The 144,179-nt window shown below is 34.7% G+C and overlaps 8 protein-coding genes across 8 annotated transcripts; 4 read left to right on the top strand and 4 right to left on the bottom strand.

Moving 5' to 3' along the window:
* The first annotated feature begins 79,481 nt into the window (after positions 1 to 79,481).
* LOC139864696 (uncharacterized) lies at positions 79,482 to 81,037 on the top strand. The gene is made up of 5 exons (XM_071853267.1): positions 79,482 to 79,729; positions 79,819 to 80,206; positions 80,353 to 80,464; positions 80,564 to 80,691; positions 80,933 to 81,037. The coding sequence occupies exons 1-5, from the start codon at positions 79,482 to 79,484 to the stop codon at positions 81,035 to 81,037; spliced, it is 981 nt and encodes a 326-aa protein (XP_071709368.1).
* Positions 81,038 to 81,840: 803 nt separating this feature from the next.
* On the bottom strand, positions 81,841 to 87,898 carry LOC139862110 (protein TIC 22-like, chloroplastic). Its single transcript, XM_071850660.1, has 8 exons — positions 87,252 to 87,898; positions 85,229 to 85,303; positions 83,967 to 84,023; positions 83,593 to 83,652; positions 83,423 to 83,503; positions 83,273 to 83,308; positions 82,663 to 82,760; positions 81,841 to 82,090 (listed from the first exon to the last, which is right to left on the bottom strand). The coding sequence occupies exons 1-7, from the start codon at positions 87,756 to 87,758 to the stop codon at positions 82,680 to 82,682; spliced, it is 897 nt and encodes a 298-aa protein (XP_071706761.1). The 5' UTR covers positions 87,759 to 87,898; the 3' UTR covers positions 81,841 to 82,090; positions 82,663 to 82,679.
* Positions 87,899 to 90,383: 2,485 nt separating this feature from the next.
* On the bottom strand, positions 90,384 to 91,721 carry LOC139864695 (UDP-glycosyltransferase 75C1-like). Its single transcript, XM_071853266.1, has one exon. The coding sequence runs from the start codon at positions 91,719 to 91,721 to the stop codon at positions 90,384 to 90,386; it is 1,338 nt and encodes a 445-aa protein (XP_071709367.1).
* A 12,088-nt stretch (positions 91,722 to 103,809) lies between these two features.
* LOC139864694 (uncharacterized) lies at positions 103,810 to 106,758 on the top strand. The gene is made up of 5 exons (XM_071853265.1): positions 103,810 to 103,868; positions 104,077 to 104,286; positions 104,848 to 104,991; positions 105,108 to 106,085; positions 106,154 to 106,758. The coding sequence occupies exons 1-5, from the start codon at positions 103,856 to 103,858 to the stop codon at positions 106,600 to 106,602; spliced, it is 1,794 nt and encodes a 597-aa protein (XP_071709366.1). The 5' UTR covers positions 103,810 to 103,855; the 3' UTR covers positions 106,603 to 106,758.
* A 3,239-nt stretch (positions 106,759 to 109,997) lies between these two features.
* Positions 109,998 to 117,661, top strand: LOC139862772 (probable UDP-N-acetylglucosamine--peptide N-acetylglucosaminyltransferase SEC). Its single transcript, XM_071851404.1, has 29 exons — positions 109,998 to 110,333; positions 110,479 to 110,624; positions 110,718 to 110,816; positions 110,925 to 110,975; positions 111,420 to 111,536; positions 111,616 to 111,672; positions 111,867 to 111,986; positions 112,169 to 112,231; positions 112,321 to 112,399; positions 112,501 to 112,610; positions 112,703 to 112,756; positions 112,844 to 112,911; positions 113,015 to 113,117; positions 113,212 to 113,414; positions 113,508 to 113,604; positions 113,711 to 113,782; positions 113,893 to 113,969; positions 114,060 to 114,176; positions 114,274 to 114,358; positions 114,447 to 114,614; positions 114,764 to 114,874; positions 114,954 to 115,040; positions 115,139 to 115,266; positions 115,359 to 115,441; positions 115,620 to 115,725; positions 115,809 to 115,955; positions 116,068 to 116,188; positions 116,278 to 116,492; positions 117,435 to 117,661. The coding sequence occupies exons 1-28, from the start codon at positions 110,117 to 110,119 to the stop codon at positions 116,389 to 116,391; spliced, it is 3,000 nt and encodes a 999-aa protein (XP_071707505.1). The 5' UTR covers positions 109,998 to 110,116; the 3' UTR covers positions 116,392 to 116,492; positions 117,435 to 117,661.
* A 4,003-nt stretch (positions 117,662 to 121,664) lies between these two features.
* Positions 121,665 to 123,488, bottom strand: LOC139864693 (auxin-induced protein PCNT115-like). The gene is made up of 5 exons (XM_071853264.1): positions 123,270 to 123,488; positions 122,991 to 123,193; positions 122,668 to 122,841; positions 122,242 to 122,344; positions 121,665 to 121,991 (listed from the first exon to the last, which is right to left on the bottom strand). Exons 1-5 carry the CDS (start codon positions 123,486 to 123,488, stop codon positions 121,665 to 121,667), a joined length of 1,026 nt encoding a protein of 341 aa, XP_071709365.1.
* Positions 123,489 to 124,516: 1,028 nt separating this feature from the next.
* LOC139862418 (15-cis-zeta-carotene isomerase, chloroplastic-like) lies at positions 124,517 to 127,775 on the bottom strand. Its single transcript, XM_071851019.1, has 4 exons — positions 127,334 to 127,775; positions 127,094 to 127,240; positions 126,610 to 126,819; positions 124,517 to 125,093 (listed from the first exon to the last, which is right to left on the bottom strand). The coding sequence occupies exons 1-4, from the start codon at positions 127,745 to 127,747 to the stop codon at positions 124,758 to 124,760; spliced, it is 1,107 nt and encodes a 368-aa protein (XP_071707120.1). The 5' UTR covers positions 127,748 to 127,775; the 3' UTR covers positions 124,517 to 124,757.
* A 2,085-nt stretch (positions 127,776 to 129,860) lies between these two features.
* Positions 129,861 to 130,712, top strand: LOC139861243 (CRIB domain-containing protein RIC4-like). Its single transcript, XM_071849559.1, has 3 exons — positions 129,861 to 130,049; positions 130,147 to 130,284; positions 130,367 to 130,712. Exons 1-3 carry the CDS (start codon positions 129,920 to 129,922, stop codon positions 130,582 to 130,584), a joined length of 486 nt encoding a protein of 161 aa, XP_071705660.1. The 5' UTR covers positions 129,861 to 129,919; the 3' UTR covers positions 130,585 to 130,712.
* Positions 130,713 to 144,179: the final 13,467 nt, after the last annotated feature.

Genomic DNA, 144,179 nt, shown 5'->3' with positions numbered 1-144,179 from the left:
AGAAGGACGGATGGTTTATTAGGTTACGTAGTTTAATTCGGATATAAAAATAGAAAATAATAAGCAGCGTAGATGGTTCAGGGTGTTGGTGTGGAAACGAGAGGTCACAGGTTCGAGCCCCGTCTATGGCATTTTTTTTAAGACTTTTAAAGGTAGTTTTTCGATACCACAAACTATTATTATTGTTATTATTATTGGAATTATATTTATTATCATTATAATTATTATGATTTTAATTATTATTATTATTAGTATTATAACTATTATAAGTATAATTATTATACCATGTGTTATTATTAACAAAATTTAAAATTTAAATTACTATTGTGTTGTTACTACTAAAACTATTATTATTACTAGTAAGTAGTATTATTATTAATGTTATCACTTAATATTATTATTATTATTACTATCAATAAAATGAGTATTGTTATTAATATTATCATTATTATTATTACTATAGTTATTAGCGTTGTTATTACTAAACTTATTATCATTAGTAGTAAGAGTATTATTGTGATTACTAGTATCATAGTTATTATTAGTATCATCATCATATTTAAAATCATTATTATCATTATCACTAATATCAGAAGTAGTAAAATTATTACAGTATTACTAACATCAGTATTGATATTATTATTACCATTATTACTAAAAGTAACGTTATTTTAAAATTGTCGTTTTGTTAAAACTAGTAATATCATTAAAAGTAACATCTTTAGTATCATTATTATTATTATTATTATTATTATTATTATTATTATTATTATTACTATTATTATTATTATTATTATTATTATTATTATTATTATTATTATTATTATTATTATTATTATTATTATTATTATTATTATTATTATTATTATTACTAAAAGTATCATTATTTTTAAATCTTATCATTTTTATTAAAATTATTAATATTTTTATCATTATTAGTATTATTAATATATTAAATAAAGAATTTCTATATAAAAATATATTTATGACATAAAACATAACTATAGTAATATTTTTGTAATAAATAATAATTATCTATTTAAAGAATATAAAAATAAATATAACTAATTAAGTTATTAATGAAACATATAATATATTAAAATAACAATTATATCACTAATAATGTGTAAAATTGTTCGATTACAATTATATGTGTTAATATATATACCTGATATAGGTTCGTGAATCCGAGACCAACCCTGCATTGTTCAGTATCGTCATATGTATTTTTACTACAAAATACAGTATAGTGAGTTTCATTTGCTCCCTTTTTAAATGCTTTTGCAATATATATTTTTGGGACTGAGAATACATGCGCTGCTTTTATAAATGTTTTACGAAATAGACATAAGTAATCGAAACTACATTCTATGGTTGGATTATCGAATCGAATATGCCCCTTTTTAGCTTGGTAGCCTAAGAATTAGGGAGCATCACTAATTTTGAGAATTAGTGCATCCCTAATTGACGCGAATCCTAAAGGTAGATCTACGAGAACTAACAACCCCCATTCTGGAATTTGGAATGCTTTAGTACTTCGATTTTATCATGTCCGATGGGTGTTCCAGAATGATGGGGATATTCTATATGCATCTTGTTAAGGTCGGTTACCAGGTGTTCACCATATGAATGATTTTTATCTCTATGCAATTTGCGAAATGCCTGATATGAGATTATGTTTATGAGAAATTGAAATATGAAATCTTGTGGTCTATTAAAAATATGGAATTTATGGATTATGATAAACTAATGAACTCACCAACTTTTTGGTTGACACTTTAAAGCATGTTTATTCTCATGTATGAAAGAACTCTTCCGTTATGCATTTGCTCATATTAGAGATATTACTTGGAGTCACTCATGACATATTTCAAAAGACGTTGCATTCGAGTTGTCGAGTTCATCAAGATTATTACTAAGTCAATTATAGTTGGATATATTATGAAATGGTATGCATGCCATCAACTTTTGATATAATGAAAGTTTGTCTTTTAAAAATGAATGCAATGTTTGTAAAATGTATCATATAGAGGTCAAGTACCTCACGATGTAACCAAATGTAATGTATTCGTCCAGATAGATTAGGACGGGTCACTTCAGTTACGAGTTGAAAAAGATCGAGTGAAAAATCTTTGAATCATCGGGTGACATGTTACTAGGTAGTGAAAACTAATGAATTAAATGTAGTTTTGATAACATAAGTCTTTGAGCCAAAAATGTTCACGTGTGAAGCCGTTGCTAAAAAGTGAGGTATGAAGGATAGAGCATGAGAATGAGAAGTTAATCGTTTCTTGACTTTGCAAAAAGCCAAACAGGTTATGACTAATATTAAAGTCGGAATACCGATGGTGTTAATATCACTAAATGAGAATCCACTGGAATAAGTCAGGTCTTAGAGTTATGTAAGAAAAAGCATCGTTCTAACAGGTGTGGCAATTAAGATCCTTGGGGTAACGCAAAAATTTTGAATGGTTTAAGTGTTAGTGGATGCCCAAAGGCTCTGTGAGACGACCCGTCCTAATCCATAAGGACGAATACAACTTCTCGTTGTTTATTAAAATATATTTAATAATATATATATATATATATAAAATATTACTTAAATCAAAACGTTTTATAACTACATTAATATTACATTGTAAAATATATATATATATATATATATATATATATATATATATATATATATATATATATCTTTATTTAAGAAATATAATTTATATATATATAATTGAAATATTTACTTAATATAATATTTAATTTTTCAAAACCAATTATATTTCAAAGTGCGTTTTATATAAGTTAACTCGTTTAAATAATAACAATTATTATATCAAATAAATTTTTTTTAATAATATGAAAACTTAAATAATTAATTTATCAAGGGACACGAGGCAATCAATGTAAAGTATGCTTTTGAAAATTAAATAGAAATCTCCACTAACTTTTGACTAACTCTCGTTAATGACACTTTTGTTCTTACTTGTAAATCACTTTACCATTTTTCCGAATATCGATAAAAAGGAAAGGTTTCCTAAATCAAAGTGGACCTCTCAACAAAGACCCGTAATCATAACACAATATATCTAATAATTCAATCATTTGGTATCATCTTTTAATTCCATCGGTAAATACGATCATGTAAAGTATTATATCTAATACTTTGTTTACGTTTTCAAGTTATAATATATATACACATATATATACAATCATATCCATTTGCATAATGGTTCGTGAATCGTCGGAATTTGGTCTAGGTTAAATGAATGTATGAACACAGTTTAAAATTCTTGAAATTCAACTTAACAAACTTTGCTTATCGTGTCGGAATAATATAAAGATAAAGTTTAAATTTGGTAGGAAATTTCCGGGTTGTCACACTCTGCATGACGTGGCAGTAAGTGCCTTCAACACATACACACACACACATGAATCTCTCGATTTTGACGGTTGTAAAGTCTTCATGATGACTTGGATACGAATAAGAACCAAAAATTTTATAGAAATCATTTAAGGTGACAATGTAAGAAAGAAACAAAGTTCTTAGTAAATATAGACTATTCTAAGTAAAATGTCTTTTGATTAAAAGAATTGATTTGTAAAAGTGAAAGTAAAATTTCACATGTACTAGTAAAAAAAATAATTAATTATTTACTTTGTTATATATAACATATATGGTTTCTAAAATTTGTACGAATGGCAGTAAAATAAATTTACTTTTATAAAACTTTGAGAGGGTCGCACAGTAAAATAGTATGTATAAAATTTTTGGCATACAACTTTTCATATTTCGGAGGTTATAAGTTGGAAAAAGATTTATGAGGATTGAGTAAAAGATTTCGAAAGTTTCGGGTGGTATTTGAGGTAATAAAAACTATTGAATTTAAATGTGGTTGATGACTATTAGTAGGGCATAAGTCCTTCGACCAAAAATGCTTAAGTGTGAAGTTGTTGCTTATAAGTGAGATACGAATGGGAGAGTATGAGGATGGGAATTAACCATCCATTGATTTTGGAAAATTTTGAACTGGTATGACTAATATCGAAGTAAGAAGGATGATGGTGCAATTATCATCGATTAAGAAATCTCTCGGAATAAGTTAGGATTCAGAGTCGCGTAAGAATGAGTATCAAATAAGATTCTTGGGTAGTCTTTAATATAGAATTTGAATCGCTGAAGTGACGGGATACAATTTCCTTTATGTATCGTTGTGCAAGTTTTTCCATTGTATCGGTCTCCTTCATGGCTAGAAAGTGAGCAGTTTTGGTGAGACGGTCAACAATAACCCAAATAGTGCCATAACCGCCTACCGTTTTCGGTAGCTTCGTGATGAAATCCATTGTTATTCCTTGCCATTTCCATTGTGGGATTTCGGGTTGTTGAAGTAACCCAGATGGCTTTTGGTGTTCGGCTTTGACCTTTTGTGCCTTCATGCAACTAATAAGGTTCAGCTTCGGGCTACTTCTCTCCATGTAAACTATTAATGGCTCGACATTCTCGCGAGGTATACGAATAATCTTCTTACTATAAATAACTTTCGCTTTCATTCTTGAAAGCCAGTCCGTTCCAACTATTTCATTCAAGCTTCCTAACTTGATGAGTATTAGATTAATCCTAGAGTCCATTCCAACTATTACATCAAGCTTCCCAAATTGATGGTTGTTAGGTTAATCTTAGGGTTCATTCCAACCAAATCTTACTATACTACCGTGAAAAATTCTATCAATCTTCTCAAATAACATCTGCTTGTGCGTAGGTAACTAATCATTTCCAACTGCTTCTTTAAAACTTCCAAGTTTTGTTGACATGAGGTCATCTCCAAATGACCCACCTGTTAATTCTAAGGTACTACCTTAAATTATTCCTCTGTCTCTGCCAGCTTACCATTAGCTTGTCCTATAGAATACTTAACTCTCATGGTTGTTAATGGCTTATTAGTCATAACACTAAGGTTCTTAGATATAAGGTTTATATCGCTCTAGTACTAAAAAATTTCGAGACAATAAAACATTGTGGCGAAACGTACCCTAACTAAAATCAGGATCCATGCGAGCCTCCATAGCTGAGATAACGATTGCTCTACCGCAAGTAAGTCCAAAGTTTATCCTATTGAGAACTTTTCATTAAGTGTTCAGGGTGTCTATATCTATAAAAAAAAATTTAGGTTATCAATTCTGCAATCAAGGCCCTTCTTGTACAGTATCTGGGCTAAGTGGTTGTTCTTTCCCTACCTCTAACAGACCATAATGCATATACTCAAGTGGTTCCTTACCAAAATTTTCTTTGAATCACTTCATATTCCTTATATAGTAGCATTGGGACTTCTGCATGATTTACTTCAATATAATCACGCTGGCCTGGCGTCATTATACTGTACTAAATCGTACGTTCATTCCAATATCACTCCATATGGTCAATGTAACGTGATCACTTCAAGTTCTACTCAATTTCATCTAACGGTGCCTTATCTATGCTATCTCAAAACAAAATCTACATAATTAATCTCACGGCTTCTCGGTGTGGGTTCGTAGGTTCGGTATGTCATGCATCAATGCCTAAATGTCCCGAAATTTCTTCTAAATGTTTGGGTTCAGGTAACGTCGTAAGGTTCCTTTATATAAATTCAATCTGGGTCTCGCGTCGAGTTGTACGTGTAGCAAGTAGTAATACGATATGTTTTGAGGCGACACCCAAGTCTTTGGGTATGGCTGAGCATCAGTGGAAGACACTATGACCTTGTGGAAGGAGATGCCTTCCCGACTTCTCCAATGCCTAAGAGTGTTAGGGACCTAAGTCCAAAAGTGTCGTTAGATCGTCGAGCAGTGGTGAAGGATGAAAGAGATAAGTGACGGTCATGAAAGCGTACAGGATAAGAGTCAACTTGCGAAAACTGAACAACCTTTTAATGTTCATACGTTGTACGTGGCTAACTAGGGTGAGCTCGGGGGTGGAGCGAGGTTCGGTTACTTCGACAAGTCTTCATATATCTCCTCCTCCGAGGATCAACTTTAGTGGGCGTGTAATCCGAGAGGTACTCTTCCTGGATTGCGTGAAGTAATGTTTCGATCTCTGAAATGTTGGAACGGTAGTAACAGGTGGATTACAATACTGGTCCTCAGGGTTAGACGAGTGGGGAAAGGGTTCAGAAAAACATCAGAACGAGAAAAGATAAATTTTCCAAGTCGGTACAGCGAATAGCAGACATGAAGCAAGCACATAATCAGGCATAATAACTACAGCAGCCTAGCAGTACATAGAAATAATAACGGTATTAAGCAGAAGTAACATGCAATCAAAAGCAGATAGTAGCATGCAGTAACGAGAATAAGCGATAGCATACAACAAGTTTACATAGCAGTAAAAGTAAGCAGTAACATGCAGCAAGTTCATATGGCAGTAAAAGTAAGCAGTAGCATGCAGCAGTTCCGCAGAACAAGTAAACGAGCAAGTTATAGATTAGTCCTATTAGCGAATCCTACTCAACTCGGTCAAGACTCACTAATGCAACCTAATTCCCTACAACCAATGCTCTGATACCAAATGTGACGCCCTGTACAAAACCATCATGTACGAATCATCAACAACAGGTCCAATACACGGTATAATACTATATGCTGTTTTAAAACAAGTTTTGCATTCATGAAAAGGTAACGTTTTTACCAACGTCAAATGTTTTACAAGGATAACGTGCTTCTACGAATAGAAAGCATTAACATAAGTACGTGACACAAAGGTCATTCCAAAACCATTGTTCAAATGTAACATAGGTTGTGAATGCAAAGTAAAGTTCCATATTTAAGACATCTCTAAGTAATGCAGCGGAAGTCTAACACAGCGAGTCTGTAATAGCAAGTCTATAACACCAAGGCTATAACATCAAGTCTAACAGCGGAAGCAACAACGTCTAAGCACCTGAGAAATACATGCTTAAAAATTCAACACGAATGTTGGTGAGCTATAGTTTGTTTGTAATCAGTAATGTAATGTAGACTATGAGATTTCAGTGCTTCAACCAGCGTTTCATCAGTATTTCAAATCAGTATGATAAAGTATATGCTTATCTGTGGGCACCCGGTAACTAACTTAACGTAAAATAAATATCACCCTCTAAATGTACACTTGGCGAGTGCTTATGTCCTCGAAGTATTAAACACCCATTAAATGCTAGCGCGACTAGCCCGAGTGGGGATGTCAAACCCTATGGATCCATATCTAATATTCGCGTTCACCGGTTCAAAAAACCAATGATTAAACGTTACCGTGCTAAGGGGAATCTTTGTGCCGTTATATCACCCACACATATATAAAGTTTAAGTACTCGTGTCTAGTATGTAAAACATAAAAAGCGCATGTATTCTCAGTCCCAAAAATAGTAAAGTAAAAAGGGAAGCTATAACTCACAGTGAATGTGCGGTAAAAGTCGATATGAAAAGTATGCAGGTAGTAAGTCGGTCCAAAAGGTCGTCAACCTAAGTCAAAGGTCACTAAGTCAGTATATTGTCCCCAAAAGTTTAAAAGTGAATAAATTAAGTCTTAAGTATCATCATCATCATCATCATTCGTAAAAGATAAAGTAAGTTTTCAACAAGAATAGAGATCGAAACAAAAGGATGACTTCGGACAGCTGCTACGACCTCTATACAAACTGAAATGACACTCGTCCAGTGGCCAAGTTTCCGTTTGTGATTCCTCTAACCGCTGTCCAAATTTCAGATCCCAACTCGATGTCGTTTGACCGTGGCGACGATTCAAGCGCGAGTAGGTCAGAATTTTCAGCACGTCGTTACAAAGGCGTAGTGACTTTCGGAAGGCCATAGATCCTAAACCGTATATTGGATTTAGGCGAGTCCTAAACGAAAAGTCATCTAATCGAAACGAAATATCTGAAAATCAGTTTTTCAGAAGTCCTAGGAGTCTGATCAGACCCCGAAAAACAGCAAACAAGTGCTCCGGTGGGTTTCTTGGTGCTTGATGCTAATCACGGTTCTCATCTTTGATGCGTGTAAGCTTCAAGTGTACAACTCTTTGATGTTTTAGCATCACTTTGACCAAGTTTCAACCATCAAAATACAACTAAGAGTAAAAGCTAACATTCTACAAGTTTTGAACATCAAGGTTGTCTCTTTATTGCATAAACCCAATAAAGCTTCAACCTTTGTCCTTTTGACACAAGTTTATGCATCTTCATCATAGATGATGATGAAGACTTGATCTTTATCATCACAACAATCACAAAAAGGTTCCAAGTAAGTGAGATCTACAATGATAACTTAGATCTCAAGTATTAAGAAAACCCTAAGCTAGAAAGCTTGGATCTTTACAAGATTAATGAGACCATAAGCTAGAAAGCTAAGATCTAGTAAAAGTAATGAGACCATAAGCTAAAAAGCTAAGATCTTTAACAAAATAATGAAACCCTAAGCTAGAAAGCTTGGATCTTTAATGTTCTTGAAGATCCTTAAAGCAAAAGGCTAGATCTTCAAGTTTCATGAAGATCATAAACACAAGTTTTGATCTTTTAACAAAATAAAAGAGATCATAAGTTAGAAAACTTAGATCCAATAAAAGTAATGAAGATTCAAAGCTAGAAAGCTTGAATCTTTCATGTTCTTGAAGGATTCAAATCAAAGTTTGAATCTTCAAGATATAACAACATCAAGAAGCTAAAAAGCTTGATCCTTGTATGATGATGATGATATCGATTCTATGAAGAAGAAAAGAAGAAGAAGAAAATTTAAAACTTACATTTTTTAGAGTGAGAAAGACTAGAGAGAAAATTATGGAGTAAGTGTGTGTAAAATGAGAATGAGATCAAGTGTGAAATGGGTGAATGAGGCTTGGTATTTATAGTGGTGGAGGTGATGTTTGTGTCTCCAAAACCATAGCCAGGGGGGACAAGGGGACAACTTTTTGCTTTTTGGTTAGTGGTGGTCTAAAAGTGGTGCTTATGTTAGGATCCCATGCAACATTTGTGATTATGGTTAACAAAAATGCTAGTATGTTGGCTCTTATAAATGAGTTTTTGTCTTACATTTATATGGGTCATAAACTTATTAAGATTGGGCTAATTAAATAGTCCATTAGCTAGAGTAGGGTGGGCTAAAGTCCAATAAGGTAGAAAGTCCAACAAGACTAACTAGTGAGCATAAGTAAATTACTAAGCGTAATTAAGCAACCAAAAACCCAAGTAATTGTTATTAGGAAATAACAATTAGTATTACGTAGTCATAATATTCCAATTATGACAAAAGTTAATCGTGTACCAAAGTACATAGCTCGTTTTAGACGTCAAGTGACACTAACGGTCATAAAAGCATTCGAGGATCAAGTTAAGTGATTAAACACTTAATAGCACATTGTAAGGTATTAACGGAAGTAATTAATCATGAAATAAGATCCCAGAGCATAAACTAGCTCAGTACGCACATATACGCAGATTCGTGAAAGTATAGAGCACAAAAATATAAGTCGAAAAAGTCGGGTTGTTACATGTTGTGTTTAGTAACCTTTGATGGTCCACCACCCTGTTGGTGGTGGCCGCCGAAGGTTGTCGGAGCTCAGCTGTGAAAGGTGGCCTTCCACCTTGTTGGTGGTGTACATCTGTAACATCCTCAACTGGGCTTAGCTGTAAGATTACTAATGTGCCCTTAAGTTTGTGTTGGGTTATTATATGCTTTTATTTTTATTTAATATTTATTATTATTTATTGATATGGTTAGGACCAGTTTGTGACAAGGGTCACAGAACATGTTTGTTTATTTAATTTGGACTTCGTTTGGGTTGCCAAGTAACGTACAAAAGATATCAAATAACTGATAAATACCCGTGTGTTGCACAGTGTGGGAATTAAACCCAATTAGATCACTAGTGACTGCCTTTTTCTTTCTTTTGTTTCTAGCACCATCTCACACATATACACACCTCGTTCCTTACTTTCTTCACCTACCAAAACCCTAATCCTAAATCCTTGTTCTAGAGCTCAAATCGTTTGTATCTTTGTGTTCTCTGTGGTTCACTGATTCCTTTAAGGTAAGAATCATAACATTTCGTGATTTAATCTTTGAGAAATTAAGAAATTTGTGTTAGTTTTCATAAAAATGTAAATTGGGTCAAAATGGGTTGATTTAGTGTTTTTGTGTCAAAACCTTATGGGTTTGTGTTTCTAAATGTTCAATGTACTAGATTTGGTAAGTTTTGAGGTTAAAAACGAGCTCTAGATCGAGAATTGGTGAGTTTGGTGTGAAACCCGTCAATTTGGCAGCTGATGCTGCAGATGAACTACCTTCGACCGATGGTCGTAGACTATCGACCGATGGTGTCTGGCGATCGGCCGATGGAGTAGACCGTCGATCGATGGTGTGAGTTCTTCGACCAACAGTTGTAATTTTAACAATCGACCGATAGTGTAGTCTATCGACCGATAGTGTAGTCTATCGACCGATGGTGTAGTAACAATCGGCCGACCGTCTTTGACGATCGACCGATGGTCTTTGCAGTTGGAATTTTATTAAGTGTTGATTTCTAGTCGTTATGCTGCCCGTTTGTATACTGATGATTATGATATAACTAACTTGTGTATATGTATTTCTCAAGAAAAAAGGAGAAAGAGAAGGTTCAGTGATTAGATAGCCGAACACCTTCTCGTTTGCTGGTAATCGGTGAGTGGGACTAACTGGAGATTAATAGTATAGAGTAGCTTGTTATCCTATGATTTCCATGCTTGTTAGAATTAACATGCTAGTACTGTCAGTTATTATTGTGATGATTCTGTATTAGTTGATGTTTGTTGGAGCCCAGTGCGTCCCTATTATGTGGTAGCCTAATTTGATATGAGAGATCAACCTGCGGGTTGGTTTCCTCATGTGGTAGCTTATTTGCATCCGTGTGGCATATGTTTGAATGACGTGTTCTTCGCGTGTGGATGATTTATGCAGCACGGTATGTAGGAGGAACTTCCGGTAAACCCCAGCCCGATCAACTGGTGATTAATGGTTTTGCCGAACCGTCAGAGTCTCTGTAGACTGCACTACTGGGTGATGTTTATGTGTTAGACTATGTGACATGATTTGTATGACAGTTCTGTATGTTATTACCTGTAGTTAGTTGTACTCACTTAGCTTCGTGCTAATTCCCCTCCATCTCCTCCCTGCAGGTTGTTAGCTTTTGTAGATATTACTTTTGGGAGAAGACGAGCTTGAAAATGTTATGTTTGACCAGACTAAACTCCGATGTTGACTTTTTGGTTTCTATGATTGGTTGAAACTAGATTTAACTTTGAACCGAGTTTTTGTAAATATAATATGGATATGTCTTTTCCGGTTAAATATGTATTTTGTTGAAATGACACGTGACACCAGTTGAACCGTATTAATGTTAATTGCCAATTATTTTGTATTTATTTAATATAATGCTTCCGCCACGTATAAAAAAAATTAGCGGTGTCACACCATTAGAGGTTTTCAAGACAGATCTGCTCCTTCGGTGGTTGTGGTGGTTCTTCACCTCGTTGGTAAAGACCACTAACGACTGTTGGAGTCTGGTGGGTGATGGTGAGGGACTGGGGGATGGTGGTGGTTGTAGAATCTATGGTGGTTTTGGGATATCTGATGTCGTGGATTTGTCTGAGGGTCTATTCCTTTCCATGGGCGCCTTCATAAATGAACCTGGTCAGTTGGGATATGGCTCTAGATCCGGGACTAGTGATCGGTTTTTTGCGGTTTAGATTCTTTTTTAAACGACTCGGGTTGTGCTATAGTTGTTGGTGTTTCTTTGTTGTAGCAGTGGCGGTCGGCGTTTTTCCGAGCGCAATCGCTGTTTATTGTTCTATTTATATTCTATTGTTAGTGCAGCTATTACATTGGTCATCTTTTGTTAGTTTGTTGGCTTAAAGCCACAAATTGGTTATATACTTTATTAAATGTCCCGGTGTTGCCCATATACCCATTTGCGCCCCACTGTTGTCTATAAACTTTCAAAAAATGTACCGATGTCGCCCACTATACTTTTTTTTACCTGTAACAAAAACAATTGATGACATGGCTTGTAAGTAGTCATGACACGTCGGTGATACATTGGAACAGAAACTGAAAGTATATGGGCGACATCGGAACACAACTGAAAGTATATGGGCGACATCGGGACACATAAAATGAAAAAAAAAAAAGTTAAATAATTAACTTTACCTGTTCAGCAGGTAACCGGTAACGAGATGTTGACATTGGTACATTTTTTGAAAGTTTGTGGACGACAGTGAGACGCAAATGAGTATATGAGTGACATCGGGACATTTGAAAAAGTATACAGTCAATTTGTAGCTTTAACCCTAGTTTGTTAGACATGCATTTACTTTCTTAGAAATTTTCGCTCCGCCCTGTTGGCTTGGCTGAAATTTTGTTTTAGGTTAGTTTTATCTGTCGTTTATTTTGGCTATGTTTGATTTTTTTTTTTTTTTTTTTTATCAGTTGTAGTAATTAATCACGTTCAATTTATTACGTTTTTTTGTCGAAATAGAAAAAAGAAAGATTTCTGAGTTATATACTTATAATAATTGACGATCTTTCTATTTTATTGAAGTGCAATTGGACAAAGTTAGAAAAGATGTAACGCCAATAAAAATGAACAAAGCCAAAACCACTTTCAGAAGGGTACGAAGCCTCATATTCAAACTTATGATCTGAGCAATATTAACCTAGTCACGGACACCAATTCACCAATACGCTACCCACAAATAATAAATAAAAATGTCAGAATAATGGATAAGATGAGCATGGTTTTTCATTTTATTTATTATTTGGCGGAAAATTAAATAAATTTAAATTAAATTAGATCGGAAAGATCTACATGTGTTAAAATTGGTACGACCCAACCACGTTTGTTTGAAAAGATCCTACGATCTCATTAACAATCAATTGAACTAGACTCGTTACTGAATTACATGAACCAAATATACTACGGAGTACAAAAACTCTAACCAACCATTGTAATCTATTGACTCGTCGACCTTAACTGAAATCCAAATATAGCGACTTTAGTTGGACCAATGGTATTGGTAGAGTGAATTAATATAGATAAATAAACATAAACTTTGATTTGATTAGTTAATCTCGTTAATCTCATTAACTGCTACATTTTATGAACTTTTTTTTGTGAAATATTTGTGATTATAGCATTCCTCGAGTTAAGAAAATAATTGTTGTTTTTGTAGATCAGTTTTATATGCCATCGAATCGAATGTACCTAAATAAGATAAGAAATGAAGAATCAATTAAATTATAAAAAAAAAAATGATCATAGTCCAATAATGGAGAAAAATAAGTCATTAGGTAAAGAATAATATCTCTCGTTAATCAAGTTGATGGATCAAATCACTTGGCCAAGTTTGGTAGGATATAATTATTTTTAACTGTTGTTATAAAAAGAAACAAAATGATTAGTAATTTGTACCCTACACCCTTATAAAGGTGAACTATTTTCACCTCACATTTGTAAATGTTAACATATAGAATACTCCTCAAGATAGCATAATGTTTGAGGTTCTAATATCTTTATAAGAAGTCTTTTACTTTTTTTTTTTTTCAGAACATATAAATTTACTAAAAACCCATCAAGAAACTAGAATATTTCGGAGTACCAAGGATTACAAAGCCATTCGTTCGAGTTTGGAGCAAATTTACTTCTAGACCTTAACCAACAGAAATTAGAAAATCTAACATTATCATTTAACTCGGATATCTTAATGCCATTAGAGCCGTGTGATATATCGTTTCGAAGACGTCAAATCCACCATAAGGAAGAGATATGAGCTCGTTGAAGAGAACCAGAATATCGAGACTGAACCCAGTTAAACAGCTCCTCCACTGTATCAACTGTTGGCCAAGTAATATATATCCAAAGACAAATATGATGCCACAACATACTAGCAACGTTTGTAACGATATACAGGGTGTCTCGAGACTCGCCACCAACACCACATATTGGGCAAATGATAGTTTTAATCTCGGTTCCACGAAAGGATAGATTTAACTAAATGGGAAGTCATCTAAGAGAAGACGCAAAGAATGTTAACCTTAATCGGGATGAATTTGTGCCATTAAGTGTTGTTCGCGGAAGATGGCAAGAAAAAAATCATCGAGATAACATTCACTAACAATATATTTTGAATGGCAAAAACGAAATGTATATAATTCGATTAAACCTCATACTTCTATACTTCTGAGTAAAGATTTTCATTCTCCAAATAATAAAAATAAATAAATAAATAAATAACAACTTTTACGTTTATCCATTTTTAATTTAGCGTAGAAAATTATATTTAATCTACCATGGATGTTTTTGAATGGATTAAGTCAAAGATGGACCTTTTGTTTACTTTTAATTCTAATACATAACAAGTCTTTCACTTGCAAACACCAAAATTGATCACCGAGTACAAATTACTGTAAAAGACTAACTTAATTTGTAAAACATTAAATTACAACTACGCCGATTGCAACGCATGTGTTGGAGGGAATTTTCACCAACACGCATGTAGCGCGGCATAGGGTCTCGAACCAGGGCGTGTTATTCAACAACACGAAGATGGTTTCAAGCATGTTGGACACGTGGTCATTGGTACTGGTTCCAGTCAACTAAAAACTTAAACTATAATTAATTTAAGAAAATTTTATCACACCAATCTTAACTCTCTCGTCTCTCACTTTTTTTTTTTAATAATTATGTAAGTAACTAGAGGGGGTGAATAGTTACTTAATACGTTTTTAACACTTTTTCGATTGATCACTAAATTTGATTAACTATGATCATCCAATTCAACTCAAACTTGATGTGTGTGGTGTGTATGTTCAAAATGATAAGCAAAGTAATGTAAAGAACATAGATACAAGGATTTATAGTGATTCGGGTGGATGTTAACTAATCCACCTTAATCCACTCCCCGATTACACTAATCGAGATTTCTTGCTTCACTAAGCACTTTTCTCCAAACCCGGTGGAGATCCGATTTACAAGTCTTCAACTTTCTTGGTAGAAAACAAATCTAATCTTTCTATCCCTTTAAAAGACCAACTCCAACCTAGCTCAACTTGTCTTCAACTTGGACAAGTATTAATCTTCAAATAAGATTAATCAACTTCCTAAGTCCCTTTAAGGAAGTAGATCACTAAGCTAGTCTATGCTTCTTGTGATGCCCCGTACAAAATCGTCGTGTACGAATCATCAACAACAGGATCATTACAAGGTCAAACACTATATGCGTTTTCAAAACAAGTTTGCATTCTTGATAAAAGCTGACGTCATAACCAACGTCAATTGTTTTACAACCAAAAGTATGCCTCAATGAACAGAAGCAATTAGAAATAGTACGTGACCCTCAGGTCGTTACAAATCATGGTTCAAATGTATTAAAGTTTGAATGCAAGATAAAGTAGTTCATGCGGTGACATCTCTAGTAAAGCACAGCGGGAGTCTATGAGGCATGACTAGTACACAGCGGAAGCAACCTTAAGCACCTGAGAAAAGCATGCTTAAAACGTCAACACAAAGGTTGGTGAGCTATAGTTTAAGTATAACAGTAATGTAAGGTAGGCCACGAGATTTCAGTGCTACAAAGAGCGTTTCAAAACAGTATGATAAAGTATATGTTTAACCGTGGGCACTTGGTAACTAACTTAACGTTTATACCCCCTGAAAGTACACTTGGCAAGTGCGTATGTATACGAAGTATTAAACACCCGTTAAATGCTAGCGCTACTAGCCCGAGTGGGGATGTCAAACCCTATGGATCCATATCTAAGATTCGCGTTCACCGGTTCAAAAACCAATGACTAAACGTTACCGAGCTAAAGGGAATGTTTATGCCGTTGTATAATCCACACATATATAAAGTTTAAGTACTCGTGCCTAGTATGTAAAATGTAAAATGCGCATGTATTCTCAGTTCCCAAAATAGTTAAAGTAAAAAGGGATGCTATAACTCACAGTGGTAAAGTAGTAGTAAAGTCGAGTCGGAAAGTAAACAAGTATGTAGGTCCGGAAAGTCCTCAACCTAAGTCAAATAGTACTAAGTCAGTAAATCGTCCCAATAAGTTTAAATGTATGTAAATTAGGTCTTAAGGGTCATCATCATTCATCATCAAACATAAAGTATAAAGTAAGTTTCGTTCATGAAAAGAGTTTAAAACAAAGGCTGACTTCGGTCAGTCACCACGGCATCTATACCTACTGAAATAAGGTGAGACTAGTGGCCATGGCTCCGTATATGAGTCCTTTAGTTGTGATAAAAATTCCAGAAGCAAACTCGTCTTCGTTTGACCGTGGCGACGGTCTAAGTGCGAGTAGGTCAGAATTTTCAGCACAACGTTAAAAGGACATAGTGACGATCGGAGGGCCATAAATCCTAAACCGTAACTCGGATTAAGACGAGTCATAAATGAAAAGTTATCTAATCGAACAGAGCTAACTGAAAATCATCTTTACAGTAGCCCAGGTCGTACTGATCAGACCCAGAAACAGTAAACAGTAGGTTCCGGTGGGTTTCTTGGTACTCGATGCTTATCACGGTTCTCATCCTTGATGCATATAGTTTCAAGTGTACAACTCGTTGATGTGTTTGCATCATCTTAACCAAGATTTCACCATCATAACACTTGTGTAAGTCTAAGACATGTAGCACAACTCAATTAAGTGTTGTATGTAGTTTGATGAACCAAAGTTACATCAAAGTCTTAGATTTAACACATACATGAATTATAAAAGTAATATTGAACTACAAACTTGAAAGTAAACTAACTAATCAAGATCTTAAGTTGTAGAACATAGTTCTTAGTTAGATCTTGAAGATTCAAGACCCAAAAGTCTAGATCTAAAGTTATTAAGTTAAATCCTAAGTAATAACACATGAATCTTTACTTTAATGAAACCATAAGCTACAAAGCTTAGATTTTCATCTTGTAAAGTGTATGTAAGCTTACAAGCTTTTGTTTATGACAAAGTAAGTAGACCATAAGCTATAGAAACTTAGATCTTTCATATGTGTATGAAGTTATAACTAAAGAGTTACACTTTCATGTTCTTGAACTTTCAAGTTAACTTTTAGTTCCAAGAAGTATGAGATCAAGACTAACTTGTAATACTTGACCATTTAACAACAAACATGAATTTAAATGTACAAGAAATGAAGTAATAAACTAAATAAACAAGTTAATAAGTCATGGTTGTTCATACTTTTAAAGATTCAACCAAAGCTTTGATCTTTAAAGAAGTAGACTTTAAGTTTACTTCATGAACACAAGTATGACTTCACAACACATGAACTTTCAATCTTTAAAACAATAAATGTAGAACATAAACTAGGAAGTTTTGTTCTTGTTTGTTCTTGTAAATACAAGATAAAATGAAGAATCAAACTAAAGAGTTTGGTTCTTAACAACATGTAAGTAATAACTACAAGTAAGTAAACCATAATCAAAGACAAGTAATCTTAAACAAGCAAAAGATGGTGATGATGAGAGTGTGTATATGTTTCGGTTTTTGCAAGGAAAAGAAGAGAGAAATGAGCTTGTTACTTACAAGAATTAGAGAGAAAAATGAGAGGAAAATGGAAGCAAGTAAGTGTGTGTGTGTAAAAGTGAAAGAGTACACTAGTGAACAAGTAGTAAAAAAAAGATTTTGAACTCTTCTAAAGGCCCTAGGCCATCGGTCATCAAGGGAAAAGGGAGGAAGGGAAAGAACCACTAGTTACATGCATGTAAAGACTTAAAAAGATGGTTATTTGGGGTGTAGTTATGGTAAAGATGTGTAACTAAGTAAGTAACAAGATTCTATAAGCATTTAATCTATTTAGTTAAGTTTGAAAGTAATACTTGCATGTATAATGGGCTAACTAATCCATTAAGGTGAGTAGAGTGGGCTTCTCAAGTCCATTAACACAAGCCCATGTCCAAATAAATAATAATCCAAGTAAAAGTTCATTAACACTAATAAAGGCCCAAGTAATTAACTAGTATCCTTGGTTAATTAAAATGATTAATAAAATTAATCATGAATGCAAATAATACTCGAAAATATTATTCGTGTAATGTACGTATGTCACAAAGACGTGCCGGGCAAATAAAAGTCAATCATGGTAACAAGTAAATGTATAACAATACATTCATTTAATCACAAGTATTAATAATAAATATTAATAAATAACGTTGGAAATTCCAGGGTCGTTACATTACCCACCTGTTAAAGAAAATTTCGTCCCGAAATTTTAAGCTGAGGTAGATGGAGGAATCGGGAAAAGGTGAGGATACTTCTGCATCATTTGATCCTCTCGCTCCCAGGTAAACTCAGGTCCTCGTTTGGCATTCCATCGCAATCAGACGATCGGAATCTTGTTGCGTTTCAAAGTTTTGACCTCACAGTCCATAATATCGACAGGTTCTTCCACGAAGTGGAGTTTGTCATCAATCGTAAGTTCTTCCAGTGGTATGATAAGTTCAGCAAGACACTTATTCAAGTTTGACACGTGGAAGGTAGGATGAAATGAGCTCAGTTGAGCTGGAAGATCCAAACGGTAAGCAACGGGTCCAACACGTTCCAGGATCTCAAAAGGACCAATGTATCGTGGGTTTAACTTTCCACGTTTTCCAAAATGGATCACACCTTTCCAAGGTGCAACCTTCAACATTACATGGTCACCTACGTTGAATTCAAAGTCTTTACGTTTAAGATCGGCATAGCTCTTTTGACAATCGCGGGCAGTCTTAAGTCTAGCTTGAATCTGAGCAATCTTCTCCGTTGTTTCATGGACTACCTCGGGTCCGGTGATTTGCTTTTCGCCTACTTCGGCCCAACAAATAGGAGATCGGCACTTGCGGCCATACAACGCTTCAAAAGGTGTGGCATTAATGCTCGAGTGATAACTGTTGTTGTAAGAAAATTCGACGAGTGGCAAATGCCTTTCCCAGGCCTTTTCGAAATCAATAACACATGCACACAACATGTCTTCCAAGGTCTGAATTGTTCGTTCACTTTGCCCGTCGGTCTGTGGGTGATAAGCAGTACTCATGTCGAAACGGGTTCCCATGGCTTCTTGTAAAGAACGCCAAAATCTGGAAGCAAAATGGGGATCGAGATCTGAGATGATCGATAGAGGTACACCATGATGAGATACAACCTCCTTGATGTATAGTTGAGCAAGTCTCTCCATTGTATCCGTTTCCTTCATAGCCAAGAAATGTGCAGATTTGGTAAGACGGTCAACGATAACCCAGATGGTATCGTATCCGCCCACCGTCTTTGGTAGCTTGGTGATGAAATCTATTGTAATCCTTTCCCACTTCCATTGTGGGATTTCCGGTTGTTGAAGCAATCCAGAGGGTCTTTGATGCTCGGCCTTAACTTTTGAGCAAGTCAAACACTTACCAACATAAGTTGCAACGTCCTTCTTAAGATTCGGCCACCAATACTGTTCCTTAAGATCATGGTACATTTTGCCCGCTCCGGGATGAATCGAATATCTCGATTTGTGTGCTTCATCAAGTATAAGGTTCCGTAGATCTCCATAAAGAGGTACCCAAATTCTTCCGGCATAACATCGGAGTCCAGTCTCCCTAACTTCAAATCGAGAGACAAGTATGTTCAAATGTTCATGAGATATATTCTCCTCCTTGAGAGCCTCATCTTGGGCTACACGGATCTGACTGTTGAGGTTCGAATGGATGGTGATGTTCAGAGCCCTAACACGAAGAGGTGACGTCCTCTCCTTTCGGCTTAAAGCGTCAGCTACAACATTGGCCTTGCCAGGGTGATAACGGAGTTCACAATCGTAGTCGTTCAGCATCTCGATCCATCGACGCTTTCTCATATTTAGTTGCTTCTGATCGAAGATGTGCTGGAGACTCTTGTGATCGGTGAAGATAGTGCTCTTAGTTCCATAAAAATAGTGTCTCCATAATTTGAGCACAAAGACAACGGCTCCAAGTTCGAGATCGTGAGTAGTGTAGTTCCGTTCGTGAATCTTCAATTGTCGGGAAGCGTAAGCGATAACCTTTGATCTTTGCATCAATAAGCAACCAAAACTACTTTTTGACGCATCGCAATAAACAACAAAGTCCTCACTGCCCTCAGTAAGTGATAAGATAGGTGCGGTGGTTAACTTCTTCTTCAAAGTTTGGAATGTTGATTCGTGTGCGGGTTCTCAAATGAACTTCTTCCCTTTGTGAGTCAGTGCGGTCAAAGGAAGCGCAATTAAAGAGAAACCTTCGATAAACCTTCGGTAGTAACCGGCGAGACCTATAAATTGGCGAATGTGAGTCAGAGTAGTGGGGGTCTCCCACTTGCTGATAGCTTCAATCTTGGTGGGGTCAACTTTGATACCCTGGTCGCTCACAACATGACCCAGAAATTGGGACTTCCTTCAACCAAAATTCACACTTGGAGAATTTCGCATAAAATTGCTCTTACCTCAAGAGTTCAAGCACTAATCGAAGGTGTTGCTCATGCTCTTTTTCGCTCTTGGAGTAGATGAGGATATCATCTATGAAGACGATAACAAACTTATCCAGGTATGGCTTGCAGACACGATTCATGAGATCCATGAATACGGCAGGTGCGTTGGTTAATCCGAATGGCATCACGAGAAACTCATAATGACCATAACGAGTTCTGAACATAGTTTTCATCACATCGCTTTCTTTCACCCTCAACTGGTGATAACCGGATCGCAAATCGATCTTTGAGTAAACGCTCGATCCTTGTAGTTGATCAAAAAGATCGTCAATGCGGGGAAGAGGATACCGATTCTTGATCTTCAATTTGATGAGTTCACGGTAGTCGATACACATACGGAAGGACCCATCCTTCTTCTTCACAAAAAACACAGGTGCGCCCCAAGGCGAGAAACTTGGTTGGATAAATCCACGGTCTAGCAGTTCTTGTAATTGGCTCTGTAATTCTTGCATCTCGGAAGGTGCGAGTCTATAAGGTGCGCGAGCTACAGGTGCAGCTCCTGGCACTAAGTCAATCTGAAACTCTACTGTTCTTGGTGGCGGCAATCCAGGCAATTCTTCAGGAAAGACATCGGAAAATTCGTTCACAATTCGAACGTAGTTCACACTCTTCACCTCGGTTTCTACCATTTTCACATGTACTAGGACAGCAAGGCGTCCCTTCTTCATGATCTTTTGCGCTTTCATGCAACTAATGAGGTTCAGCTTCGAGGTACATCTCTCTCCGTAAATGATCAGTGGCTCGCTGTCTCCGTGTGGTATACGAAGAGCTTTATCTCCACAAATAATGTCAACCTTTATCTTGGTCAACCAGTCCATACCGAAAATAACATCAAAGCTTCCCAACTTAATGGGTATCAAGTCAATTTCCAATTCTGCACCAGCTATGTTGATAATAGCTCCTCAACTAATATGGTCAACTTTCTCAAGTTTTCCATTGGCTACCTCTACAAGCATACTTTCCTTTAACGGGACTAACGACCAATTAATCTTATCGCAAAAGTGTCTACATACATAACTTCTATCAGCACCAGTATCAAATAGGATAGAAGCTAATAAATTTTTGATAGTGAATATACATGTCACCAAGTCGGGATTCTCACGTGCATCCCTTGCATTAACGTTGAAAGATCTACCACGGGGTGGTCCACTGTCTTTTCTTTTGTTGGGGCACGCGTTTCTGAAATGGCCCGTTTGTCCGCATTCGTAGCACTTTTTAGGTCCATTGGTGTTCGGCTTCCCATTCAAAGTGGTGACCTTGCAGTCCTTACCGATATGCCCAGTCCATTGGCACTTTTCACAAACAACGTTACAATACCCAGTATGGTGCTTGTAGCACCGCTTGCATTGTGGTAAGGTTCCCTTGTAGTTCGGGTTGGAGTTGGTGTTCGGATTGGGGTTTCCACCGTTGTTTTTTCCTCTGAAACCCTCATGTCGCTTTGCCGGGTTTTGATCATAGGTCATTCCCCTGTTGTTATCCCATTTGCGCTTCTCACTACTACCCGCTTCAGACTTAGCCTTCTCCGGTTCATCGATGATAATTTGATTCATTAAAGTATGCATCATGCGCATTGCTTCCGGGACATTAGGTGGCTTAGACGAAGTAACATTTCCCTTACTGCTCTTAGGAAGTCCCCAGAAGTACCTTTCCATACGCTTGAACTCCGGGGTAACCATGGTAGGACACATCAGGGCTAGTTCCAAAAATCTCCGGTTGTAACTATCAAGGTCGTTCCCAACGGCCTTTAACTGCATAAATTCCATCTCCATCTTCTGGATCTCAGTCCTAGGGCAATATTCCTCAATCAGGGCCCCTTTGAACTCCTCCCATGGGGTAGCAAATGCCTCATCAATACCTTTTGCTTGAGCCAACGTGTTCCACCACGTTAGTGCGCCGTCAGACAGCGTGCATGAAGCAAACTTGGTCTTATTCTCCTCTGAACAGTTACTAACTCGAAACACAGATTCTAACTTCTCGAACCATCTAGTGAGACCAACCGGCCCCTCTGTTCCACTGAAGTTGTGGGTGATAATGCTAAAAACGAACATATATTTCATAGCATTATTCCTCAAGAAAGACAAGCTTTTAGTTGCAATTGTTCTATTTACAAGTGATATTCGTTTGTATAATAAAAGGTGAAGACAAAAGACAGATTCGACGAATTGAAGACGCAAACGACCAAAAAGCTCAAAAGTACAAAAGACAATCAAAAAGGTTCCAATAATTAATAAGAAACGTCTCGAAATTACAAAAGTACAAGATTCAAAACGTAAAGTACAAGATATTAAATTGTACGCGAGGACGTTCGAAAATCCGGAACCGGGACCAGAGTCAACTCTTAACGCTCGACGCAACGGACTAAAAATTACAAGTTAACTATATATATAAATATAATATAATATATAATTAATTATATTAATTATATATATATTATATATATATATTAAAAACCGTCGGCAGAGAAAACTCCAAGGACTGAGCTGTAATTTCTATCTCCGCGACTCGCGGAGTTTGAAGGGGATTTTGCCGCGAGTCGCGGAGCCCCAATTTTCAACTCTGGCTATAAAGCAAACCGAATTCTGATCAAATTTCATATTCTATTTCTATCTCTCTCTCAATATATACGTAATATATATATATATAATTTATATTTTAATTTTAATTTTAATTTTAAATCCTAATAATAAGGGTATGTTAGCGAATGTTGTAAGGGTGTAAGTCGAAATTCTGTCCGTGTAACGCTACGCTATTTTTAATCATTGTAAGTTATGTTCAACCTTTTTACATTAATGTCTCGTAGCTAAGTTATTATTATGCTTATTTAAAACGAAGTAATCATGATGTTGGGCTAATTACTAAAATTGGGTAATTGGGCTTTGTACCATAATTGGGGTTTGGACAGAAGAACGACACTTGTGGAAATTAGACTATGGGCTATTAATGGGCTTTATATTTGTTTAACTAAATGAAAGTTTGTTAATGTTAATATAAAGATTTACAATTGGGCGTCCCTATAAATTACCATATACACTCGATCGGACACGATGGGCGGGGTATTTATATGTAAGAATAATCGTTCATTTAACCGGACATGGGAATGGATTAATAGCCACTAGAATAATTAAAACAGGGGTGAAATTACATTCAAGGGTAATTGGTGTAATTGTTAACAAAGTGGTAAAACCTTGGTTTACACGCAGTCGATAACCTGGTGTATTCATTAAACAAAGTATTAAAACCTTGTTACAATTCGAATCCCCAATTAGTTGGAATATTTAACTTCGGGTATAAGAATAATTTGACGAGGACACTCGCACTTTATATTTATGACTGATGGACTGTTATGGACAAAAACCAGACGGACATATTGAATAATCCAGGACAAAGGACAATTAACCCATGGGCATAAAACTAAAATCAACACGTCAAACATCATGATTACGGAAGTTTAAATAAGCATAATTCTTTTATTTCATATTTAATTTCCTTTATTTTATATTTAATTGCACTTCTAATTATCGCACTTTTATTTATTGTTATTTAATCGCACTTTTAATTATCATACTTTTTAATTATCGAAATTTTATTTTATCGCACTTTTATTATTCGCAATTTCATTATCGTTATTTACTTTACGCTTTAATTTAAGTCTTGTATTTATTTTATATTTTACATTAGGTTTTAACTGCGACTAAAATCTTAAAATCGACAAACCGGTCATTAAACGGTAAAAACCCCCCTTTATAATAATAATATTACTTATATATATATTTGTATTTTTATAAAAGTAAACTAATATAGCGTTGAGCTTTGTTTAAAGATTTCCCTGTGGAACGAACCGGACTTACTAAAAACTACACTACTGTACGATTAGGTACACTGCCTATAAGTGTTGTAGCAAGGTTTAAGTATATCCATTCTATAAATAAATAAATATCTTGTGTAAAATTGTATCGTATTTAATAGTTTTTCCTAGTAAAATATAAACTATTTTATATACACCTCGTACGACATCAAGTATTTTTGGCGCCGCTGCCGGGGATTTCATCTTAAAAGCCGGAAGCGCAACGCTAATATAAAAAAAAAAGATTTTTAGTTACTTTTATTAAAAATTCGTTTTTGTAAAAATACGTTTTAATTATTCGAAAATATAAAAAAAAACAAAAATATAAGTATTTTTAAGATTTTGTTAAATATTCAAGTTTTATAAGTTTCTTTATTTCTATTTTAGTTTATAAAAATATAAGTTTTATTTTAAAATCTTTTATTTATTTAAAAAACAGAAAACATAAAATAAAAAAAAATAAAGAAAAACGCGTAAAAATTGAAAGCTGTCAACAGAATTTCTGAACCCCGCGACTCGCGGGGTTTTCTTCTTTAATTGCCGCGACTCGCGGAGACCATCTGACACACGGACAAAAACCCTAAATCTGCATTAATTACGGGTTATTTTTAATTATTATTATTATTTAAACCTAATTATTATTATTATTATTATTAGTTTTAGTTTTATTTTTACTTTTTATTTAATTTATGTATTTTGTTTAATTAGTTTTATTAAATTGTAAAATTAATAGTTTTATTAAAAAAATAATATAAAAACAATATTTTTATAAAAATTGTACTTTTTACAACTTTTTGTATATTTTTATATTTTGTACCTTTTTAATCGTTGTAGCGTAATATTTGTATTTTTTTAGCTCATATTTAATTTTAAACTTAGTTTTTGCTATAGTTATTTTTACTCCTAGATTTTTAGGCTTTGCCGTAGAATTCCTTAAGTGCTTTTTCTTTAGACTAAGATTTAGGTGCTTTAGAATTTTGCGACGCCTTTTTAAGTTTTAGTTTCTTTTTAAGTTATTTCCATTTGGGATTTAGTTTTTCCTGTAAGCTTTAATATTTTTAGACACCTTTTACTATGTACCAATTATCATTCCAATTAGTAATTTCAATTTGCGATTATAATTTTAAGTTAGTTGTAGTAATAAGGTTAGGTTAGTCAAGTATTTTTAAGTTTTTATAAGTTTCTTTTATTTTTCCGTCACGTTTTATTTTTCAACCATTATTTTTCCTTTTTCGATTTTTTTTTCGACGAACTCTTTTTCTCTCTTATTTCTCGCTATTCTAGTTTTAGGACTTAGAATTTTTTTCTACTTCTTATCTAAATTTCTTAAAATTACGAAAATTTATTTTAAGTGGTTAAATTGATAGACATCAAAATTTTCTGGTTCGTAGTAATAGTTGGATTTGTACGTGGACCGGGTTATTGGAGCCAAACAGTCCTCAATTATATTGAGACCAAACGAATCCTGCCCCTCTGCTGCATCTTTTGGCTATTCGAAACGTGGGCAAAATCAGAAAAGTCTATTAATTGGATAACTTATTATAATTTTTCTTTCCTTTTTAAAACTAATAGGATATTCAGTGAATGCACCGAGCAAGACGTTCACCACCTTTTGTACGTTCACCACCTGTAACTCGATCAAGACATCGTTTAACAAATATAACCGCCGTTGATTTTTCTTTAGAATCGTCATCCAGTCAACCAAGTACTTCAGTTCAAATTTCCGATAATCCATTTTTTGAACCCAACCTCACAATTGAGAATCCAGAGAATATTCAGGAACGGTTCATAGATCCTGAACCATTAAACTTTCCTCCGGAACCACCAATCATTCAAACAGAGATTGTTGAGGAACGAACCATTAAATCAGAATCATCTATTGATACCGATTCAACAAATTCAATTATGGAGAATCTGGAACCTTTAAGTATGGAAGACCAAATGAGAGCTAAACGCACTGGCCAAGGTCACGCAATTACTCATCCAGACATTAATGCGCCAGATTATGAAATCAAAGGACAAATTCTACACATGGTGACTAATCAATGCCAATTTAGTGGTGCACCGAAGGAAGATCCAAATGAACATCTACGTACCTTTAATAGGATCTGCACACTATTTAAAATCCGAGAAGTGGAGGATGAACAGATATATCTCATGTTATTTCCCTGGACTTTAAAGGGAGAAGCCAAAGATTGGTTGGAATCGTTACCTGAAGGGGCGATTGATACATGGGACGTTTTAATTGACAAATTTCTTAAACAATTCTTTCCTGCATCTAAAGCCGTAAGACTTCAAGCAGAAATTGTTACGTTCACACAGAAACCAAATGAAACTCTATATGAGGCATGGACAAGATATGGAAAGTTGTTAAGAGGATGTCCGCAACATGGTTTAGACACCTGTCAAATAGTACAAATATTCTACCGAGGATGCGACATCACTACAAGAAAAGACATAGATATAGCAGCTGGTGGTTCTATTATGAAGAAAACCGAAACTGATGCTTACAAAATTATTGATAACACTGCTTCCCACTCGCATGAGTGGCACCAAGAAAAAGATATCATTAGATCATCTAAAGCAGCTAGAGCCGATTCTAGCCATGACTTAGATTCCATTTCCGCAAAGATAGATGCTTTCGAGAGACGAATGGAAAAGATGACTAAAGATATTCACTCAATACGAATTAGTTGTGAGCAGTGTTGATAGTGTTCCAAATGAACATATATTTAGTAGCAATATCGTTCCAATATGTAAAGTTTTTAAATGTAATTTCCTTATTTTTAGTTGTAATAGTTAAATAAATAAGTGCGAAGACGAAAGACGCAAATCGCTCGAAAATGAAGATTTAAAGACAAAAACGAAGATTTGAAAGACCAAAACGTCCAAAAAGCTCAAATGTACAAGATACAATTCAAAAGGTTCAATTTATTGATGAAGAACGTCTAAAAATGACAAGAGTACAAGTTACAAAACGCAAAGTACACAATATAAAATTGTACGAAAGGACGTTCGAAAATCCGGAACCGGGACATGAGTCAACTCTCAACGCTCGACGCAACGGTGTAAAAATTATGAGTCAACTATGCACAAGAATAAAATATAACATTTAAATAATTCATAATAAGAATAATATTAAATAATAAAAAGTTGTTAATTGAGCATAGTTCAGGGGTCATAAGTGAAAATTTCAATTTATCATTTGCCTATAAAAGGCCATCTAAATCGATGATTTAGATACACCTTTTTCTAATCTTCTTTCTTTCTTATGTAATTTATATTTATATTTATAATATTAAGTTTAATTTAAGATTAATAATAATTGGGTTATTGTAAGAAATGTTTTACGGGTTTTAAAGTAGGAACTCTGTCCGTGTAACGCTACGCGATTAATAATCACTGTAAGTTATGTTCTTCCTTTTTAAATTAATGTCTCGTAACTAAGTTATTATTATGCTTATTTAAGCCGAAGTAATCGTGATGTTTGACTAAATATTAAGACGGGGTTATTGGATTTTGTACCATAATTAAGGTTTGGGCAAAAGACCGACACTTGTGAAAATTTGACTATTGACTATTAATAGATGGGGGGTATTGTCTAATTGAGTGACAACTCATTGGAGTCTGTCGAACCTATCTTCAAATTAATTATCCTAATAATTAATAATGATTATGGTTGTCCTATTTAGTGACGTTCATATGGAATCTATTATAATCATTTAATTAATTATTCGGGTTGGGTAATTGATTATTCAAACTGATCAAGTGGGTAAATTAATATTCATATCTAATCAAAACAGGGGTAGATTACATACAGTGATAACTGGTGTAATTGTTGACAGAAGTGATAACTGCGTCACAGTTTAAATCCTTAATTAGTTGGAATATTTGACTTCGGGTATAAGGGTAATTTGACGAGGACACTCGCACTTTATATTTATGACCGATGGACTATTATGGATAAAAACCAGATAGGTATCAAATAAACCATGACAAAGGACAATTAACCCGAGTAACAATTAATTAAAATCAAAACGTTAAACATCATGATTACGGAAGTTTAAATAAGCATAATTGTTTTATTGTATTTTTCATCGCACTTTTATTTTCTGTCATTTTATTTTCTGTCATTTTATTTATCGCAATTTATTTTACGCACTTTAATTTTTGTCATTTATTTTTACGCTTAAAATCGACAAACCGGTCATTAAACGGTAAAACCCCCATTTTATAATAATACTACTACTTATTTATATATATATTTTTACAAATAAACTTAATAATATAGCGTTAACTTCACCAGCTCCCTGTGGAACGAACCGGACTTACTAAAAACTACACTACTCTACGATTAGGTACACTGCCTATAAGTGTTGTAGCAAGGTTTAGGTATATCCCATCCGTAAATTAATAAAACTTGTGTCATATTTTGTAGTATTTCCTAGTAAAAATAATACTATTTCGTACCCTCACGCTACATCATCAAGTTTTTGGCGCTGCTGCCGGGGAGCGCTAAAACGCTATATTTTTAATTATAATAATATTAAAATTAAATATAATAATATAATAATATTGAAATAGAATATAATAATATAATAATATTGAAATAGAATATAATAATATAATAATATTTTAGAATCAAAATTTGATACGTAAATTTTAAAAAAATCGTATTTATTAAATACTTCAGGGGTATATTATGTAACTTATAATTAATAATTTCTATAATGTCGCTTTCATGTGAATAGTAAATTAATTAATTTCTTTTCATTTACTATTCATGAATAGTAAATGAGTTAAAAAAAAAATTTGTGTAAAAAAAACGTTTTTTTTAAAGAAAAAAAAAATTCGTTTTTTATAAAAAAAAAAAAAAAAAAATTGTAAAAAAAAAAACGTTTTTTTTAAGAAAAACAAAAATTCGTTTTAAAAAAAAAAATTGTAAAAAAAAAAAATCGTTTAAAAAAAAAAAAAAACGTAAAAAAAAAAAAACGTAAAAAAAAAAATTATTAAAAAAAAAATATATTTTTTTAAGATTTTGTCTATAAAAAAAAAAAATTTTTTTTTTTTAGTTTTATTACCTTTAGATTTTTAGACTATAGTCGCAACTTTTAGTATTAAGTTTAGTTTTGCCATAGTTATTTTTACTTCTAGAATTTTTAGGCTTTGCCGTAAAATCCCTTAAGTGCTTATTCCTTAGACTAAGTTTTAGGTGCTTTAGAATTTTACGACGCCGTATTTCGCACTACCTTCTTATTTTTATTTTTCGACGCTTATTTTTCGACCTTTTTATTTTTCGACACTTTTTGACGCGCAATCTTTTTCTCTCTTATTTCTCGCCATTCTAGTTTTTAGGACTTAGAATTTTTTCTACTTCTTCTCTAAATTTCTTAAAATTACGAAAATTTATTTTAAGTGGTTAAATTGATAGACATCAAAATTTTCTGGTTCGTAGTAATAGTTGGATTTGTACGTGGACCGGGTTATTGGAGCCAAACAGTACTCAATTATATTGAGACCAAACGAATCCTGCCCCTCTGCTGCATCTTTTGGCTATTCGAAACGTGGGCAAAATCAGAAAAGTCTATTAATTGGATAACTTATTATAATTTTTCTTTCATTTTTAAAAACTAATAGGATATTCAGTGAATGCACCGAGCAAGACGTTCGCCGCCGGTCATACGTTCACCACCTGTAACTCGATCAAGGCATTCAGCCAATATTGTCGCCGTTGATTTTTCTTTAGAATCATCATCTAATCAACCAAGAACTCCAACTCAAATTTTCGATAATCCATCTTTTGAACCCGATTTCACAACTGAGAACCCGGAGCATATTCAAGGACAATTCCAAGATCTTGAACCACTAATTATTCCTCCTGAGCCACAAACCATTAAATCAGAATCCTCTAGTGATTCGTATTCAACAAATTCAATTATGGAAGTAACGGAACCTCTAAGTATGGAAGATCGAATGAGAGCCACACGCACGGGCCAAGGTCACGCCATTATTAAGCCAGAAGTTAATGCGCCAGATTATGAAATCAAAGGACAAATTCTACACATGGTAACTAACCAATGCCAATTCAGTGGTGCACCGAATGAAGATCCTAACGAACACCTTCGTACGTTTAAAAGAATTTGTACACTATTCAAAATCCGAGAAGTGGAAGATGAGCAGATCTATCTCATGTTGTTTCCCTGGACTTTAAAGGGAGAAGCCAAAGATTGGTTAGAATCGTTACCTGAAGGGGCGATTGATACATGGGATGTTTTAGTAGAAAAATTTCTTAAACAATTCTTTCCGGCATCCAAAGCCGTGAGACTTCAAGGAGAAATTGTTACATTCGCGCAAAAGCCAAATGAAACATTATATAAGGCGTGGACAAGATTCGGAAGGATGTTGAGAGGATGTCCTCAACACGGTCTAGATACTTTTCAAATAGTGCAAATCTTCTATAAAGGCGTAGACATCGCTACAAGAAAAGACATCGACATAACAGCTGGTGGTTCCATCATGAAGAAAACCGCAACTGAAGCTTACAAAATTATTGATAATACAGCCTCCCACTCTCATGAGTGGCACCAAGAAAAAGATATCTTTCGATCATCTAAAGCGGCTAGAGCTGATTCTAGCCATGACTTTGATTCCGTTTCCGCAAAAATAGATGCTTTCGAAAGACGAATGGAAAAGATGAATAAAGATATTCACGCAATACGAATCAGTTGTGAGCTATGCGGTGGACCACACTTATTGAAAGATTGTCACATTGAACCAACATTGGAACAACGAGAGAATGTTTCCTATATGAACCAAAGACCTGGAAATAATTATCAAAATAATTATCAACCGCCAAAGCTAAACTTCAATCGAAATCAAAACATTCTTTACAATCCAAATGGACCAAACAACAACTCGTATAACCAACAAGGTCCGAATAACCAACCAACTCAAAACAACACTTTCAATCAACAAAGACCTAGCTTGTATAAACCACCACAACAACCCGAAGAGAAAAAGCCAAATCTAGAAGAAATGATGGCAAAGCTGATTGAATCTCAAACACAATTCATTACATCTCAAACCCAAACGAACGAGAGGTTTGATCAGTCATTAAGAACTCAACAAGCTTCCATTTTGAATCTTGAAAAACACGTAGGTACTCTTGCTAGCATGATGAGTGAAAGGGAACAAGGAAAGCTACCGAGTAATACTGAAGTAAATCCTCGGAATGAGAATGTTAATATGGTTTCAACGAATTCTGAAAAACCAGCACCAGAAGATGGGAAGGTTTTAGATGAGAGTAACAATGAAGAAGTTACACCACCACCACCCGAGTATGTAAAGCCAGTGGTGGCACCATACAAACCACCCATCCCGTTTCCAAGAAAAGGAGTTGAGTATGAGCAAGTGATAGGTAATAAAGATTGTGATACCTCTGGAAAGAAGAAGAAGAAAAAGAATAAGAAAGTGCAAGAAACAAAAGCTGTAAATATAAACCCGGTGAATACAGTTCCACCAAAACCTCCACCTAGGGTAGGTGATCCGGGTGAATTTATTGTTCCTTGTCTACTTAGTGATTGTGTCATGTATGATGCACTAGCAGATTTAGGTGCAAGTGTAAATGTTATGCCTCTTTCCTTATATAAGAGATTAGGAGTAGGTAAGTTAACTCCAACGGATATGAGTGTTCGACTCTTTGATCAAACCATTAAGCACCCAGTTGGAATTGCTTACAACCTACCCGTTCAAGTAGGTAATTTAACCTTTCTAGTCGAATTTATTGTCATTGATATAGAAGAGGACCCAAACGTTCCTCTAATTTTAGGTCGACCATTCTTTGCGTCCACCGGGGCGTTATTTGATGTAGGAAATGGAAGAATGACACTTAAAAGTGGTAACAAATCAATCACCTTTATGATTCGAAAGTCTAAATCTCCACCAACTAAAACCGTTGAACCAGTAAAAACGATTGGTAATAACCATGTTGTTTTACCAACTCCAACGGTAGTGCTTAGCAATAATAAAACGCCTAAGTGTGGGGAAAATGAAGTAACACCTAATGATGACATGATAACAAAGAACCCCGTTGTTGATACGAAATTAAATGATCCCGTTATTAATAGTTCAATGAAGAAACTTATTAAACGGATTCGCGATGCTAGAACCAAGGGGAACTTTAAGTTATGTAACCGGTTAGTATCCAATCTATCACCTAAAGAAAAGGAGAAACTAGTTGAAATTGTGGATATTACACAGGAATCCGACCAATGGCTTAAAGAAAAAGTCACGGATATGCAAGTTGATTATGGACCAAGAGAAATTAACGATGAAGTTAATCACAATTTTGACACCACGGCTACCTAAGTGTGGGGAGATTCAAATGTTCTAAAAAGAAAATGCTATCTAGAGTTAGTTGTTCTGTTCTCGTGTAGTTCCGAGAATGGAACCCGATTGGTCTTTTCCGCTAGCAGACACTAAAGAACTAGTTTTCTCCCTCCATTCTGAATTTTTGTTTTGTAGGTTTTTTTATGAAATTAATATGCATTTTAATTTAAGTTTTTAAAAACAAAATTTACTTTAATTCATTAAGTTTAAAAAATGATTTCTAAAATTCTTCGTGAGTTAAAGACTAGGTCGTTGAGCCGAAATTGCTTTACCCGAGGGCGGGGCGACAAATTTTGTTATCATTTAATTTTATTAATCTAAAGTATGCAAAAAAAAAAAAAAAAAATATTATATTAATTTTTGAACGTAGGGGGTTATATACCAAACTTCAAAAATATGTATATATGTTTGTATTTTATGTTATGTACACAACAGGGTAAAACAGCGCACTTTCAAAGACTGTCATTAAGTTCAACAAAAAACTACTAATTTTGATGACAAGGCGCAAAATATCAAATGTGATGTAAAATAATATGCTTACAAACTGGATATTTTTAATCACTTTTCTACACTAATCACCCTCATGAATTTATAATTATAGTCTGATTTCATGCAAATGAGGGCATTGCATGATCTCAAGTGTGGGGAAGGGTTATAAATTCTCTCGGGTTTACACTTAGTTTATTTGCCAAATTTTGTGAAAATTTGAAAAATTTTCAATTAAATGAACTCAAAATCATGTTTATACATATTTATGAACGATGAAAACTAGGTGATAATACCGAAATTATCGTTACCTCGAAAAGGACATAAATTGAGAAACACCCTAAAACGCTTGAATTCATTTAAAATGAAATAGAAGAAAATAAAAAGGCAAAGAAAGAAACTAAGTGTGGGAAGAATGTACCAAGTTATTCAATTTAAAACATATATCACATATTTTTGTATAAGAATTATTGCAGGTACTTTTGCTTTGGACGATACTAATCAGTTTTACCCGGTTTACTGTAATATATTTTAAAGAAAGATGGATCTACACGATGAATCAATTCCATCATTAAAAGGAAGTAAAGTCTTCCGAAAAAGACACGCGCTTCTTGATTTAGGTCATGAAGTTGTCATCCAGACCAGCTGTAGGTTGACGAAAAATCTAGAAAAGTCATCTCTAAAATCAGCAGGAAATCCACGGACCTCAGCATCAAACAGGGTCGCCAGGTGGTCAGATTTATCCTAACCATGAGAAGGATTTATCTCGTACAATGGGGAGGCACCGTGCAAATTAGCTTGATAAGACTAATGAATCAGATCCCCAGAAAGGATAATCTCCTTAAAAGATCAAAAATCAGCTTTTAAGCCTGATATTACTCAATCCTTGAGATTGACTTTAAAGATTGAGAATTACAAACTCATGGAATTCAATGATATCTAAACTCGAGCTTGAACGAGAAAATATTTTGATCAAAAATACAAACCGATTTGTTTTCTGAAAACCCATTTTCAATGCGTTCATTACCATTGAACGTAAAATCCTAAGAAATTCACCTGGAATTCATTAGGTCACCTGAACCAAATCGGGTGTCAACCGTAAGAACGGTGGTTGCATAGCATGGTCGGAGACAGGACCTTGTGCCAGACCGAAAAATTATAGGATGATCTTTACTATCGCTCCTACCAAGGATAGTTCTAGCATCCGACACGTTAATAAGACCATAATCATCTGCATGTCACGGGACATTGCCTTAACAGTTTCTTGTTCATCGCTTTCCTTTACAACCGGACGGTAGTTTGCCGAAAGGTAATATACGGAACAAGTAAACTGGATGTGTGCTTTTCGATACCGGGATAGCAGTGGATTACACGAACCTAAATGTTTTTAGCCAAAATATTGATCCACAAATATATTTTGCAACACCAATGGTGGATCAAATCAGAAAACTTATCTAGGGTAAAAGCTAGATTGAATTTTCAAAAGATCAAATGTTTTCATAAAGATCCTATTTCCTAAAGGATCTAAATTTTTATAGTCATGTGGGACTGTAAACCGCCTTTCAAATGTGCACTTTGCTTTGGAAACCGAAAGTAAATCGGCTATTTGATTGCAAGTGTCATTGACCTAAACCCAAGGCAACTGTGGATGACACACCCACCTTTAACCATCATTACTGCCATTGTTTATACTGCTATATCAAAATCACTGATGTACAAAATGTGATGAATAAAAAAGTGATTCATGTATGTTTTTATTTCAAGTTCTGTATTGCTTGAGGACAAGCAACGCTCAAGTGTGGGGATATTTGATAGTGTTCCAAATGAACATATATTTAGTAGCAATATCGTTCCAATATGTAAAGTTTTTAAATGTAATTTCCTTATTTTTAGTTGTAATAGTTAAATAAATAAGTGCGAAGACGAAAGACGCAAATCGCTCGAAAATGAAGATTTAAAGACAAAAACGAAGATTTGAAAGACCAAAACGTCCAAAAAGCTCAAATGTACAAGATACAATTCAAAAGGTTCAATTTATTGATGAAGAACGTCTAAAAATGACAAGAGTACAAGTTACAAAACGCAAAGTACACAATATAAAATTGTACGAAAGGACGTTCGAAAATCCGGAACCGGGACATGAGTCAACTCTCAACGCTCGACGCAACGGTGTAAAAATTATGAGTCAACTATGCACAAGAATAAAATATAATATTTAAATAATTCATAATAAGAATAATATTGAATAATAAAAAGTTGTTAATTGAGCATAGTTCAGGGGTCATAAGTGAAAATTTCAATTTATCATTTGCCTATAAAAGGCCATCTAAATCGATGATTTAGATACACCTTTTTCCAATCTTCTTTCTTTCTTATGTAATTTATATTTATATTTATAATATTAAGTTTAATTTAAGATTAATAATAATTGGGTTATTGTAAGAAATGTTTTACGGGTTTTAAAGTAGGAACTCTGTCCGTGTAACGCTACGCGATTAATAATCACTGTAAGTTATGTTCTTCCTTTTTAAATTAATGTCTCGTAACTAAGTTATTATTATGCTTATTTAAGCCGAAGTAATCGTGATGTTTGACTAAATATTAAGACGGGGTTATTGGATTTTGTACCATAATTAAGGTTTGGGCAAAAGACCGACACTTGTGAAAATTTGACTATTGACTATTAATAGATGGGGGGTATTGTCTAATTGAGTGACAACTCATTGGAGTCTGTCGAACCTATCTTCAAATTAATTATCCTAATAATTAATAATGATTATGGTTGTCCTATTTAGTGACGTTCATATGGAATCTATTATAATCATTTAATTAATTATTCGGGTTGGGTAATTGATTATTCAAACTGATCAAGTGGGTAAATTAATATTCATATCTAATCAAAACAGGGGTAGATTACATACAGTGATAACTGGTGTAATTGTTGACAGAAGTGATAACTGCGTCACAGTTTAAATCCTTAATTAGTTGGAATATTTGACTTCGGGTATAAGGGTAATTTGACGAGGACACTCGCACTTTATATTTATGACCGATGGACTATTATGGATAAAAACCAGATAGGTATCAAATAAACCATGACAAAGGACAATTAACCCGAGTAACAATTAATTAAAATCAAAACGTTAAACATCATGATTACGGAAGTTTAAATAAGCATAATTGTTTTATTGTATTTTTCATCGCACTTTTATTTTCTGTCATTTTATTTTCTGTCATTTTATTTATCGCAATTTATTTTACGCACTTTAATTTTTGTCATTTATTTTTACGCTTAAAATCGACAAACCGGTCATTAAACGGTAAAACCCCCATTTTATAATAATACTACTACTTATTTATATATATATTTTTACAAATAAACTTAATAATATAGCGTTAACTTCACCAGCTCCCTGTGGAACGAACCGGACTTACTAAAAACTACACTACTCTACGATTAGGTACACTGCCTATAAGTGTTGTAGCAAGGTTTAGGTATATCCCATCCGTAAATTAATAAAACTTGTGTCATATTTTGTAGTATTTCCTAGTAAAAATAATACTATTTCGTACCCTCACGCTACATCATCAAGTGTGGAGGACCACATTTGACAAAAGATTGTCTCAGTATTGAATTAACAATGGAACAAAGAGAGAATATTTCATACATAAACCAAAGGCCTGGAAATAATTATCAGAATAATTATCAACCGCCAAGACCGATTTACAATCAAAACCAAAATTATAACCGAAATATTCCATACAACAACCAACAAGGTCCTAGCAATCAACAAGTATCCAATAATACTTACAACCAGCAAAGACCTAATTTTCAAAACAAACCACCACAACAAACCGATGATAAAAAGCCGAATTTAGAAGATATGATGACGAAGCTAGTTGAAACTCAAACGCAGTTTTTCACATCTCAAAAACAAACCAATGAACAAAATGCTCAAGCATTTAGAAATCAACAAGCTTCTATTCAAAATCTGGAACAAGAAGTGAGTAACCTAGCAAGGTTAATAGGTGAAAGAAAACCGGGAAGTCTACCTAGCGATACAAATGCTAACCCCCGGAATGAAACAGCTAAAGCTATTACCACAAGAAGTGGTACAACACTTAAACCACCTGAAATACCTGTAACTTCTGATGAAACTATTCCTACTCCACAAGAACCACAACCTGATCAAGATAAGGAAAAAGAACCGGTAGTTGAAAGGGTTAATGAAGATAACACAGTTAAGGATAAACCTTATGTTAAACCATACCAACCACCACTTCCTTATCCGAGTAAAATGAAGAAAGAAAAACTAGAAGCCGAGCAATCCAAATTCTTGGATATGTTTAAACAGATAAATGTAAATCTTCCTTTCATTGATGTGATTTCAGGAATGCCAAGATATGCTAAATTCTTGAAAGATCTAATCTCAAATAGAAAGAAAATGGAAGAACTCTCGGCTGTTACTATGAATGCTAATTGTTCAGCAGTGCTGTTGAATAAGATACCAGAAAAACTATCTGATCCAGGAAGTTTCACAATTCCATGTTTTCTGGGTAGTCTTAGTTCAATAGAAGCATTGGCAGACTTAGGTGCTAGTATAAATCTAATGCCGTATTCACTATACGCTAAACTAGACCTTGGAGAATTGAAACCAACCAGAATAAGCATACAACTAGCCGATAGATCAATAAAATATCCTAGAGGGATAATGGAGAACATGCTAGTTAAAGTTGGTACTTTAGTATTTCCAGTAGATTTTGTTGTTTTGGACATGGAAGAAGATTCTCAAGTTCCTCTCATATTAGGAAGACCATTCTTAAACACGGCTAAAGCAATGATAGACGTGTTCGGTAAGAAACTGACCCTAAGTATAGAGGATGAGAGTGTTACCTTTTCAGTTGATAGAGCAATGCAACAACCACAATCTGCAGATGATACATGTTATTATATTCAAACTATAGATGCACATGCAGAATTATTAGAAGAATTTCCAGAATTACAAGGAACAGGAGAATGTTCTTTAGGAGAAGGTAATGAACCAATTGATGAAGCTGAAATGTTAGCTACACTTATAGCTAATGGATATGAACCAACAACAGAAGAAATTCAAATGCTAAAAGAAGAAGACAGATATCGATATAAATCATCGATAGAAGAACCTCCGAAATTAGAGTTAAAGCCACTTCCAAACCATTTGGAATACGCTTATTTACATGGTGAATCTGAATTACCTGTAATAATATCGTCTTCTCTTACTGAAAATGAGAAATCACAACTCATTTCTGTGTTGAAAGCTCATAAACCAGCCATTGCATGGAAGATTCATGATATTAAAGGAATAAGTCCTTCGTATTGCACACATAAAATCCTTATGGAAGAAGGTCATAAAACGTATGTGCAACGCCAACGAAGACTAAATCCTAATATGCAAGATGTAGTTAAGAAAGAGATTATTAAACTGCTAGATGCAGGTTTGATATATCCAATCTCTGATAGTCCATGGGTAAGCCCAGTTCAATGCGTGCCTAAGAAGGGTGGCATGACTGTCATTACAAATGAGAAAAATGAGCTTATTCCTGCTAGGACTGTAACAGGATGGCGTGTATGTATTGATTATAGAAAATTAAATGACGCCACCAGAAAAGATCACTTTCCCTTACCTTTCATAGATCAAATGTTGGAAAGATTAGCCGGAAATAGTTACTATTGTTTTCTAGATGGATTTTCCGGATATTTTCAAATTCCAATAGCACCCGAGGACCAAGAGAAAACCACATTCACGTGCCCTTATGGTACTTTTGCTTACAAACGCATGCCATTTGGACTTTGTAACGCCCCTGCAACCTTTCAAAGGTGTATGATGGCGATTTTTCACGACATGATAGAAGAATGCATGGAAGTATTCATGGATGACTTTTCAGTCTTCGGTGATACATTTAAATCATGTCTAGTTAATCTGGAACGAATGCTAATTAGATGCGAAAAATCAAATCTAGTACTTAATTGGGAGAAATGCCATTTCATGGTTAAAGAAGGCATCGTTCTTGGACATAAAATTTCAAAAGAAGGAATTGAAGTGGATAGAGCTAAAGAAGATGTAATTGCTAAACTTCCACATCCCACAAATGTTAGAGGAGTTAGGAGTTTTCTAGGGCATGCCGGTTTTTACCGACGTTTCATAAAAGATTTTTCTAAAATTGCCACTCCTATGAATAAACTCCTAGAAAAGGATGCGCCATTCATCTTTTCAGATGAGTGTATCAAATCTTTTAATATTCTTAAAGAAAAACTCACTAATGCACCGATCATGATAACACCAAATTGGAATCTACCATTTGAACTAATGTGCGATGCAAGTGATTTTGCAATGGGAGCCGTTTTAGGACAAAGGATTGAAAAACGATTTCAACCTATATATTATGCTAGTAAGACATTACAAGGAGCACAAACAAACTATACAACTACGGAAAAAGAACTCCTTGCTATTGTCTTTGCTTTTGACAAATTTCGATCATATCTCGTTCTAGCAAAAACGGTGGTCTATACAGACCATTCTGCTCTTAGATACCTATTTTCAAAACAAGATGCTAAACCAAGATTAATCCGTTGGATCTTACTCTTACAAGAGTTTGATATTGAAATCCGAGATAAAAGAGGAGCAGAAAATCTCGCCGCTGATCATCTTTCTCGTCTTGAAAATCCCGAATTAGAAGTTCTAAATGAATCGGCCATACAAGACAACTTTCCTGATGAATATCTATTGAAGATAGATTATAAAGAAATCCCATGGTTTGCAGACTATGCAAACTACTTAGTTTGTGGATTCCTTGAAAAAGGATTATCGTACCAAAGACGAAAGAAATTCTTCAGTGATATAAAACACTATTTTTGGGAAGATCCACATCTGTTTAAAAGTTGTCCCGATGGAATAATACGCCGATGTGTATTTGGAGATGAAGCTAGTAAAATTTTAAACCATTGTCACACAGGACCAACAGGAGGGCATTATGGGCCTCAACTAACAGCAAGAAAAGTTTATGAAGCTGGATTCTATTGGCCTACAATTTACAAAGACGCACACCTTCTTTGCAAATCCTGTGATGCATGTCAAAGGGCCGGAAAAATAAGTCAACGTGATGAAATGCCACAAAATGTCATCCAAGTATGTGAAGTATTTGACATTTGGGGTATTGACTTTATGGGTCCATTTCCAAAATCTCATAATAATTTATATATACTCGTAGCCATTGATTATGTATCTAAATGGGCGGAAGCACAAGCTCTCCCAACTAACGATGCACGAGTTGTAGTCAACTTTTTAAAACGTCTTTTTGCAAGGTTTGGAACACCGAAAGCTTTAATAAGTGATCGGGGTACTCATTTCTGTAATAATCAACTTGAGAAAGTTCTTAAAAGATATGGAGTAACTCATAAAATCTCCACCGCATATCATCTACAAACAAGTGGACAAGTTGAAAATACCAACCGAGCTTTAAAACGTATTCTAGAGAAAACCGTAGGATCAAATCCGAAGGAATGGTCCATTAAATTGGAGGATGCACTCTGGGCTTTTAGAACAGCCTACAAAACTCCAATTGGAACCACACCTTTTAGACTTGTTTATGGAAAAGCATGTCATCTTCCAGTAGAAATTGAACACAAAGCATTTTGGGCTTTGAAGACATGTAATCTTGATTTACATGAAGCCGGACGTCTACGATTAAGTCAACTAAACGAATTAGAAGAATTAAGACATGAAGCATACGAAAATTCGTTAATCTATAAAGAAAGAACGAAGAAATGGCATGATAAAAGAATCAGAAGTTCAAAAGAATTTAAAGAAGGAGACAGAGTTCTTCTTTTCAATTCACGATTCAAGCTATTTCCTGGAAAATTGAAATCAAGATGGTCTGGACCATTCATAGTCAAAAGAGTTTTCCCATACGGAACGATAGAATTAATAAATTCAAATGGGATTGAATTTAAAGTTAATGGTCACAGAGTTAAACATTACATACATGGTCCGATGGAAGTCGACAACGAAGTTAATCACAATTTCGACACCACAGCTAACTAAGTGTGGGGAGAATCAAGTCTTTAAAGGATAATATGTATTACTGTTAGAGTTAGATTGTCTGTTTTCGTGTAGTTCTCGAAAATGGAACACGTATGGTCTTTCCCTAGCAGACCCTAAAGAACTAGTCTTCTCCCCCCATTCTGAATTTTTATTTTTTTAGGTTTTTACAAAATGAAGACTGCCTGTGAACTAAACCATGGTCTAATGCTACACGCTTTGATCACTAAAAGAAATAATGACATACTACCGAGCGAATTAGTATCAGTAATCAGAGAAAGAATGGACGGAGTTAGAAAAGAATCCAGATGCGAAGATAATAAGTTACAATTTGGTAAAGGAAAATCAAAATCCGCAGCGAAAAGAAGAGCACGACACCTAGAACGATGTCACAAATGCGGAAAATGGTCACATGGAGGTAAATGTTCAAATAATCAAACCTATTCAAATACCGAATTTGTTACTTTATGCAGAGACGGACCGTTCATATGTTTAGAAGAAAAAATACTGAATGCTCGAGGTTACGCCTATGTAGCCATGGAAAACCAATTAAACCGACTATCTTATGAATGGGATAGATCATATAACTAAGAAATCTATTTCACAGGTATGTCTGTACAGTTTTTATTTTTATTTTTATTTTTAACCTTTCGATAATAAACGCTAATTTGTTCGCTAAAAAGTATTAAATTGGTATTAAATAAAATTAGGTTTGGCGACCGAAATTATTGATATCATTCAAAAATTTATTACATCACTGCGAAATTTAACGTTTATTCTTAAGGTATAAATATCTTTAATCAATCAACCCAAAATATTTCAAAAATTCGTCATGAGTTAAATTAGGTCTTGGAACCGAAATTACTTTACCGAAAAGAGGGGCGCATATTTTTGATAATATTTGATTGATTAAAGTGGGATAAAAAGCCAAAAAGATTTTTAATTTTATTTTTACCATATTTTTTTTTATCTTAATATTTAAATCTTAAATTAATATTGTAAACTCTGTAAAAACAATATATTTAAAATTGTAAATATTTGAAAAATTAATATAAGTTTGGTGTGAATTTATAATATGAATTTTTAAATTAAGATTGGTGTGAATTTTTAATTTTTAAAATATTAATTTTTAATTTTATGCATTTCAAATTTTAAGTTTGGTGTGAATTTTTAATATAAATTTTGAATTTTATATTTAAGTTGTGTGAATTTAAAAACAAAAATTTACTTTATCTCATTAAGTTAAGAATATGATTTTTAAAATTCGTCGTAAGTTGAAGACTAGGTCTTTGAACCGAAATTGCTTTACCCGAGGGAGGGACGAGAACTTTTATTATCATTATTTTTAATCTTATTGATTTAAAGTATGCCAAAACCATTAAAAAAACCCAAAAATCTTAGCTTTTAAAACAATCGCTACAAAAAGACAAATTTTAAAATTTTGTCGAAGGACGGACTAGGACATCGATCCGAAACGACCTCGTCCTAAATAACAAGGGAAACAAAATTTTAAAATTAAGTACTTAATTGTTTCAAAAGCTAATGATTATAAAAAAAAAAAAAAAAAAAAAAAAAAAAAAAACTCCGCGACTCGCGGAGTTTGAAGTGCAAAACCTCCGCGACTCGCGGAGGGACCGAAAATCAGAAAAAAAAATAAAAGAGCTGAACGATCAGTTTATGAAACACACCTCCACAACTAAAAAACTGCTGCGAAATACTGCCGAAAAAAACCCGAAAAACACCCCCAAAAATCCCAATTTTTAACCGTTAATCACCAATTTTTTTGCTAAAATCATGTTGAGAAGGATGCTATCTAAGAATTACTCAAGAAAAACGGTAAATTTCTACACCTAAAACACCATTTAATCCGAATTTTGGTGTTCTTGAGCTATTTTTTCCCCAATTTGATTTTGATGCTTTTTAGTGTAATTAGACTTAAATTGTTTATGTATTATGCTTGTATAACCTAGATTGATGCTGTTTAACATGATTAGAAGCCTTAAACTTCAAATTTTGAATAATCTAGGGTTTGTGTTCTTGAGCAAATTTGGGGCTTTTTGATATAAACAGGTTATGGCCGATTTTTGTCATGAATTGTTGCTAAATTGAGTAGTGTAACATGTCTAGGTAGTTAAATGATCCAAACTTTGAGCCTAAACATGATTTTGAGAATTAAAGTGGACTTTTTCAAGTCTAAAATTCATGAACTTGATTTTTGAAAGATAATGCCATTTGAGACTTGTTTGATTGTTAGTAATGATTATTTTGACATGTTATTTGAGTTGAATACTTATGAACTTGGCAAAAATTTTCGTATATGCTTATTTGAAAAAGTGTAGATTTGATAAAAATGTGAAAATAAGCTTAAGTTTGATATAAATTGATAATGTCATTGTAATTATTTTGATTGATGATTTTGCTGACACTAATGCATATTTGGATGCACAAAATTTGTGTTTGATGTGTTTTGCAGAATGAAAGGGGTGAATCTTCATCCCAAGCCCGCAATGCTCCTGCCGAGAATTTGGAACAACAGGAGGTGGATAACTACTACAAGCAGGATGTACCTCATCCAGTCATGACCTTTTCCGATATGCATTTTGTCATAACCCGTCCTTAACCATAAGAACGCGTTAGATAACGTATGATTTCATTGCGAGGTATTGACCTCTATATGAGACATTTTTGAAAGAAAACTGCATATATTATACATTACAAACCATAACCATTATTTTTGTTACAAGCTTAAGACAATAAAAAGAAGATTAACGTTTAGCGATAATCTTCGACTTACAAACTTTACAAATGATGACAACAACACGGTTTCTAGCATATTTTACAATACAACATCTCGGATATGCAGTTTTATTTTTGACACAAACATGCGTACGCAAGATCCTGGTTAGATCCAACATGATGTAGCGGAAGCTTTAGAAATCACCTGAGAATAGACATGTTTTAAAAGGTCAACATAAAGTTGGTGAGATATAGGTTTAATGCCGGTAGCAATATATATATAGACCACAAGATTTCGTATATAAACAGTTTAATAAAAGTATTCTAAGTAGTTGAGCACTTGGTAACCATACTTAACATTTTCACGTTGCATATTCCCTTTAATATGAAATCTTACTACACCGTACCAAGTGTAGTCACAAAACGAAGTACTGTGCAACCGTTGAATACTGGTCGTCCAGTCCGGTTGGGGTTGTCAGGCCCGATAGATCTATCAACAGGATTCGCGTTTACAATACCGCTGTAAATATTAGTTACCAAGCTACAGGGAAGTATGCCAGTGGTACAACTCAACGTAGAACATATTTTTCAGTTACTTGTGTCCATATCGTAAAACATAAAATGCATGTATTCTCATCCCGAAATATTTAGAGTTTAAAAGTGGGACTATATACTCACACTTGTCTTGATGATATATATATTTTGACTCGGTCTTCCGGTTGATATCACGAACCTATCCATATATAATATATCAATATGTTTTCATTTTAAAACAAACGTTATATATATATATACTTGTTATACTTTTAATATTTTGAATATTTCCTTAGTCCGTAGTTAGCATTCCGATGTTAGTAATTCAATTTTAATGGTTCATTTTTAGATGTTTAATATACCCGCAATAAACAAAACCCCCAACGAAATAAATAAAACCCCATCGTATATGTATTGGTCGAGATTAATCTTGACCCATGGTACCGGTGTTGTCAAATGACGTGTTGCGTACAATCATGGGATCTTATGATTAATCTTCTCGTGTTGTTTACGGGTGATCCTGAACCATATAAAATTGAATTGTAAGTACATATATATAAAATATCATGTTATCTTATAAAGATGTGATTTTATGTAAATTTTTCCAATGAATCCCGAAGTCAATTAAGTCTTGGATAACCAATTTTGTTTCGGTCATAGTTTCTTCGTTACAAGTCCGTTTTCGTTGATTCAAATTGCCATCTTCTTGGATCGAGTTCTTCTCTAAGACTATGAACTGTAAATACCTTGGTTTGTATTCAAAATCATACGGCATAGGTGATAGTTTAGTGAAACATATGAAGTTAAACATTTTGTTACAACAAAATCATTTAATGACCATTTTTCCAAAAATACTTATACTTTGAAAAACCAAGTTTTACCTTGTTAAATTAACATATAAATAAGTTATGTTACATGTCTTGAAGTATTTTAAAAGTTAAGTTAGAAGGATCTATTTAGTTTGCAAACAAGTTTGAAAACATTCAAACTATGTTCTTGTTGTTAAACTTTTGTACCACAAAATAAGATAGCTATATATATATGAATTGAATAAGGTTATGAACATAGATTCTACCTCAAGTTCCTTGGATAAGTTTGCTGTAAAAGAGGAGTAAGAAGCTAGAATCAAAAGGGTGATAGAAGTGGATGAAAGATTGGAAGTAAGTTGGTGTTCTTGGAAGGTTTTCTTGAAGTGTTTTTGTATGGTTTTCTTATGGTGTTTTAGTATGGTTTTTGAAGCTAGATCTTCAAGGTAAGTTGCTGAATGTTTATGGAGTTTAAGAGTAAAGAGAGAGTGTGTGTTTATCTTAGGAAATTTGAAGTTAAAATGAATGAAAGTGAGGATCCATATCCCTCCTTAAAAACGTGGCCAAGGATGGACAAAAACAAAATTCTTACTTGTAATCTTGTGTAATTATTGATGGTAAATGTCAAAAAGGAATTCCCTCTTGATGAGGGCAACAATAGCAGCTGATTAGGTGTGATTTGATGTGTATTTACTATTAGTAAATACGTATAGAAGCTTGGTATGATACGAGTACAAATACTCTAGGTATACGTATGGAAATTTTGTGAAAAATGGAAAGAGGATTCAAATATAGCTATCTTTTGTGAATACACTTACATGGTTTTATGTATTTAAGTCTTTAAAAGTGATTAAATACATTACATATACAATATATGTATAAACATTATATGTCTTAAGTATTTAAGTCAAGTAACGTTACGTATTGTTATCATTTTGAAAACTTAAGTTAGTAGTTTCAAAATATACTTATAACTTGTTGTTATTAATATAAAATGAGGTATTAAAACATTCATTAATCATGTTAAATATGTATATATACATATATATACACAAACGTATAATTATCATATTTTGTATAGTTCGTGATATCATCGGTCAAACTAGACGGTCAAACGTTGTGTAAAACTCTTTTCGGAAATATAAATCTCGACAATTTGGATTGCTTATCATGTTGGCAAGGTTTAATTTATGTAAATATTAATCTTATAAGTATAGAATGATCGAAAAAGTGCGGGTCGTTACATTACCTCCCCGTTAAATAAATTTCGTCCCGAAATTTTAAAATTGTACCTATTTTGCGTCATCGAGAAACAAATGCGGATACTTTCGTTTCATCTGATCCTCTCGTTCCCAAGTAAACTCGGGACCTCTTCTAGCATTCCAACGAACCTTAACAATCGGTATATTGCTCTGTTTGAGCTGTTTAACTTCACGGTCCATGATTTCAATTGGTTCTTCGACGAATTGTAGTTTCTCGTCGACATGGATTTCTTCAAGAGGAATGGTGAGGTCTTCCTTTGCAAGACACTTCTTAAGGTTTGAGACGTGAAAGGTATTATGTACTCCGGCGAGTTGTTGCGGTAACTCGAGTCGATAAGCTACCGGTCCAATGCGTTCGATGATCTTGAACGGGCCTACATATCTTGGGTTCAGTTTACCTCTTTTACCGAAACGTATTACACCTTTCCAAGGTGACACCTTTAGCATAACCATGTCCCCGACCTGAAACTCTAATGGTTTCCTTCGAACATCGGCGTAGCTCTTTTGGCGACTACGAGCTGTTTTCAATCTCTCCTTGATTTGTACTATCTTCTCGGTCGTTTCATGTATGATCTCGGGACCAGTTAATTGTCGATCTCCTACTTCATTCCAACAGATAGGAGATCTACACTTCCTTCCATACAATGCTTCGAATGGCGCAGCTCCAATGCTCGCATGATAACTATTATTATACGAGAATTCTGCTAACGGTAGATATTTATCCCATCCGTTTCCAAAATCGACCACACATGCCCTGAGCATGTCTTCAAGAGTCTGAATTGTTCTTTCACTCTGCCCGTCGGTCTGCGGATGATATGCGGTACTCATATCCAAACGAGTTCCTAGTGCTTCCTGTAGTGATTGCCAAAACTTTGAGGTAAATCTACTATCACGATCGGATATAATGGAAATAGGTATTCCATGCCTTGAAACAACTTCCTTTATATACAATCGTAATAGTTTCTCCATTCTATCCGTTTCCTTTATAGGCAAGAAATGTGCAGACTTGGTGAGACGATCAACAATCACCCAAATGGTGTCGTATCCCCAGGCAGTCTTTGGTAACTTCGTGATGAAATCCATGGTAATACCATCCCATTTCCATTCTGGGATTTCTGGTTGTTGAAGTAACCCTGACGGCTTTTGATGTTCTGCTTTGACTTTGGAACAAGTCAAACATTCCCCAACATATGTTGCAACGTCGGTCTTTAAGTTAGGCCACCAATAACGTGTCTTAAGATCTTGATACATCTTTCCAACTCCAGGATGTATCGAGTATCTTGTCTTATGTGCCTCGTTCAATATCAACTTCCTTAATCCACCCAACTTCGGTACCCAAATACGATTTGCAAAATATCTAATTCCGTCTTCCCGTATAACGAGTTGCTTCTCATACTTCTTCATTATTTCATTCTTTATGTTTTCTTTATTGAGTGCTTCTTGTTGAACTTCTTTGATTTGTGAGTTGAGATTCATGCGAATTTTTATATTCATTGCTCGAACTCGAATTGGTTCTCGTTCCTTTCTGCTTAAAGCATCGGCCACCACGTTCGCCTTTCCGGGATGATAACGAATTTCACAATCATAGTCGTTTATTAACTCGACCCACCTACGTTGCCTCATGTTCAATTGTTTCTGATCAAAAATATGTTGAAGGCTTTTATGATCAGTAAACACAGTGAATTTAACCCCATACAAGTAGTGTCTCCACATCTTCAATGCAAACACGACTGCTCCCAATTCTAGATCATGCGTCGTATAATTTCGCTCGTGAATCTTCAATTGTCGGGATGCAAATGCAATAACTTTCTTCCGTTGCATAAGAACACAACCAAAACCTTGTCGCGAAGCGTCACAATATATTTCAAAATCATCGTTCCCTTCTGGTAACGATAATATAGGCGCCGTAGTTAACTTCTTCTTCAGTATTTGAAATGCGTTCTCCTGCTCCGAGGTCCATTCATATTTCTTCCCTTTTTGCGTTAACGCTGTCAACGGCTTAGCTATTCGGGAAAAATCTTGAATAAATCTTCTATAATAACCGGCTAAACCCAAAAATTGGCGTATCTTAGTTGGTGTATTAGGAGTCTCCCATTTTTCAATAGCTTCAGTTTTTGCTGGATCAACCTGAATTCCTTCGCTATTAACAACATGGCCAAGAAATTGCACTTCTTTCAACCAAAAAGCACACTTAGAAAATTTAGCATATAGCTGTTCTTTTCTTAACAACTCCAATATCAACCTTAAATGCTCTTCATGCTCTTGCTCATTCTTGGAATAGATAAGAATATCATCAATGAAAACGATAACAAACTTATCTAAATACGGACTACAAACTCGATTCATGAGGTCCATGAATACAGCTGGCGCATTTGTCAATCCAAACGGCATAACCAAAAATTCGTAATGACCATAACGTGTCCGAAAAGCAGTTTTCGGAATGTCCTCTTCTTTAACGCGTAGTTGATGATAGCCCGATCTTAAGTCGATTTTCGAATAAACACATGATCCTTGCAATTGATCAAATAAGTCATCAATTCTCGGTAGTGGATATCGATTCTTGATAGTTAACTTATTTAATTCACGATAGTCTATACACATCCTAAAAGATCCATCTTTCTTCTTAACAAACAAAATTGGAGCTCCCCACGGTGAAGTACTCGGTCGTATGAATCCACGGTCCAGTAATTCTTTTAACTGACTTTGAAGTTCTTTTAATTCGGACGGTGCAAGTCTATATGGAGCACGAGCCACTGGTGCAGCTCCTGGTACTAAATCTATTTGAAATTCTACCGATCTAAATGGAGGTAATCCCGGCAATTCTTCCGGAAAAACTTCAGGAAAATCTCTTGCCACAGGCACGTCATTGATGCGCTTTTCTTTCTTTTCGACTTTATTAACATGTGCTAAAATAGCGTAACATCCCTTTTCTAAACACTTCTTGGCTTTCAAACAGCTAATGAGTTTTAGCTTTGAATTACCCTTCTCTCCATAAATCATCACCGGTATTTTATCCTTACCAGGAATACGAATTGCCTTCTTAGCACAAACAACTTCCGCTCCTATTTTGGACATCCAGTCCATGCCGACTATTACATCAAAACCTCCTAATTCTACGGGTATTAAGTCGATTTTAAACGTTTCTCCGGCTAGATTTATTTCACAACCACGACAAATTTTATCGGCTTTAATTAGTTTACCATTAGCTAACTCAATCAAGTACTTAGCATCTAGAGGTAATGATGAACAATTCAATTTGGTGTAAAAATTTCTACACACATAACTTCTATCGGCGCCAGTATCAAATAAAATAGATGCTGATAAGTTATTAATGGTAAACGTACCCGTAACAAGCTCCGGGTCTTCTCGTGCCTCTCTAGCATTAATAACAAACGCTCTTCCACGTGCAGGTCCGCCATTCTGATTCGGGCACTGGCTCTTATAATGACCTTGTTTTCCACACCCAAAACAAGTAATGTTAGCCAAAGCAGTTCTATTTGCATTGGTGGCAGGAGTCTTGTTACCATTTGCATTTGTAACGAGAGCCTTACAATCTTCAGCAAGATGTCCCTGTCTATTGCATTTAGTGCACAACACACTACAGTAACCAAAATGATGTTTGTGACAACGGTTGCATAAAGGACTTTGTCCTTTGTAACCAAAGCCTGAACCACTACCCGCACCTTTCGTGGTTTCTTGTTTCTTATAAGGTTGTTGTTGGTTACCTCGATCATAACCTCCATTCCACTTTTTCTTATTCCCCAATACCTTCACCTCAGTATTGAATGCTTTCTTGTCCAAAATGACCTGATCCATTAGCTCGTTCGCCATGGTTATAGCTTCATGAATTGTTTTAGGTTTCGATGCCGTAACGTTTGCCTTGACCTTTCTGGGCAAACCACCTTTGTACATTTCAATCTTCCGTGCTTCGGTTGGAACCAATTCAGGACATAGTAAAACCAATTCCATGAATCGCTGATTGTAGTTGGTAATTTCAGTACCAACCACCTTCAAACTTCGTAACTCATCTTCTAACTTAATAACCTCATTCCTTGGACAATACTCGGTGATTATCATTGCTTTGAATTCTTCCCATGGAGTATCATAAGCTACATCTCCTCCTACCGCCTTCACATAATTCTTCCACCATGTGAGTGCACTATCTTGTAAAGTGCACGATGCAAACTTGGTCATGTCTTTTTCATCACAACCACTGATTTTAAACACCGTCTCCATCTTTTCTATCCATCGGGTTAAACCGATCGGTCCTTCTGTTCCACTGAATGATGAGGGCTTGCAAGCTTGAAAAGTTTTGTAAGTGCACCCCACACGAGGATTTGGATTAACTGCAGCAGCTCTTGCAGCCTCAACCCATAACATTCTGTCGTTCACTCGCTGGTTGATGAGTTCCTCGAGTTCTTGTTCCGTCATTCGATTCAATCGCGCCATTTCCTAATGAAAGAAAATAATTATTCACATGGAATATTATAGATGTAGTGTGTATTTATAGTACATTTATAGCTTGTTAATAATATGAACCAGGTATTATTATAAAAGCCTTTTCTTCTTATTAGCGTTTTATAATTATATCTAGGGTAGTACCTACCCGTTAATGTTCATACTTAATAGCTTAGTACAGAATCAATTACTACAATCTAAATAATACTTAACCATGGAAAATTATTGCATTTCATACTTCGCTATTTTACATATGCTTACATCAAACTTTAAACAAACCACACTAATGATATTATACAAAACATTATGTGATTCCATGGTTTAATACGGTAGCGCATCATTTGGTCTATTTCCCAAAACATTTATGTCCAGGGAATCCCCCAACGCGAATCCTAGCTGTCTCCCTACGTTTTGGCTGAGGTGCCGAAGAACTAGATGCCGGGATAGCACTAATAGGAATAGCGGGGATAGGGGTGGTAGTGTTGAGTGGAATTGGTGCCACATCATTCTCATTAAACTCGGGATTTGGATTTTCTAATTCATTAGCCTTTCGTTTCTTTCCTAGTTCGAACTCGTCTTTTGTAATTTCCTGTATTTCTTCCTCGGGTTCACTTTCCTCCTCGGGTTCACTTTCCTCTTCGGGTTCACTTTCCGGGTTCTCTATAGTCGGTTCATCCGGAATTTGTGAGTCTTCCCCAAAGATATCACTTTCGTCATCGGATATGTTAATGACTGGAACACCATATGAAGGTTCTGATTCGGAGTCGCTGAATGTGATAATAAGTTTCGAGCCCGACATCTATCACATAACAACTAACCCATTAGTACTTACATAATATTTACATATAAATTTTTAACCAACAGTGATAAGCAATGGTTTTTAAAATCAGACCCGGTCAAAGTCCAGACTTTACTAATGTATCCTAACGACTTCTTGGTTAGACACACTAATGCAAACCTGGCTCTGATACCACATGTCATAACCCGTCCTTAACCATAAGAACGCGTTAGATAACGTATGATTTCATTGCGAGGTATTGACCTCTATATGAGACATTTTTGAAAGAAAACTGCATATATTATACATTACAAACCATAACCATTATTTTTGTTACAAGCTTAAGACAATAAAAAGAAGATTAACGTTTAGCGATAATCTTCGACTTACAAACTTTACAAATGATGACAACAACACGGTTTCTAGCATATTTTACAATACAACATCTCGGATATGCAGTTTTATTTTTGACACAAACATGCGTACGCAAGATCCTGGTTAGATCCAACATGATGTAGCGGAAGCTTTAGAAATCACCTGAGAATAGACATGTTTTAAAAGGTCAACATAAAGTTGGTGAGATATAGGTTTAATGCCGGCAGCAATATATATATAGACCACAAGATTTCGTATATAAACAGTTTAATAAAAGTATTCTAAGTAGTTGAGCACTTGGTAACCATACTTAACATTTTCACGTTGCATATTCCCTTTAATATGAAATCTTACTACACCGTACCAAGTGTAGTCACAAAACGAAGTACTGTGCAACCGTTGAATACTGGTCGTCCAGTCCGGTTGGGGTTGTCAGGCCCGATAGATCTATCAACAGGATTCGCGTTTACAATACCGCTGTAAATATTAGTTACCAAGCTACAGGGAAGTATGCCAGTGGTACAACTCAACGTAGAACATATTTTTCAGTTACTTGTGTCCATATCGTAAAACATAAAATGCATGTATTCTCATCCCGAAATATTTAGAGTTTAAAAGTGGGACTATATACTCACACTTGTCTTGATGATATATATATTTTGACTCGGTCTTCCGGTTGATATCACGAACCTATCCATATATAATATATCAATATGTTTTCATTTTAAAACAAACGTTATATATATATATACTTGTTATACTTTTAATATTTTGAATATTTCCTTAGTCCGTAGTTAGCATTCCGATGTTAGTAATTCAATTTTAATGGTTCATTTTTAGATGTTTAATATACCCGCAATAAACAAAACCCCCAACGAAATAAATAAAACCCCATCGTATATGTATTGGTCGAGATTAATCTTGACCCATGGTACCGGTGTTGTCAAATGACGTGTTGCGTACAATCATGGGATCTTATGATTAATCTTCTCGTGTTGTTTACGGGTGATCCTGAACCATATAAAATTGAATTGTAAGTACATATATATAAAATATCATGTTATCTTATAAAGATGTGATTTTATGTAAATTTTTCCAATGAATCCCGAAGTCAATTAAGTCTTGGATAACCAATTTTGTTTCGGTCATAGTTTCTTCGTTACAAGTCCGTTTTCGTTGATTCAAATTGCCATCTTCTTGGATCGAGTTCTTCTCTAAGACTATGAACTGTAAATACCTTGGTTTGTATTCAAAATCATACGGCATAGGTGATAGTTTAGTGAAACATATGAAGTTAAACATTTTGTTACAACAAAATCATTTAATGACCATTTTTCCAAAAATACTTATACTTTGAAAAACCAAGTTTTACCTTGTTAAATTAACATATAAATAAGTTATGTTACATGTCTTGAAGTATTTTAAAAGTTAAGTTAGAAGGATCTATTTAGTTTGCAAACAAGTTTGAAAACATTCAAACTATGTTCTTGTTGTTAAACTTTTGTACCACAAAATAAGATAGCTATATATATATGAATTGAATAAGGTTATGAACATAGATTCTACCTCAAGTTCCTTGGATAAGTTTGCTGTAAAAGAGGAGTAAGAAGCTAGAATCAAAAGGGTGATAGAAGTGGATGAAAGATTGGAAGTAAGTTGGTGTTCTTGGAAGGTTTTCTTGAAGTGTTTTTGTATGGTTTTCTTATGGTGTTTTAGTATGGTTTTTGAAGCTAGATCTTCAAGGTAAGTTGCTGAATGTTTATGGAGTTTAAGAGTAAAGAGAGAGTGTGTGTTTATCTTAGGAAATTTGAAGTTAAAATGAATGAAAGTGAGGATCCATATCCCTCCTTAAAAACGTGGCCAAGGATGGACAAAAACAAAATTCTTACTTGTAATCTTGTGTAATTATTGATGGTAAATGTCAAAAAGGAATTCCCTCTTGATGAGGGCAACAATAGCAGCTGATTAGGTGTGATTTGATGTGTATTTACTATTAGTAAATACGTATAGAAGCTTGGTATGATACGAGTACAAATACTCTAGGTATACGTATGGAAATTTTGTGAAAAATGGAAAGAGGATTCAAATATAGCTATCTTTTGTGAATACACTTACATGGTTTTATGTATTTAAGTCTTTAAAAGTGATTAAATACATTACATATACAATATATGTATAAACATTATATGTCTTAAGTATTTAAGTCAAGTAACGTTACGTATTGTTATCATTTTGAAAACTTAAGTTAGTAGTTTCAAAATATACTTATAACTTGTTGTTATTAATATAAAATGAGGTATTAAAACATTCATTAATCATGTTAAATATGTATATATACATATATATACACAAACGTATAATTATCATATTTTGTATAGTTCGTGATATCATCGGTCAAACTAGACGGTCAAACGTTGTGTAAAACTCTTTTCGGAAATATAAATCTCGACAATTTGGATTGCTTATCATGTTGGCAAGGTTTAATTTATGTAAATATTAATCTTATAAGTATAGAATGATCGAAAAAGTGCGGGTCGTTACACATTTGGAAGAGTTGCACCCGAACCTGAGATTTGACAGACTTTGGATAGATTATCCAAAATATCAACGGGGTTTGCATACTCTTCATTCCAAGGTTGTTGAGGTACCGAGGGTCATAGAATGGGGACCCTTAGAAGCTGTAGAATTGGCCGGGCCAATTAGGGAATTACTTGTACAGAGGTATGGTAATTCTTCTTTTAATGACTGGATATGTTTATTCACCATACGCAGACCTGTATATAAAGTATGGTGTGAAGAGTTGTTATGTAGTATAGAGTTGAATGATCGGGTAGCTAGTTTAATCGATCGTTCTTTTATTAGATTTTTGTTAGGCGGTTCGATGCGCCACATGTCTTTACTGGACATGGCTCAGGCTTTACGTATATATACGCCTGAGGAGTTAGCGTCTGCCGATTGTAGAGGATTGATACTAAATGGTAGAAAGATAGATGAAAATTTTGATACACACGGTGTGTGGAGTCAAATGACAAGCCATCACCGTTTCAAAGGGGGAAACTACTCTTATTTGGATATAGATAGAGCCGAATTAAGAGTGATACATAGGTTTTTAGCTAATTCGATTACACAAAGGGGTAAAAACAAGGAAAAAGTAAATGAACAGGATTTGTTTTACCATATGTGTATTCGAGACCCACAGAGCGCTGTAAGTATACCATATTGTGTGGGTTATTATTTATCAGCTATGGTTCGGGGGATGCGACCACATAGCATAATAGGAGGTGGTATTTTTATTACTTTGATTGGTGAATATCTCGGTGTGGATATAAGTCGGGGGGGATTATTACTAGAAGAGCCGGAACCCCGCGATACTATAGGTTTAAATGTATACCATGGTGCGAAAGTTTTGAAGAGGCGGAATAACGCCGCAGTACGATACCATGGTAGACATCCACAGGTGGAGAGAAACCAGCAGCAAGGTAATGTAGGAGGGGGGAATGAGATGCAAGAAATGCATAGGTTTATAGCTTCTCAGGAATACGAAAATGCTAGACAGAGAGCATTTGAAGATTGGCAAGTTCATCAGAACCAGATCATAGCGCATTGCCAACATATAGGTAGAAACTATATTCCTACACCGAAACCCGTCTTCCCTCCTTGGTCTATAGAGATGCAGCCACCATATCCTACGTATGATCCTGCCGAAGCATTCTATAGCACTTATGGTTATGCCTGGAACCCCTATTGGTACCAATATCATCCTTAGTTTACTTATTATTTTTTTTTATTATTTTGAAATTTGTAATTATTGATACATTTAATATTTTTGTTAATATTGTAATCATTTTTATAATTATCTAACTTTTATTCTTAGATTTTAATAATTTTTGAATGTGGGGTAATATACCAAACTTCAAAAATATGTATATATGTTTGCAGTTTATCTTATGTACACAACAGGGTAAAACAACGCATTTTCAAAGACTGGCATTAAGTTCAGCAAAAGCAACTAATTTTGACGACAAGATGCAAAATATATGTGAAATAACAACAAGACGGAATGAACAAATGATGTGCACCATTTATCATTCAGCAAACAAACGCCAATATATTTGGAAACTTTGGTAAAAATTTAATCATTTTCACACAAATCACCCTCAATAATTTAAATTGTTACTGATTTCTTGCAAATGAGGGCATTGCAAGATCTTAAGTGTGGGAAGGGGTTAAATTCTTTCGGATTTTAAAATTTTTTACTTTATACACTTGGTTACCATTAAAAATACTAGTAAAGCAGTAGTTGTATTAGAATCTAGTGCTCTCTGATAAAAAAAGAACAGCCCTAGTCTTATATACTGACTACCCAATTCTAGTAAAATTTTTCAAAATTTTCAATTAAATGAATTCAAATCATGTTTATACATATTTATGAACGATAAAACTAGGTTTTAACACCGAAATTATTGTTACCTCGGAAAGGACATAAATTGAGAAACAAACTAAAATGTTAAAATTCATTTAAAATGGAATAGAGGACGATAAAAAGGAAAATAAAAGCCAAGTGTGGAAAAATTTACCAAGTTATTTTAAACATATGTCACATATATCTGTAACAAATAACTGAAAATACTTTTGCTTTGGACTAAACTAAACTGTTTTACCCGATGAAAGAAAAGAAGAGATGGATCTACATGATGAATCAATTCCATCATTAAAAGGAAGTAAAGTCTTCCGAAAAAGACACGCGCTTCTTGATTTAGGTCATGAAGTTGTCGTCCAGACCAGCTGTAAGTTGACGAAAAATCTAGAAAAGTCATCACTAAAATCAGCAGGAAATCCACGGACCTCAGCATTAAACAGGGTCGCCAAGTGGTCAGATTTATCCTAACCATGAGAAGGATTTATCTCGTACAATGGGGGGCACCGTGCAAATTAGCTGGATAAGACTAATGAATCAGATCCCCAGAAAGGATAATCTCCTTAAAGATTAAAAATCAGCTTTTAAGACTGATATTACTCAATCCTAGAGATTGACCTTAAAGATTGAGAATTACAAACTCATGGAATTCGATGATATCTAAACTCGAGCTTAAACGAGAAAATATTTTGATCAAAATTACAAACCGATTTGTTTTCTGAAAACCCTATTTTCAATGCGTTCATTACCATTGAACGTAAAATCCTAGGAATTCACCTGGAATTCATTAGGTCACCTGAATTAAATCGGGTGTCAACCGTAAGAACGGTGGTTGCATAGCATGGTCAAAGACATGACCTTGTGCCAGACCGAAAAAATTATAAGGGTGAGCTTTACTATTGCTCCTACCAAGGATAGTAATTGCGTCCGACACGTTATAGACCATAATCAAAAGCATGTCACGGGACATTGCCTTAACAGTTGCTTGTTCAACGCCTTCCTTTACAACCGGACGGTAGTTTGCCGAAAGGTAATATACGGAACAAGTAAACTGGACGTGTTGCTTTCCAAATACAAGGTTAGCAAGTGGGTGACACAAAACCGCAAGTTTTGAGCTAAAATTTTCAAATCTGAAACCCACCAAACCCACAAAAATATTTTGCAAACACCGGTAAAGGGTTATTCCGGAAAACTTATCTAGGATAAAAACTAGATTTCAAAAGATCAAATGTTTTCATAAAGATCCAATTTCCTTAATGGATCTAAATTTTTATAGTCATGTGGGACTGTAAACCATATCGTTACTACCATTGTTTATACCGCCGTATAGAAATCACTGATGTACAAAGTGTGAAGAATAAAGAAGTGATTCTAGTATTTCAAGACAATATTGCTTGAGGACAAGCAACGCTCAAGTGTGGGAATATTTGATAATGCTAAAAACGAACATATATTTCATAGCATTATTCCTCAAGAAAGACAAGCTTTTAGTTGCAATTGTTCTATTTACAAGTGATATTCGTTTGTATAATAAAAGGTGAAGACAAAAGACAGATTCGACGAATTGAAGACGCAAACGACCAAAAAGCTCAAAAGTACAAAAGATAATCAAAAAGGTTCCAATAATTAATAAGAAACGTCTCGAAATTACAAAAGTACAAGATTCAAAACGCAAAGTACAAGATATTAAATTGTACGCGAGGACGTTCGAAAATCCGGAACCGGGACCAGAGTCAACTCTTAACGCTCGACGCAACGGACTAAAAATTACAAGTTAACTATATATATAAATATAATATAATATATAATTAATTATATTAATTATATATATATTATATATATATATTAAAAACCGTCGGCAGAGAAAACTCCAAGGACTGAGCTGTAATTTCTATCTCCGCGACTCGCGGAGTTTGAAGGGGATTTTGCCGCGAGTCGCGGAGCCCCAATTTTCAACTCTGGCTATAAAGCAAACCGAATTCTGATCAAATTTCATATTCTATTTCTATCTCTCTCTCAATATATACGTAATATATATATATAATTTATATTTTAATTTTAATTTTAATTTTAAATCCTAATAATAAGGGTATGTTAGCGAATGTTGTAAGGGTGTAAGTCGAAATTCTGTCCGTGTAACGCTACGCTATTTTTAATCATTGTAAGTTATGTTCAACCTTTTTACATTAATGTCTCGTAGCTAAGTTATTATTATGCTTATTTAAAACGAAGTAATCATAATGTTGGGCTAATTACTAAAATTGGGTAATTGGGCTTTGTACCATAATTGGGGTTTGGACAAAAGAACGACACTTGTGGAAATTAGACTATGGGCTATTAATGGGCTTTATATTTGTTTAACTAAATGAAAGTTTGTTAATGTTAATATAAAGATTTACAATTGGGCGTCCCTATAAATTACCATATACACTCGATCGGACACGATGGGCGGGGTATTTATATGTACGAATAATCGTTCATTTAACCGGACACGGGAATGGATTAATAGCCACTAGAATAATTAAAACAGGGGTGAAATTACATTCAAGGGTAATTGGTGTAATTGTTAACAAAGTGGTAAAACCTTGGTTTACACGCAGTCGATAACCTGGTGTATTCATTAAACAAAGTATTAAAACCTTGTTACAATTCGAATCCCCAATTAGTTGGAATATTTAACTTCGGGTATAAGAATAATTTGACGAGGACACTCGCACTTTATATTTATGACTGATGGACTGTTATGGACAAAAACCAGACGGACATATTGAATAATCCAGGACAAAGGACAATTAACCCATGGGCATAAAACTAAAATCAACACGTCAAACATCATGATTACGGAAGTTTAAATAAGCATAATTCTTTTATTTCATATTTAATTTCCTTTATTTTATATTTAATTGCACTTCTAATTATCGCACTTTTATTTATTGTTATTTAATCGCACTTTTAATTATCATACTTTTTAATTATCGAAATTTTATTTTATCGCACTTTTATTATTCGCAATTTCATTATCGTTATTTACTTTACGCTTTAATTTAAGTCTTGTATTTATTTTATATTTTACATTAGGTTTTAACTGCGACTAAAATCTTAAAATCGACAAACCGGTCATTAAACGGTAAAAACCCCCCTTTATAATAATAATATTACTTATATATATATTTGTATTTTTATAAAAGTAAACTAATATAGCGTTGAGCTTTGTTTAAAGATTTCCCTGTGGAACGAACCGGACTTACTAAAAACTACACTACTGTACGATTAGGTACACTGCCTATAAGTGTTGTAGCAAGGTTTAAGTATATCCATTCTATAAATAAATAAATATCTTGTGTAAAATTGTATCGTATTTAATAGTTTTTCCTAGTAAAATATAAACTATTTTATATACACCTCGTACGACATCAGTGGGGTTTGCAGCTTTGGAACTCTTTGTACGTGCACCCATTACGAATGGGCGGGATAACCGGTGGCGGTGGTGGTGGAGCTCGGAGGTTCCTTTCCGCTAAAGCTGCGGTGACTCGTTCATTGATCATATCCTCGATTTGGGCTGCGGTAGGTGTGGATCGTCCGTTGGCCGTCCTGTTCTAAACAAAAATTTTGACTCAAGTCAAAACCCAGTATTCAAATAGTAATAATATAGTATACAACAACCAACATGGAATCAACACATCACATGTTTATTAAGTAATGCAATTCAGGTACAAATACCACAGAATCATACAGTAACGTAAATAGAACATCGTGCAAGAATTAAATAACTCAAAGTTCCATTCATTAATAATAAGTTGCATACATCAGCATAGGTTCGTACAATACATAAGTGAAACATAAAACTACAACTAGATTACATAATGAAATCTACTACGAAAGCCCTACGGTGATGGTGGGTGTAGGATGTCCAATACGTGGGACATCTGGTCCTCGAGCTCAGTTACCCGAGCACGGAGGATCTCCACCTCCCTCATCAGTTCCACGACAGTGGGAGATGGTGGGGCAGGCGGTGCAGTCAGTACGGGTGGTGCTGGTGGAGCTGGTGGTGCAGACGGTCCGGCTCCAGAAGTAGAGGCTGCGAAGCGGTAAGGCTTACGGATGAAGGGATCAGCAGGGTACGGCACAAGCCGCTTACGGGCGGTAACCCTATGACGCCGACCATATGCGTCAGTGAATGCTCGACCTTCGTTGAGCCCTGGAATGACGGTACCATCGAAACGGTACCGCTTCTTCGGCGGGGTGGAGGGTGGCTGAACAGGTGCATCATCGGGGTCCTCCTCGTCGGAGTCATCGTCACTAGAGTCGTCTGTGGATGAGTCGTCGGATGACGGGTCATCTGAATCATGTGGAGGTGGCTGCACGGGTGGCTGTACTGGCTCTCCTCAGGCGGCCATCATCTGTCAGTATCTGAAGGGCGGGATCGGCACCAAACGTCCATCAGGAGCGCGTCGGCACCAATGACGATACTGATTACGGAATGGACCTTCCCCAAATAACGCAGGAATCACAACACCACAGGGATGGTGCTGTGGCTCCTGAGGTACCGGGGCAAGTGGAGCTGGAATCTCCGGGAGGTCCTGGGCTCCGTCTGCAGTACCTACTTGGGCAGGCGCATGACTACTAGCTCCGGAGGACGAAGCGCCTGGGTCACTAGAGTGTGTCGCCGACGGGATCGGGGGATCGGCAACAGTGGCAGGTGAAGTGGCTGAAGTGTCTGTGTCGCTGCCCAAAATGATAGCAGGTGGAATATCCGACATCTGAACAAGGAAAAATAAATTTTCCATGTCAGTAAGTCATAAAGCAAGCACGTATTAGGCCAAGTAACTACAACAATCTAGATCATGTGTAACAGTAAGTAGCATGCCCATAACGACAAGTATCATGCAATCGAAAGCAGATAATAGCAAGCAGTAGTGAAATCATGCAATAGCATACGGCATATAGTAGTAAAAGTAAGCAGCAGCATGCAGTTAGTTCAGCGGAAACAAGTAAACTAGCAAGTTGTAGATTAGTCCTATTAGTGAATCCTACTCGGGTCGGTCTTAGACTCACTAATGCATCCTAATTCCCCACAACCAATGCTCTGATATCAAATTTGATGCCCCGTACAAAACCGTCGTGTACGAATCATCAACAACAGGATCATTACAAGGTCAAACACTATATGCATTTTCAAAACAAGTTTGCATTCTTGATAAAAGCTGACGTCATAACCAACGTCAATTGTTTTACACCCAAAATTATGCCTCAATGAACAGAAGCAATTAGAAATAGTACGTGACCCTCAGGTCGTTACAAATCATGGTTCAAATGTATTAAAGTTTGAATGCAAGATAAAGTAGTTCATGCGGTGACATCTCTAGTAAAGCACAGCGGGAGTCTATGAGGCATGACTAGTACACAGCGGAAGCAACCTTAAGCACCTGAGAAAAACATGCTTAAAACGTCAACACAAAGGTTGGTGAGCTATAGTTTAAGTATAACAGTAATGTAAGGTAGCCCACGAGATTTCAGTGCTACAAAGAGCTTTTCAAAACAGTATGATAAAGTATATGTTTAACCGTGGGCACTTGGTAACTAACTTAACGTTTATACCCCCTGAAAGTACACTTGGCAAGTGCGTATGTATACGAAGTATTAAATACCCGTTAAATGCTAGCGCTACTAGCCCGAGTGGGGATGTCAAACCCTATGGATCCATATCTAAGATTCGCGTTCACCGGTTCAAAAACCAATGACTAAACGTTACCGAGCTAAAGGGAATATTTATGCCGTTGTATAACCCACTGATGTGCGAAAAGTGGTATATGAATTATCGTATGGAAAATACCGGTTTTAGAGATTGCTACACACTAACGGGCAGTGTACCCGATCGTGTAGTAGTATAGTAACTGGTTTAGTTCCGTGTATCGTTCCAAGGACAGTTATATCAGTCAAACTAGAATTAGAAACTATATTATGATTAACTAAGTGAATGAAAGTTAAAAGTACAAATTTTATGTTTTGGTGGCTATTTAACGATTTAGCCAAATCAAAGAAGGTTAAATGTAAAAACAATATTTTTGTCTTTTAAGTTTATGAAATGATAATAAATGCAAATAAAGCAAGTAAGATAGTTTTGAATTAAATCAAAGAGATGAAATGTTTATCTAGATATTTTACCCTCGGTATTGGATGTATTTTTAGATATTAAGTCCTGATTGAATAATTATGTGTGTAGTTATCTAATAGGTTCACTAAGAGTTCTCTCAGATAAACACGCAAATACAATAACAAGATCAAGGGTTCCCTTTTCACTATGGTTCTTGTATTTGTAATCAAATAACTATAAGCATGCTAATCACCTAAATCGACTCGCCAAGAGTTCTCTTTAGCAAGTACTCAAACTAGAATTACTAAGCGAGGGTTCCCTATTACTTAGACCTTTTCGTTTGTGACTAGTTGATCAACAAGATCAAAGACTTGAATAACAATTGTCTTTGCGTTCGCTCTACACAATTCATTCCTATTTTGTTTAACCGTTTTAATCTAGTTTACCCCCCTTGGTCCAGTTTAGCAAACAATCAATCTAAGACAAGTTGATTGTAAATCAATATGATACATCAACAAGAGTTCTCTTTATCAACAACATATCAATTAACTAGATACAAATGATTTTAACAACAATAAGCATGGTTCTTAATTCAAGCTTCAATCTATCACGCATAATACATTCAATCAATAAGATTACATCCAATACCTTGGTTATTAATCTAGACAAACATTATAGAAACTAGCCAACAATCATGGTAACAGACAACAATACAATCAAATTATTAACTGAAATCATTGCTGAGAACAAGTAAATAACCTACAAGAACAAGAGTTCTTGGATGAAGAAGGTTTTGATGGATGATGCCTTGATGTTGAGCCTCTTCAAAGAGGTTGGAGTTCTCCAATTTGCTCCTGAAAATCGCCTCTAAACTCTCTGGTTCGTATTCTGATATGAAACAGTCCCAAAAACTGAAGTTTTAAAGTGGAGAAAGTAGGTAAAAAGCCAAAAAGTCGGCCAAACCTACTACGGGACGTCGTCCCAAAAGGCAGGACGGCGTCCCGTTTCAAAGGTCAAGACGGCGTCCCATATGCCCTAGACGGCGTCCCGATTCGAAAGACAGGACGGCGTCCCACCTTCCAGGACGGCGTCCTGTTGTGCTGATTTTGACTGTTTCGTTTTCTTTTTAATTTCCTTTCATTTGGACGAAGTCTAACATATCTGAAACCTTGTTTAATCATTTTAGAGTGCTATCTTGACTCTAACTCGTATCGGGATCAACCAATGTCATAAATCATCGAAATTCTTTGTAAATCATTCTTCCGATACAAATTTGTACATCTTGGCCTATAGCTTGTAGAACACCTTCATTATCTTCGATTCTAGAGCGTTTTTAGTGATATTGCGATAGATATATATGATGTTATTGAGCAATATCAAAACACCCCACACTTAAACCTTGCTTGTCCTCAAGCAATTCTTTATTTACAAAGTAAAACAATATCAAACATAATCACACAATATAGATTACAAACATTACATGAATCACTTGAAACACACGAAACACAAACGTTGATATAAAATACAACTCACGCTATATGAAACACACGCTTTAAGTAACACACTCACGCTATATACACAATGGAAATACACACACACATTTTTGGGAGATTAGAGCCAAGTATCCGAAAAATTTGATCCTAGGGAAATCAGGACCTTGATGAAAAACGTTTTATGGTTTTGAAAATATCATGCTAGTTTTTAATACTAGACACGTTTTCCGATTTTTGTCGGATTTTCTGAATTTTTGAAAAATGAGTGCGGGTTTCCCGCTATTGGTCAAGCCAATCCCTCCCACGGTACCTAACATCACGAGATGTCGGTAGAAAATAATGTGCTTAGGATGATACACATTACGTCCGGATATCATTGACAATTATGAGGTAATCATCTAACCCGTTAAATCAATCATGAAGATTGAGGTTCATCAGTCTTAAAAGCTGATATTTTATCTTTCTGGAGGTTATCCTTCCGGGGATCTGATAAATCACTAACATTTTGTGTATACATGGTGCCCCCCCCCCCCCCCGTTTTACTAGTTAATCCCCCTCATTGAGACAAACCTTGACTACCAGTTTCCCTGTTTGACGTTGAGGCCTGGTAGATTTCTAGTCGATGTTAGTAATGACTTTTCAAGAGTTTTTGTCACCCTACAACTGGTCTGGACTACATCTTCTGAATTGAATCAGTAAGTGTGTCATTCGGAAGACTTTACTTCCTTGAGGATGGAATAGATACATCCTATTGGTCATAATAGATGGTCGGACACAACATTGTCCTTGTTAGGAGAAACAATGAGGATCGTCCTTAAGGTTTTCGATCTGGCGCGAGATCCGGTTTTCGACCACGCTATACAATCACCGCTCTCTCACGGTTTACACTCGTTTTGGTACAAGTGACCTACAAGTTAGCTTACTAAACTAGTAGGATTTTCATTCAAATAATTGAATGATAGTGCAACTTCAAAGACTATTAATAATTTAAAATGTAAACCAACATTTATTTTCTAGATTTTAAGACCATAATGTGTATAACGTGGTTTTTGGGCTTTTAATCGTTTTTAAGGCTACTTGAAAATTTTAAAATTTTTTTAAATAATCTTATAATCAATTAAGTTTATAAAATATCTTTTAAAAATTTATATTTATAACGGAAATTCGGTTGTTATACCTGATCTTAATCCGTCGATAAATTTTAAAATCAATTTATAAAATTTAACCTTTTACAAGTTATGTTGCCTTGAACGCCTTAATTTTAGTAAAACGAGTTCCCGATAAATTTCTACTCCCCACCCCACACTTGAGATCATGCAAGGCCCTCATTGCATGAAATCAGAAAAAGGATTAAATTTAGAGGGCAAAGTGATAGGGTGATTGTAGAAATTTTCAATTTTTAACCTGTAAATCGTGGAACATGTAGACGGATGCTGCTGAACTTACTGCCAGCATAAGAGCATCGTCCAGTCCGTGATTATCATCATACACACATCATAATATCAAATGTCGCTGAACTTAATGCCAGTCTTTGAAGTTCAATCATGCTGCACAAATTAACAAACCACACAATTTATAATAAAAAGAACGGTGTTTTTACAACCACAACCGTTCACAAATCCACACAATTAGCCAGTTATTACAAACCAAATATTGTCTAAAATCACACCACACAAATTAAATTGTCTCAAAACAAAGTACAAAATGATCAAAGGCACGCAGGCCTAGTTATCAAACGGCCAAAAATAATTACCCGAACCATCTCTGGGCGTCCCTGTGGATATTGCTGCTCAAATCTGTTCCGAGCATCCTGCAACGCAGCGGTATTATCATAAATCAGGTGAGGCGGAGGTGGGTTTTGAGGATCCGTGTAATATTGGGGTGTCAGACGTGTCGTCCCATAGTACTGCTCGGGGTTGGAATAAAACAACTCTGAGTTATGGTTATTCCAATCAATACCATAACTCATCCATCCCTGATCGTGCACTTGAGCAATCTGTCGTTGCTCCATTCGCTGCTGACTATCCCACATTCGATCGTTGTGCATCCTTTGTTCGTTCGGGCTCAACCTCATGTTATTAACACTACCAACCAAACTGTCCCAACTTGATTGGGACGGATGCCACGGAACCTGTTCACCAACATTAGTCTGTGCCTCCATTTCCGCCTCCTCTTCCTGCTGCTGCTCTTGCTGAACACCACTGCCACTTGCGTCACCTGCACCAACTGCCACAAAAGGCACCAAATGCCCATTTCTATCTTTCATAATGATTTCAGCATTAATATAAAAAACCTTTTTTAATGGTTTCATTACGCTCGTGTACTCCTGTAATCTACTGAAATCAATGTTAAAATGTCGGGCAATTCGGGTGATGTAGTGGCCTCCCAGGAGTGGCTTCTGTAGCCGTGTCTCAGTCGCAATGGCAAGGAAATAATTACCGATTAGCCCAGGAATGTCGGTATAGGAACCCCGCTTGATTTGATCCATAATCCACAAATCTAATGTTTTCACCTTCTCATGACCCTCAATCCTCGCATTAAACGTGCATGCGATGAGTCGATGAAGCAGCTTATTATCCCGGGCTGCGATTTCATTGTACCTGTGCTTGCTTGATCTAAAATGTGCAGGCGCAATATTTGGCTTACAAATTCTGCGCCAATAAGAGGTGTCATCAAAAACATGCTGGCCAACGTAATCAGAAGCCCGCAAATATTCACCTAACTGATTATCGGTGAATTCCCCAAAAATTCCCAGAACTCTACAAAGTTGTAAACTGCTTATACCCCTATCTTGGCCCCCGAGATGAAACTGTAGAAACTCATTCGATAAATAATCGCTGACATTGTTAAACCGCATGGTAGAGTAAAATTCTTTAAGCAGCACCGGATAGATTGGTTCATTGATGCTAAAAACATGTTCCCACGCGTGGGCGACTACTCTATTGTACGGGATGGCTAGTAAATTAGTAACATGTCGGCGCATGCCCGCTTCTTCCAATGGCCCCCAGATAAAATACCAAGTGGCATTAATCAGCCTACGGTTTATTCTCTCAAATGTTTCCGTATAGTCTTCATCGTTCTGAACCTGTGTTAACCAAACTCGAGGATCATTTAGATCCTCCTCCTCTTCTTCTCCGGAAGACGATGATGAATGATGTTGTTATTGTGGTGGTGGTGGTTGTCGTGGAGGAGCCAAACCTGCTGTCCTTCCTCTTTTTGCCGGTCCTCCTCTGCTTGGTTGTCCCCAAAAGTTCATGATTTGAAGCTTGAATTTGAAGAAGGAAACGCGAAATTGAAGTAGAAATTAGGGTTTTTGGAGAGTGGTTCGGGTTAGGGCAGAGAAAAATAGAGAAGAATGTGTTTTGTGGATAAGAAATGAGTGGGGAGGTGTTTTAAAACGTCATTTTTTCTGAGTCAGTAAGTTGGGACGGCGTCCAGGGTTCCAGGACGGCGTCTAGCTTTTAACATTGGGACGGCATCTTGCCCTTTAGGACGGCGTCTAGATATGTAAAACGGGACGGCGTCTAGAAATTTGGGACGGCGTCCTGTTACACTAAAACCCACTGATCTGTTTTTCTGAGTCGCGCGCGTTTAGAGGTCATACGTTAATCATTTTGTACCAAACTAAAATTTATCGTGCACACAATACAAACCTAATTACAATTGTGAACCATTTTTTTACGAGTCGTTCACCAAACTCGTCCCCATTTAGATTTAGGCGTTTTTCTTGAAGTTGAGGCTAACCTCATCCTCAATTTCTAGGGGACCATCAACATAGTGTTTGACCCGGTGGCCATTCACTTTAAAAATATCACCCTTCCCGTTCTCCATTTCGACTGTACCATAAGGGTACACCTTTCTAACAACAAAAGGTCCCGTCCATCGGGACTTAAGCTTTCCTGGTGATAGCTTGAAACGGGAATTGTAAACAAGGACACGATCTCCTTCCATGAATTCTTTTGGATGTTTCAATCTTTTGTCGTGCCATTGTTTGGTCTTTTCTTTGTAAATTAGAGAGTTGTCATAGGCTTCAAGCCTCAACTCGTCTAATTCGTTTAGTTGGGTCAAACGTAACTGACCCGCTTCTTGGTAATCCAAATTGCATGCCCTTAGCGCCCAATGTGCTTTATGTTCAATCTCCAACGGGAGATGGCATGCTTTTCCGTATACCATACGAAAAGGAGTTGTTCCAATCGGTGTTTTGTAGGCCGTGCGAAAGGCCCGCAATGCATCGTTCAACTTGATTGACCACTCTTTTGGATTGGCACCGACGGTCTTTTCAAGTATGCGTTTTAAAGACCGGTTGGTGTTTTCTACTTGCCCACTCGTTTGGGGATGATAAGATGTCGAAATTTTATGGATTACTCCATATCTTTTCAACACCTTTTCCAATTGCTTATTGCAAAAGTGGGTGCCCCGGTCACTTATAAGAGCTTTTGGTGTGCCGAACCTAGAGAAAAGTTCCATCAAAAAGTTTACCACTACTCGCCATCATTTGTTGGTAGAGGTTTTGCCTCCGCCCATTTAGAAACATAATCTATGGCGACAAGTATGTAGAGGTAAGAATGAGATTTTGGAAAGGGGCCCATAAAGTCAATTCCCCAAACATCGAACACCTCGCATACTTGGATGCTTTGTTGAGGTATTTCATCCCGTTTAGTTATTTGACCGGCCCGTTGGCACGCGTCACAAGCTTTACAGACAGCGTAGGCATCTTTGAATATGGTAGGCCAATAGAAACCGGCCTCGTAAACTTTCTTCCCCGTGATTTGGGGACCAAAGTGCCCACCTGTTGGACCAAGGTGATAGTCAAGCAGAATTTCAGTGCATTCCTTCCCCGAAACACACCGACGGATTATCCCATCGGGACACTGTTTAAAGAGATATGGGTGTTCCCAAAAATAGTATTTTAAGTCACTAAAGAATTTCTTTATTTTCTGGTGTGACATACCGGTTTCTAGGAACCCACCCGCAAGATAGTTGGCAATGTCTACAAACCATGGATCATCAATTTTCTCAACTCTCATGAGATTTTCATCAGGAAAATTATCTTGGATAACGGTCTCATGTAGAACCCCAAGATTCGGGTTCTCAAGTCGAGAAAGGTGATCGGCAGCTAGGTTTTCGGCACCCTTTTTATCTTTTATATCGATGTCGAATTCTTGCAAAAGCGAGACCCAACGTATTAAACGGGGTTTAGCATCTTGCTTAGAAAGCAAGTACTTTAATGCCGAGTGGTCTGTGTAGACAACCGTCTTTGCTAGCACTAAATAGGATCGGAATTTGTCAAACGAAAAGACGATTGCAAGGAGTTCCTTCTCGGTGGTAGTGTAATTAAGTTGGGCTCCTTGCAGTGTCTTACTAGCATAGTAAATGGGCTTGAAATGTTTTTCTATTCTTTGCCCCAAGACGGAACCAATAGCAAAGTCACTGGCGTCACACATAAGTTCGAATGGTATTGACCAATTCGGCGATATGAGAATTGGTGACTGCGTGAGCTTTGCTTTAAGTAGGTTAAAGGCGGTAAGACACTCGTCCGTAAAGACGAATGGAGAGTCCTTCTCAAGAAGTTTGTTCATGGGGGTTGCAATTTTGGAAAAATCCTTAATGAACCGCCGGTAAAAACCGGCGTGCCCCAGAAAACTTCTAACACCTTTCACATTCGTTGGTGGTGGTAATTTGGCTATTACTTCCAATTTAGCCCGATCCACCTCAAGACCTGCACAAGAAATTTTATGACCCAATACAATTCCCTCTTTTACCATAAAATGGCATTTTTCCCAGTTTAGTACAAGATTTGATTCTTCACACCTAATCAACATAAGCTCAAGATTTTTAAGACATGAGTCAAAAGAATCACCGAAGACTGAGAAGTCATCCATGAATACTTCCATAAAGTCTTCAATCATGTCATGAAAAATAGCTACCATACACCTTTGGAAGGTAGCAGGAGCATTGCATAAGCCAAAAGGCATACGCCGATAGGAGAAAGTACCATAAGGACATGTAAAGGTCGTTTTCTCTTGGTCCTCGGGTGCTATAGGGATTTGGAAATATCCCGAGAAACCGTCAAGAAAACAATAAAAATTCTTTCCCGCTAATCTTTCCAACATTTGATCAATGTAAGGAAGGGGAAAATGGTCTTTTCGGGTAGCATCATTTAATTTCCTGTAGTCAATGCATACCCTCCAACCCGTGATAGTCCTGGTAGAAATTAATTGGTCGTCTTCATTTGTGACAACGGTCATGCCACCCTTTTTGGGCACGCATTGGACCGGACTCACCCAAGGACTATCCGAAATTGGATAAATAAGACCCGCATCTAGGAGTTTTACAATCTCCTTCTTAACAACTTCTTGCATATTGGGGTTGAGTCGCCTTTGTCTTTGTACACACGGCTTATAGTTATCTTCCATTAATATCTTATGTGTACAATAAGAGGGACTTATACCCTTGATGTCATGAATTTTCCATGCTAGAGCCGTTTTATGGGCTTTTAACATGGAAACAAGCTTAGATTTCTCACTTACAGAGAGTTCGGATGAAATGATCACCGGGAGAGTAGAACCTTCTTGTAGGTAAGCATATTCCAAGTGACTTGGAAGTGGCTTTAGTTCCAAAACGGGAGGTTCTTCAATCGATGTTTTACATCGGTATTCATTCCCTAAATCCAACTTTCTGTACTCTTCATCATTTGGCTCATACCCGTTAGCCATCAAAGTGGCCAACATCTCCACTTCTTCCACCATTGTTTCATCATCACCTTCCGCAAAAATGCATTCTCCTGTACCTTGCAATTCTGGAAATTCCTGCAATAACTCCGAATACGTGTCTACGGTTTGCAAATAATAACATTGATCATCAGTAGACTCGGGGTATTGCAAGGCATGGTCAACGGAAAAGGTAACCTTCATATCCTCAATACTAAGGGTCAATTTCTGCCCATGAACATCTATCATAGCTCTAGCGGTATTGAGGAAAGGTTGACCTAATATAAGAGGCACACGTGTGTCCTCCTCCATGTCTAGAATTACAAAATCAGCCGGAAATACTAGGGTACCTACTTTTACTAACATATTCTCTAAAATTCCACGAGGGAATTTAACAGAGCGGTCTGCTAGTTGGATTGCCATTCGAGTTGGTTTCAGTTCCCCGGGGTTTAGCTTAACATATAATGAATAAGGCATTAAATTTATGCTAGCCCCTAAATCCGCTAATGCTTTAATGCATTCCAAATCTCCCAGGAGACATGGTATGGTAAAACTTCCAGGATCAGCTAACTTTTTCGGTATTATGTTCATCAAAATTGCTGAACAATTAGCATTCATGGTGACGGATGAAAGTTCCTCCATTTTCTTTCGATTAGTAAGTAAGTCTTTTAAAAACTTAGCATACTTGGGCATACCTGAGATTACATCAATGAAAGGCATGTTTATGTTAATTTATTTAAACATATCTAGGAATTTCGACCTTTCGGCCTCTAGCCTCTCTTGTTGTTGTTTTCTTGGGTATGGGAGCGGTGGTTGATATGGTTTTACTACGGGTTTTTCCCGTTCTTCCTTTTCAACCACTTTTTCCGGCTCCTTAACCGGTTCAGCATTTTGGTTCAATGGAACCCTGAAATCAGAATTTTCGGGCATTTTTGGAGCATCGTATGCTAGACCACTCCGTGTGGTGATAACATTTGCGTGCTCATTTCGTGGGTTTTTACTGGTATCGCCCGGTAAACTACCTGGTTTCCTCTCGCTCAGTAAATTGGCTAAACCACTCATTTGTTTTTCTAAATTTTGAATTGATGCTTGTTGGTTTCTAAATTGATGTTCGTTTTTCTCGTTGGTTTGGTTTATATTTGTGACAAGCTGAGTTTGTGATGTAATTAACTTTTCCAACATACTCTCTAAATTTGACTTTTTCTCTTCCTGTTGGGGTTTTTGGTAAAAACCCGGAGTTTGTTGTTGGAACCCACTACTTGACCCTTGTTGAAAATTGGAAGTTTGACCTTGAGGGTTGTAGGGGTTGTTAAAGTTCCGGTTAAATTGGGCTCTTCCCTGAAACTGGTTATTATTTCTTTGGCTTATGAAAGCCACTTCTTCTTTTTGAGCCATGGTTAACCCGGCATCACAATCTTTTCCTAAGTGGAGACCTCCACAGTATTCACAACCTACTTTCATACTATGGATTTCCTTGGTGATTTTGTCCATGTTTCGGACAACACCATCTATTTTTACACCTAGGGAGCTTAAGTCATCATAAGGACCGGCGCTTTGGACTTGAGCATTTCAAGTAATTGGGCGTTCTTGATGCCACTCATGAGAATAATCGGCTAGTTTCTCGATTATCTCATAAGCCTCTTGCTCGGTTTTGTCCATAAGAGAACCACCGGCCGCTTGGTCAATTGAAATTCGGGTTGCTACATCACAACCTTTGTAAAAGATTTGGACCTTTTGAAAGGTATCCAAACCATGGTTTGGACAACCTCTTAGCATTTTGGAAAATCGATTCCATGCTTCATACAGGGTTTCCATCGGCTTTTGACAGAATTGGGTAATTTCGTGTTGGAGTCTCGCGGACTTGGATGCTGGAAAATATTTCTTAAGAAATTTTTACAACATACCATCCCACGTTTCTATCGTAGCCTCGGCCAATGAATCTAACCAACTTCGTGCTTCCCCTTGGAGTGTCCAAGGGAAAAGTCTTAATAATATGGCCTGGTCAGTTTCTGGTTTAAGTTTAAATAGAAGACATATCTCTTGAAAAAGACGAATATGTTCGTTTGCATCTTCATTCGGACCACCACCAAATTGACACCTGTTATTAATCATTTGAAGAATAGGTCCTTTTATTTCAAAAGTTACCTCACCAGTAGGTGGAGTAATAGCACTACCTTGTCCGGTCCGGGTTGCTTTCATCTTTGCTGCCATTGATTGTCGTGGTACCAACGGTCTTTCTCCTTCCATTTCAAAATTTGGGGGTTGAACGGGTTTACCAAAGTCTGAATATCGAGGCTTGGTCGTACTTGATTCTGAATCAAAGGTTTCTTGCTTTGATGAAGATTCAAAAATTTCAAGTACTTCTTTTGAAATCCTACCAAGCTTTCTATCAGGTTCTGTAAACGGTGTAAGTAATGGAGATTCTGAACTTCGGGTATGTGGCATATGCGACCTATAAACTGTCAATCACACAACTAACAAAAATTATTAAACATACCGATTCTATAAGTTTAAAAATCAAAGATTATTAAAAATTTAAAGAAACTACTTAATCACAAATCAGTTAATAATTCTATTTTGACACAAAACTTTCCCCGGCAGCGGCGCCAAAAACTTGATGTGCAAAAAGTGGTATATGAATTATCGTATGGAAAATACCGGTTTTAGAGATTGCTACACACTAACGGGCAGTGTACCCGATCGTGTAGTAGTATAGTAACTGGTTTAGTTCCGTGTATCGTTCCAAGGACAGTTATATCAGTCAAACTAGAATTAGAAACTATATTATGATTAACTAAGTGAATGAAAGTTAAAAGTACAAATTTTATGTTTTGGTGGCTATTTAACGATTTAGCCAAATCAAAGAAGGTTAAATGTAAAAACAATATTTTTGTCTTTTAAGTTTATGAAATGATAATAAATGCAAATAAAGCAAGTAAGATAGTTTTGAATTAAATCAAAGAGATGAAATGTTTATCTAGATATTTTACCCTCGGTATTGGATGTATTTTTAGATATTAAGTCCTGATTGAATAATTATGTGTGTAGTTATCTAATAGGTTCACTAAGAGTTCTCTCAGATAAACACGCAAATACAATAACAAGATCAAGGGTTCCCTTTTCACTATGGTTCTTGTATTTGTAATCAAATAACTATAAGCATGCTAATCACCTAAATCGACTCGCCAAGAGTTCTCTTTAGCAAGTACTCAAACTAGAATTACTAAGCGAGGGTTCCCTATTACTTAGACCTTTTCGTTTGTGACTAGTTGATCAACAAGATCAAAGACTTGAATAACAATTGTCTTTGCGTTCGCTCTACACAATTCATTCCTATTTTGTTTAACCGTTTTAATCTAGTTTACCCCCTTGGTCCGGTTTAGCAAACAATCAATCTAAGACAAGTTGATTGTAAATCAATATGATACATCAACAAGAGTTCTCTTTATCAACAACATATCAATTAACTAGATACAAATGATTTTAACAACAATAAGCATGGTTCTTAATTCAAGCTTCAGTCTATCACGCATAATACATTCAATCAATAAGATTACATCCAATACCTTGGTTATTAATCTAGACAAACATTATAGAAACTAGCCAACAATCATGGTAACAGACAACAATACAATCAAATTATTAACTGAAATCATTGCTGAGAACAAGTAAATAACCTACAAGAACAAGAGTTCTTGGATGAAGAAGGTTTTGATGGATGATGCCTTGATGTTGAGCCTCTTCAAAGAGGTTGGAGTTCTCCAATTTGCTCCTGAAAATCGCCTCTAAACTCTCTGGTTCGTATTCTGATATGAAACAGTCCCAAAAACTGAAGTTTTAAAGTGGAGAAAGTAGGTAAAAAGCCAAAAAGTCGGCCAAACCTACTACGGGACGTCGTCCCAAAAGGCAGGACGGCGTCCCGTTTCAAAGGTCAAGACGGCGTCCCGATTCGAAAGACAGGACGGCGTCCCACCTTCCAGGACGGCGTCCTGTTGTGCTGATTTTGACTGTTTCGTTTTCTTTTTAATTTCCTTTCATTTGGACGAAGTCTAACATATCTGAAACCTTGTTTTATCATTTTAGAGTGCTATCTTGACTCTAACTCGTATCGGGATCAACCAATGTCATAAATCATCGAAATTCTTTGTAAATCATTCTTCCGATACAAATTTGTACATCTTGGCCTATAGCTTGTAGAACACCTTCATTATCTTCGATTCTAGAGCGTTTTTAGTGATATTGCGATAGATATATATGATGTTATTGAGCAATATCACCCACACATATATAAAGTTTAAGTACTTGTGCCTAGTATGTAAAACGTAAAATGTGCATGTATTCTCAGTTCCCAAAATAGTTAAAGTAAAAAGGGATGCAATAACTCACAGTGGTAAAGTAGTAGTAAAGTCGAGTCGGGAAGTAAACAAGTATGTAGGTCCGGAAAGTCCTCAACCTAAGTTAAATAGTACTAAGTCAGTAAATCGTCCCAATAGGTTTAAATGTATGTAAATTAGGTCTTAAGGGTCATCATCATTCATCATCAAACATAAAGTATAAAGTAAGTTTCGTTCATGAAAAGAGTTTAAAACAAAGGCTGACTTCGGTCAGTCACCACGGACTCTATACCTACTGAAATAAGGTGAGACCAGTGGCCATGGCTCCGTATATGAGTACTTTAGTTTTGGTAAAAATTCCAGAAGCAAACTCATCTTCGTTTGACCGTGGCGACGGTCTAAGTGCGAGTTGGTCAGAATTTTCAGCACAACGTTAAAGGACATAGTGACGATCGGAGGGCCATAAATCCTAAACCGTAACTCGGATTAAGACGAGTCCTAAATGAAAAGTTATCTAATCGAACATAGATAACTGAAAATCATCTTTACAGTAGCCCAGGTCGTACTGATCAGACCCAGAAATAGTAAACAGTAGGTTCCAGTGGGTTTCTTGGTACTCGATGCTTATCACGGTTCTCATCCTTGATGCATATAGTTTCAAGTGTACAACTCATTGATGTGTTTGCATCATCTTAACCAAGGTTTCATCATCATAACACTTGTGTAAGTCTAAGACATGTAGCACAACTCAATTAAGTGTTGTATGTAGTTTGATGAACCAAAGTTAAATCAAAGTCTTAGATTTAACACATACATGAACTATAAAAGTAATATTGAACTACAAACTTGAAAGTAAACTAACTAATCAAGATCTTAAGTTTTAGAACATAGTTCTTAGTTAGATCTTGAAGATCCAAGACCCAAAAGTCTAGATCTAAAGTTATTAAGTTAAATCCTAAGTAATAACACATGAATCTTTACTTTAATGAAACCATAAGCTACAAAGCTTAGATTTTCATCTTGTAAAGTGTATGTAAGCTTACAAGCTTTTGTTTATGACAAAGTAAGTAGACCATAAGCTATAGAAACTTAGATCTTTCATATGTGTATGAAGTTATAACTAAAAAGTTACACTTTCATGTTCTTGAACTTTCAAGTTAACTTTTAGTTTCAAAAAGTATGAGATCAAGACTAACTTGTAATACTTGACCATTTAACAACAAACATGAATTTAAATGTACAATAAATGAAGTAATAAACTAAATAAACAAGTTAATAAGTCATGGTTGTTCATACTTTTAAAGATTCAACCAAAGCTTTGATCTTTAAGGAAGTAGACTTTAAGTTTACTTCATGAACACAAGTATGACTTCACAACACATGAACTTTCAATCTTTAAAACAATAAATGTAGAACATAAACTAGGAAGTTTTGTTCTTGTTTGTTCTTGTAAATACAAGATAAAATGAAGAATCAAACTAAAGAGTTTGGTTCTTAACAACATGTAAGTAATAACTACAAGTAAGTAAACCATAATCAAAGACAAGTAATCTTAAACAAGCAAAAGATGATGATGATGAAAGTGTGTATATGTTTCGGTTTTTGCAAGGAAAAGAAGAGAGAAATGAGCTTGTTACTTACAAAAATTAGAGACAAAAATGAGAGGAAAATAGAAGCAAGTAAGTGTGTGTGTAAAAGTGAAAGAGTACACTAGTGAACAAGTAGTAAAAAAAAAGATTTTGAACTCTTCTAAAGGCCCTAGGCCGTCGGTCATCAAGGGAAAAGGGAGGAAGGGAAAGAACCACTAGTTACATGCATGTAAAGACTTAAAAAGATTTATTTGGGGTGTAGTTATGGGAAAGATGTGTAACTAAGTAAGTAACAAGATTCTATAAGCATTTAATCTATTTAGTTAAGTTTGAAAGTAATACTTGCATGTATAATGGGCTAACTAATCCATTAAGGTGAGTAGAGTGGGCTTCTCAAGTCCATTAACACAAACCCATGTCCAAATAAATAATAATCCAAGTAAAAGTTCATTAACACTAATAAAGGCCCAAGTAATTAACTAGTATCCTTGGTTAATTAAAATGATTAATAAAATTAATCATGAATGCAAATAATACTCGAAAATATTATTTGTGTAATGTACGTATGTCACAAAGATGTGTTGGGCAAATAAAAGTCAATCATGGTAACAAGTAAATGTATAACAATACATTCATTTAATCACAAGTATTAATAATAAATATTAATAAATAACGTTGGAAATTCCAGGGTCGTTACACTTCTACTAATTGAAGTTACAAGACTTATACAATTTGTAATGATGATCCTAAGACAATACTAGGATATACATCACACTAAGTAAACTCAAAAGATAAACAATTTTGATTAGTAAGTTTACAACAACTAAATTCTATATCTATAAAATCATAGAATCTTCTCTTGCTTGATCACATTTGAGTAGTAATTAAAGCCCTTGTGATCTCTGGAAATAAGCCTTTGAAATGTGCAAGAGGGTCAGCTTCAAATGCTCTTCAATGCTTGCTTTTTATAGTGAGATTCAAAAACTATCCGTTGTCACACGGTCACAGGCACGGTCGACCGTGGTTCGACCGTGCGTGCTCCAGTCCAAAAATATGTATCTGTTGTATAGCCATTTAACTCAGATTTGAACACCACATTTTGGAATCTTTACTCCATCTAGCACCTGCAAAAGAAACCCAATATCCTATACAAGAACTATAGCATTAAATGTGTGAGATTTGGTCTTATTGAGTGAAAATAACATAACACTTCAAATGTGGTAAACCCAACATTCTTGGAGAAGTGTCTTGATTGACATTTTGGGTAATCTCAGTTTGGTCAAGACTTAGTTAGGTTCATTAATGCATTTGGTTCAATCTTAAAGACTAGTCAACATGTCATTAACTTTCTAGTTTCAATTAATCACAAGTCATATTCATTTTAAGATTAAGTAAAGATTAACTGAATGATGTCTTTTTAAAATAAACATTAAGTGTGTAAAGACATCAATGTTAAGTCATACTTGGAAAAGTAGACAAGACCAAATAGATTATTGACCATTATTCTTTTGTGAACCATTTTACACTTAATTCATTGAAGTAAACTAGTTACTTGAATCCTAGTATTCTAACTAGTAAACACATAGCAAGCATATTAATCAAGTTGGCAAATTAGTGAGTATTAAACATATTAGCAAGTAGCAAGTAATATTCACACATAGCAAGAGATAGTTATTCTAAAATCAATCATATAAATATTTGCACAATATTATGGTTTAAGCTTTAGCAAGCTTTCTTACAATATAACATATTGCATGATTAATGTGTAAGCACACATTAATGTCCAACACATGCACAAGGGAAAAGCAATCTCTAGTTGGGACTTGGTGACCATCCTAAATGTATCCAAGTGTATTTTAGGATTACAAGTCTTTACTAGTTACACTTGAAAACATTATCCTTCATTTAGCCTTAATTTGTCACTAAGTGATCCTTAATTGTAATTAGTGTTCTAGTGACATTAGCTTATGTGTGTTGGTGCTTGGTGATCATCCTAAGAATGTCTAGACAAGTTTTAAGATCACAAGTTGTTGATTAACACTTATGTGTTATGCCTAATCATGGTTAATTTGTCATTAAGATATAATTAAGCGTAATTAACCAAGATTAGTGTTTTTATGACCAAAACTCAATTGAGTATGGAGAGGGCATCTATTCTAAGCGTGTTAAGAAAGGTTTCATGAATTATAGATGTTGGGAAGTAGTCAAAATAAATTTGATCGAAAATGGTGACAGAGAATTCTGCGGTCGCACTACGGTTGACCGTGGTGGCGACCGTGCAACTTGTTTTCACAAAACTGCGTTGGAATTCAGTCTAGGCTTCTACGGCTAAGTATACGGTCGACCGTACTTTGACCGTGTACTTTAATGATCTTTATTTTCATTCTATAACTTTTGTTTGACTTGATCATTTGCAAGATCAAGTATGGATTAGTGAACTTACGTGTTTTATGTTAAGATGTCGATCATCACTTATGCATATGTATGTGTCATCATCAGAACATATTCTTTGGTTAAGCATCATACTTAACTTTGTCGGTTAGTCCATTAACCAACATTCAACTAACAAATTATTTCATTTATTTTTTATAAAACATCGCACAACATGAATGCTCTTTTTTCTATTGTCGATGATTCTTCGAACGACGAACTATTGTTTAATTTAATGCAATCGTACGCCGAGAAGCTGGAGCGAGAAGTTAATGAAGGTCCAAGTGAGAGACCCCCACGAGAACCCCGAATGTATATTAATAGAAATCGTGAAGATGCGGCACAACGTCTATGGGATGACTATTTTGACGAGGATTCTAGGTTTCCTCCTCATAAATTTGGACTTTCTAGAATGCGTACACAGTTATTTCTACGTATTGAAGTTATTTCTGAATGCTCTCTTAATCCTTTACCCGAACACTTTAAATTTTTTAAACAAAAAACCGACGCAGTTGGTCGCAAGGTTTTGACGTCATACAAAAGTGTACATCCACGTTGCATCAATTAGCGTACGGTACAACAGCTTATGTGTTCGATTATTTGCAAATGAGCGAGAAAACATTAGTCGTGTTTTTAGACAACTTTTGTTTCTGTGTCACGAATTTGTACAAAAGTTTACGAAAACCAACGGTACTAGATGTTGAGCGACTATACGCAACACGTGAAGAGATGCATGGTTTTAGGGGATGCTTGGAAGCATCAAATGCATGTACTGGGAATGGAAGAGTTGTTCAGTTGCATGGAAAGGTCAATACACGAGTGGTCATAAAAAGAACCTGGTCATCATACTTGAAGTTGTTGCTTCGTATGATATGTGGACGCATTTTTCAGTATTTGCAGGTTCAAACAATTTTATTAATGTTTTATACCGTTCACCATTGTTTGATTCTATCAAGGACGGCACCGCTCCAACCGCATCATCTATCGTAAATGGTAATAGCTAAACACATGGTTATTATCTCGTTGATGGTATTCATTCGTATTAGGATTCTTTAATTAAGGCATTTTCATCCTCAACTGACGAGCCACGTGCAAAATTTAAACGGTTTCAAGAAAGTGCACGAAAGGATGTGGAGCGCACCTTCGGTGTTCTTCAAGGTAGATTCAATATCTTACGTGTGGTTGGACAATGTTATTGAGCCAAAAATATGTTCAGAATCTTATACACTTGTATAATATTGCACAATATGGTCCAAGAGGATAACAGTTTCGCTATATGTACACTTCATGAAGAACTTCTTTCAAAACTAGAGAACCATACTACCTCTCTTAGGAATCGAAATAGTGATCGTGCTACTCGAGGTAGGGAAATAAGCGACGAGGATGTTTATAATTAACTTCGTGAAGACTTAACCGACCATATCTGGCAGCTTATACCAAATTTTCGCCGCACTAATAACTAGTTTTTTTATTACTGTATTTTTAGAAATTTTTAAAAATAATATAATTTTTAGGACTAGTTATTTTTAATACTTTTTAATAATGTAATTTTCTATTTTTAATAATGTAACTGTTTTATTAAATTTAATCAAGTGTGCTTTATTAATTTTTTTTATTGTATGGCAGTGCAACCCTCTTGGTGCCGACGACGACGGTGTTAATCTTATGATGCAAGGGAAAAGGGCTATAATAACGTGTTTTCACGCCCATAAGGACCCCCTAACTAAATGACTACGTTTACAACGGACTTTCAACCAATAACTAATGTATTGTAGTCATAACTCGGAAGGGTTTGTAACGGTTAAAGAACCCAACACTCGGAAGGGTTTAGAACTTGAATAGTTTAACCCATACCTCAAAGTCAGAGGGTAACTCGAATACTGCTAGGCAAATACTCTCTTGCAACTGTAACAAATGTAGCAAGCTTTAGAAACCAGATAGTACATCCCAAAAAAGTGTGATGATATGTACGCAACCCACTTTTGTTATGTACACAACCATGGTGCTTTACAGTGTTGTACTGTACAACACTGTAAAGCACTATAGTTGTGTACATAACAAAAGTGGGTTAACACTGTAAAGCACCATGGTTGTGTACATAACAAAAGTGGGTTGTATACATATTATTCCCCCATCCGAAACCAATAAATTAAAAGTTAAAGAATCCAGCAAAAAAAGGTAAATTAGACATCTTACACTTTTATTCTATTATTGTATTTAACAGTGATTTAACAAGGGCTTGTATTTACCAATGATTGAACGATCTTTAGACATAATTTAGATGCATCTTTTAAATGATTAGTTGCAAAGAACTTTTGTACAGTTTTTCTCTACTTTTGAAAATGTTTCACTCTAGGTAGAAAAATGACTTGTCTTTATTCTCGAATAGAAGAATAATTGTCTACATCTCACCTCCCCTTACACCACCTAGGTGATATTGAGTTTTGTTGTTGTTGTTAAACTTTTGCACAATTCATTGTACACCTTTTTGCAATTTGGAGTAATATTCAATATCGTCAACACCTCTAATAATGTTCCAACGACATTGTGGCTAGATGCTTTAGCTCGCTTTTCAGGTCGGATGAAACCACAATCAGGTATAACTTTACTAACAGCATAAACAACACAAGATAATTAAGCATGATTACAATCATTGTCTTACACAAACACGATTCAATTTATCAACACTATGATTGACATACAAAGAGCTATGGTGCAGTCGAGACTGCAATAACACATATTCTAAACACTGTTTAAGGCATGGACGATAGCTGGATACACAGCCTGCAAAGGAACACGTACACATCATTTAGATTTATAACCAATTCAAAGGATGCAAATGTACATTTCTTCCTTGTCTGGTAAAATATAAAGGTTTTACAAAATTTAGTGTTATTTTGTTTAACAAGTTTCCAAAACGTGCTATATGAATATTCCCTTCTTAACCTAAAACATTCCGGGTACGCTTTGCGCGATGGATGTGATGAGTTTCTTCCTAACGGGTGTGTGGGTGGCAAATGAGTGGACTCGATGCCAAAATTGCCGTTCTAAGAAAAATGCAAATGTAGAAATAAAAACGAAGTAGATCAATAGAATCTTGTTTAACTCATCATCTTGCATCAAAACTTTCACAGTGTACATTTTTTAGATGGTACAAAAATGTACAGTGTCAGCCTATAAGTGAGAATATGATTCCATTACTACTTTGTAAGATGCTTTAAAGAACCCAACAATGTATATGAGTTATAGTCGAAAAAAGACAAAAACTATCTTGTTTACTAGTTTTACACTATATCAATCATCATAACATAATTGGCTATGAAAGCCACTGTACTAGGAAATGTATCGCAACTTACATGATTGCAGCTCGTTCCTATTGCCTTGATGTATCGGTTGAAACATCGAAACCGGGAGGAATGAAAACAACATCATCCCAAACAGTTGAAGAATCATCCTGTGTTAAACAAAATGGGAATTTAGCGGGGTATAGAAAATATGGAACACCTATAATTATTTTATAGACGAAATTTGGGCCACCACATTAGGCAGTAACTCATGCTTAACGATTATCTTATCTGCCAAGAACCAACATTTCTAGTTCTTACATTAACAGTCCTAAATTTAATGTGGTGAGTTTTGCGAGATCAAATCATTTACATAAGAAATAAGAAATTGGTTTTTCAGATTTTCTTTTCTATTTTTAAGGAGTCAACATGAAACTAAATAACAATATTTCAATGTATTGCAATTGTTCCGCTTAATGATCTGTTTATGTACAACTCTTAATTCAGTAAGTAAAATAGATATCTTATTTGTCACTTAACTTGTCACTTAACTTGTCACTTAATCTGAAGATTAGTCTGTTTCTAGAGGGGCATGGAATCAGACACCCCTTCCCATTAAGAGGAAAATGAATTAATGAAAACATGACTTAATACAGGAAAAAAAGTAAATAGCAGTGCTAACCTTCATCCCGTGTATTATATCCTCCAAAACAGCTACCTGGAGGAGTAAATAAAAAAGTGGTTAATAGAATAAATACACAACTACACGAATATGGTGTCCTATTTATGAGTGTATTAATTGTTTTATTGATATTGATAGTTGAAACCATACCTCAAGATCACCAACCCTAAGGGCGGGATTCAAATGCTTTTGCTGAACAGAAGCTTTTGCTAGAGATTTTTCAAGGTCCTCCTTTGGTACACATGTAGAAAAAATAATGAATGAGATTAAATACAAACTTTAAACATAAAAATGGCAACGATGAAAATGGTTTTTCTAACCTTTCTGAAAAAAGCAGGTCGGTATCTTTTGTTTTGGCTCCTCAGTACCAAGCTCCTAGACTGCATCCATAAATTAATAAATTGTCTTACTAAAATGAGATAAAAAAAGACATAAATCTACATTTGTGCCCGAGTTGTTGACTGACAGTATACAGCGCATGTACTATTAAATGTATCATTGGAGCTCGAATAACATGCCCGTATGTCAAATCAATTCAAACATGTGACATAGAACATCACATTATACATAAGGCTGTACTTTTTTAACAATTAAAAGCTTCAATTTATTAATTTAGCCTTAAATTAGTAGTACTGGTAGTATATATCAACGTATAATCTCAGAAGCATGAGAAAAACTTATGTTATAAATTAACCTGAAAAACAGGAACACCGGAGAAACTGTCATCTGATACACCAGCCTTTCGTCTTTCCTATACAAAAGAACATAAAACATCAGTTATAACTCTATACACATTGCATATGTTAGACAAGATTTACGCTTGACAATAACGTCTGCAACTTCTAAAATATGAGCAACTTTTATTGTAATTAGAGATCAAAGAGAAAGTAATAAATCTTGAATCAAGTGTGGATTATCCAAATTCAGTTCGCCAATCCACTAATTTCCCATTTTTCTATTTTAAAATATCTTATGCATTTCATTTCAGGATATATGATCATAAAACAAAAAAAGGTGTCCTGAACAAATGTTTTCGATCTATATCAGGCTTCAAGTAGACAAAGAACCAAAATGAAAAAAATGGTCAAGGATATTACCCCTTACAAGTATGATATGATAAGTTAATAACAATAACATGTAATAGAAATATATTTGCTTGTGTTTTACAACTTCATCAACTAAACTAGTTAACTCGAATAATCATGCGCATATCCGAGTCCGCGAATTTCACGCATATAACTGCGCTATTACGCAAGGATTACTTAAAGTCAATCCGCATTGAATGCGGAATCATTGACTAAATCTATCTTTGCGCGCGGTTGTCATGTGGCACAAGGGAGGCGCGCGGATCGTCCCATGTCGGTCTTCATTCCTTGTCAACCAAGGATAAGATCTTTTCCATAATTATATCCGATTTTCGGGAAAGTCAGTTATGGAAAGGATTGCCACGATCTTGGAAAGGTTCTAGAGTTAGGGCTTTGCCTATAAATACAAACCTTGAACCCATACGATAGATAAAACCTTACGTAGAGCACTCTGCCGAGGTTATTAGTACTCGAGTTACGTAATCATCATCTTCATCATTCGTCTACAAGGTTAACAGGTTGATCCTAGTCGACGGTAACCTACAACCTTCTTTGGCCCATCGATCGACAAACGTCATCGATGGTAGACTTAACCATTTAGCCACCCCATCGATATCAACAAATCGATATGGGATATTCACGGTGGCCGGAGCGGATAGCTAAATACTAAGATCCTTAAACCCCACATTATACGTGGATTATGGATAATATTCCTTATGGAAAATTTATGCATGATCATCGAACAAACATAATAAATAAGTATGTTAACGAATCCAAATTATCAAAGCTATGAACATACGAAACAGCTACCACAAATCGTATTCAGTAGATAAGAATGTTGACACCATTAGTCATATGTAAAGTAACTCACCTCAATAGCATTTTTTATCTGTGACGATTCAGGAATAAACCTAAAGGAAACTCCATTGACTTTAAGCTGGAAAACCTGCCACAACAATCAGAAAATTATATATATAGTGCGAACTGTTTATCATTGCATGGTCTACCACTTATCTTTGTTGAGTGTCATTTTTAGGATATAAAAAAAAAAGCAATCACATAAATAACCTGTCAAATCCATGAAGTGTGATTTTGGGTGGTTAATTTTGTAGCTCTCGGTATTTTATATCATCAAAATTTTCAAAGTTTCTAAGGGTTACTTTCTCTAAGATCCATGTGACATGAGGAAACTGAATATCACTACCATCAACTTTTCAGTACTCATCACCTTCTAAACCCTTTATCAACAACCACTGGAGATACAATAATTTAAATTATACAAAGGACTGCATGCAAGCTACTTCTGAAGACAATCATAATAAACTAACTATGATATAGTGGTGTTAATCATCATTTAAAAAGCCAACTTCATCGTTAGAGCACGGGGAGTGGCAACGTTGAAGGACAAGGGCGGATCTATATTGTACTGAGTGGTAGCATGGGCTACCACTGAAATACGCGATGTAGTAGAAATTTTTTTGGGACTTTTAACTAGTGATACCACTTGATAGTGTAACTTTTTTTGTGTGGCACCATCAGATAGTGTAAATTTTTTTGAGCTTTTAACTAGTGACACCCGTGACTACGATTCCTAGATCCGCCTATTGAAGGACCTTTAACTTGGAGTTGACTACTCCTTGGTTTAGTTGAAAACCGACATTTGATGGAGAAGTTCACTTCTCAACATGGAGTTGACATTCTATTTTTTTTTTTTTTTTTTCCTCATTGGTCCAACACAACACTTGGGTCTATTTCCACACTCTTTCAACATTAAACACTCCCCTTAAATATGCATTTCGATGTTTTTCACAATGTTACTAACACTGTTAACAACTTGGAACCACTCCCTGTGCTCTTAGACAAGGGCGAAAGGTCATTGAGACCTAACAGGGCCCTGGCCACCCCATTTTTATGGGCTATTAGTGTAATTATCAGAATTTTTCATGGGCTAAAAATTTTTATATTATACTGGGCCCTCCTAACTTGCCAGCCTTTTATCTTTTTGTTGAGGATTAACCCCGACTGTACGTATTACTCCGTATCTTCAAAAATCAAAACCTAACTATACACCTTCTATCGACAATTCCAAATTCAGTTCTATCACTTTGGCATATAATTCTAACCTTTATTCAGGTATCTTTTTCCTTATTTTGTTTATTTGATGATAATAATTATATGTTAAATGTTGCCTTGTCGGTCTTTGTTTTAGTAAATACTCATTTAATCAATTAATGGTGTGCTAGGACTTAGGAGAATTTGTTAATATACATTAAAACTCATGAATTGAACATATACATTAATAATCTGAAACTTCAAAATATGATTATAATTTTATTTGTGATGCACTGATGTGATGTGATTAGTTTAACATATTTATTGAAGTGAGTTCAGTTTTTTTGTTTTGTTATTAAGTATTAACAATAAGATGTGTTAACTATTTGTATTGTATATGTTATGTTTTTATATTTTCAAGAAACTATGTCATGTTTCTAACATTGAATCAGTTATTGATGATTTTAAAAAGCTTAAAGGCCGTCGAGCCGACCTGTAATGATTTGCATCTTATGACTACGATGTTTATTTTGTGATGTACTACATTTACTGTTTAAAATATTTTTGGCCCCCCTGATCAAAAGCTTTACGTTCCGCCACTGCTCTTAGCCTCTTACAAATTACTAATACATTGGCACTATAACTGTTATAGGGGAAATATTGCTAACTTAACAGTCTCCATCCTTAAAGAGAGATTTTGTTTTAACACATTAACTTCATTTCAAATAAATGATCCATCATCTAAACTACAACATTAACAATTTAATGCATATGTAATAAGCTAAAAAACAACTCAAAAAACTAGTAGTAAAAAGATAATGATAGATTAGTCAAAATTATACCATGCTAAGAGCAACCGGAACAACTTTTGAGCCAGGGCGCATGCTGGGATCCATAGCTTTCATCTGTCCAAGAAGTGTTTCAGCATCTTGTTCCTTAAAACACAACAGCCCTAACGACTTAACCGGATTTTGACCCGAAACGACAACGAATTCCTCCGAAGAATTACTGAGAGCGTAAACCGGTACGCCGGCCAACCGCTGTTCTATATCCTCATCCGTCATTCCAGCACCGGAAGCAACAGTCTTTTCAGTGGTAATTCGTGCCCATGGAAGGTTTTTGGCAAAAAGATTTGATTTTTGGTTCTTGTTTCCGTCGTCGGATAAGGTGAGTTCGAAATTGAAGTTGTTGGAATTAGGGTTAGGGTTTAAGAATGGGGGCAAGGGTTGGTGGTTATTGAGATTTTGGAGAAAAGATGAAAATTGATTTTGGAAATTGTTAATGGTTTGTTGAAGGTTGAATTGAAATTTTTTTGGCGGTGCCGGTGATGAAGACGATGATGAATCCATTTTGGTTTAGAGTTGGGCGTTTCAGTGGAGAAGATGATTTGGGGTTTTGGGTTTTGCAGGTTTATTGAAGATATGTTGGTTAGCTAACCGGGTTTGGGTTGTGATTCGATATGGATAAGACCCGATGGTCAAAACAAAATAATACTCTCGCACTATTTGTAGGGGACATGTGAGTTGTTTTTTATAATTTCTTTATTGATTAGGATGTGTAATTTTTTTTTATGTAAAGTATTAATCCGTTGCCCATCACGTTGCTTTGCAACGTGCAGTCCCATTTTTTTGGACAAGCCACGCATGGATACTTGCAATATGAGTCGTTTCCCCATGCCACATAGGCTGCCACGCCGTGGGTGGTGCACCGCTACAAGCGGTCTTAAAAAAAATTTATTACTTATACTTTTTTTTTCTTTTTTATCAATCTTAATTTTAAAAAAAAATCTACATAATTTTTTTTTTTATTATCACAAATATTAAATTATAAGAAAGTCCGCCATTACAATTTTATTCATTAATTTAGATGATAATGCTATAAACGTCTCTCTTGAATTCAACCATTAATTTGAAATTTCAATTATTGATTTGAATTCAACCATTAATCAGTAATAAACTATATTATGATTTTATATATATAAAAAGAAATTCGATTATTTTTATTATCTCTAATAAACTTCATTTAATTAATAATTAATATTAATAATAATAGTTGATAAAATAATAAATACTAGAATTATGTCACAATAATAAGGCTGCTACTAACGGTTGGGTCCTGGGGGCCGCCAGCCATCCGCCCTCCTGAAAGTCGATGACAGCGGACCGTCCAGGCTCACGTCCAGCCACTCTTGCGTGCGTTTGTGAAATATTTGAGGACGACAGAAGTAGCCGTTGGAAAAATATAATAAAAAATTTAAATCAAACGGCTAGTTTCTTTTTCTTTTTTTTTTAATTTTCTATACTTTATACAAACACCTACATTTCATTCATTTTAATTCACACATTTAACCATCTTTTCATATTCAAATACAATTTCAATTTATCATCTCAGTTTATCCATCTTTTTCAAATCAATATGAATCGCAATAACCCAAATTCGGATCCCGATCTAAATGTGGTATTAACGATCATGAATAATCTAAATTATAATCAAGCACTCGAATTTCTTGATAATTTGGATAAGTTAAGCGATAATGAAGAAGTTGAACCCGTACCAAGAGCACCTTAGAAGATATCTACGTAGTAATAAAAAAATATGAAAGAAAGAGTGTCAGTGTTGGAAGAGTTTAGTCATGAGTTTAGTTATGAGAAAGAAGTGTTGATGTAACACTGACGTGACAGCTAGTCCTGAAAATGAAGGAGTATCACCATTGCGAGCACTCTAATAAACTGAGGCAAATCTATGTCGAGTGTGGTTTGTTCAAAATTTGCTAATCGAGCCCAGAACCTTTTTTTTGTTGGAATCTCCGTAGCCTATTATGATTGCGTTGAGAGTCTAAATAACTAACAAAAGTGAGTTTATTTTGCATTTAAGAAAAGATTAGTTTATTTTACTTTTAAAAAAGGTTAGTTATTTTGTTAAATTCCGTCATATGTTAATGTGTAGTGCACTTCACAACTTTTCTTAAAGATTATGATTATGATTGGTTGAGATAATGTTGAACAAGTGTTGACTTTAAATAGTCCAATTTTAGTCAAAGCTGCGACTCATAAAGTCATAATGGACTAGATAGCTTAAACTATGAAAATTAAGGGACTAGAAGTGTAAATTTAGAGTTGCCAGTTTGGACATGTATAAAATAGATTCTATTTTTCCCAGGGAAAGTGTGTGCGAACGTGGAAGAAATTTGAGCAAGAAATCTGATTTTTCCATTCCAATTAGAGGAAGGATTTGAAGAGGAAAATCCAATAATTTATTATCTGCGTCAATCAAAGAGTTTGGAGGTAATAATTCTAAACCCATTTGTGAATCTTAGGGTTTATGTATGTGAGAAAAATTTGGGGGATGTTGGTGAAATGGGTTAGACGCCATGAATCCATGATAGTTTGATGATTACATGTAATTTAACAGGAATGCAGCGAAGTCTTGTGAGAATATAGTAGATTTGAAGTTTATATTTTTATTATGAAGTCGAAATAACCACTAGCAAGTTATATACTGTAATAAAAATTAACATGTTTATTTATTACTAGAGAACTAGATGTGAGTACATTGCTTTACCCAAAATAGTTGTTTTGATATCACTTATACACTCCTGATGTACTTTTAATATAACTATATAAGTTGTGTTTATGCTTAGTTAATGGTGATTAGAGAGTTGTTGAGTTATTTTCTTTTAATTACAGTATTATTTAAATTTAAATTTAAAAGTTTTGGTATTAGTTTCTTTTGTTTGTCAAAGCGTCGTACTCACCTGGCTTTTGAAGCTAACTTTTAAATTTAAAACTTTGTACTCATTTGGAAAATATGGGTGTAAATCACATAATACTTCCACATGAGGTACCCAGGTATACTCTACTTGAATAAGAACACATTATTAAACAATACAATAACAATATTACTCAATTCCTCTTAGAGTAGGTTATGGACACATGATTAAACATTATTACGTCAGTTAGTGTCGCCTTTTTGTGTCATTCATCATCCAACAAAAACGTTGGTTGAAGATTAATTGATGATGATCCACCATGGTCAATAGCTTCTCTAGCCAACTCCTTCCATTTCTTCGAGTTTCCCTTCATCTCCTCATTTCTGATCACCACTTCCACACACCTTTTAAGCTCATTCGCTTTCACAACTCCATTTTCCTCCCTTTTCTTCACCCTAACCCCCGTTTTCCACACATCTTCAATCATCTTTCCAATCGTCCACTGATCCAACCACTGTGGAAACACCACCGTAGGAACACCACCCACCAATGCCTCCACCGTCGAATTCCACCCACCGTGCGTCATGAAACACCCGACTGCTTCATGTCTCAACACCTCCACTTGAGAACACCAATTCACTATCTTCCCCTGTTTTTGTAATTCTTCTATCTTGCTTAATCTTTCTACTTGTTGACTATCCCTTATTACCCATAGAAAAGGCCGACCAATTTCCAACATCGCGGTTGATATCTCTTCTAGTTGTTCCATTGATAAAGTTGCAATTGTTCCAAATGAGACATACACGACTGACGATTTCGATCTTGCGTTTAACCATTTAAAGCAATCATCGCCGGCTTTATTACTGAATGAATCACTGCCTAAAGATGTCGAGAGTAATGGTCCAATTGAAAGGATCTCAAGATTCTTCTTCATAGCTCGAATGGTTTCCATTTCTAGTTCATCAAAAGTATTAACAAGTAACTTTGGAGTTAGTTTGAGTAGATCAACATGTTCTTTCGTAAACTGTAAAAGAAAATCATCTTCCTCTGTTTTCGATGGCAACAAAAAGGGTGGCAAATCGGCTATTGTTAATGGTGGTAATCCTGGTAAGTTGATTACAAAACTTGGGTTGTTTGCGTTATCAGATATTAAGCATTTGTAACCATTAAAATAATGATAATAAATAGCCATGATAGTGGCTGGTTGGCACCAAAGAAGAGTTGATTTAGCACCTTGTTCTTTAGCCACCCTTGCCGCCCAAGGTACAACACTGGTATAGACCAACTGGTCAAACGGCTGACCTGCAGCCGCTGCTGACCTCATGATTTCAGTAAGTACATATTGACCATTGTTAGCGATATCTGTAACGAATTGTTTAAAAGTGGTAGTTGGTTGTATGCCATTATCATGGCCATCGGAAAATGGAGCAAAGATTAGTCTACTAGGGGTGGTTTGTTTGTCGATGTGTCGTAAAACGGAGAGGCTCGTGGTAAATGTGACGTTGGCACCAATTTGGATGAGACGGTTGGCGAACTGAAGGGCTGGGTTTATGTGGCCTTGGCCTGCGTAAGCCACAATCAGGATTTTTTGGTTACCTGTCATATGCAATATTGCAAGATGTGTTGAGCATAAACAGATCCAAATGATAAAATTTATGTGCAATGAAAGATGCCATCAGATTTGCAAAAATAATATTATACTGCTTATTGTTAATCCGTTCAGTATATATTTAATAGACTTTAAACATGTGCATATAGTAAATTTGGGCATCTTAAATTTATTATTAGTGGCATCTTTACTAAAATATATTTTTATTGAAGTACTTTAGATAAAGGGGTGTTATTTTACTATGGTTTGATATTTTATAGTACCAACTACCAAGTCTGTGTTTAAGGAATAACAGGTAGCTAACCATGGTTGTTTGCACTTGTAGCATTTATTAGATAATACAATAAGGCTCCGTTTGGCTCACTGAATCCAACGAGATTCTGGTGGAATTGAAATTGAATTTAGACACGTGTCGTGTCTAAATTCAACTCCAATTCTGCCGGAATCCTATTGGATTCCGTGAGCCAAACGGGGCCTAAGAAATCAAATTCATCACATGTGATTGTTTATGTGAAAAACCCATGGATATATCAAAGAAGATTTTAGTATTAGGTACTCAATGTGTGATATCTGTTATGATCTCAAAGCTCAATTGGTGATGTTGCCATGATAATAATTATATTACGTTGTAGTTGGCCAATTTCATATATTATCACGTATCCTCGTTATCCTATCGTATAAAACTATGAAAAAAATCATATACATTGTACTTATAAAATACCATTGATCTTTGAATCAACATATTTAGTTTTTAGGTGTTGAACACTACTTTTGAGATGCTTATGAAGTAGTAGCTGATTTATGATTAATATAGGATTATGAAATAAAGCATTGTATGCAAATTAAGAAGAAGAAAAAAATTAAAAAAAAATTTACAAGTAATAAACCAAAATCTAGATGATGAGTTTAATGTAGATTAATAGGTCTATTTATAAAACAACATGTATATTAAAATGCAAAGTCACAAGAAAAACAAAATGTTCATCTGCGAGATACATAGGTTTTGTGGGAGCAAACAAAGAACATCTACTTTTTCTGGATCATGTTCACATATTTTCAATTGCCTTTTCAGCCTCAATAACTCCCTATGCATCTCCATTTGTGAACAATGGTGGAAGTAGGAATTTTTTTCATCGGGGGCGAATTTTTTTTTAAAAGCGTAGCAAATTTTTTGGGGCAATAATGAAAGTTTTGGGGCAAAATTCGGAGGTTTCTGGGCAAAATCTGGATATTTTTGAACAAAATTTGGAGTTTTTTGAGCAAAATTTGTAGGTTTTAAGACAAAATTTGAAGGTTTGGTGGCTTAGGACAAAATTTGAAGGTTTTATGACAAAATATGAAGACTTTGGGGAACAAAATATGTTCCACTGAGGCAAAATCGAAAAATTCAAAATTTTTATACTGAAAACTGCAAATCCACTGGGGGCGGGTTGTTGCCCCCCTATGTCCCCATTAATTTTCGCCCCTGTTTGTGAACGTACTTTCTCATTTAGACCACTCTCTTTAGTAGACTCGTGAACTGAGGTGCCGTATCAATACATCCTCGTAAATACAAAAACAAAGATTGAACAATGTCATCAAAAAGACCGGGGAAGGAGTTGTTAGCTTTTCTCAAATTTTAAAAAGTCAATGTTCAATCGCCCCTATAGTCGATTCCATGTTGATTGGATTCGAGCTCGTCAATTTAGCAATCAAATCAACAATTTCTAAGGTTGCAGTTGTTATCATTTATTAATTCATAAAAAATCGCACCAGAAAACTTTGGAAACTCATTTTACATTTCACTTACAAGATTAATTACATAAGTCCATCTACTTTCGGTTGGGTGCCAATCGTACTCCAAATATTATATAGCACTATCTCACCAGATTCACCTTCAAACATCACCTCAAGATTAAATAACTCAACCATGATTGCACTCATGGCCCACATATCATATGTAAAAATGTAAAATCATAAACCTTTGCACCAAGAAGAACCTCATGTGCGTAACATATATACAACTCACATACACAAACGATTAAATTTGACTAATTAATTTGGCAAAAAAATTTATTAATTAACAACTTGCCTCTCGAAAAGAAGATCCGAATGAGCTAATAACCATCGACTTTCATAAAGTTTGCTTGTTAGAGTTCAACTTTGGCGACACTTGGCTAACAAGGCTAGATTATTTAATCGGAGCGTAACAATTCTCATGCCAACCATCTCTTTAGGCAAACATACCAAAGCCCATTTAACTAAATGGGAGCTTTGTGTTATAATATATAAATATATATATATATAAATGGATAGTCAATTATTGATACACAAAAGTAATATTATTGTATTACCTAAACTTGTGATATTTTTGCTATAAATAGCCATGAATGCAAGCATTAAACTTGCACCATTTTCTCACACTTACAAAGTGTTTCTTTCTTTCTCTCCATTATCATCTTTGTTCTTACACTTCATTATTAGCATTCTTAATCAAGAATCATTATCATCTTTGTTCTTACACTTCATTATTAGTATTCTTAATCAAGAATCAAATCACTAAAGGTAGTTATAAGCCTACTGAATTATAACATCAAGAATCAAACCACTAAAGGTAGTTATAAGCCTACTGAATTATAACACGTTATCAGCACGATAATCTTAATACTAATTATGGTTGGCTCTGCCACCTAAATGATATATGATCGGTTATACCACCTGAATAATATATGGTCGACACTGTCGTCTAATTATCATTTATGTTACTAACATTTATATTTCAATTATCTAACATTTATATGGCCGACACTGTCGCCTAATTATCATTTATGTTACTAACATTTATATTTCTATTATCTAACATTTATATGGCCGACATTGTCGCCTAATTATCATTTATGTTTACTAATATTTATATTTATGTTATATAACATTTATTAATGATTGCTTACATATGGTCGACACTGTCACCTACTTATCATTTATGTTATATTAAATTTATGTTTAATGTTTATATACTTATAAATATAAAGTGACTATAATTTATCATGTTGTTTGTTTTAATAGAAAATGTCGAATCTGGAAAAGCTTAAATTTACTCCTTTAGAATCAACTGGAAACAACTACATGCCATGGGTTATAAAAGTAAAAATGCATCTTAAATCAATGGGCATTCTTGAAGCCATAAATGAAAACAACACTTGTTCTGAAAAAGAACAAGCAACGGCATGTTGCTTTATTCATCAACATATTGATGAATGCTTACAAAATAATTATGTGACTGTAGAAGATCCCCATGTTTTATGGAAAGGTCTCAAAAGCAGATTCAATAATCAAAGATAAATTTTACTTCGAGCTGCTATGGAACAATGGAGAACATTAAGGTTCCAAGACTTTAAGAAAGTAAATGAATATAGCTCAGCTCTGTATAATACATGTTCACAACTTAAATTCTGTGGACGTGAAATAAGTGATGCAGACATGATGGAGAAAACTTTCTCCGCAATGAATGCTGCAAACATCACAGTGCAAAGAAATTTGAGAATGCTAAAGTTCAAAACATATCCTGAACTTAATTCATATCTCTTAGTTGCAGAGCAAAATGATGAGCTATTAATGAAAAATCAGCAATCCCGTCCTACTGGTACACTTGCAATCCCTGAAGCAAATACTGCAAATAATTATAAACAGGGACAAGGACGCGGGCAAGGTCGTGGTTATAATAACCATCACCATCATCATGCCAAAAGCCATAACTATGGTAGAAACCATCCTTATGGTAATGGTAATGGGCGAGGACGTGGTCGTGGTCGTGGCCGTGGTGGTCAAAGAAATAATAATCCACGAAAATATAAATATCAACCACAAAACAAGCCCACTAAACAAGATGTTGAAGAAAATTCTTCTAAAAATTCTGAAGAATCTTGCTACATATGTGGTAGAATGGACCACTGGGCTAATACTTGCCGAACATCTAAACATCTTGTTAAGATGTATCAGGATTCGCTGAAAGGTAAAGAAAATGAAGTAAATTTTGTGGATAATATTGATCCAACAGTCACTGAGCAACCATCTGATTTATATGAAGATTTCTTGAATGTTTAAGTTGTGTGTCTTTCGAAAAATAAACGATTTAATATCGTCTGTCTTTGTCATTATGTTTGCTAAATGTTTCAGTACTATCTATTTGCGTGTAAAATATTGTGTAATATTAATGTACTCACTATTTATTTCTTATATATGATGTTCAATATGAATTTTGCTGGAATACAACATCAATCAAGTGGTGGAGATCTCTGTATATCAGACAGTGGAACTACACACACTATACTTAAATCCGAGAAATATTTTATTGATCTAAAACCAACGGAAGGAACTATACATACAATATCAGGACCTGCTAACTTGATAAAAGGGATAGGAAAGGCAAATTTCATACTACCAAATGGTACAAAATTTTTAATAAATGATGTCTTATTTTCTCCCAAGTCAAGCAGAAATTTATTGAGTTTCTCCGACATATACCTTAACGGGTATGATTATCAGTCAGTGACAACAGAAAATGAGAAATATTTAAGTATCACTGACAAGAGTCATGTAGTTGAAAAACTGTCAAGACTTAGTTCTGGATTACATTATACACATATAAATGTACCAGAAATACATATGGTAGTTAACGAAAAATATATTGATCATGGTGTATTCAGTTTATGGCATAACAAATTAGGCCATCCAGGATCAACAATGATGAAAAGGATTATTGAATGTACTCATGGACATCCACTAAAAGATAGAAAAATCCATCATGATACAATGGTTCCATGTACATCTTGCTCTCTTGGAAAATTGATAACTAGACCCTCACCACTTAAGGTTGAGAAAGAATCACCAATGTTTCTTGAAAGAATTCAAGGTGATATATGTGGACCAATTCATCCACCATGTGGACCATTTAGATATTTCATGGTTCTAATAGACGCATCTAGCAGATGGTCTCATGTTTGTCTGTTATCAAGCCGTAATGTGGCATTTGCAAAATTTCTTGCCCAAATTATTAAATTGAGAGCTCATTTTCCTGATTACACCATTAAAAGGGTGAGACTTGATAATGCTGGTGAATTTACATCTCAAGCATTTAATGACTATTGCATGTCTATAGGAATTGTTGTTGAACATTCTGTTGCTCATGTGCATACACAAAATGGTTTAGCCGAGTCATTGATTAAACGTTTACAGTTAATCGCTAGACCATTGATAATGAGAACAAAACTCCCTGTATCTATATGGGGTCATGCAATTTTACATGCTGCTGCATTGATTCGCATCAGACCAAGTGCAAGTCATAAATATTCCCCCCTACAACTTGCTTTTGGTCAAGAGCCAAATATTTCCCATCTTAGAACATTTGGTTGTGCAGTGTATGTTCCAATTGCGACACCACAACGTACAAAAATGGGTCCTCAAAGGAGGTTGGGAATATATGTTGGATATGAAACATCTTCAATATTAAGGTATATTGAACCTATGACAGGTGACGTTTTTACAGCACGTTTTGCTGATTGTCATTTTAATGAAACATTGTTCCCTAGATTAGGGGGAGAAATGAAAAATAAAGAAAATGATGTTTCATGGTGTGAACCTCAATTAAAGTATCTTGATCCTCGCACAAAAGAATGCGAGACAGAAGTTCAAAAGATAATGCATACACAAGAACTTGCAAATCAATTGCCTGATGCATTTACAGATACAAAAACGGTGACAAAATCATATATACCAGCAGTAAATACTCCAGCTCGAATTGAAATTCCAAAAGCTGGCAATAACGTCACTCATGAATCTTTGCCACATCAGAAACGTGGAAGACCAATTGGTTCAAAGGATAAAAAATCCTCGAAAAAGAAAATCAGCTGATAATGAAGTAAAAGAAAGTGTTCAAGAAGAACTACAAATCAGTACTCCTACTGTAGAGGAGATTGATGATGTCAATACAGAAATTGCAATCAATTATGCATATTCAAAAATATTATGGAACCGAAATGAAATGAAAAATCTTGATGAGAAATTTTCATTTAATGTTGCATATGACATCATGAATAATGATGATGATCCAGAACCAACAACTATGGTTGAATGTCAAAATAGACATGATTGGGCTCAATGGAAAGAAGCAATACGAGCTGAATTAGAATCACTCAATAAAAGAAAAGTTTTCGCATCCATCATTCTCACTCCTAAAGATGTGAAACATGTAGGATACAGATGGATTTTTGTCCGAAAAAGTAATGAGAAAAATGAAGTTACAAGGTATAAAGCTAGACTTGTAGCTCAAGGTTTTTCTCAAAGACCGGGAATTGATTATGAAGAAACTTATTCCCCTGTTATGGATGCAATTACTTTTAGGTACTTAATCAGCCTGACAGTTTCTAAAAATTTAGAAATGCATCTCATGGATGTTGTGACTGCTTACCTATATGGATCACTTGATAGTGATATATATATGAAGATACCTGAAGGATTTAAGGTACCAGAAGCATCAAATGCAAAACCCAAAGAAATGTATTCGATTAAATTACAAAGATCTTTATATGGGTTAAAACAATCGGGACGTATGTGGTATAACCGATTAAGTGATTACTTGATAAGCAAAGGGTATACAAATAACCTTACTTGCCCTTGTGTTTTCATTAAGAAAACAACATCCGGATATGTGATCATAGCTGTTTATGTTGATGATCTTAACATCATAGGTACAAATAAAGAGATCCATGAAGCCATTCAACTTCTAAAGAAAGAATTTGAAATGAAAGATCTCGGAAAAACCAAGTATTGCCTTGGTTTACAAATTGAGCATATGCCTAATGGTTTACTTGTACATCAAACAACATATACTGAAAAGATTTTAAAACGTTTCAATATGGACAAGGCAAAACCATTAAGTACTCCTATGGTTGTTAGATCACTCAATGTTGAAACTGATCCATTTCGTCCATGTGAAGATCATGAAGATATTCTTGGACCAGAAGTACCATATCTTAGTGCAATTGGAGCTCTTATGTATCTTACAAATTGTACAAGACCTGACATTTCTTTTGCAGTTAATTTGTTGGCAAGGTTCAGCTCTGCTCCTACTAAAAGACACTGGAATGGGATCAAACACATATTTCGATACCTTCGAGGAACTACTGATTTAGGATTATTTTATTCTAACGAATCAAAACAAGATTTGGTTGGTTATGATGATGCAGGTTATTTATGTGATGACCCGAAAATTTCTGACCAAATTTAAACTTAATCTTTGTATGATTAACATTTCCGACACGATAAACAAAGTTTGTAATATTGAGTCACGACAGTTTTGGAACTATATTCATATAATCAATTATTCTTTGACTGTTCCCTATGATTCACGAACAATATATATATAACTTAATGTGCATATATATATATATATATATATATATATATATGATTTCAAGTTATTTAGTAAACGATAGTAACATTCGTTTGTTAATTCGATTGATATTTAGATAAGTGAACTAAAACGTTTAAAATAAACAAGTAAAACACTAATTTGCTACAGTGTTTTCAAATTGCCACATTACTCAAAATGCTACAGTGTTTTCGAAAATCACTATTTGCTACAGTGAAATTGACTTGCTACAGTGAATTGCTACAGTAAAAAATGACTTTGCTACAGTAAAACACTATTTTAAAATGTATTTTAACAAATAGCGAGACGATGATTTATAGAAGTAAATGACCAAAACACTCAAATGTATAAGTTATAATTTGAGTGATATAATTTAGGGATAATTTAGGGCTATATTTTGACAAATGTATGTGACACGAAACGTAAAATGCAAGTTTTCTCAGCGTACAAAAGGACATTTGAAAAACCGAAACCGGGACATAAGTTGAGTGATGACGTACGACTTATCGGAACTAAAATTACAAATCAACTATGCATGTGAATTTAATATAATATATAATTAATTATTTAAATTATATATATTATATATTTATTTATTCATGTCGACAAACAAAAAAACAAAAGAAATGTGAGCTGTAATTGGAGGCCATGCGATCGCATGGCCATATAGAAGAAACCCCATGCGATCGCATGGGGATAGATTTCAGCTCTGATTGCTATAAATTGCTCGTTTTGCTCGATGATAATCACACACAAACACACACACAGATATTTATTTTTACACCGTATTTATTTATTATTATTATTATTATTATCATTATTATTAATAATAAGATTATTATTAATCTTATTATTTTTATTATTAGTATTATTATTTTTGCGATACAAAAATAAAAATGTACCTAAAATATTACGACGGAGTGCTGTCCAAGTAACTTTCAAAATGGTTTCCAAGCGAGCTAGAGCTAAGGAAATTATGGGTTATTGCCAAGGAAATTATGGGTAATGTTCGGGGGTATTTTTGTGAATCAAACCTCGTGTTTATCATCTCCGATGCGTCTACGTGCTTTCCTACAATATTGTATATCAATATTAAACAGTGAGTTCATTTGATCCCTTTTTACATATATTTTTGGGCTGAGAATACATGCGCAGTTTTATAAATTGTTTTACTAAATGGATACAAATACTAAAACTGATTTTGTGTGAGTTCATTTGATCCCTTTTTACATATATTTTTGGGCTGAGAATACATGCGCAGTTTTATAAATTGTTTTACTAAATGGATACAAATACTAAAACTGATTTTGTGTGAGTTCATTTGATCCCTTTTACTCCCTACATTTTTGGGCTGAGAAAACATGCAAATGCTTTATTAACCGATATACAATATTTATATGCGTGAGTTTCATTTGCTCCCTTTTTAATTGCTTTTGCAATCTATATTTTTGGGCTGAGAATACATGCAATTTATTTTAAACGCAATGGATACAAGTACATACTAAATTCTACACTGAGTTTAAACCGAAAATCCCTTAGCTTTGGTAACTAGTAACTGCCAGTTATAAGAACTGGTGGGCGCGAGTAGTAGTATATGGATCCATAGGGCTTGATATCCCCGTCCGAGCTAGAGCACTAGCCTTTTAACGGACGTATGCTATTTGAGAAGCGTACACGTTGGTTTGCGTGTATTATTAAGATGATTATACAAAGGGTACAAATTATATATACGTTAAAGTTTAGTTACCAGGGTGCTCAATTTCGTAGAATATTTTGATAAACGTTTCTGGATGAAACAACTGAAATCTTGTGATCCACTTTTATATAATCTATTGATAAACGTTTCTGGATGAAACAACTGAAATCTTGTGATCCACCTTTATATACAGATTATACGAAACATTAAAACTATGAACTCACCAACCTTTGTGTTGACACTTGTTAGCATGTTTATTCTCAGGTTTCCTAGAAGTCTTCCGCTGTTTGCTTATATGTTAGACAAGCTATGTGCATGGAGTCATACATGGCATATTTTTCAAGGAAACGTTGCATTCACCAAATCATCACCATGTATCTTATTTTGACTGCATTGTCAACGGAAGTACTATTGTAAACTATTATTTACAGTGATTGTATATATGTAGAAATTATCAGATGTCGAAAACCTTTGATTTAAATATTCATTATGGTGTGCCTTTTTAAAAGAATGCAATGTTTACAAAACGTATCATATAGAGGTCAAATACCTCGCAATGAAATCAATGAATGACGTATTGTCCATATGGATTTGGAGCGATCGTCACAATTTATCCGATCCACATAAAGCTAAATCTCAAACTGGATATGTATTCCTAAATGGAGGTACTGCAATATCATGGCGTTCTCAAAAACAAACACTTGTTGCTACATCATCAAATCATGCCGAAGTGATTGCATTACATGAAGCTACTCGGGAATGTTTTTGGTTGAGATCAATGACACAAATCATTACTGATTCTTGTGGACTAGAACGCGATAAAAGTCCAACAATTATCTATGAAGATAATGCAGCCTGCATAGCACAGATGAAAGAATGATATATCAAAAGTGACCGAACCAAACACATACCTCCTAGATTCTTCTCATACACTCAAAGAAACATTAAGGACAACGAGATTGAAATGAGATATGTTCAATCCAGCAAAAACTCTGCTGATCTTTTCATGAAAGCACTTCCAACTGCTATTTTCAGAACACATGTTCATAACATTGGCATGAGACATGTTCAAAAGATGTAACAACCGAAGCGGTGTCTACTTGAGGGGGAGTCAACTCCATGCTGCACTCTTTTTCCCTTAGCTAAAGTTTTTTCCACTGGGTTTTCTTTAGCAAGGTTTTTAACGAGGCAGTAACTTACAGTTGATCTTCAACAAACAAAATTGCTATCCAAGGGGGAGTGTTATAATATATAAATATATATATATATATATAAATGGATAGTCAATTATTGATACACAAAAGTAATATTATTGTATTACCTAAACTTGTGATATTTTTGCTATAAATAGCCATGAATGCAAGCATTAAACTTGCACCATTTTCTCACACTTACAAAGTGTTTATTTCTTTCTCTCCATTATCATCTTTGTTCTTACACTTCATTATTAGCATTCTTAATCAAAAATCATTATCATCTTTGTTCTTACACTTCATTATTAGTATTCTTAATCAAGAATCAAATCACTAAAGGTAGTTATAAGCCTACTGAATTATAACATCAATAATCAAACCACTAAAGGTAGTTATAAGCCTACTGAATTATAACACTTTGTAAATTTTCTTGTAATTAAGAGGGGATTAGAGGACCGCATTGATCAAAACCAATCGCTCACTAAAAGACAAACACTTTCCTTTCTGTCCCCTAATTTGCGTTAAATTTTTTTGTAATAACATGAGTCCACATTGCTTTACGTGTACACGTAATGCCAATTGGAAAGTCGAGATATTCAAAATGAAAACTTCCCACTTTACAATAAAAACGATCGTTTCACCATTCAAATCAGATATTGGAACATGAACTCCAAAAAGAACAGTCTTGGCCGAATTCATTTAGAGTCCTGAGGATTGAAAAAACAAGTGCAATATGTTTTTAATTCGAGAGAGCCCTTGGATAAAAGGGTATGCAACTATCTTAACGAGCCACAATTGAATTCATACTTGCGAATTGGGAGTGATTAACTTTCATGTTTTGACCAAATTGGCAACCCAACCTTTCATGCAGTGGCGAAAACATAAAAAAAATTTCACTAGGGGCGGATTTTTTTTTAAAAACGTAGCAACTTTTTTGGGTAAAATATGAAAATTTTTGGGCAAAATTTGAAGGTTTTGGAGCAAAATATTGAGACTTTGGGGGAAAAAATTTTCATTAGGGCCAAAATCGAAAAATCAAAAATTTTTACATTGACAATTGCAAATCCACTGGACACGACTGCTCCGCCTGTCCCTTAGTATTTCCTTCACTGCTTTCATGTTTGCCAATAATTTGCATAAACCCTCCGGTACAAGTATAAACAAAAAGGAGGACAATGGATCTTCTTGACAAACCTCAAAAACATAGCACCTTCCCTAGAAGGAGATCCGTTCAAAAGGATAAAAAACTTGATATCGGAAATGGAAGCTTTGATCCAAGATATAAATCTTTGCCCAAATTTCATTCGCTATAAGACCTTAAGCAAAAACTCATGAGACATATACTATCCTACACCTTAGAAAAGTCGATTTTGAGTAAGAGAATTGGCTTTTTTGACCTTTTAACCATATGTAATCCTTTATTACTAACTACTCCGTATTATTGAGTAACAAAAACTTTTTTTTATCTCAAGATCCTATGTGCTCGCGTCACGTGATCATGATTTGTAACAACTATCCACGCTCTATAAAATGCATGACACAATAAAGTAGCAACGACACCTTCAAAAGTGAGTATTTGGGGGACAGTGTCGTTTTTAGGGTATATATTTAATATTTTTATTTCTATCTCAGTTTATTTTTTATTATTAATTTTAATTTTGATAATATAAATAAATCTCACTCTGTCCTTATTCAAGCAGCCACCATACATTTCACTATCTCCATAGTAGACTTTGTTTATAAAAACAAAATTGATCGTCGTTATCACATTTACTTCTTCTTATTCACATACCTCACTGTTTTTCTTCTTCAATTCATTCATCACACATACATGGATATTCAAGGTCAGAGCAAACCCACAACCCTTTCATGGTTATTGTTTTTAAATTCACAAAAAGATTCATTCTTTTTTATATTTTGATGAATACCATACATTCCAATAGTGTTTTTACCCATTATTATTTATATTTATATATTCTTATTATTTTTGTATTTAGATATTTTGATTATCCTTTTTTTTTTTTTTTTAATGTTCTTGATTTTGTTTTGTAGGTTATGAGTGTCATGGAGTGTATAAATGTCACAGATGTGGGTGGCCTTTTTCAAACTCACATCCTAGTTCTAAACACAGGAGGGCCCACAAGAAAATATGTGGAACCATTGAAGGCTATACTAAGCTTATTGACACTCTAGCAGTTTCAGATGATGAAGATGATGATGAACACCAATTTGTTAATGATGATGATAATGAAAAAACCCCAAGTGAGTTTTAATTTCGTCGGTGATATATATTCTTGACCCCCTTTAGGGGTTTTTATTAGTCATCTGAAGAATCTTATATTTATCTTGATTTAACTGTGGGGAGTTTTTGTATGATTAAATCTTATTTTGGGTTTTTATTTATATTATGTTGAAGGCGGTACAAGAACTATAATTATAATTATCATTTGCATTTATGCTGTTTATGTTTAATGATTTCGTTTAACATTTATTTCTTGCATCATAGTATTTAGGTTTTCATTGATTTATTGAGGATAATAAATGTAACTCAAGATTATTACTATTTATATATATTCATTTTTTTGGTTACCTTAATGATTTCCTGCATCTTCTTTTGGCTTTTAGCTAATCCATTGAAGGTTCTGAGAGTACCTTATGCTTATATTTGATTTATCTTCAAATAATGTGTCTTATTATATTATGGTTTCTTATAAACCCGTTGATGGTAACAATAGAATATCATTTCGCGGCTTACTTTTATGTTTATAGTTGTGTGTATCTTAAAGGCCTTTCTTATAATTTCTTTATATTTTTAATATTTAGGTCCCAAGATTAGGAGGATGAATGGCAACAGCAGTAGTGGTATTAAAGAAAGATCCAACAAATCTGAAGATGCTTTGTTTTCAGATGCAGTAACTGAATTTTCGGATGCCGGAATCAGTCCAGTTGCAGATAGGCGATTCCTCGGTAACAACAAATTTCGATATAATATCGCTTGCCCTAATTAATAATAAAAATATTATAAATTTTCTGAGAGCTGATATCACAATTTCCTAATTCAAGTTCTGTTTTCTTGTCTTTAGGTACTACCAAGTTATTAGACAGTCCATTGGATACTATGGAAGTTGATACCAATTCTGAGCTTTTCGAAACCCCAGACGGGACCCACCTTAAAGATGAAGATAAAACGGAAGAAAATGATGTAAACATCGTGGAGCCTTTTAATACCGTCGGAACTAAACTGGATTCTGACCACACGGATCAAGGGGAAGAAGATGTATACGTACTCTCTGTTTCGAGTGATATACCTCTGGTAGATGATGCTGAAACGTTATTAAACGATTTCAAAGATCATAAAACTGTATATTCCATTGTTCCTCATGGTGAACAAGATGTGGAAAAGGTAAGTAAGGTAGACAGCTTTGAGATCAAATCATCTGAAGCTAAAATTGAAGAAAGTCAAACCTCTGAAAATGCCGAATCGTCCATGAAGTCTGCTGTTGCTGAAAACTCGAATTTGAAAGACTTATCTGATATTGTTCCTACAGTTGTTACTGAAGATGCTAAAGTTGCAGAAACTCAACCTCGAGAGATGATCAAAACCGACCTTAAATCAACTGACAAAGTTACTGAAGTTGTTTCTGACAATAAACGGATGGATACAGACTCTGATCATGAACAGGTTCAAGAGGTAATTAAAAAGGCTGAAATTGATGATAGTGTTCTTGTTTTGGATGAATTTCACAGTCAAGAAAATGTCAAAGAACATGAAAATGTGGATGAAGTTAAGCAAAACATAGTGGACAGTTTAGTTGGTGATGATCGAAAAGATAGTGACAAAATTGGAAATTTAAAGAGTTCTGAAAACGTTGTACTGGAAAAAGCTGAAGAATCGTGTGATGCTTCTGGGGTCGTTTCTGAAAGTGTGGTTGACGAAGGTGATGGTAAGCTGTTGACGAGTCAACGTTTTGGTGTTGATGCATCGATTGATTCGGGTAGTCGTAATAGTTTGGAGGGCAATTGGGGATCAGTTTCAGGTACAATTTACATTTCTCTTGTCTATTTAATTTTATGAATTAATTAATTGATTTTTTAAAATAATCTTAAATTATTTGTATGCATGGTTCAGTGCTCTCAACTGCTTCAGTCGATGCTGAAAATGCACATTCCAGCGTTAAGTCAGAAACGTTGGCGGATAAAAGCCGTCTGGGTAAACAAGATGTTTCTGAAAGCTCCGTTTTGGTCAAACCGAAAGAGGATATAGTTGACCATGAAACGTCTGAAACGAAGGCAGTCGTAGTGCTAAACTCTCAACCATCAAAATCTGAAGAGGCAATAGCAAAAGTTACAAATTGGAGTACAGGTGAAGCGAAATCATCGAATCCTGCAATATTATCGACTATGATTCAAAAGGATGAAGCTGCCGAGAAAGCTAGCGAGCTTGAAAAGTCAACTTTGGTCAACCGGGAGTCGTCTCCGCCAAAATACATTAGTGATGATAAGAAAATTAGGAAGAAGAGTAAAGGAAGACCGTCATGGTTACCATTTGTGTGCTGTTCTTCAGTGAACGTCAATTAGCGAATGATTGGTCATGGTCATATTAAATTGATAAACAAATTGTTTGCAAACGTAGTCCTGTACTGCTATATGAACTGATGGCTTGTGATGAATCATGATAGGTTTTGTTACCAAACATTGAGACGCTAATATCATTACCAACTATTTGGGTATCAATCGATACCGATTGTCTTTTTCAACATGTTTTTTTTTCCCATTCAACAGCCATTGCAATTCATAGGGCACAGTTATAAGCACAATTCTAATATTACTGTGAAAAACTAGGCCTTGTAGAACAGAGGTTATAGAATGTAATACGGAGTAGAACTTAGAGAACCAGGGCCATTCAAAGACACTATACGAGCACTTGTACCAATCTAAACAACCTCGTGATGGACTACGAGCTCGAATACCAGTGATCTACTCCCAACTCTTCCAGATGTCTATTATGCTTGGTTCAAAATGTAACTAATTCAAATGTTCTGTTAGATTTGCAAGTGAATGAAAATAATCTTTTTGATAATGATAGAAAATTAACTTATTAACTTCATTGAACTATATAGTTGTTTGGTAATAGATATAGATATAAATATATTACTCCGTATTAAAGAAGATCATAAAAGAAAATGAATGTGAGAATGGTTAATAGTTACTTAGCTTTGAATGGTTTGAACACAATTTTTTTTGTCATTTAATACACGATTTTCTTGCCCTCGGCTCTAAAAGAGATTCAAATAGTTAGCTTCGAGTGGATATTCCAAAGAGTAAAAGGGGTAAACCTTGACTGGCATGTTTGGCTCATGAATCCGCAATTCTATCTAGCATAATCGTGATAACTATCTTGCTATCTCAGAATATAGATTCTTTCGGGTTTCTTTTACTCCCGGGTCTTCCTATTTAGTTTGTAGTCTTGGGCAAAATCATGGGAGTTTTCAGTCATGTATTATATTATATTATATTATATTATATTATATTATATTATATTATTATATTATATTATATTATTATATTATATTATATTATATTATACCTATATTCTAAAATACATAGGTGAAATGAATAGTACCGGGGTATTCGACTTTTTTTTTTTTTTTTTTTTTTTTTACAAATTCAACCACTAACCACCCTACACTTTCTCCAAAAAATCAAACCCACCCCCCAAACAGGGGGTAAAGTGTCAATTAACCATTCTCATAAAAAATCTTAAACAAACTCCACCCAAATATTCAACGGGCCATATCTTCGCACTCGCAACGAGTTAAATTTTTCCGCCAACATCGTTAAACTCGAAATAATTTTAGGAACACAATGTCACTAGCTATACGCAAAACGGGCGCTTTTTAAAAAACGCTAAATATTTGGGGTACTTTTCATACACGTTAATTCCCCGTTAAATTTTTAAAAGTCGACAACTCCATAGCGAAACGCGGAGATGTACATATATTGTTAATTTTAAATAACATTCTTTCACGGGTTATACCTTAGTTCGACTCGAGTTGCGTTTCAACAACATCATCGTTAGCCACAAAATTTTTTTACAAACTAGACGCAATAAAATACATTAAAAACCGAACCTCCGGCGCGAAGCGAGAGTTCGAACACTAGTTAAAGCTATAATGGTTCGAGTTATTTTTGTTTTGTATGTTTTTTTTTTACGAGGAACCCCCCTAGCGACGAGCCATAATGACTCCCTTCTAGCTGGTAAACCCCGGGTAAACGGCAAGCCAGGCCTCCACCGCTACCAGGCAAAGCATCCTCTAGTCAATCAGTCACTAAATGGAGCTCGCCCCAAGGTATTTGCCTTGAAGGGAATCGAACCCGTGACCTCTTGCTTCATTGGAAGTCCTGGTGGCCACCCAGGCTATGCCTGGATGGTTTTGTTTTGTATGTTGTAATCTCTTTATTAATAAAAATATCTTGTTGCTTTTAAAAAAAATAATAAACAAACGTGTAAAATATTAAATGTTTAACATTCGAAGCATTCAATGCTGAATAATTCAACTAAAAAAAGTATAATTAAGCACAAATTACATTAGCCATTTAAGATATAGTGAAAAAATCACCAATGGGTTGAAAACTTGAAATCAAAAATTACTTTAGTCAATTTAGTCAATTTAGAATGGTGAAAAATCACATTTCAATGGTTTTAATATACAATGGGTGAGATTTTTATTAAATTTTACTAACGACAGTTTATAGATTTATCGTGACAATCTATAAATTTATCGTTAACATGCATTATATCATTATAGACGGTTATCATTATATCATTGTAACAACAAAAATGATATAATGCATTTTACACATTCAAAGGCTGATAGCCTTTTTTTTAATAATAATAAAAAATAAAAAATTATAAGTATATACGGAGTATATAATTTTAATTTATATTTATATTTATATTTATACTAACCAATTATATACCTATATCTAAAAGACAAAGAAGAAATGAATAGTACTATTTCTTTTTTCACTTTTCACAAACTTAACCCCTCACCTTTTATTAAAATATAAATCGCACCCTCACTTTATACTCTTATTAAAATACAAATCGCTCTAAAAGACAAAGAAGAAATGAATAGTACTATTTCTTTTTCCACTTTTCACAAACTTAACCCCTCAACTTTTATTAAAATATAAATCGCACCCTCACTTTATACTCTTATTAAAATACAAATCGCACTCCCACTTTATACGTATATTTTTTCCCAAAATTCACAAACTTAACCCCCTAACTTTTATTAAAATACAAATCGAACCCCCATTTTACTAACTTTTTTTTTTTTTACTAATATTCAATTTTCACAAACTTAACCCCCTAACTTTTATTAAAATAGAAATCGAACTCCCACTTTATACGTATATTTTTTTTCAAATTTCACAAACTTAACCCCCTAACTTTTATTAAAATACAAATCGAACCCCCACTTTACTAACTTTTTTTTACTAATATTTAATTTTCACAAACTTAACCCCCTAACTTTTATTAAAATAGAAATCGAACTCCCACTTTATACGTATATTTTTTTCAAATTTCACAAACTTAACCCCTAACTTTTATTAAAATACAAATCGAACCCCCACTTTACTAACTTTTTTTTTTAAAAAAAACCCGAACGCTAAAAGAATCAACTTTCACAAAAGTAACAACCTTCAATGTTAGATGTCGAAAAAAATTTTCTTTTACAAAATAGATCAAGACTTTTTTTTAACTCGCATTCAAAACGGAGCCCCCGGCGCGAAGCGAGGGCTCCACAACTAGTTAGGCACAAAATCAACGAGCATAAAAAGTAAACTAGTTTCGTATCTGTCTCTCTTTCTTCCTCTTCTTCGTACTTACGCAAAAGATAACCCAAAAATCGAGGAAATAAAATCGCAGTCTTTCCTTTTTTAATCCTCTGATTATTTATTTATAATTATATGAAACATTTAACGTATCATCTTCGCGTTCCATGATATTTTATTAAAATTATCATAATTTAATCGGCCACGAACTCGACGATCTCCGATTTAGTGATTTTCTGGCCTATCAATAATGTTGTCGTTACAAACCGATCAACGTCAACTTCAGCAGCAACAACAATTTCATCAGCAGCAGCAGCAACAACAACAGTTGTTGCAGCAAGCTGCTAGGGTTTCATTTAATAATGGCGATCATAATCGTGAATCTTCATTTATTTTGTCAACGGAAATTGATCCGTCATCGTCTAATGTTAATTTGAAATTATCTCAAGGAGTTGAAATCCGTGAAGGTTTGATTTCATTTTTTATGTTCACTTTGGGTCAATTATGTATCTTTGGATGCTATTTGTTTTTCTAGGGTTTTGTAATTTTAGAGTTATAGTAGTTGAGGTTTAAGTTATAAGCCACTGTGTTTATTGTGTAATTATGTTACAGCTGATGAAGATATGCTCATGTCCCTTGCTCATCAGAAATATAAGTCTGGAGATTTTAGACAGGCATTAGATCATAGCAAGGCAGTTTATGATCAAAATCCGTTGCGAACAGATAACCTTCTTCTTCTAGGGGCTATTTATTATCAGGTTGGGCTTATGTGATATGTTATAAGTGTGTTGCTTTTTTAGATTATAAATCTGAATGGTTCTTAAAGAAGACCTTTTTTATTGTTGTTTCAGCTACATGACTTTGATATGTGCATTGCAAAGAATGAAGAAGCTCTCCGGATTGATCGAAGTTTCGCTGAGTGCTACGGGAATATGGCAAATGCCTGGAAGGTTGTAGTCTGTTACCGTGTTTCGGTTTCTCTTTCATGTTTGTACTTTATATATATCTTACCTTTGATTATTATATAACATACTCAATGCTTTTATTTTTCTTTACAGGAGAAGGGGAACATTGATGTTGCAATCCGCTATTATTTAGTCGCAATTGAGGTATGTGGTCATTCTAGTTGCAAGGTGTTTTAACTTGATAAGTTTGGATATAATGCTTCTATATGCTATTATGATAGTTATAGACTTATAGGCTAGGAATTCGTTATAGGATTGAGTACAAGTCAGTGTCAGACTGACTCATCATGAGAAGGGGGAATAAAAGTGGGGGAAGTAAGAATTTTTACTAACAAAATTTCGATCTGAATCCATTTGGTTTTGTATTTTCATATGGTCTATCATTTCAGTTGGAGGGGATTTAATGAACCAAATTCTTGGTAACGTATGATGGTTTGACTTTTGGATGTCCACTTTTGCAGTCAATTGCACCAATATTAAATTGGTTGTTTGTACTTATTTAGCCACACACACATTAGGGACTTTTGGGTGTCCTTTTGTTCCACCTCTCTTTGTTACATCCACTCACCTCAAGTGTGATTCATGCAGATTCGTCCCAATTTTGCGGATGCATGGTCTAACTTGGGAAGTGCTTATATGCGAAAAGGAAGGCTAAATGAAGCTACTCAATGCTGTCGCCAGGCTCTTTCTTTGAACTCTCGTCTGGTTAGACTTTTACCCATCTTTATTTCTAATTTATTGCTGAACGTTTTATGAATAATAGCTCTTCTCCCTGTTTATGTAGGTTGATGCTCATAGCAATCTTGGGAATTTGATGAAAGCCCAAGGAATGGTTCAAGATGTAAGATTCTTGGCCCACACGTTATCTCATTAACTTATCTAATAGATGTAACTAAATTACTAAAGTTAATATGTTTGAAACATGTCATATCTATATGTTTAAGTTTTCTGTATTGGGATAACAGTGCTGCAGGCCATGATTATAGGGAGTCATTTTGTATCTACTGCTAAATTTGAGAACCTTTATTTTGACAGGCATACAATTGCTATGTGGAGGCACTCCGTATTCAACCAACTTTTGCCATTGCTTGGTCTAACCTTGCTGGACTTTTCATGGAGTCGGGAGACCTAAACAGGGCACTTCAGTATTACAAGGTAATACATGTCAGTGCTTTTAAATGATCAGTCAACGTTTGATGTTTATCTATATGTAAAATATGATCCAGCACTCTGTTTATCTTCTCAAAGACTAATCCAACTTGTAGATAGGGTATGCAATTGTATGCTGTGTATACTTTAGTTTAATTTACTTTAATTCGGGGCATTGCACATTGCAGGAGGCTGTCAAGCTCAAGCCAACATTTTCTGATGCTTATTTGAACTTGGGAAATGTGTACAAGGTGGTGAAGCTTCTCACATTCTTTTGGTAATCTTTGGTAGATCTAAATACATGGACAAATTTTGTTAAGATTTATGTTGCACCTTTTAGGCTTTAGGAATGGCTCCAGAAGCTATTGTATGCTATCAGCGTGCTCTTCAGTCTAAACCAGACTATGCCATGGCTTTTGGTGAGTAATACTATATATGTATGTGTGTCAGTGTGTGTGTGTATATATATAAATATATATTATCTACATGAACAACAAGTCACACTTAATACTATTTTCAGGGAATTTAGCTAGCATATTTTATGAGCAAGGTAACTTGGAGTTAGCAATTAACCATTATAGGCAGGCAATCACTCGAGATCCTGGTTTTTTGGAAGCCTACAATAATTTGGTGTGTTTATTCTTCTCTATGACACGTTTTTTGTTCATCCATATGTTGGATATGCTACTAAAAATTGACTTCCATTTTGCTTTGTGTGCTAGGGAAATGCACTTAAGGATGCAGGCAAAGTTGAAGAAGCAATACATTGCTATCGTGTAGGTTTTCTTATTGGTTTGCATTTGATTAAAGTTTGAAACTTTTCATTAACTTTATTGTGACTATAATTCTCTTTTGTAATCTAGCAATGTCTTTCACTACAACCTAGCCATCCTCAAGCTCTCACTAATCTTGGAAACATATACATGGAATGGTATGTGTTTTACAATAGATTTGATTAGTGATTTACTCTTAGATAAGTAAAGTCATGAACAACCTTGTTGACATGTTCTTAAAGAGAAGTTTATGATACCTAGGAATATGATGACGGCTGCTGCACAATGTTACAAAGCAACTTTAACTGTAACAACAGGATTATCTGCCCCTTTTAACAATCTTGCAATCATATACAAGCAGCAGGTAACAGAATCATATACAATCTTGCAATATTTTATGCGATGTAATAAATAAGTTATGTGTGACAACTGATAGTATATTTTAATATGACAAATAGGGTAATTATGCGGATGCTATATCTTGCTATAATGAAGTTCTTCGTATTGATCCTCTGGCGGCTGATGGTCTTGTTAATCGTGGAAACACTTACAAGGAGATTGGGAGAGTTAATGAAGCTATTCAAGACTATTCACATGCTATTGTTATACGCCCAAATATGGCAGAAGCTCATGCGAATCTGGCTTCAGCTTATAAAGACAGGTATATCAAGTTTGTTACTTATTTGTGTAGATGTATTTAACTTGGCCTTTCCATTTTAGGTTGAGTTTGAAAACCCTGACTTGTATCTTGTAGTGGACATGTGGAAGCAGCTATTAAAAGCTATCGGCAAGCGTTGGCCATACGTCCTGATTTTCCTGAAGCAACTTGTAATCTACTGCATACATTACAGGTACATTTTTAAATGATAGATTCTGTTTTTGGCCATATGTCCTGATTCTATCTTGGAGTAGGTTCGTATTTGACCATTTCTGGCGTGTTTGTTTTTCTTTGGCTAGTGTGTATGTGACTGGGATGATAGGAAAAGGATGTTCATTGAAGTTGAAAGCATACTTAGGAGACAGATTCAGGTTGACACCATGGCTTGAAATTAGTTTTCTTTTCAATTTCTATCAACCTCTTAATTTAGCCATTTGGCCCAGTTATAACTTATTGTAATGCCTTAATTATTTCCATCTAGACTTCAACGATTCCTAGTGTACAGCCTTTCCATGCAATCGCATATCCACTTGATCCAATGCTTGCACTTGAAATCAGGTATGTTAGTAGTTTTATGCGAATCAGAATCTTGAATATGTTATATGTTATTATTATGCTAATATTATTATTTTCCTTTTCTAATTGTAGTCGCAAGTATGCTGCACATTGTTCTGTTGTTGCAAGTCGTTTTGCTCTTCCTGCTTTCAACCATCCTCTTCCATTACCAATAAAGAGTACAGGGGGCAACAAACAACTGAAAATCGGGTACATATATACACTTTTATGTGTTCTTTTTTCATATATCTTATATCTAGTTATTATAAGGTGTGGCTTATTAGATTACTGTATTTGTTTCTTGTAGATATGTCAGCAGTGATTTTGGAAACCATCCGTTGTCACATTTGATGGGATCAGTATTTGGCATGCATAACAGAGATAATGTTGAGGTTGTTTGTTGGACTATAACTCTGTTAATACCTATATAATCTTAGATCTACTTAAGTTCTGGTTCAAAACTAAACATGTTAAGTGTAGGTGTTTTGTTATGCTTTGAGTCCAAATGATGGGACTGAATGGAGGCTGCGTATTCAGTCAGAAGCAGAACACTTTAAGGATGTGTCAGCAATGACATCTGATACAATCGCGAGGCTGATTAATGAGGATCAGATACAAATACTTATCAACCTTAATGGTTATACCAAGGTACGAGTGGAATCAACCTTAATACTTATCAACCTGTTTGCATCCTGTAAAAATTAGAATTTTGTCACTTTTTTTGTTACAACTTGTATACATATTGTTGATGGTTTAATGTCCTTAATGGTATCTTACATTTTGTAATGATATTATAGGGGGCTAGAAATGAAATATTTGCACTGCAACCGGCTCCAATTCAGGTGTCATATATGGGATTCCCTGGTACAACTGGTGCTAGCTACATACAGTATCTTGTCACTGATGAAGTAAGACAGTTCGTTACCGTTTTATTTTTGTTCATTTTTTCTTTTTCGCGCACTGACATGTCTGTAATTGCAATGGCAGTTTGTCTCTCCAACTCGGTTTGCGCATATCTACTCCGAGAAGCTCGTTCATCTCCCCCATTGTTACTTTGTGAATGACTATAAGCAGGTTTGCATTCTCAGTGTAGTTTTTTTTTTTTTTTAATAATCAAATGATGAGTTTGTTTTTGTACTTCAACTAATAATATTGTTAATGGTTGGGTTCAGAAAAATCTGGATGTATTGGATCCAAAATGTAAGCCTAAGCGGTCAGCTTATGGATTACCAGAGAACAAATTTATATTTGGCTGTTTTAATCAGCTTTACAAGATGGATCCTGAAATTTTCATCACTTGGTATGATATTGATATGTGGCTTTCATCTCAATTGTCACTTTTTATTAAGTTATTACTATTTAACACTTTACTCATCTAACTTGGTGTTTCAGGTGCAATATCTTGAAACGTGTTCCCAACAGTGCACTTTGGCTTCTTAGATTCCCAGCTGCTGGTGAAATGAGACTCCGTGCCTGTATGTGATATCTTGTTTATATTCTAATAAACCTTGTGTTAGCGTTTTTATATGTATATAATATATATATATATATATATATATATATATATATATATATATATATATATATATATATATATATATATATATATATATATATGCTACATTTGACTAAAAATACATCATGTTTTTATAGATGCTGCTGCACAGGGTGTGCAAACAGACCAGATTATTTTCACTGATGTTGCTATGAAGAACGAACACATCAGACGCAGTTCTTTGGCAGATCTTTGCCTTGATACGTATGTTACTTTTGTTATCAGAAAACAAAAAAGAAGATGTTATCTAGATACCTTGATTTGTGTTAACTCTGTATGTATTCTAGGCCGTTATGCAATGCACATACAACAGGGACAGATGTTCTTTGGGCGGGTCTTCCAATGGTGACCCTTCCCCTTGAAAAGATGGCCACTAGAGTTGCTGGTTCGCTTTGCCTAGCCACTGGAGTTGGTGAGGAGATGATTGTTAACAGGTTGGTAGTCGCTGAACCAAATTGTAAAATGATTATGATAATCTTATCTAATTAATTTAGAATTCTGCTCTCAATGTGTGTGTGTTTTTCTTTTTTGTTTTTCGTTATGTAGTATGAAGGAATATGAAGATAGGGCAGTGTATTTAGCTTTAAACCGGCCAAAGCTTCAAGAGCTGACAAACAAACTCAAATTAGCACGCCTTAATTGTCCTCTGTTTGATACATCTCGCTGGGTAAAGCTCATATGCTGCCATTTAGTTTCTATATATAGTCATAATTATGTTTCTTGTATTGATGCTATTGGTTTGCATGAATATTGTAGGTGAAAAATCTGGAAAGGTCATACTTTAAGATGTGGAATCTGCACTGCTTGGGGCAACAACCTCAGCACTTCAAAGTGGCTGAGAACGATATTGAGTATCCCTATGATCACTAGTTTTAGGTCATAGTGAGATGAGAGCCAATGTCGATTAGTCGGAAGATAATGTGAATCATTATTATAATATTGTGGTTGTTTAGGATGATGTGGACACCTAGGTGTTGTTTGTTTTTTAAGATGTTTTTGTCTGAAGATCTGCGAACCACGTCTGTAGAGAAGATGTGGTCCAAAGGTCTGTACGCTTAACATTGAAAACTGTTTGTTTTTATGTATGCTAGATACAATTTAAAATCGTAATAAATTATTTTTTTTAAGTTTTAATCTGAAGAATACTAATTATAAATAATTATTTATTGGTCATAATTTTTTCAACACCTAACTTATGGCTTTGGCATCATCTAAACAATAATAACCCAACACTTTTTCTAGTTCGCGTTCTGTTCATCCCACTCTCCTTCTTTCAATTTTTTCAACACCTAACTCTTGGATTTTATGATTTTTCGCATCCCCTTCTCTATTTCTTTCAATCTTTCGCCTTTCATTTCTCACTAAACCCATAAAATCCCTCTAAATGGCCAGATTCCTTTTTGAACTTGCAATCTCAAATCCGGTCACTTAGCAAGATATACCGGCGAAGGTGATTTTGACGGTGGTCTCGAAGGTGGTTTTGATGGTGGTTTAATATGTACACTTGAAGGCTAAATCGGAGATGCAAATGAGATAAGCAGTACACTTTTTTTCAGGTTGTTCATCAAGTGGAAAAGAGTTTGACTATGTAAATTAGTTATGAAAATTGATTTGTTCAGGTTGTTCATCAAATGGATAAGATTTTGATTATTGTGGCATGAAATTGGTTATGAAGTTACGTGTTTTGGTGTTTTGAAAAATCATAGCTGTGAATTTTGTGAATTTGGAACAGAAGGAAATAATGTCTTCTAATTTTGGAAGCTGTAGTTTAAAGCTGCGAACTTGAAGACGTTTTAAGATCTTATTTTGTCTTTTGTCTTCAAAAAAACAAACCATCTTAAATGCAAATGTCTGCCCGCCCGCAGACATAAGCTATAATAAGGTCTTCAATGGAAAAACAAACACCACCCTAGTATCTAAAGATGGTTTGTAGTAAGCAGGCGTATCAAGTATGAGATGAGTTACTAATATCTCTTGTGGTTGCCACTTACCAATACCTGACTCGATCTTTTGTTTAAGTAATGTTCCTATACCCCTTGATTTGTACGTCGACTCCATGATGTTGGATGGGCTACAACTTTTTCTGATATTAGGTTGTTTTCTGGTTTGAATGGTGGTCTTCCTTTTTCGGCCTTCACATCCCTTATTTATTTTCATTTTTTTTGGCTAATATAACAAATACTATAAACAAAGCCAATTCATTGAAAGATGAAAAGATGAATAAGAACACAACCAAAAACTCGCAACAAGGCTCGGGATCAGTAAAACAAATAACTATCTGAGAAGCATCTAGCTAAAACCGAGCCTTGCGTTCCTGACTTCCGGAGCCAAAAAACAAACCCCATAACACTAACCAAACTATGCATAAGTCACAACCAAAGCAAAGCTACCAAAAGAAAAAAGATCACAAACAGCATGTCAACACTACAAAGGAAGAACACACGAGAACACAAAGACAAACGAATGTAAACATCTACGAAACACTAAACTGAGAACTCCGAGCTCAAATATCTTTAATAAAAACGCCCTGAACCAATTTTTTCTTTTGTAGTGTTGGGAGTGTTTATGTGAAGGCTTATATGGTTCCTTGTGAGTAATTTAATAAATTAAGGAGTGTTTTTAGATTCGTAGACGGGTGTTGTAGGCCTAGGGCTCATGCCATGCTCATCGAGTTGTTCTTATGAATGCAAAGCGAAAAAAGCACAAGCTTTACATGACCTATATTAAGTTCGTTGCTCTTTAAGCGTTACAATTGTAGGTGAACATACGATGCAGTTTAAATTCCTATAAAGTTGTGTTCATGGTTGTAACAATATGCAAGTGATTTAATCTTGAAACCTTCTGGTCATGGACATTGTCTAACACTATCACTAAAATACCTTTTTCATTAGATATCATTTTTTTTTCATCATTCTCTCCTCTCTCGTATCCTTTGTTTTCTAGGTAGTATCCTTTGTTGGAGACGTTTTCCCGTATTTATAAAAATTCTCGTATTTTTGTCAAAAAAAATCAATAATAAAATCTCTCCATTCTTTTTGAAATTCAAAATAGTTAGGAACCCTTCAAACTTTGTGTGCATATGCTTTGCCAGATCGATTAATAACGAATCTAAAATATCCATGCTTCTTAATCTGGAGGTGTAATGTAACCCCAGACTTCAGTTTTTATAGCATACCATGAGTTGCTTTGGGTACTTCTAAAGCTTTTATAGGATGGCTCTAATACTTTTACACGAGACTTATAAATAAATCTAATATAAATACGAGTAATAAAGTAACTTGAAAAAAAAATAAAAAAAAATAAAAATAAAAATAGTCATGCTTATGCAGTCATGCAGCAGAAAACTAAAAACCAAATATGTTATAAACAAATTATACTTGATTTAGACTTGTACTAACGCAGCGTCAGTCAACCTAGGTGGCAAAGAGCGACGGCATCTGACACCGTTAACCCATTGACGCTGACATCCGTTAGTCACTTTTTGACGGTACAAACTTGGTGTGTGAGATTTGGTTGAGCCAATCACAGATTTTTGCCATTTTATATTTATATTTAATAATTTATTTTTTCCCACCCAATTTCCAATCAGATTTTACCACCTCATCCTTCAAATATTTGACACAAAAACTTGACATTTTGAGTTAACGGAGGTCAAGTACCGCCACAGCCAAAAACTCACTTTTTCATCAAAAGGTGCACAATCTGACTCTGACATCGCAGTCAGGGTTGGAAACAGTCTAAGAAATCGGTCATATCCTATCTTAAATTCTTAACCAAAGAATAAAGTTTGTTAATTTTTATATCCAACTATGAACTTTGCTATGTTCCACAATCACACCCGCCACAATCACACCCACCACAATCACACCCACCATTACCACCACCGCAACCTCCGTTTATCTTAGCACCTTGAGCTCTGCGTATCTTATCCACAAGACGATGGTATACGCAAAAAAAGATGACCACGGAAAAAATCGACATTGAAACTAGAATCATAGATATCATCATCAACACAACATCATGTGATCCATCGTTTGCTAGACTGAGATTACTATATCGAGCCATGTTGAGGATCGGAGATGCTATCAACTGCACGATATAATGGGCTACGTAACTATTTATGCATAAGAAACTTGAGCAAATACGAGAGTTAATATATAACTTTTGTTGTATGCAATCGATAAAAAAAGTCGACCTGTTATTGTTTATGATTTTTCAATTAAAGTCGAAAGTCGATATATATAATACGGAGTAATAATTTGTAGCTCTATAAAACCTTTAACAACTTAATTAGTTAATTATGGTATACTACAACTAAATATAGAAACTGAATATGTTGGACGATTGTCCAAATATTGATTGCTATTCATAAATAGATAGTGATTGCCAACTTATTCAAGAAAATGTTAGTTCTCGCATATTCACAAGTCAAAGTTGGCGATGTATGTCATATTTTGTTTTCACATTGGTTTACCAATGTGTGGTTGAAAATTGACATAACTTGTATGCATGAATATATTCATGTATAAATAGATGAATATCATCACAAAATTAGTAAACATAGTTGATCGATAATATCAACGGAATGTGTTTCTTTGTGAGGCCGAGAGTTTTATTCTTGTAAGGAGTGTAAAGGAGTGTACGAGAAAGTTAAATTTTATACTAAAATCTAAGGAGCTTGGGTTTGGGTTTAACTCATAGTGTACTTTTTCTTGTACCGGATTTTTTTATATTATAAGAATATTTGAGACTCATGGGGTGGACGTAGGCACGGTTTTGCCGAACCAAGTTAAATCGTCGTGTTATCAATTACTTTATTTGATTTCTATTATTTCTCGCAAGTTTGTCTCAAACAATTATATCCTCACTGTGGCCTGTGTGGGTACGTTAGGCAAGTTGTCATAACAGAATATATGGTATTTGATTCAATATACATGTTCGTATCTTGCAAATAAATAGGGAGATCCAGTTTTAAGCTTCCCGTATATCTAATGTTAATGTTAAATACAGTATAAAATAAGTTTGGTAATTAAATGTCAATATTGTTGTTATAATAAGAGAAAATTGAACTGAATTTATTTAAATTCAAAATATAACTTATTAAAAATAATAAATGAATTTAAACTAGAGTTTTAGTAGCACCGGGTATCATACAATAACTGAAACCCTAAATTTTTATTTTGGTAATTATGGGTTTTGGTTGCTTTTTGCAGTTGCTTATGGGTTTTATCTTGAAGTGTGACCACAACACACATTCAACAACAAGAAAAGCAGAATAATCTTGATATATTTTAAAAATACTTAAACTCGTAAACACTAATTTCACTATCTTTAATGACTTTATTTCTTCCAATGACGGTTCATCTTGTTCGAGGAGGTGGAATGTGCTCATCGAATAAGCACAACTTAACAAAGGAAAGACGTCATGAATGTGATTCCACTACAATAGAGGTCTACTTCAATTAAAAAACACAAAGGAAAGATGGAGGTACATTACCGGTTGGAAGTAATGTTTGTAACACTGTTTCTAACGTGACGGTGACGTCAAAGGCAAGTTATGTACTTTTTGGTGATGTGGCAAGGTTAAGAGATGAAGTTAAATAAAGGGGAGTGTCAAATTTGAGGGTTAAATTTGTGAATGGGTGACGTGGTAAAATATTATTGATAGTTGGGTATAAAATTTATTACAGTAATTAATAATATATAAAGATATGTGGAGAAATCTGATTGGCTGAAAAAATATTTGACACCACTTTACTGATCCGTCAACTTTTCGACTGATGTTCGGGGCGTCAAATTTTGACGCCGCGCTAGCGGCGTCACGGGCGTCACGGGCGTCAAAGATGTTGCCAAGTGGGATGACGGAGAAAAATTGACGCCGCGATAGGATGACTCTAACGAGTTGTTACATTATCTTTCACAAATTTTGTACTTTTATGTTTCATAATATATCTATAAATTGGTGGTAAGCAAATACTAAAACTATCAATTATTTAATTTTTCAACAACATTTAACATTATGATGAAGCAATTAAGTCTACTTGCAGTTAGTTGCACAATTTTTTAATTTTTTTTCAATAAGCATAACAAAGTATATATAGACGTCTAAATCCAGCCACATCTTGTGGTTATAATGCCATTAATCATATAGAAAATTGTGGAGTTTCGACTTTTGAAAGAGCCTCAATTGCAGGAGGTAATCTATTGCCCTTGAAAGCAGCGGGTGAAGCAATAGCTTCGAGCTCCGCCAAGTCAGACGGTGAAAGTTTGACCGATGAAGCTCCTATGTTTTGATTCAAATTCTCTATCTTTGTGGTGCCTGGGATGGGACCCACGTCAAACCCATGGTGCAGTAGCCAGGATAATGCTAGTTGAGACAACGTGCACCCTTTCCTCACTGCAATTTCATTAATCTTCTCAAACACCATCTTATTGCGTTCAAGATTCTCAACTTGCAACCTTGTTATATACTACAACAAAAAACAAACTGAATCATATTAGTAACTGTTTTTTTTTTTTTTTTTTTTAAATCAACGAAAAATATGATAAGATTTATACTTATAATATGAAGACTAAAAGGAACATTATTCCTGCGAAAATTTACAATGAACCATTATCTATAGCTCTATTAACACTGTCAAAATAGATCCAATTTAAGTCATAAATAACAAAAATCGAACACGCGTTTTTGAGTTTTGACAATATTACGAAAACACAAACCTTCCTAAAATCATAATCTGACATGTTCTCCACAAGCTTGGTGCCTGCAGCCAAGAATCCACTTCCGAGAGGACCGTACGGAACGATCCCAATCCCAAGTTCTCTGATAATCATACAGTAAAAGGATACTTACTTAATACTATATAAATACAGGTTCATTTAAGATAATTAGGGGTTGTTTACTTTTAATCTGTTTCCATTTGCCTCTGTTTGGGAAGAGAGTTTGATTCTAAGTCTCCTAGAAACAGACTAATTTTCAGACCGATTAAATGACAAAGAAACAACAATTTTATTTACTGAATTAAGAGTCGTACAAAAATAGATTATTAAGTGAAAAGTAAACAGACCTTTAATAAGACTAAAAAATAGTAGAATATAAATCCAAATACATTAGTAGTTGAATACAAAACTTAGGTCATGGTTCACCTCCAAGTTGGAATGACTTCTTCCTCATGGTTTCTGGTCCACAGAGACCACTCGATCTGTACAGCCGTTATCGGGTGAACCGCGTGCGCTCTTCTGATAGTCGACGGTGTGGCCTCATATAGACCTATGTATTTTATTTTACCCCCTTCCACTAGTTTTTTAAGTTCTCCCATCTATAAGGTACAAACAAAGCAACAAAATCAACAAGCCCCATTTCAGATTCAAATTGACTATCAAACATCTAAACTGAAAAATTTAGGATACTGTAATTAACATTAACATTAACTTAATAATAAATCTAGGTTAACAAAGTGAAACAAGTCGTGATTTCGATCGGAACACGAGCATCTACACAATGAACATAATACAAATCAATATAATCAACATCTAACCGTTTTAAACTGTCCTCACAACAAGCCCTAACGTACTCCGGATCACCACAAATATCCGCTCCATCCCAATTTATCGATTTGATCCCAAATTTTGTTGACAATTGCACATTTCCTCTCTCCAATCCCATTAATACCTAATAATACCTTATACGATTACATAAAATTCATCATCGAAAACAAAATTAAAGTGGAAAAGTAACTATCAGCTACCTTGCCAATGAGGATTTCGTTGGTGTACGGGCCATAGTAATTGGCTGTGTTGAGATGAGTGACGTCAGATTGTACAGCGTGATGGATGAGTTTAATCATGTCTTCTTCTGGCTTTGCAACTCCATAGCTACTATCAGTCAACGTCATACATCCTAATCCGATAGCCGATACTTCCATACCTTGCGAACCAAGTTTAATTCTTCTCATTTCGCCTGCCATTAATTGTATGTGTGTTTGCAGATCAAATACAACTGTTACAACCGTACAAGTTAATCTAACTCTTTAAGTCATGGGCACTACATTTTATAAGAAACCACTAACTAGCCTGACAGATTCGATTCTATTCTATAAATATAAATTAATACATACATATACATATACATATACATAAGAATAATAATAGTATCGTAATAATGAGATTTCAAACTGTATGTTTTTTGTTTCACTATGAGACAGAGTGAATATTTTATGTTATGTTATTTTTCAAAAATAGCATTGGAAATATGAATCCCATTTTTTTTTTTTTTTCGGGCAAACAAACTAATATATTATTTCTTGGAAAAAAGGACCAGGACATACCCAAAGCCCAAATACAAGAGGCAAAAGCCCAAAAACAACAGAAAACCAAGACGAAAAATAACACAATTATTCAAGCCTATAACCCTGCTCTGTATAGACTAAGTTCCACAATTGAGCCACTTTTAAAACTGCAGCTGACTTCCTTATCTACAGAGCAGGGTTATAGGCTTGAATAATTGTGTTGTTTATAGGCTTGCAATTGAATCCCATTTCTATATTGCTGTATACCGTTAGAATTTGTCTATCAACAGATTCAAATTATAATAAATCATACTTAAACTGGTTGGTTGCAGGTTGTTAGTAATTGTGTTTAACTAATTAAAAGTTTTTTGTCCTTTGTGGGCTTTAGAACAAATTAAAACTCTTGTATTGATGTCCAGAATCGTAAGTTACATACTTGTAATTAAGAATAAAGAACCCTTTATTCACTCACATATGTAATTCTACGATCATTTAAAACAAAATTAACGATCAAAACATTGTGATCAATACTCTTCAGTATAATAGAATAGGGCACCTACTTTTTTATGTTGAAGTCTTTCTGTCCTATAAAATCGCCATTCGAGTTTCAAATACAGAAAGCGTGAAACGGTACTCGTACTCGAATTGATTGGTACCACTATTCTTTTTTACAGTAACTTAAGTACCCGATACCTTATCAACACACATTAAATTGAAAGTTTATATGCTTGGCATTATTATATGCAAACGAAATCAGAACTTAACAATTTGTATTTACCAAAATATACTCGGGATTCAAGTAAATCTTTACAATGTTACACGTTCTGCCAAATTATTACTCGTATATGTCAGCTTCCCTGATTTGAGCTATGAACATGTGTTGATAATCATCATATGCGAGATTCAAACTATGCAATTGGTGTTGGGTACAAAGATACAAAGTGTTAACTACCAATGAAGCCTGAAACTAGCAGCCTGCATGAGTGGATGAGCAAAGTAAGCTCCTAGAGTCAATCCAGTAATAACCAAATATGGTAACCTTATAAACTCTTTGTAGTAATCTTTTGGTAACTTTTGACGGCCATCGATTATAGCTGCAAACGGAAGTACACTTGTTCGACTTTTGACGATGTCAAAAGATTCACCATATCTAATTCTTAACCTCCTGTCTCCATTCCACGCACCAAAAAGATGATGCCCGATTAGCCCAACTGATGCTGCAACAGCTACAGAGTTGCCAATCCAAACCGTGTGAGCTACACACCACATCACCTGTCCTATCAACTGAAAAAAAATCATGAAAAGCCATGTCAAATTGAGATAGATTTGGCACAAATGGGTCAGTTAGGTGGCCGGTCACAATAGCTCCATTAAGAAGCCCAAATGGGTAGGCCCAATCCGATATTTCCACAATAAAAGTAACTTATGAGCAAACCTAGTCTGTCAGTTATCATTTAAATAACTTATGTTATTTCATTAATAGATTGCTTTAAAAAGGTTATTTTAGTAATAATTAAATGTTTTGAATGGGATAAACAACTTTTGGTAAATTTTGATCATTTCGACCCATTTGACCTGTATCCTTGTTCAACTAAAATTAGTTAGTTTACTTGTTTCACAAGTTAGGATAAGTCAAATTGACCCATCAAACTACATGTTACCATGACTGTAACGTGGAGGCAAATTTAGATGGTGTTTGATTTTCAGTTTGCAGATCTTATAATGTCTTATGTTTGCGCGCTCGCAGAAGTTTTTACAGCAGACAGTTTTCTTTTTTGAAAATATAAGATAAATAATGTCTTATTATGTCTGCAACCTTGCAAACTTAGAATTGTGCTTTTAAGTGCTGCACACAGAATTAAGTTATTTTGCAGACATAAAAACAAATAGTCTTCACTACTCAGCAAACATACAGACCCTTAGGCCATATCTTTTTACAAACATGGTCCACAGATCTTCAGACAAAAACTTCTTAAAAAACAAACAACACCTTAGTGTTTTTTGTAGAAGATAAAAGATTTGACTGACAGATTTTGACTGAGTCTGTGACATGGCAGTGTCAAATTTTGAAGGCAAATTATGGTGAATGTCAAATTTGAGTGTCACATTTCTCTGGAAACGTTTTGGGTGATGTGATAAAATATGATTGGAAGTTCGGTGGAAAATATATACTCCGTAAATAAATAAGTTGAAAATGAGGTGTTAAAATCTGATTGGGTGTCAAATTTTAATTTTGCTAGTTAGACCATTTGTAATGGTTAGCGGTGTCACTTGTGGTGTCACTTGCCTTTTTGCACTTTTTGGATGAGTAGGACGTGTTTCTTTGTTGAGTGGAGTATTGGTGGTGTTTCTTTTTGATGTTAGTTAGAAGTATTGTGATGATGTGTTAAAATATAATTGGGTTAAATATTAAAAGGGGGTAAAAATAATATTTTTAAAATAATAAAAAATAAAAAAAATCAAGAAACGGGGTTACTTTTGGTGTTGGAAAGAAACACCACCCTCGAAAACGCCATAAGTGACACACCATTACGGAGCATGTTGGTGTTACTTTTGTTCCACGTATTCAAGTAACGTCGTTACTTGCTACCATTACAACTGGCCTTACATATCTAACTGACGACCCAAAATTGTCAAATTTGACGCCCCGTAACAAGCATTAGGGGCGTCAAATTTCGCCACCTCACAGCCAAAAATATATATGACGCCCAAATTTCGCCACCTCACAGCCAAAAATAAATATGACGCCCCGTAAAGGCTGGTTTAAGAAGAAAATAGATGATCTCAAAGTAACACGTACCTGAGGATGCCTGGTGATTCTCATGATTCCGCTTTCCCAAAGATGCATCTTAGGCTTATCAACAGCGGCTACCTCTAACAAATTAAAAGTTGATGGATAAAGAAAGAAGAAGGATATGAAATTAGTGACCCACAGTAGATGGTGTAACAAGGGTTCACTTTGTAACTGCCATAACTGAACACCATCATATCTATGGTTGATGAAATACACCTGAAACACAAGTCTCTCATGTGTCACTTAATACAATAAAATAGTCACCCTGCAAAACATTAACAATAAACAACACAAGATAACAGACAATTAAGGTTAATGCTAGCATACCACATCAGAGCACAACTTAGGATGATTAATTATCAACTATCAAGGCAACATCCTACTACTTATTGGTTCACATATTTTCACTTTTTCAGTCAACTTTTGCAATGTATCAGATGTAATAGATTAGTGCTAATTGTAAAGCAGAACGTATGTATGAAGTACTCACGATCGTACTAACGGCAAGAGGAAGAGACGTTCCAGCAAATAACACACGAAAAGCACGCTCTCCGATCAGTTTTTCGCCCGGGTCTCTAAGACTAGCCAAACCACTATGTACAACAGCGAAAATAAGTGTAAGGAGGAACATTACAACCTGCAACACAAAGTCAAATCAAGATATAAAATCAATAAAACCTTTACCAAAAGCATGTGAATTCAACAAAAGAACCAAGACACAAAAACTAACCTCAGGGCTATCAGAAACACTAGTAACAGAATCAATAAAAGCTTTACCAAACCCAGTGTTATTATCAAGCCAAGCAATATCAAGAATAAACAGCACAACCCCCAAAACCCCAGCAAAATATATCCAAGATGTAATCTTTTGCTTTGCTAAATCGAAATTAGCTGAATCCTCACCCACTAAAACATCTTTGGATACACTTGTATCAGATTCACCAAGAACACGTACTCTGCGGCATTTTATCAAACAGTTTGTGGGCAGTAATTGGGTGTTCTTCAAAAAACTACCTTTATTGTAACGACTGGTAATGGGTGTTATTGTACGATTGAATTTAGATGATGAACGTATGAATTTAGGGGTTCTGGGAATTTGAGGAATGCAAGAAAAAGAACTTGAGAGAATAATCGAAGCGGCCATTTGTGGGTTTTCACTATTGGTGTGTGTTTGTGTGTGTAATTATTATTTTTAATGTATTTTTGTAACAAGAAAAAAAGGTATCCGGAAGGAGTTGTGCTCTTGGTTAGTTTTTTTTGGAGGGTAGCGACTAGGGAGGACATCGATGAAGGTAGTACGGATTATACAAGCTTCAAGTAATTTATTTATTTTATTTTATTTAAGTTTGAAATTAAAATAAAAAATAAATGACCAACCTAGAAATGTTAGCTTGAACAAATGACCAACCTAGAAAGAGGCCTACTATGTTCCGATGTCTTGAAACTAGGAATGGCAATGGATCGGATATGGAGCGGGTGATACCGTATCCACATCCATATTCATTTAGTTTTTGTTTATCCATATCTATATCCATATTCATATCCGTTTAGTTTCACGTTATCCATCCATATCCATATCCAGTGGATTAAGCGGGTTAATGTATATCCAATGGATATTAAAAAAATGTTATGCTATTTTCTAATATGCGATTAAAATAAAAATGTAGTATAGCAGAAATAAATTTAACATGACATATTTAAAATCTATCCATAAGAATGTGTAATCTTTGTCGAAGATATAACAAAATTTGTTAAATTTTACTATAAAACATGGATTATGAAAAATTAAACATGAAAATTGTAAGTTTATTTTATTAGATATGCGTGTTTTATTGTAATATATTATAGTTATTTCATTATAAGGTTGAAAGCAAAATATAAATTTAACGATAAATGAACTTGTAATAGTAAATATGTAAGCATATATCTATATTTATGTATTTGTCTATGTATTTCGGGTGGTAATGGATATATTCATGGATGAAACTTTTCATCCATGTCCATATCCATATCCATTTAGGTTCATCCATATCCGTATACATATCCATTTAGGTTCGTCCATATCCATCACGAAGCGGGTGGATCGGGTGGATATCCACCGGATCGGGTGGCCATTGCCATCCCTACTTGAAACTACTCAAGGAGCTTAACAACGGTGTCTTAGAGCATATATCACAGTGCGTTAGTTTCATCCATCAAATTAAATGGATAAAACTGACGGAGCCTAACGGGGCGTCAGTCAGTTGGACTTCTGACGTAAAAACAAAAATCCTCACCTTTTTTTCAACCAATCACTTATGTTTCTGATTTAATAAATATATATTTTTATAATTAATTTATTTTTTCTCACATAATTTCCAATCAGATATTATCAAATCACCGTATCCAATATTTGACACAACGTTAAAAAATGTCAGAAACTGACATTGTCTAGTCAGATTGCACTTTTGGCCAAAAAGTGTACTAACTGCGTGTGACGTCACAGTCACCATTAGAAATGGTCTTATGTTGCTGATGTGGTGCAAGTGTGCAACAGGACTAAAGGAGTCAACCAATTTGGTTAGGCAGATAATATTAACAAAAAAATGTCAACTGGAAGTAAATAACTTAGCAGTATTTGGATTGTAATATGTGGTATTTGGAAACTAATGTAGCCATCATGTTTTCATAATGATCTATCGTAATTTGGAAGTAAAATGTTTATCTTTTATCCATTAATTTTGTTATTGTGTGTTCTGTTAAAGATCAGGCTACCTTATGATAGATATATAACAGCCATGTTGCACATTCATGTAGTTGCATTTGTTTGTGGTGAATGTTCTGTTTGAATAATCCATTTGTGAAACAGAACAATATGGTCAAAAATCCTTATGATTTAGACATATTTTATTCTTGTATAATAATGAATAATGAATAATGAATTAGATGCAAAGTCAGAGGCACCTAAAAACTTAATGACAAAAAGTTTGGTTAGTGGACTGAATAAACTCATTCCATAATTACTCCACCAACAATCATGACTCAGTAGGTTGAGTTGTACAGCTTAACCTACCTACTAACCACATCCAAACTACCTCCATAATCCCCTCTTTATCTTTTTATTCATCTAGAACTGTTAAGTATAGTGTATATATACACATATATATATATATATAAATAATATATATATTCAACACTTGTAGCATGTAGAATGATTATAACTTCCTTACAAAGTCAGTTAAGAGGGCCTATTTTTCTTTAATCAGAAACCTCTTATATCTGCTACTAACCTCACCCTTTTGTATCTACTATTTGTGGGTGGCTGTTTATCAAAGTCATGAGAGATATTATTGAAAGATTTCTAGTACTTCCATTTTCTATGGGATGTGTATCAAAGTCAACAACAGGTGCAATTGAGTCAACACAATGCAAGGACCAGAACCTTCAACCAAAACAGCTTGTAACAAGTATGATCCTTTACTCTTTTATTTATTTATTTTCAATTTTTTATTTGAATTATATGATGTGCTTAAATTCGTATTGCCATTAATATGTTTTCTCAAGGAATACAAGATGGAAAAAGCTCAGGGGGAATAAGAATCAAGAATTCATGGAAATTCGTAACTTTAAAAAGATCCAACATTTCTAGAGGAATTCACAGGCTGATCTTGGACACATTCCAAAGTTTTTCTAGAATTATAAGTAACATGTATTTCTATATTTATACTTGAATCATGCTATAGAAAGCATTGCAATTGATCTTGATTTGATTTTGGTGTATCAGATTACAAAGATGCAGAGGAAATGGAGATGGAAATGGAGCTAGAAATAGGATTCCCAACAGATGTAAAGCATGTAACACACATAGGATATGATGGAACTATGACAACAAATCCTATAAAAGACTGGGATAATATCGAAAAACCTGAAATACTTTCAATTTCTATGAAACAGTTTGAAGATGCAATGGCTGCACAAGCTGAGACACCTCTTCCAAGTTAACTTGAATAAAGATTTGATTCATTTTAAATAATTTTAATTACTTGTGTTGTATTATTAGGCTCAACCAATTATACAGAATGTGAAGATTCATGAAGAGGAGATACAGTTTGGTTTGCAGTGATTTTTACTTCTTCATCAGAAGAGGTGTTTAAAGTAGATCTAGTATGTGTTGAATACACCAGGTGGATATTACATGATCATATAGAAATTATTATTGTATTTGCTGTCTTTTAATGGATTACATATGTGAATTATATAGAATATAACACAGTAATAGTAATAACGGTAATATACCGTTTTATGCGCTAAAAAACTAATTGATTGATCAGTAAAGTGTTGTTAGACCAATCTTTAAACGAACGTATCCGTGGCAACAGAAAATGATCACATAGAGCATTGACAACTTAGACCATTTCTAACCCAACGTCATTATCTATATCTGACGCCCCAAAATCTGAGTTTACATATGAGGTGACACAAAATTTGATACTCTAATGATCCTAACGCGGCTAGAGATCTAATGGCCTCTGACATCCCTGGGCGTCATAGTCACCAATCTAACGGAAAAAAGTTCAGTGTTAGTTTTTTTTCCAGCCAATACACTAAATATATTTATATATTATTAATTATTAATTTATTTATTTTATACCAACTTCTAATCATATTTTACCATAATCACCCAAAATCTTTTCAATAATAGAAATTTAACACTGACCATTGTTTAATTTCATTGGCACGTTACATTCAAAAAATCACTTTTTTACCCACCTGTGTTAAGGCCTAAAATGGTCTTCATTCTTAATTTTTTTAATAAATGTCATTTTTGCAATTTACCTTAGCGAAAATAAGGGTTTAATTTCTCTAAATTTGATTTAAAAGTGAACATTTAATGCAAATAAAGTAAGTTGATAAAAAGGCATTAATACAATCACTATTGTAAAAAACTCGATTACTCGCCGATAAATCTCCGATTAATCATTTTTAAGATTAGTCCGTTCCAATCTTTTAAAATCCGTTTAATGAATAGATCAATTCATAGGTCAAAATCGAATTTAGTTTTCAAAGTCGATTAAAGTAATTAAACAATTATGTTAAAGTTTATGTTTTCATGTTCTTCTATATTTAGACATATAATTTTTAAAATATAATATTAAGAAAAAATTACGTCGTTGGTACTGTGGTTTGTTTACATTATCATGACAACACCTAAAGTTTTTTTTTTTTTTTTGCGTAGTTGGTACCTAGATTTTGTGAAACTTACGTGTTTGGTATCCCTGACTAACTACAGTCAAATTGTAATAGTTAACCTCTCACATGTGTCACCCATGTGAGGGTATATTTGTCCTTTTACTAATTTTAACCATGTGCCAAATTACATTTCGTGAATTCGTGTAACCAGCTATCATTGTATTCCAAGCATACTCATCTTTCTCAGGCATTTCATCAAACAGTTGCTGTGCGTCACTTATTCGGCCTGATTTCCAGATCTCATGCAACTTCTGATTCAAGTAGCAAATTGGTTTCGATATGGGTAGAGAAAAGTTAGCAGCTTTGTGAAAATAATTAGCAAATACTACACACCCATATCGATGATACAAAGCTTTGTGTGAAATAAACATGTATCTTAGTTTATATTTGAACATATCGAATTATGAATCGAAGTTTTGAATGACAGACTACATATACATTGCTTGAAATTAGTCCATTAAATTTTAAACACATATAGGTTCACCTTTACAAAATTTCTGGACCAAATGACTATCAACGCTTATATAATAGCCCAAAACTAGTTTTACATTAAAACTTCAGTGAACTATTTTCTTTTTACGGCTTAATTTTTTCTAATATGAATTTGTATAAAGTACAATCTGATTTTCCTATCTATTAATCCTCGAATTGCCGAATAGCGAATTTTGCAATACAATAACACCACGATCATATGACATATGAACTATCACTCTTTTACTGTAAAATTTTAAAGTCCATTAGATCAAATGTTTGTTTGTAAACGCTATAAAGATTAAAACCAAACTGAGACAAATTCCTCGACTGCAATAAAACTACGTACCTTTATAACTATATCCGATTCATGAAAGAAAAAAGAAAAAAAAAACCTTTAACAATAGATCCGAATCACATATGCATTGGCTTTATCATCTAAATCAGTCTGACCTCAAATTTATTGACTTTTTACAGAAGTTACTAATGTTCAATTTTTAATCACCAACTCATCACAAAGTAAATAATCCGTAATAATAATATTAACAATTAACAATTGAATTATAATTATGATTGTTTACACATGTGAGATTGAAATAGAGAATAAATAGATGTGGGCACCATAGCGAGCCAGAAGCTGATTAAAACAGAACCATGGCTTTCTGAGGTGCCTTATATATACATTGATATATGTTCTTCCAGTTTCAATAAAGAAGATGACGTTGCGAGATGGCCGGTTTTAAATCAGAACCACCACGATCGCCTTCTGAAAGAACTTTTTTTAGGGTTTTAAATTGTGGCTTCAATGGTCTTTATACCCAATACTTTTGCCTTTTGCGGCTTGAGCATGATGACCTAGATGTTCAGTTGTAACATGAAAACAGATTGGGCCTTTAGTATGGACTAGGCTCAACTACAGAAACTACTCATGTACGGAGTAACATTTAAGTGTGGGTTTGGATAAAATTAGCCGGAGCTGGAGCTTATAGCCGGAGCTGGAGTTTATGAGCTGGAGCTGGAGCTGGAGCTTATTTTTAAAGCTGATAGCTGGAGCTTATTATTTTTTATAAGTGTTTGGTAAACTAGCTGGAGCTTATTTTTCAGTTCATAAACTCTACTTTTTTCATAAGCTACTAGAAGTAGCTTATTTTTCTAGAGCTTATGATTTTCATAAGCTCTACTTTTTATGTCTACCAAACAAAACTTATTACTTGGAGCTTATTAAAATCATAAGCTCAAGCTTCCTTAAGCTCTCATAAGCTCTCATAAGCTTCCATAAACTCTTGCGTCAAACACACCCTTAATAGAAAAAATGTACTACAAATTTAAAGTAACTAGTCTATTAATATAAAAAGTTAATTTTAAAAATTAAAACACAACTAGCTTTCATATTCGTTTCATACCTTTATAAAAAAAAAAAATTTGCTATAATATGCTCTCATGGCACATGATAAGATGTATTAATGACATTGATGTTATAATTCAGTAGGCTTATAACTACCTTTAGTGGTTTGATTCTTGATGTTATAATTCAGTAGGCTTATAACTACCTTTAGTGGTTTGATTCTTGATGTTATAATTCAGTAGGCTTATAACTACCTTTAGTGATTTGATTCTTGATTTAGAATACTAATAATGAAGTGTAAGAACAAAGATGATAATGGAGAGAAAGAAAGAAACACTTTGTAAGTGTGAGAAATGGTGCAAGTTTAATGCTTGCATTCATGAGTATTTATAGCCTAAAATCTCAATATAAAAATACATACTTTGTGTACCAAAATTGACTATATGTATACACCAAAAATTGACTATCCATATCTATATTATTATTATTATTATAACACTCCCCCTTGGATAGCAATTTTATTTTGTTGAAGATCAACTATAAATTACTGCCTCGTTAAAAACCTTGCTAAAGAAAACCCAGTGGGAAAAAACTTTAGCTAAGGGAAAAAGAGTGCAGCATGGAGTTGACTCCCCCTCAAGTAGACATCGCTTCAGCTGTTACATCTTTTGAACATGTCTCATGCCAATGTTATGAACGTGTGTTCTGAAAATAGCAGTTGAAAGTGCTTTCGTGAAAAGATCAGCAGAGTTTTTGCTAGATTGCACATATCTCATTTCAATCTGGTTGTCCTTAATGAGATTTTGAGTGTATGAGAAGAATCTAGGTGGTATGTGTTTTGTTCGGTCACTTTTGATATACCCTTCTTTCATCTGTGCTATGCAAGCTGCATTATCTTCATAGATAGTTGTTGGACTTTTATCGCGTTCTAGTCCACAAGAATCAGTAATGAGTTGTGTCATTGATCTCAACCAAAAACATTCTCGAGTAGCTTCATGTAATGCAATCACTTCGGCATGATTTGACGATGTAGCAACAAGTGTTTGTTTTTGAGAACGCCATGATATTGCAGTACCTCCATTTAGGAATACATATCCAGTTTGAGATTTAGCTTTATGTGGATCAGATAAATAACCTGCATCTGCATAACCAACCAAATCTTGTTTTGATTCGTTAGAATAAAATAATCCTAAATCAGTAGTTCCTCGAAGGTATCGAAATATGTGTTTGATCCCATTCCAGTGTCTTTTGGTAGGAGCAGAGCTGAACCTTGCCAACAAATTAACTGCAAAAGAAATGTCAGGTCTTGTACAATTTGTAAGATACATAAGAGCTCCAATTGCACTAAGATATGGTACTTCTGGTCCAAGAATGTCTTCTTGATCTTCACATGGACGAAATGGATCAGCTTCAACATTGAGTGATCTAACAACCATAGGAGTACTTAATGGTTTTGCCTTGTCCATATTGAAACGTTTCAAAATCTTTTCAGTATATGTTGTTTGATGTACAAGTAAACCATTAGGCATATGCTCAATTTGTAAACCAAGGCAATACTTGGTTTTTCCGAGATCTTTCATTTCAAATTCTTTCTTTAGAAGTTGAATGGCTTCATGGATCTCTTTATTTGTACCTATGATGTTAAGATCATCAACATAAACAGCTATGATCACATATCCGGATGTTGTTTTCTTAATGAAAACACAAGGGCAAGTAAGATTATTTGTATACCCTTTGCTTATCAAGTAATCACTTAATCGGTTATACCACATACGTCCTGATTGTTTTAACCCATATAAAGATCTTTGTAATTTAATCGAATACATTTCTTTGGGTTTTGCATTTGATGCTTCTGGTACCTTAAATCCTTCAGGTATCTTCATATATATATCACTATCAAGTGATCCATATAGATAAGCAGTCACAACATCCATGAGATGCATTTCTAAATTTTTAGAAACTGCCAGACTGATTAAGTACCTAAAAGTAATTGCATCCATAACAGGAGAATAAGTTTCTTCATAATCAATTCCCGGTCTTTGAGAAAAACCTTGAGCTACAAGTCTAGCTTTATACCTTGTAACTTCATTTTTCTCATTTCTTTTTCGGACAAAAATCCATCTGTATCCTACAGGTTTCACATCTTTAGGAGTGAGAATGATGGATCCGAAAACTTTTCTTTTATTGAGTGATTCTAATTCAGCTCGTATTGCTTCTTTCCATTGAGCCCAATCATGTCTATTTTGACATTCAACCATAGATGTTGGTTCTGGATCATCATCATTATTCATGATGTCATATGCAACATTAAATGAAAATTTCTCATCAAGATTTTTCATTTCATTTCGGTTCCATAATATTTTTGAATATGCATAATTGATTGCAATTTCTGTATTGACATCATCAATCTCCTCTGCAGTAGGAGTACTGATTTGTGGTTCTTCTTGAACACTTTCTTTTACTTCATTATCAGCTGATTTTCTTTTTCGAGGATTTTTATCCTTTGAACCGATTGGTCTTCCACGTTTCTGACGTGGCAAAGATTCATGAGTGACGTTATTGCCAGCTTTTGGAATTTCAATTCGAGCTGGAGTATTTACTGCTGGTATATATGATTTTGTCACCGTTTTTGTATCTGTAAATGCATCAGGCAATTGATTTGCAAGTTCTTGTATATGCATTATCTTTTGAACTTCTGTCTCGCATTCTTTTGTGCGAGGATCAAGATACTTTAATTGAGGTTCACACCATGAAACATCATTTTCTTTATTTTTCATTTCTCCCCCTAATCTAGGGAACAATGTTTCATTAAAATGACAATCAGCAAAACGTGCTGTAAAAACGTCACCTGTCATAGGTTCAATATACCTTAATATTGAAGATGTTTCATATCCAACATATATTCCCAACCTCCTTTGAGGACCCATTTTTGTACGTTGTGGTGTCGCAATTGGAACATACACTGCACAACCAAATGTTCTAAGATGGGAAATATTTGGCTCTTGACCAAAAGCAAGTTGTAGGGGGGAATATTTATGACTTGCACTTGGTCTGATGCGAATCAATGCAGCAGCATGTAAAATTGCATGACCCCATATAGATACAGGGAGTTTTGTTCTCATTATCAATGGTCTAGCGATTAACTGTAAACGTTTAATCAATGACTCGGCTAAACCATTTTGTGTATGCACATGAGCAACAGAATGTTCAACAACAATTCCTATAGACATGCAATAGTCATTAAATGCTTGAGATGTAAATTCACCAGCATTATCAAGTCTCACCCTTTTAATGGTGTAATCAGGAAAATGAGCTCTCAATTTAATAATTTGGGCAAGAAATTTTGCAAATGCCACATTACGGCTTGATAACAGACAAACATGAGACCATCTGCTAGATGCGTCTATTAGAACCATGAAATATCTAAATGGTCCACATGGTGGATGAATTGGTCCACATATATCACCTTGAATTCTTTCAAGAAATATTGGTGATTCTTTCTCAACCTTAAGTGGTGAGGGTCTAGTTATCAATTTTCCAAGAGAGCAAGATGTACATGGAACCATTGTATCATGATGGATTTTTCTATCCTTTAGTGGATGTCCATGAGTACATTCAATAATCCTTTTCATCATTGTTGATCCTGGATGGCCTAATCTGTTATGCCATAAACTGAATACACCAGGATCAATATATTTTTCGTTAACTACCATATGTATTTCTGGTACATTTATATGTGTATAATGTAATCCAGAACTAAGTCTTGGCAGTTTTTCAACCACATGACTCTTGTCAGTGATACTTAAATATTTCTCATTTTCTGTTGTCACTGACTGATAATCATACCCGTTAAGGTATATGTCGGAGAAACTCAATAAATTTCTGCTTGACTTGGGAGAAAATAAGGCATCATTTATTAAAAATTTTGTACCATTTGGTAGTATGAAATTTGCCTTTCCTATCCCTTTTATCAAGTTAGCAGGTCCTGATATTGTATGTATAGTTCCTTCCGTTGGTTTTAGATCAATAAAATATTTCTCGGATTTAAGTATAGTGTGTGTAGTTCCACTGTCTGCTATACAGAGATCTCCACCACTTGATTGATGTTGTATTCCATCAAAATTCATATTGAACTTCATATATAAGAAATAAATAGTGAGTACATTAATATTACACAATATTTTAAACGCAAATAGATAGTACTGAAACATTTAGCAAACATAATGACAAAGACAGGCGATATTAAATCGTTTATTTTTCAAAAGACACACAACTTAAACATTCAAGAAATCTTCATATAAATCAGATGGTTTCTCAGTGACTGTTGGATCAATATTATCCACAAAATTTACTTCCTTTTCTTTACCTTTCAGCGAATCCTGATACATCTTAACAAGATGTTTAGATGTTCGGCAAGTATTAGCCCAGTGGCCCATTCTACCACATCTGTAGCAAGATTCTTCAGAATTTTTAGAAGAATTTTCTTCAACATCTTGTTTAATGGGCTTGTTTTGTGGTTGATATTTATATTTTCGTGGATTACTATTTCTTTGACCACCACGGCCACGACCACGACCACGTCCACGCCCATTACCATTACCATAAGGATGGTTTCTACCATAGTTATGGCTTTTGGCATGATGATGGTGATGGTTATTATAACCACGACCTTGCCCGCGTTCTTGTCCCTGTTTATAATTATTTGCAGTATTTGCTTCAGGGATTGCAAGTGTACCAGTAGGACGGGATTGCTGATTTTTCATTAATAGCTCATCATTTTGCTCTGCAACTAAGAGATATGAATTAAGTTCAGGATATGTTTTGAACTTTAGCATTCTCAAATTTCTTTGCACTGTGATGTTTGCAGCATTCATTGTGGAGAAAGTTTTCTCCATCATGTCTGCATCACTAATTTCATGTCCACAGAATTTAAGTTGTGAACATGTATTATACAGAGCTGAGCTGTATTCATTTACTTTCTTAAAGTCTTGGAACCTTAATGTTCTCCATTGTTCCATTGCAGCTGGAAGTAAAATTTCTCTTTGATTATTGAATCTGCTTTTGAGACCTTCCCATAAAACATGGGGATCTTCTACAGTCACATAATTATTTTGTAAGCATTCATCAATATGTTGATGAATAAAGCAACATGCCGTAGCTTGTTCTTTTTCAGAACAAGTGTTGTTTTCATTTATGGTTTCAAGAATGCCCATTGATTTAAGATGCATTTTTACTTTTATAACCCATGGCATGTAGTTGTTTCCAGTTGATTCTAAAGGAGTAAATTTAAGCTTTTCCAGATTCGACATTTTCTATTATCAAAAATTAAAACAAACATCATGATAAATTAGAGTCAATTTATATTCATAAGTATATAAACATTAAACATAAATTTAATATAACATAAATGATAAGTAGGTGACAGTGTCGACCATGTGTAAGCAATCATAAATAAATGTTATATAACAAAAATATAAATATTAGTAAACATAAATGAAAATTTGGCGACAGTGTCGACCATATATTTTTTCAGGTGGTATAACCGACCTATATCATTCTGGTGGTATAACCGACCATATATCATTTTGGTGGTATAACCGACCATATATCATTTTGGTGGTATAACCGACCATATATCATTTTGGTGGCAGAGCCAACCATATTTAAGATTATCGTGCTGATAACGTGTTATAATTCAGTAGGCTTATAACTACCTTTAGTGGTTTGATTCTTGATGTTATAATTCAGTAGGCTTATAACTACCTTTAGTGGTTTGATTCTTGATGTTATAATTCAGTAGGCTTATAACTACCTTTAGTGATTTGATTCTTGATTTAGAATACTAATAATGAAGTGTAAGAACAAAGATGATAATGGAGAGAAAGAAAGAAACACTTTGTAAGTGTGAGAAATGGTGCAAGTTTAATGCTTGCATTCATGAGTATTTATAGCCTAAAATCTCAATATAAAAATACATACTTTGTGTACCAAAATTGACTATATGTATACACCAAAAATTGACTATCCATATCTATATTATTATTATTATTATAACAATTGATTGTTTTTTTTTTCCTTCAAACAGTTAGAGCTTGTATTAATCATGAGGGCAGCCAACAAAGTATTGGTAAGCCCAATTACGTACAAGACCTTTGTTATCCATTACACTATAAATCTGGATTGAGGCCCAAACACATTAAATTGAAACACTGTACACCACTTAAAACTTATCCATCTAAACTAACAAAACATGGCTAGCTTGTGCATCGACTAAACGTATGCAACATCATGACTTGTTAAAGTAAAACCCATGGATTTGAAACCCAAACTTAAAATTGATGAAAGTAACAAATATTTACGTTTATCGCCCATTTAAACGATATGACTTTAACTTTTTTCACCATCGTATTCCGACACGAAAACTCGTCATTAAATAATGCTCTGTCTGTTGCTAGGCAAATGTACCATATATTAATGGGTCCGATTAACCTCTAAAATTTGTCTGCTTTGATTCCCATTCCTGAACTCCATTCAACGGTAACCGAAGCTAGGGAATGACATTGGTTGTTTTCATGATTAACTTATATTGTAAAGTATTCAATAAACTTCAACGTTGCTAAAAGACAAAATTTCATTCCTCGTCCCTGAACTTTACATCGATTTTGACTCCCTATCCTTTTTTTTTTTTTTTTTTTTTTTTTTTTTGCATTACTCGTCCCTAAACTATGAAAAGAGTACTTCCCTCGTCCCCCCGTCTAATTACTCTACTTTAGATAGGGTAAACAGGATTCGTTCCACGAAAAGCTATGGTTAACTAGCAAGCAATTTCAGGATTTGTTTGTTTGTGATTAACTAAAATTAACTAAAGTAAAGACTAGATTAACAATTACTAAGCAAGTGTAAACTTTGAGTATTTAAGAGCATAAACAATGAGCTAATTAAAAAGGTTGTAATCAATTGGATGGAAGTCTTTATTCCTTAACAATTCCAATTATGCATGCATTAGTTCAACAAATCCTTATGCTATCAAATTATCAACTAAATCTCATAGACAAGACTTCTTTAGTTCTTCAATTTATGATTATCTTGGGCACAAGCAATGCTACTTACACATGTTGTCTTTATCGCTATACTAAATTGTAACTAGGTTGGATTAAGCACAAGATGTTAAATATCAATCACTTGTCTTGCAACAATCAATAACTTTCAAACTTGCATTAAATGATAATTCAAAAGATTCAATGAAATTATAAACCAAAAGACATAAGGATTACAAATTCAAGAATCACATAAGTTAATGAAGAACTAAACATAACACAATTGTTCATGCAAGGAATAAATTGTAAGAAACTAGCCAAGCATGTTGGTGATGATGATCATGGTTGCTTCTTGAAGTTGCATGATGAACACTCCTTGAAACCTAGCTTGAATCTTGATTTGATGATGATTGATGGTGTGTTTTTGTATGTTTTATGTTCTAAAAACTGATGAAAAAAGATATAAATTCGTAGCCTAGGGTTTTCATTATATAGGGGGTGAAGTAGGGTTAAATCCCTCAAATTCGTCCTCAAATTTTATCCAAAAATAGCTTCAGCCGCAAATTATGCTCACCGGGCGCAAATTACGCCCGGGCGCCAAATCCAGGCGCCTCCTTATGCCCATTTTCCACTTGAGAAGAATTATGACCCATGCCAGGCGCCTACATGCGCCCACCAGCCGCCTCCTTGCGGCTGGGTTCCAGTTTTCGCATTTTTCTCTTGTTTTAACCCCCGTTTTCGCGTTTTAGTCTCAAATCGTTACTCGTTATAAAACCCTCATGAAATAGCTTTTTAAGCCTCAAATATACACATAAAATTCACCTCTTAACATCAATCATGATCGACGTTTAAGACCCGATCACACCCCACGAGAGTCGAACTCTTGACCTCTCGCTAAGAGAGTCATGTCACTAACACATGAGCTACAACACAGTCTAATTTGTAAATGTTGTAATTTGTATAGCTATATACGTAGTCTATATCATAGAAATAAAAGTGTGCAGTAGTTTTTTTTTCTTCTTTTCTTTGTTGTCACTGAAGCTATGCTTCTTTATTCCTTTAATTCAATTTATATATTTTATCATAAAGGGGCCTGTGATCCTACATTCACTTATGCTTTTTCGTGTTTAGATTAATAGCTCGGTTTTTGTAATTTGTAAATGCTCGATCCGATGTACATTCTTTTTGATTTATATAATAAAAGTTACTCGCTTAAAAAAAAAAAAAAAAAAAAAAAACATGCCTACAGTGTTAGGCCATCGACTCGACCATTGCCAAATTTAATCCTAAATTCGTATCTTCACTTGGGATTACCATGTCTAAACCTAAATTGAGCCTAAAGTTTAGAGAACAACAATCCTAACGTAATTTTTTTTTTTTTTTTTTTTTTTTTTTGGCAAAAAACTGGAATTAAATAAATATCAATCTTTCACAAAAACAGTGAAAGAATTGAGAAGAACAAACAATACCCAAGTTGGACTTACAAAGATTATGTCCTCTTGGAACAAAGACCATTGTGGGTTTAACAAAAGCAATACCCAAATAAGCTTCTACCCTTGAACATACATACTAATAACAACAGTACATAAACAAATTCTCCTCTTGCTTGTCGTGATCACAGTAGCAAACATGGATGGTTAGCCACACATAAGTATGATGACTTTCACAAATCTTGCAATTCACTATCCATTAAAAAACTTTAAGTTTAATCCGTCCTACAAATGCCGCCAAACACGAAAACACACCCTTAAAAACCAACTTGTTTCTAGTAAAACAAAAAGCCCAAATTGTTGCCGGCCCATCAACTTCCAAAACATTCCGACCTTAGAACCCATTCCATTGCACTAAAAGTTGTAATATCTAAGATTGATGATGGCAAATCCAACAAATGTTTCAACAAAACCCTATCGATTCTAGAAATCTTGTCATCCGGGCCATAACACGTGAACAATTCATTGAAAAGGCTTGCTCTAAATATAAAAGATTGCGCATACCCCACTGTAGGATTGAGTTTTGTATTTGATGTTGCCATATTGACTACATCAATTGCTTCTCTTAAGGCTCCCATTAGGGTAAAGAGTCGAATTAAAATCTCCTATAACACAAGCAGGCCATTCCACTTAAAAGCCATGCTAACAATATGAAATCATATTTTTTTTATCAACCTAATTATGTGGATCATACATATTAAAATTTCCAATTCTTCGGCCCTTATCTTAAAACCCAAGCCCCCTAGTGTTTCACATAGCTATCATCTTTTTTAGATTTAGAAGGACGTTCGCTACTATCAAACATTTTTTCTAAAAAATTTCCAAATTCTTTCCTTTCATTTTGATTTTTCTTAGGGTTTAGGATCTTACCACTAACCTTGATTGGTTTACGAGCAAAAACCTCAGGTTGAACATCACCTTAACCCTCGCTTGCTGAAAAGTCATCTAAATCAGCCTGAATTTTATCACTAAACTCTCGAGCCTTTGATTTCTTTCTCTTATGCCCTTTCAGCGGACTACGATGTGTAGATGCCCCCCTTCTTTTTTGGATAACGCTTTTGATTTCAGAGAATTTTTCTTATAGATAGCACATGAAGAACGACAATCTAAAGTTGGGCATTGATGTCGATCCTGCTTGTCGTGAGAATATCTTGCTGAGTGAAAAAATGAGGGTTCATTGGGTAGATCAACGTCAAACCCAGAAATACTTTTGCTAACCCCACTGTTACTGGACACATTTAACAAAGGCCCAGATTCTCATTATTGGGCCTGTTTACATGTGGAGAACCAAGCAGTACCTTGTGTGTATAATCAGAAGCAGGGCTTTTAGTTCCCAACACATTCTCTATGGGCTTATTAGCAACTTTTCCAGGCCCATTATCAACATCAGAGTTAGGCTTGTCTACTGAGGTGGGACAAGTCGTTGTAAATTTGGAAAAAACAGAGCCTGGAACTGACTGGACAACAGTAGGTGTTATCCTTTCAGTCATACAAAAGGTGCTTTCAAGATTGACATTTAGGTAATTGGGTAACTTGTTCTCAAAAGTTGTTAACTCATTCACCTTTATCGTCACAGAGTCCGATGTTTTCTTTAACACCGAATCCTTATATTTCTCATATACATCCAAGTTCAAATTGGAATTAGGAACCACACTTTTACCCACAGGATTTAGCAAATTGCCCATTTGAAGATTTGAAAATTCGAAATTTGAAAAAGTGCTGACATGTTTTTCAGAAATCGACCGGACTGGGGTAGAAGGTTCTTTCTCCGGTGAAGGTACTTTTACTGGTGAAGGTACTTTTTTCGGTGACTCTAGCCCCCCCTCTTCCAGTACATTATTTTCAAAATTCAAATTTTGGGTTGACTTGGTTACCGTTGTAACATGTGGTAGAGTCTGCAAATGTTCCTCGTTATCTGAGGCGTTAGAGTGTGAATCCGCCTGAACCGATGGGTCACTACCGGAGTTCGTAGGATTCTCCTTGGAAAGTTCGTTTGAATTTTCA

Source organism: Rutidosis leptorrhynchoides, chromosome 8, assembly GCF_046630445.1.
Source record: "Rutidosis leptorrhynchoides isolate AG116_Rl617_1_P2 chromosome 8, CSIRO_AGI_Rlap_v1, whole genome shotgun sequence".
Classification (NCBI taxonomy): Eukaryota; Viridiplantae; Streptophyta; class Magnoliopsida; order Asterales; family Asteraceae; genus Rutidosis; species Rutidosis leptorrhynchoides.
This window is presented reverse-complemented; position numbering and strand designations above follow the sequence as displayed.

Excerpts from the sequence above, each read along its gene's own strand:
- LOC139864696 (XM_071853267.1), top strand. The coding sequence starts at position 79,482 with ATGAATGCTCTTTTTTCTATTGTCGATGATTCTTCGAACGACGAACTA. Across the intron at positions 80,207-80,352 it reads GCATTTTTCAGTATTTGCAG|GATTCTTTAATTAAGGCATT; the intron begins GTTCAAACAATT and ends CATTCGTATTAG. Across the intron at positions 80,465-80,563 it reads CACCTTCGGTGTTCTTCAAG|AGGATAACAGTTTCGCTATA; the intron begins GTAGATTCAATA and ends ATATGGTCCAAG.
- LOC139862110 (XM_071850660.1), bottom strand. The coding sequence starts at position 87,758 with ATGGATTCATCATCGTCTTCATCACCGGCACCGCCAAAAAAATTTCAA. Across the intron at positions 84,024-85,228 it reads AGATAAAAAATGCTATTGAG|GAAAGACGAAAGGCTGGTGT; the intron begins GTGAGTTACTTT and ends TCTTTTGTATAG. Across the intron at positions 82,761-83,272 it reads ATATAATACACGGGATGAAG|GATGATTCTTCAACTGTTTG; the intron begins GTTAGCACTGCT and ends TGTTTAACACAG.
- LOC139864695 (XM_071853266.1), bottom strand. The coding sequence starts at position 91,721 with ATGACAGGTAACCAAAAAATCCTGATTGTGGCTTACGCAGGCCAAGGC.
- LOC139864694 (XM_071853265.1), top strand. Across the intron at positions 104,992-105,107 it reads TGCAGATAGGCGATTCCTCG|GTACTACCAAGTTATTAGAC; the intron begins GTAACAACAAAT and ends TCTTGTCTTTAG. Across the intron at positions 106,086-106,153 it reads AATTTACATTTCTCTTGTCT|TGCTCTCAACTGCTTCAGTC; the intron begins ATTTAATTTTAT and ends TGCATGGTTCAG.
- LOC139862772 (XM_071851404.1), top strand. The coding sequence starts at position 110,117 with ATGTTGTCGTTACAAACCGATCAACGTCAACTTCAGCAGCAACAACAA. Across the intron at positions 111,673-111,866 it reads CCCAAGGAATGGTTCAAGAT|GCATACAATTGCTATGTGGA; the intron begins GTAAGATTCTTG and ends TTATTTTGACAG. Across the intron at positions 115,442-115,619 it reads TGAAATGAGACTCCGTGCCT|ATGCTGCTGCACAGGGTGTG; the intron begins GTATGTGATATC and ends ATGTTTTTATAG.
- LOC139864693 (XM_071853264.1), bottom strand. The coding sequence starts at position 123,488 with ATGGCAGGCGAAATGAGAAGAATTAAACTTGGTTCGCAAGGTATGGAA. Across the intron at positions 122,345-122,667 it reads GAAGTCATTCCAACTTGGAG|AGAACTTGGGATTGGGATCG; the intron begins GTGAACCATGAC and ends TATGATTATCAG. Across the intron at positions 121,992-122,241 it reads CAGATTATGATTTTAGGAAG|TATATAACAAGGTTGCAAGT; the intron begins GTTTGTGTTTTC and ends TTTTTGTTGTAG.
- LOC139862418 (XM_071851019.1), bottom strand. The coding sequence starts at position 127,747 with ATGGCCGCTTCGATTATTCTCTCAAGTTCTTTTTCTTGCATTCCTCAA. Across the intron at positions 127,241-127,333 it reads GTGTTTCTGATAGCCCTGAG|GTTGTAATGTTCCTCCTTAC; the intron begins GTTAGTTTTTGT and ends TTTGTGTTGCAG. Across the intron at positions 126,820-127,093 it reads CTCTTGCCGTTAGTACGATC|GTGTATTTCATCAACCATAG; the intron begins GTGAGTACTTCA and ends CTTGTGTTTCAG.
- LOC139861243 (XM_071849559.1), top strand. The coding sequence starts at position 129,920 with ATGAGAGATATTATTGAAAGATTTCTAGTACTTCCATTTTCTATGGGA. Across the intron at positions 130,050-130,146 it reads ACCAAAACAGCTTGTAACAA|GAATACAAGATGGAAAAAGC; the intron begins GTATGATCCTTT and ends TGTTTTCTCAAG. Across the intron at positions 130,285-130,366 it reads AAGTTTTTCTAGAATTATAA|ATTACAAAGATGCAGAGGAA; the intron begins GTAACATGTATT and ends TTGGTGTATCAG.